General features: G+C 36.7%; 6 protein-coding genes and 1 long non-coding RNA gene across 13 annotated transcripts; 4 read left to right on the forward strand and 3 right to left on the reverse strand.

Moving 5' to 3' along the window:
* The first annotated feature begins 14,233 nt into the window (after positions 1–14,233).
* On the forward strand, positions 14,234–14,986 carry LOC127138138 (uncharacterized). The gene has a single exon (XM_051064537.1). The coding sequence runs from the start codon at positions 14,234–14,236 to the stop codon at positions 14,984–14,986; it is 753 nt and encodes a 250-aa protein (XP_050920494.1).
* A 3,961-nt stretch (positions 14,987–18,947) lies between these two features.
* On the forward strand, positions 18,948–25,572 carry LOC127076512 (acid phosphatase 1). Its single transcript, XM_051018179.1, has 3 exons — positions 18,948–19,344; positions 24,899–25,111; positions 25,239–25,572. The coding sequence occupies exons 1-3, from the start codon at positions 18,995–18,997 to the stop codon at positions 25,414–25,416; spliced, it is 741 nt and encodes a 246-aa protein (XP_050874136.1). The 5' UTR covers positions 18,948–18,994; the 3' UTR covers positions 25,417–25,572.
* Positions 25,573–31,597: 6,025 nt separating this feature from the next.
* LOC127076514 (uncharacterized) lies at positions 31,598–49,024 on the reverse strand. 6 transcript variants are annotated; one of them, XR_007786831.1, is made up of 5 exons: positions 48,168–49,024; positions 47,666–48,060; positions 47,046–47,460; positions 46,663–46,873; positions 31,598–32,028 (listed from the first exon to the last, which is right to left on the reverse strand). It is a non-coding gene; the product is annotated as an uncharacterized LOC127076514 (long non-coding RNA). The 6 variants fall into 6 exon arrangements; XR_007786828.1 differs by lacking the exons at positions 46,663–46,873; positions 47,046–47,460 and adding exons at positions 32,126–32,336; positions 32,509–32,923 and having other exon boundaries at positions 48,168–49,021; XR_007786827.1 differs by lacking the exon at positions 46,663–46,873 and adding an exon at positions 32,126–32,336 and having other exon boundaries at positions 48,168–49,021.
* A 3,210-nt stretch (positions 49,025–52,234) lies between these two features.
* LOC127138139 (uncharacterized) lies at positions 52,235–52,678 on the reverse strand. Its single transcript, XM_051064538.1, has one exon. The coding sequence runs from the start codon at positions 52,676–52,678 to the stop codon at positions 52,235–52,237; it is 444 nt and encodes a 147-aa protein (XP_050920495.1).
* Positions 52,679–64,950: 12,272 nt separating this feature from the next.
* LOC127076513 (xyloglucan endotransglucosylase/hydrolase protein 2) lies at positions 64,951–85,669 on the forward strand. Its single transcript, XM_051018180.1, has 7 exons — positions 64,951–65,177; positions 65,280–65,488; positions 65,879–65,988; positions 83,943–84,083; positions 84,511–84,611; positions 84,795–84,988; positions 85,144–85,669. Exons 3-7 carry the CDS (start codon positions 65,889–65,891, stop codon positions 85,526–85,528), a joined length of 921 nt encoding a protein of 306 aa, XP_050874137.1. The 5' UTR covers positions 64,951–65,177; positions 65,280–65,488; positions 65,879–65,888; the 3' UTR covers positions 85,529–85,669.
* Positions 85,670–99,546: 13,877 nt separating this feature from the next.
* Positions 99,547–103,488, forward strand: LOC127076516 (uncharacterized). 2 transcript variants are annotated; one of them, XM_051018181.1, is made up of 5 exons: positions 99,547–99,920; positions 100,502–101,749; positions 102,608–102,754; positions 102,843–103,017; positions 103,224–103,488. In XM_051018181.1, exons 1-5 carry the CDS (start codon positions 99,699–99,701, stop codon positions 103,400–103,402), a joined length of 1,971 nt encoding a protein of 656 aa, XP_050874138.1. In that variant the 5' UTR covers positions 99,547–99,698; the 3' UTR covers positions 103,403–103,488. The 2 variants fall into 2 exon arrangements, with proteins under 2 accessions (XP_050874138.1, XP_050874139.1); XM_051018182.1 differs by having other exon boundaries at positions 99,752–99,920; positions 100,488–101,749.
* A 47-nt stretch (positions 103,489–103,535) lies between these two features.
* Positions 103,536–105,178, reverse strand: LOC127076517 (uncharacterized). The gene is made up of 4 exons (XM_051018184.1): positions 104,664–105,178; positions 104,226–104,360; positions 103,937–104,029; positions 103,536–103,853 (listed from the first exon to the last, which is right to left on the reverse strand). The coding sequence occupies exons 1-4, from the start codon at positions 104,977–104,979 to the stop codon at positions 103,720–103,722; spliced, it is 678 nt and encodes a 225-aa protein (XP_050874141.1). The 5' UTR covers positions 104,980–105,178; the 3' UTR covers positions 103,536–103,719.
* Between the last annotated feature and the right edge of the window lie 39,001 nt (positions 105,179–144,179).

Consider the following 144,179-nt stretch of genomic DNA (forward strand, 5'->3'; position numbering starts at 1 on the left):
ACCCATACCAAAAAAATGCATCTTCTTTTTGGTAGCCTAACAAATAAGAACTCCATGTTGACTTGTGAGGTTAGTCGGTAATCCTGAAAGCAACCTGGGGCGTCAAGTCCCTCAATTGTGTTCTTCATCAAAATTTAAAGATGTGTGCTAGATGTGATTCATAATTGAGCATGTGTTGTTTTAGAATTTATGACATGAGTTTTGTGTTTAGAATTTGTTTCATGATCATGGTTTGGTTGTAGTAGAGTGGTAAGCATCACTTTGCTTGTGCTTTTGAAATTTTGAACCATGCATTTATCTTATTTTCTAAAAAATTGTTTGATTATGTGAAATCTTGATAGTTGCTCTTGTTTCTTTAGGTTTTTAAGACTCCTGTTTGAAGACAAACAAAGTTCTAAGTTGGGGAGAGTTAATAAGTTCCAAATTATGGTTAATTTGTACACGAAAACATGACATTATTAACTTGTTTCATTAGATTCTTGTAGAAAAACCTCAACTTTTGTGTAAATATCTAACTATGTTGGTTTATCATGTAATTAGTTTCAGTTTGCTTAATTTCAACCCATTTTGTAGGTATTTATGCTTATGAGGAGCTTTGGTCATCAAAACACAAATATATGGCTTCAACATGCGTTTTTTGGATCAAACAATCATGCTGATGGGGCTTAACACCATTGTAGCACAACAAGTCCGGGGCTTCCGCGCTTAGTGCCCAATATGGGGCTTATCGCCATTAATGTCAGTTTAAGTTATTTGTCTGCTAGCTACGCTTAGTGTAAAATCTAGGGCTTAACACTATTCACATTTTCAGATTTCCATAAATAGCTCCGCACTTCAAATTTTTAGATATATATATTACATTTTGGAGAGAGAGAGAGAGAGACTTCGAAAATAACAGGAGAAGGTGCTTCTTGAAGACCAGAAGCTGGTTTCACATCAATCATTGGGAAATCACGATTGATGCATGTTCATCTTCATTCTTCTCTTTATATCAAGCTACCATGTTCATGGTGTTATGTTAAATTTATTCATGCATTAGTAGCGATGTTATCCTTGTGTTACTTGTTTTAAATATTGATTGGAGCTATTATTGAGAAATACTCTTCGAATCTCGATCTATGATAATCACCAGTTAGATGCTAAACTCTATACATAGATATAGATTTAACATTCACTTGAGTATTGAGTCTTAATGCTACTGTGTTGTTTAATAGGCTGAGAGATTGTCGATTCAACAATACAGTTGAACTCTCGTCAGGAGTTTAGACATAAACAATGTCAACGAGCGATAATGATGATATTGATAAATGTTTAGATTGTGTATAATTGATTGGTAAATTACATATTCTATCGGTAGATGAAATTCAATCTTGGAAAGCTCTCATCTCTCTGATAATTTATTTATCATTCATCTGTTTTATATTTTGTAGCTTTAAACCATCAAACATCTTGCAAACTTATGCTTAAAATCATAGTAACTATTGAACGACATTGATATCGCACCAGTCCCCGTGGATATGACAAAACATATACTTACCTATGATAGCTACTGCACCATCACATACCAAGTGGATATGTCTCCTTTCACTACTCTAGCGATAAAACCCCGACTAAGATCCACAAATGCTTTAGAAATAGAACGCCATGTGTACAATTCTCCATGATATATGGACTACATGATTTTATCTAGCTGATAATAACTGAACCTACAACTTGTCAGTATTGTCAAGAAGCTCTCAAACATGTTTACCCAACATGGAAACATTAACTATTCTAGCTCATCTGATGTCAAGACCACCTTTAGTGGAAGGTTAAATTATGGTATCCTATTTAACCTAGTGACTAGATTTTGTGAAGAAGATATGTACATCATTATTAGCTTGATTTCGATGAATACAAAAGGATATCTTAAGAAGAAAGGTCAAAGAAGAAAAGGATTGAATCAAGTATCAAGTTTGTGTCAAGATTTAGATTTCAATAATATTGGATCATAAACAAATGTGCAATGTTCAATTTAATGGTTATAGACCTTAAATGCTCAAAGGAAAAGTTTAAAAATCATTTTATGCATGATTTTCAAAATGGAAAAAGTGGCATTTTTATCTGTGAAATTTTCTAAGTCCACATCGAGGTAATCGATTAACCCTCTTTGGTATAATCGATTAACCCGCCTTCTGTTTGAAGAAATATTGTTTTTCAAAGAATCTAATCAATTAACCCCTAATAAAAAGACCAAGTTAGTCAACCAACCTTTCCAAATTTCACTTATTTTTGAACGTTGAAGCAAGGCTAATCGATTTCCCCTCTAATCATCTTCACACCTTTCCAAATTAACCATGTTTCTTTTTGAAAAATTACTTACCCATTGCATTGTTGTTTCACCTCTAATCATCTTCACACCTTTTCATCATCATGTAAATTATTCATAAGCTTTTTCCAACAATTATTTTAGAAAATCAAGAAGTGCACGGTTCATTATAAATAGAAGGAATTTTCAAATTCAAAATCACCTTATTCATGAACATTTTTACTATTTTTCAAGTGTCAGTATCATTTTAACAAAAAACAATTTCTTGCATAATTTCCATTTTAATGTGAAAAAATTTAGAGAAACACTTGAGCACTTAAATGTCTATGTCATCTTGATTTGTTCATTGAAGGAGAAGATTGAATTTTCCTATATCAGAAAAGCAACAAAAACTCAAAGTTGACCAAAGTTGTTGCAAAGTCTGTCTACAACATTGTTTATACAAATTATTGTATATTTCACCAAGTATGTGGTGATTCTTTATTTGTAAGAAAGTGTTGTACTTATTATAGGTTGTTGCAAATAGGAAAGTTTTTTCTTTTGGAAAAGTCCTTTGAATTTGGGTGGTTCAAAGTCCATCATAGTTGTTGGTATTTGGAATTTAAGGAAGTGGTGTGCTTCTTTGTTGTTGTTAGAAGACTGTAGGAGAAGCTTTGGTGTGATACTTGTACAAAGATCTAACAATAGTGAAAATATCTCACAGGGTGTGAGGGGACTAGATGTACACTCGATTTATAAGGGGAACTAGTATAATTTTTTGTGTTCATTTACTTTACTGCACTTTACATTGTTGTTTCTTATTTATTTATACATCTGTTCAAAAGTACAAAAAACTACAAGAAACAAGAACAATGCTTAAAATTTCTAAAAACAGAATTAAACCTAATTCACCCCCTCTTAGGTTGTACTCAATACTTACATTTGGCATCAGAGCAGGTTATAAGTAACTTGCTCCGAAGACCCAGAAGATGGTTTCCATAAATTTGGTTTTTAAAGGTGGTGGTAGTAACAACAAACCTCCTTTGTTATGTGGTGAATATTATAATTTTTGGAAGATTCGTATGCAATCACATCTTTAAGCACAATGAGAATAAGTGTGGTATGTTGTTGAGAATGGTCCTTACGTTCCTAAATGGTAATCAATGATGTAGAACAAGAAAAAGTAAAAAGTTTTTGAAATAAAGATGATAATAAAAAAAATTCTCTACGACAAGAAACACTACTACAAATAATATATTTCATGACAAATCTTTCACCTCAACCCATCAATAACTGAAGTATATATCCTTGCAGCGCCATCATTTATTTTTAATTGTTTTAAATATATACAACCTATACCCTCAGTTATTACAAAAACCGAGGGAATATAACTACGAGAGAGCTCGTTTCGAATGCCAATTATGCATTTTATGTTTTGTTTTTATTTTTAACTGGTTTAGGGTCACATGTCGCCTTTCCCTTTTCCCTTTTTATTTATTATTTATCTGTATTACCATCGGTTATATTGGCCAACCAAGGGGTAATGTATTTTGCATCAACATTTTCAAATAAATTTTTATTTTTTTATATTAATTATTAATTATTAATTAATATATTACCTCCATTTGTCTAAAAATCGACGTGATAGTTATTTTAAATGAATTCCTAGAATATGATGCTATAAGAGACTTTTCTATTTTTTGCCTGAAAGTCGAAGTGGTTGTTCTTTTGCATGAATACTTCAGAGAACTAGACTCTAACTTTTCATTTACCTATCAACAAACACTCTAACTTCATCGTCATTCTCTTTGAAGAAACCCTAGAAGATTTTCATAAAAACTCTTCCAATTTTAACTCGAACATCACCACTTTTAAAAATTCGTTGGAGATTCGTCCTTACGTTTGAGGCACGTAACGTCACGTTTGAGGTGTTGTATTACCACTAAAATGTTTCAAAGTCAACTCTTCCATATATGTTTCATCATAACTTGTTGTGTATGTTACTAGTTATCATGATTCTGGTTGTGGTTTAGTTGTTGTGTTTCTTCTCTATGAGTATGACATTTAAACTTATTATTTTTGTTTAAGCAAACTTGTGAATGGAAATGTTGTCGTCATGTATATTGAAATAAAAGTATACATCATGGACAAGATGAGTAGTTTAACAGTCAGTAAAAACTAGAGGTTGTCCACCACCTTAATGTAAGATGTTTTATTTCAATGGTTGAATGCTTGGGAGAAGTGTTGTGTGATGCTACTTTGATGTTCATATTGGTGTCTCTGTTATATGTTTCTATCACTTTACTTGTTCCTTTTTTTGGTCTCTCTCTACTACATATTTCTATTTAATATGATTCTGTGGTATCTCTGTACTGCATATTTATTCTAGTTAGGATGAAGTGTTGTGTGATGTTGTTTTGATGTTCATGTTGGTGTCTCTGTTATATTTTGCTATTTTTCTTAATTTACACGGACATGGGTGATTCCACATGTACCTCTCATATAACATTTCTTGCAACCTCTGTTAATACAAAAAGTAAAAGAAAAACAGAGGTGCCACAATGTGTACTAAGTTTAAAAAAAGCCCATGAAAATGGTGTTTGCTCCCCGATTTATTTTGATTTGAGAAATAGAAAGTCTTATGGTGAAAGTGATGATGATTTTAAGGGTTACATGGAATTAAAATGTAGAAGAAAAGTGAGTATTTTGATAGATAATTGGCACGAGGTTGATAGTGATTTGAAAGATAGCACATGGACCGATATTACAGTATTTATTATGAATTTTTTTATTTGTTTTACGAGTATATATGACCATTTATTTATTTTGGTTTAAGACTAATATCAACAATGTTATGTAAATGCAGGAAGTGTTTATTGTTCCAGAGAATAGTGTATTGGGAAAAAATGGCTTGCATATGCTGGTGAGCGTTGGAGGGGCTTTAAAACACAACTCACAGATGAATATATATTAAACATCCAAAATATAACATAGTTCCTCCATATGTGAAGTATTCATTTATTGATAATAAAGTTTGGGTTAATTTTGTAAAGTCTCACGCCTCTTCTGAATTCTTGGCTAAGAGCCAAAACGGAAAGAAGAATAAAGCTATATATATATATATATATATATATATATATATATATATATATATATATATATATATATATATATATATATATATATATATATATATGCATGTAGATTTTCTCATGGAAGATATGATAAACTTGAACATAAAATGATTAATAAAAAAATAAAATAAAGGGAAATAGAGTTGGTAGATCCTTCTAGAAGCCTTGATTGCATTCCATCTCCACCATCACTCCATGAGAAATGGAAGAGGGTACGTCAAAGACTAGATGGCTCATTCACATCAGAGGCTACACGCGAAGTGACTGAAAAGATGGTAAGGGGATAATTTTTTCAACATTAATTATTTTACTTAATTAAATTTTAGTTAATTAAATGTGTTGTAGGATGTACTGGTTGAACAAGGCAAAACTGGTAGCTTCGTTCCACAAGATCGTCATGACATCTTGGTAGAACCAATTGGAACCAAGGAGCATGTTAGGCATCGACTTGAAGTTACATTTTAGACCATCGCAATCAATTAAAAAATAAAATCGTAGGATAGAAATTGAAGAAATAGTTTTTGAAAAGAAAAGGGAGGTATTATGACAAGAGTGAGAGAAGTGGAATCAAGAGGAGTAGGAGGAACGAGAGAGGATATTGTAGGAGGAGCGACATATGATGTTGTAGGAGGTGCGGGAAGAGGGAGAGAGGTTGGCTAAGGTTGATAGAGAGAAGTTTACCCATTATTTGATTGAGGTATAAATATAATTTAAAATATTTGTGTTGTATGTTATTGTTATTATTTATGTATTTTAATTTTAGTATTGTATTTTGGTTATTTTTATGATGCCGAAATTGAAATCAATGGGTGTACTCAACCACCTATTTCTAGATCAGTTGGACATGCCTGAGAAAGTAGTTGAGAAAGTTGTTATGATTGGTTCAAGCACGAAAGATAGTTGTTTTTCCTTGCATCACAATATTGAGACCACACCATCTCAACTAGATAACACCCAGAGACTATCAAAGATGATAGACGAGATTCCAAATATCTACGAGTTTAAGTTAAAGCATGAATCAAAACAAGAATATATGCTTCATAAGAGTTGTCTTGTGGAATTTTTGAAGGCAAATGATTGGCTGGACATAAGTGTAATACAATTGTGGTGCTCATAAGTATAATTTTTAAGGTGATTTCAATTTATATTCATTATTCTCATTCTTTAACATAAAGTTTTAACATTTGCATTAAATTTTAATTAGGATCCTGCATGAGATGTGTGTTGAAAGGAAATTGAAAAAGTATTGTTTCATAGATCCATTAAACATTCAATTTTAAGGTAATGCAACAAAAACTATCAAGATGCACATACAAAATAATTTGGTTAAGAAGAATAAAGAATGTTACATGACATTGTTTATCCATAAGTAAGTACATATATTAATTTGTGTTTTCATTTATAAATTATTTTTATACATATTATTAATAATTATAAGTATTTAAGTAGGGACCATTGGAAACTAATTATTTTATATCAGAAGCAAAATACTGTAGTTATGTTATGCTCGTTAAACTATCATCTTGATAAAGATATGCAAAAGGTTTTGAGCGGGTAAGTGATATTATTTATAATACTCAAACTTTACCTTTATTTTTGAATAATTTTTACGTTTAATTTTTACCGACATGTAGAGCTATGAAGGAATACAATTTTGTGAAACATAGTATACTTGGTAAAAAGTCAAAGTTCATAGAACCACATGCAAGTATTGCTTGTGCGTTTTAACTTTTTTTTTATAAAAAAAATCGGTAATGTATTACTTGTGTTTTCTTTGTATTAATTAGTAACTATGTGAAAATCATATGTAGTCGTGAAAATAACCCAAGAATCTTGAATGTTATGTTATGATATATATATATATATATATATATATATATATATATATATATATATATATATATATATATATATATATATATATATATATATATATATATATATATATGGAGTAAGGTATTAATTTTATCCATATACATGTAATTTATGTATATATATTAAATTAATATTATTGTTGTTAGTTTAGCATAATTTAAATTTTGTTCAAATTATAAGGGTTTATCGACGAAAAAACATTCTCACAACAAGATATAGATGACACCCGATCACGACAGGCCGATGCCTTCCTATCTTATCATGAATCTCATAAACACTAGTTTTTCTTGGTTGTTGTAAGCATTGCATATAGATTTTGTCATTGCAGGTGCAAATGTATAGGTTCAAATATGTATAAGTGTTCTTGGTAGAGATTTTGTGTTGCTCGAATGGCATTATAATTATTGTAAGCATTGTACATTTAATTTTGTAAGCAATGTAAATTTGGTATTTTGTGTTATGGTATGTATAAAATACAAATGATCTCATTCTGTCACATAATTTGTAGGTTTTGTGTAAAAAAAATGACACATGTCAGTCAAAATGAGATTTAAAGCAAACAATAATTGGAAAAAAATAGGTTATACCCCTCGGTTATTAAAAAAAATCAACGTATATACTAACCATTTCCCCTCGGTTATTAACAAAAATCGAGAGGTATATGATGCACACTACATAGTTTTAAAAATGAAAATATTGTTGTTACGAATCGAACCAATGACATTTTCAATTATCCCCTCGGTTATTCAAAAACCGAGGGGTAAGGTGACAAATTTTCATGCCGCCCTTCGTTACCTCGCTTCTCTAATCGAGATAAAACTCCCTTCGTGTCCGAGGTAAAATGGGTATATTTGTAGTAGTGAAAGCAGAAAACTTTCTTCAAGCAACCCTAAGCATGAATGAATTCTTTTGTGTCTCTCAATGAAAAACAACGGAGGAAATATGGGACACTTTATAAGTCATACATGAAGGCGCGATAGAGGTAAAAATATCTAAACTAAACACTTTATCACAAGAATATGAAATGTTTAGAATGCAGCCCCATGAATCTATTCATGATTTGCAAAATAGATTTAGTCATTTAACAAATCATTTGATGGATCTCGATAATACTTTTACAAATAATGAAATAAATCTAAAAGTGCTTAGATCTTTGACAAAATCTTGGCAACCAAAGGTAACAACTATTTCAGAAATGAAAAGTCATTCAAAATTGTTTGATGCAACATTGTTCGATAAGCTTCAAGAGCACGAGATTTGAAACTAGAAGCCATGAAGATGAAAGAAAGAATTTAAAAAGTCATGCCTTAAAAACTAGAGTAAAAAATCACGATAGAAGTCAGGAGGAGGAGTCCACTAGTGATGAATATGATTCTTTAGTCAAGAAGTTTGAAAAGTTTTTAAGAAAAGAAAGGAAAAATGAGATCATTCAAAAAGAAGCACCAATAAGAAATGTTACATGCTTTGAATATGGAGAAAGAGGACATGTAAAGTGAATACCATACACTTCAAAAGAAAAATAAATTCAAGAGCAAGAAGGAAAAAAGGCCAAAGAAAACATATGTAGCATGAGATGCCAATTAAATAAGTCCATCTCTAGATGAAGATCATACAAGCAAGACATTGATGACATCACATCATTCAAGGGGATGAAGAACATGAGGTTACTGATTCTGAAGTTGATGATAAACCTTCATATGATGAATTACAAAGTTCTTTTAATGAATTACATGGTGAATTTCCAAAACTTTCTAAAAAATTCAAAACAAAAGAAAACTATTTTAAATCTAGAAAATAAAGCTAATATCACAAAAGTGGAGTTAAACTTAATAAAAATCCAACATGCAATTGTTCATCTTTTGAGTAAAAAAACACGGAATTAAATCAAGTTATTACCAAATATGAAAAAGGGAAAATTTATTTGGATAATGTGTTAAATAGTCAAATATTTTCAAATAATAAATATGAACTTAACTTTTCTAATTTTGATAAACCTAGTACAAGTCAAACTATATTTGTAAAGGCTACTAACAAATTCAGTACTAAGGAATCAAAGAAAGAACACGATATAATTCATCATAAAAGGTCTTATGATAGAAATAAATTTTTTGTCAATAAAAGGAATCATGATTTTAGACCTAGTTGTTTCTATTGTAATGCAAAAAGTCATACTTCTAATGCTTGCTACATAAGAAATTACGGTATTCCTTATGATGAGTATATATGGGCGAGGAAGGGATCTAACCCAAGAGGACCCAAACAAAATTGGGTACCTAAAGACTATTAATTGTTTTGTAGGTACTTGAAGATCATATGCTAGTATTGTCAAATCAAGATTGATCTTTCAAGAAACAAGACCAAATAATATGGTAGTTCTAAAAGTTTCACTAAATGAAATATATTTTGAAGAAGCATCAACTTTGACTTCATATGAGAGTATTGTGAAGAAAATAAGCATTTTTATATCGTTATATCATTTCCCTTATATTATTATACTCCTTTAGATTTTAATTTTTTCTTTTTGATAATGTCAAAAAGGGGGAGAAGAGAGATGATTGTTTTTGTTGTTTTCCAGGATATCAAAGACATTATAACTTAAACTACAAAAGATAGGGGGAGATATGCAAGATAGGAGAAGATATATAAGATATGGGTGAATCCAAGAGTTAAACAAAAAAGGGGGAGATTATGAAAAAGATATGTTCATCCTTCTTTGCTTGATTTTGATGAAGACAAAAGACTATCTTAAGAAGAAAGATGAGAGAAGAAAAAGATTGAATCAAGTATCAAGTTTATGTCAAGATTTGGATTTCAATAATATCGTATCATAAACCAAGGTACAATGTTCAATTCAATGGTTATAGAACTTAAATGATCAATGGAAAAGTTTAAAACTCATTTAATGCAAGATTTTCAAAATAGGAAAAAGGGCATTTTTATATGTGAAAATTTTCTAAGTCCACACTAAGGTAATCGATTAACCCTCCTTGGTGTAATCCATTAACATGCCTTATGTTTGAAGAAATCTTGATTTCTCAAAGAGGCTAATCGATTAAACCCTAGTAAGGAGGCCAAGTTAATTGATTAACCTTTCCAAATTTCACTTATTTTTGAACATTAAAGCAAGGCTTGTTGATTACCCCTCTAGTGCTAATCTACTAATGTTTCTTTTTGAAAAATTACTGAACCATTGCATCGATGTTTCATTTCACCTCTAATCATCCCTAAACCTTTTTATAATCATGGAAATTGTTTATAAGCTTTTTTCAACAATTGTTTCTGAAAATCAAGAGGTGTATGGTTCATTATAAATAAAATCCAGAGGTTTATGGTTCATTATAAATAGAAGAACTTTTAAATTTCAAAAGCACTTTCTTCATGAACATTTTTACTGTTTTTCAAGTGTTTGTATCATTTTAACAGAAAACTTTTTCATGCATAATTTTCATTTTAATGTGAAAAATATTATAGAAACACTTGAGCACTTAAACGTCCAAGGCATCATGATTTATTCATTGAAAGAGATATTTAATTTTTATATATAAGAAAAATAACAAAAACTTAAAGTTGATCAAAGTTGTTTCAAAGTCTGTCTACAATATTTTTCATACAAATTGTTGTATATTTCACAAAGTGTGGTGATTATTTATCTGTAAGAAAGTTTTGTACTTATTACTGGTTGTAGCAAATAGGAAAGGTTATTTTTCTATTTGTTGGAAAAGTCCTTTGAATCGGGATAATTCAAAATCCATCATAGTTGTTGGTGTTTGGAATTCAAGGAAGTGATGTGCTTCTTTGTTGTTGTTTGAAGATTGTAGAAGTAGTCTTGGTGTGGGGCTTCTACATAGATCTAGCAATTGAAAAAATCTCTCACTAGTTGTGAGGGTATTAGATGTACCCTTGGTTGATAAGGGGAACTAATATAATTCCTTGTGTTCATTTACTTTACTGCACTTTACTTTTATGTTTCTTATCCATTTGTTCATAATTCCAGAAAATTACAAGAAACGAGAAAAGTTCTTAAAATCTCTAAAAATATCATTAAACCTAATTCCCTCCCTCTTAGATTGTACTCAATTGTTACAGGTTCGCCTTCCTAAACAGATTGTCTTATACAATTATACTACAAATGTATTCTATAAGCCCTAATTAACATAAATAGGCATATAACTAAGCATAGACTTAGCTAGAATCACCATCCTTAACCTAATAAGAAGCCTATCTTTTCATCCAAGTAGACGAGAATTAATTTTTATCGATGATAAAGGAGAAATTCGTATTTGTGACCCTACCAAAAAACAAAGGAAATCCAATATATTTACGAATATTAAAGGTATGTTGAAAGTTAACCAGACCTTTAAATTTTATTACCTTTGTCCGAGATAAAACCTCAAAGGGAAGAAATTTAGATTTATGGACATTAATCTTCGTACCAAAGGATTTACAAAAAGGTTGAAGCACCGCTTTAACGAGTCTAACCTGAGAAATTTTTGCTTTTGTAAAGAGTAGACAATTATATGCAAAGAAGAGATGAGAAATAGTCGGCCCATAGTTCAACATGCGTATGGAGAGTCAGTTATTATATTATATTTTTTCATGAATAGTTCGACATGCGTATGGGGAGTCGGTTATTATATTATATTTTTTCATGAATAAGAAGGGTCAATTTTTCTATACCATAAATGAATAAGTAAGGATACACATGGTCACGTTATTATATTATATTTTTTCATGAATAAGAAGAGTCAATTTTTCTATACCATAAATGAATAAGTAAGGATACACATGGTCACCTTATCGCAAACCTTGAATAGGAGCAACATTATCAAGCTTCTCATTATTCCACTTAAGAGAAAAGAATGAGATGGTGATGCAACTCATAATCAGATCAATTGTTAACGCTGTAAATTCAAATTCTACTAGATTTAGTATTGTTAGACTTAATGTATGGAAGTAAACTATAGGTGATCACTATTTTTATAAATTCTTTTCAGATTTTATCTTTAAATAATGTAAGATTTGAATTTTTTCAATACACCTTTTTATATTTAACATTATTGTATTTGTTTGATATATGAATATAGATGGTGGGTGATCGATCAACGGTTTAAATCATCTCTATAAAAATCAACGATAAGATAAAATATGTTACTTTTTATAAATTTATTTAAATTTTATCTTTAAGCAACCTATATTTTCTTCAATATAATAAAAATTTATTATTTATATGTACGTTAGAAACTTTTTTATATATAAAATATAATTATTGAATATGAGTTGCATTTAAGTAATAATAAAAAATGATTTTAAAAATATAATATTTTAGTCTTGAACAAGATTATGGTAGAATCGAATTCAGGTCATGACCATCAAAAAACATTAATACACTTCCATCAGGCCAATACATAAACATCTTACATATATTTAATAAACAATCTATATAATAAATATTTAATGTATTTTTAATATTTGAGACCCCCAAATTTTTGAGGCCCTGTACGGTGGCACACCTCGCACGCCCATAAGGCCTGTCCGCCCTGTTCATTATGAATAAGCATATAGTAATGGACATAAATGGTTAATTGAGGCATTTTTTTAGTGATTTCATATATATATATATATATATATATATATATATATATATATATATATATATATATATATATATATATATATATATATATATATATATTAATTAATTAATTAATTAATCAGATTAGATCGTAATTAAATAAAAAAATTATTTTGTTTTATTTTGTATTTGTTAAATTGTGACTAACTATAAATGTCTCTCATAATATAAATAAGAGTATCTTTGTATAAACTAGTTGAAATTTCTAATGAATTTTGATTTTTAAACTATTCTAACATTTTAATTTCAAATGAATTTTCGTTTTTTTTAATTTATTTGTTTAGATATATTAATAGTAAATTCTTTTAAGCTAATTGTTAATTTTTGATGAGATTAATTAATTATGATTTACAAAGTTTAGTAATTTAGAGTCTGAGTGTTTGAACTAGCGACCCTCAATTCAATTTAGCAAAACAAAATGAACCAGCAAGATAGCCAACCACACCACATTAAGTTTTGTGATGGATAGTGATTTAACTGCTCAATTAATTTTTTTAGTGTAAGAAACACATTATTTTTACTATCTTTTTTATTTATGAAATTTATTTTTCACTCTTTCTTTTATTTTTAATATTCGTTTAAAATATATGTTAAAGAGTTTTTGAGTAATTCAAATTTTCTCATCGGTCAATATGGAGAGTAACTGGTTACATGTGTTAAAATAAGTTAAATGTGTTAAAATAAATTAAATAAGCTGAAGAGAAAATACTTTTGGAGTTATTGCAACCGATTACGCATACGTAGTAACCGGTTACCGCTGTTTGTTATCTTTTGGTTTTAGCAATTGTAGTCGATTATAGATTTTGTGTAACCGGTTAGAGATTCGAGAATTTTGTTTTTCTCTTATTTGACTTATGTAACTAGAGTCTCAATCATATTGTAATGTTGTATAAATGTCTTGGAGGCATCCTCATCAATGTTAATGAAATATCCTCACCCTTAATCAATTTCTCTCTCGCAATTCCTCTTTTCCTTTCACACTCTAATTTCTCCATTATTCACTAATCTTATGGTTTTAAGTTCTAACATTTGGCATCTAAGAGTCTGATTCTAATCCCCAAACACCTAGTGTGCAACATGAATTCTGAATCCAATGAAAGAATCCCTGCAAACCTATCCATCATTGAAGCGAGGAATTACGACAAATGGTGCAAAACAAATAAAAGTGTTGTTTGACTATCAAGATGTTCTTGAAGTGATCAAGAATGAGGTGAGTCACCTTGTCGAAGATTCAACGGATGCACAATGAGCAACGCATGAGAAAGATAAGAAGAAAGATTTCAAGGCAATGTTTCTGATTCATCAATGTTGGATGGTGACAACTTTGAGAAAGTTGGTGAATGCGAATCGTCAAAGCAAACATGGGAAATCTTAGAGAAGGCATACACATGGGCTGACAAGGCGAAGGTGGTGAGATTACAAACTCACAAACTTCAACAACTTGAATTGATTCAAATGGAGGTAAATGATACAATCAAAGATTTCACAACAAGAATCACTCAATTAGTGATTCAAGTGAAGGCATGTGGAGAAACATTCATGGGGCAGTATGTTGTCGCAAAAATCTTACGTTCTTTAATGCCAAGATTTGACAATGTTGTTGTAGCGATTGAGGAATCAAAGGATTTTGTGACAATGAGCAAAGAGAAGTTGCAAAGATCTCTTGAGGCTCATGAGAAAATGATGGAGGGGAGAAATAATAATAAGGCAAAGACAGTGATCTCATGGCAAGCTCAGTTCAACGAGAAGGACAAGAGATTGAAAGGAAAATGGCACATGAAGAGTAAAGGGAATTTTCAAAAAATTTATGGAAGAAAGTCCCAAAGTTCCAAAAATTCGACTTTTCAAAGGGGTGAGAGAAGCTGCAAAAAAAATGATGGTCAAGACAACTTTAGAGGTGAAAAAAGAGGTTTGATAAAAGTAAGAAGCAGTGCTTTAAGTGTCAAAGATTCAGTCATTTTGCAAGAGAGTGCAATGCAAACAAGAAGGAACCTCAAGAAGATAAAGCCAAGATTGCAAGACAAGAGTTTGATGAGGAGAATATACTCTTGGTCATGATCAGAGAAGGAAAATGTAGTAGCAGTAGACTGCAGGACAACAGTAGCAACAATTATGGGAATGCTGCCAAAAATAGGTTGTAATAGGTTACATGAAAGTTGTAATTGATTACATGCAGAAGAAAATGTTATGGTAACTGTGAGAGAAGGAATCCAGTGCAGGGAATAATGGTATTTGGATTCCGGGTATTCTACTCATATGATATGGAGAAATGAATGGTTTGTTAAAATCAATCGTGCCATGAAGAACAACGTGTCATTCGAAGATGACACCACTCTAGCAGCCAATGGGATCGATGATGTTTTGATTACGAGAAGGGATGGTGGATATTCCTTGACCAAAAATATATTGTACATTCCAGGAATCAAATGTAACCTTCTAAGTATTGGCCAATTGCTTGAGAAGGATTACAAGATTCATATGGAAAACAAGTGGTTGTGCATTATGGATGCAAACGGGGTTTTGGTCCTTAAAGCTCTTATGACTACCAATAAAACTTTCAAGGTATAACTAAAGGATATGAAGCATATATGTCTTGCTACAACGACAAGCCGAGAAGAGTGGATATGCCATTATCATCTTTGACATCTCAGTTTTTGAGATCTCAAAGACTTGCAAATGAACAAAATGGTAACGGGGTTGTCATTGATCAATATAACGGCTAAAATTTGTGAAGAATGTGTGCAAGCAAAGCAACATAAGGGTAAATTCAACAAAGATGAAAGTTGTAGAACCAAGAATCACCTTGAGTTGGTGTATTCAAATGTGTGTGGACCGATGCAAGTAGATTCCATTGGTGGCAATAAATATTTTGTCACATTAATCAACGATCATAGTAGAAACTTATGGACATAACTAATCAAGAGAAATGATGATGTATTTGAAGTGTTTAAGAAGTTTAAGTCCATGGTTGAGAGGCAAAGTAGTCACAAGCTCAAAGTGCTCAAAATGAATGATGGAGGCGAATATGTCTCAAAAGACTTTGAGAGGTTTTGTGATCAACAAGGGATTACACATGAGGTTATACCACCTTATACACCACAAAAAATGGTATTGTCAAAAGGAAGAATCAATCGATCATGAATATGGTAAGAAGCATGTTAAAGAGGAAATAATTGCTGAAAAAGTTATGGAAAGAAACGGCATCCATAACTACCTATTTGTTGAATAGGTGTCGAAAAAAGAAGATTGAGAAGGTAACACCGGAGGAAGCATGGTCGGGTTTCAAACCTAATATGAACCATTTGAGAGTTTTTTGTTTCGTAGCGTATCGACATGTTCTTGGGTAGCTTAGAAAGAAGTTGGGTGATAAGGGAGAAATAATAATACTTGTAGGGTATCACTCTACCAGTGGTTACAAGTTATTTGATGCAGTAAACACGAGGGTTGTGATAAGTCAAGACGTCATTTTTCGACGAGATGAAGCCACTGCAGCAACCTATAATCAGTTACAGCATTGAAAATTCAAATTCTGCAGATACTAGAGGTGTAGAAACGCCCGTTGTCGAAGCCTGAATTGAAGAGAATGTGAGAAGATAAACAAGGCAAAGAAGTTTGCCTCAAGGAATCCAAGATTGCGAGCTATTCCGAGACAACAAAGTCAATGATGATGGTAATTTTGTCCATTTTGCACTCATGGGCGAATCCAAATCCGTTAAAATAGAAGAGACTTTAAGTGATCCAAAATGGATTTCTGCTATGAAAGAGGAGCTGAAATCTATTGAGTAGAACAATACTTGGGAGTTGGTTGATCTATCGAATGGGAAGAAACTAATTGGTGTGAGATGGGTGCTCAAAGTGAAAGCAAATCCCAAGGGTGAAATGATCAAGCATAAGACTCGATTAGTTGCAAAGGGATTCTTGCAAAGATAAGACATATACTTTAAAGAGGTATTCACACGGATAGCTAAAGTTGAAACCATTAGGCTAATTGTTGGTATTGTGAATAATAATAATTGGCCCATCTACCAAATGAGCGTCAAATCTGCGTTTTTGAACGGACCGTAGGAGGTGTATGTAGAACAACCCTCTGGTTTTGTTGTGAGAAACCAAGAGCTAAAGTTCTACAAGTTGAAGAAAATGTTATATGATTTGAAGCAAGATCCAAGAGCTTGGAACAAAAGAATAGATGGTTTCCAAAAGGAGGTTGGCTTCAAGAAATGTGTATCCGAGCGTGGCGTGTATATGAAGATGGATACAAGTGAATGAGTGATTATCCTTTGTATATATGTAGACGACTTATTGATAATGGGCAGTAGCGAAAAATGAATTTTTAAGTTCAAGAGTGAACTTATGAAAGAATTTGAGATGTCTGACTTTAGCCTCATGACATACTTCTTTGGCATTGAGTTCCACAAGTCCAAAAGAGGAATGCTCATGCACCAATGAAGGAATGCACTTGAGATATTGTAAAATTTTGAAAGGGGGCATTGTAATGCTGCCATTACTCCGGCTGAGCCGAGGCTACAATTTTCAAAGAGTGAGGATGAGCAAGATGTTGATCCAACTCAGTATAGTAAGCTGATTGGATCCTTGCGCTATTTGTGCAATACTCGACCGAACTTTGTGATTAGTGACAATATTGTAAGTAGATTCATGGAGAGACCAAAGGTGTCTCACTTTGAAGCAGTCAAGAGGATCCTAAGATATGTCAAAGGGTCTATTGGTTGCAAAATTCTCTTTTCCGCAACGGATATAGGCATAAAATGCAATTTTCTAAGTTTTACCAATTCCAATTGGTGCATAAATAAATATGATCGAAAGTCTACAACTACATACATCTTTATGTTATATGGAACACCAATCTCATGGTGTTCGAAGAAGGAACATGTAGTTTTACTCCTATCTTGTGAGTTAGAGTATATTGTCGTTTCATTATGTGTGTGTCAAGACATGTGGCTTATGAATCTATTGAAGGAGCTGGGCAACAATGAGGATGAGGTTGTTACACTCCTGGTTGATAATATTTTCGTGATTAATCTTGCTAAGAACCCAATTGCACATGAGAGGAGTAAGCATATTGAGATGAGTTTTCAGTACTCGAGGGAACTTGTTAGTGAAGGAAGGTTAAGATTGAGATATTGTAGAAATGAAGCCCAAGTGACTGATTTGTTGACTAAGGGATTCACAAATGATGTGTTCAAGACGTTGAAGATGAACATGAGCATGAAAGACTTGTAACACTTGAATTAAGGTGGTGTGTTAAGAGTTTTTGAGTAATTCAAGTGCCGTAACAATTTAACACAAGGGTGTAATCGATTACAGGTGTCAAAATAAGTCAAATAAGTTGAAGAAAAAATGCTTCTGGAGTTGTTGCAACCGGTTACGCACACCCAGCAACCGGTTACCACTATTTATTATTTTCTAGTTTTAGCAATTGTAACCGGTTACGGGTTTTGTGTAACTAGTTACATGTCCGAGAATTTTATTTTTCTGTTATTTGACTTATGTAACCCGAACCTCAATGATATTGTAATGTTGTATAAATACTTTAGAGACATCTTCGTCAATGTTAACGAAATATTCTCATCCTCGATAAACTTGTCACTTTCAATTTCTCTTTCCCTTTCGTATTCTATTTTCTCCATTATTCATTAATCTTGCGGTTCTAAATTCTAACTATCAAATTCAATTTATTTTTTATGAATCTTCCTCAGATACCTTATCCAAGCAATTAAATTTAAAGTTTTTTTTTAGTTATTTACTTGTCAAAATTTAATAGTTTCTACTGCACCATAATAACGCACCTTGTAGATCATGATACAAGTCCATAGCTATATAGGTAAAAAGAAATCTTAGACACTACTAGCCTTTAATTATTCCAAGCACTTTGGTTTCAAAATAAAAAATATTCATGTCAATGTCAAAATGTCAAAATCCCTTTTATTTTAGATGAAAAAATAACAGTTAATTAACAAATGCACTAATATATAATATTATATATATAGCCATTAATTTTTTCAAGCAAACACATTCTTTCTTCTATACCCTTCTGAATCCTAAAGAATTATGGCACGACGAGAGGTTTCGGTACTTTTCTTTTTGGCATTGTTGTGCAAGGCGATTGCTATAAGATCACAACCAAGCACAATTGATGCAAGTTTTTGCTTGAGTTGGAGATTGGCAGTGGAGACAAACAATGAACTTCCATGGAGAACAGTTCCTAATAAATGTTCACAATATGTTGAAGACTACTTGATCCATGGACAGTATGAAAGGGACTTGGAGTTGATAATGGAACAAGCTTTGGATTATGTCAATGGTATATCCATTGTTGGTGATGGCAAGGATGCTTGGATTTTAGATGTTGATGACACTTGCATCTCCAACATCTATTATTACAAAAGCAAGAATTATGGGTATGTGTTTTATCATAATCATTATTTAATTATGTGTGTTTGATTATTAATGTCATTAGTACCTATATTATTGAATTTTTATAAGAAGAAAAGGAATTTATGTTGGGTGATATGGATGGAAGTTTCTCGAATGAAATAATAATGAAAGTAGGAAATAATAATTAGTATATTTATCTCTTATACGAGTGGTCTTGCAATCCAATTTGTTGTTTGATACAAAAAATAGTTGTCTTTTCTCAGAGATGTAGGGGTGAGTACGTTTTTGTTTTTATGGTGGAGTTAGTTAGGTGATGTGATATTGTTTATGCTTTAAATGCGATGTTATTTATATTGTATAATATGTTTGAACGAAGTAATTGAATATTCTAAAAAAATTAGAATTTTACAGTAAAAAAAGTTTCAATTAAATTAACGGGATTGTACTTTTGTCATCATTTATAATTTTTGTTTGTTCGAATAAAGTATAAAATTTTATATTCATAAATTTTGTGGGGGTTATATTTTATAAAATTTTAAACTTTTGGAATAAAACCTAGATATAAAATGAAAGTAATCCAAAGTGATAATTTTGACATTTGAAAAACTAAAACGGATTGATTTCAAAACATGACAAACAAGGATCAATTAACCAAAAAAAATAGAGACTAATTTACAAATTTATAAGGGATTGATTTTTTTAAAACATATATGAACCAATTTACATAATTTTATAGAATTATAAGGAGTGATTTGAGATTGATATGGCTTAAATAAAAAATTAATTACAAGTTCTTAATTTTTATGTGATATGTCAAATTAGCTACATTTAACTTATAGAAAGTACTTTTTATAAAGTCTTGTCATTTTCAACACTCTTTACACTTATTATACAAACAATACAACATAAATATAAATAATTTAAACGTCTTCTAAGATTACATTACCTTAACAAGTTCTATTATCCAAACACTCCCTTAATATTTGGGGTTGTGATATGACGTCAATTTTTTTCTTCTGATTACCGATTTGTTGTTGTGAAAGGAGAATTAAAAACTCTATTGAAGAAGAAAGAACAATCTCAATATATTGATTGAATGAAAAAGTTATACAAAATCTACAAAGTGATGAGTGTAAGTCACTATTTATATCAGTTACAATTGGTTAGAAGTGAACAATCAACTTCTAACAGCCTAGTTGAAAGTAGTTAAGCTAAAAACAATTAGTTACTAATGATAGTTTCAACTATATTTGAGTTAACTTGACTAGAAAATTATCTCAATTCTCTTTTCTATCTCTTTACATTCAATATCCCCTCTCAAGCTTGAATATATGTCAATCATTCCAAGCTTGTTTTGTAGATTAATAAAGGAACCTATGTGTAAGAATTTTGTCATAATCTCAGCTACTTGTTCCTTTGTTGCGACTGGAAGCAAATGGAGTATCCCAGCTTGAACCTTATCTTTAACCACATGACAATCAATCTATATGTACTTGGTTCTCTCATGAAAAATAGGATTTGCTGCTATACGAAGAGCCGACTTGTTATCATAATAGATCAAGATTGGAGAATTATGCTATATGTGAAAATCTTTCAGCAAATATAGAATCCATTGTCCTTTACATGTTGCTTGGGCCAAAGCTTGGTGATTTTCCACATATTGCTTCTTGCTTTTCCATCTAATCAATGATTTTCCAAGAAAAAAGAATATGCCTGTAGCTGATCTCCTCGTGCCAGGGCATGCTCCCCAACCTGAGTCAGAAAACCCTTTGAGTTTGAGATTAGTTGATGAACTAAAAACAAGACCATTTCCTGGGCTACCTTTGAGGTATATGAGTAAATGGAGTCCTGCTAGCATGTGTGCATCTGCTGGTGAGCTGAGGAACTGACTTAGTTTACTTACAACATAAGATATTTTTGGCCTTGAATGAGTCAAGTACATAAGCTTGCCCATTAATCTCCTGTATGCAGTTGGATCAGATAGACTTGTCCCAGATTCTTTATGCAACTGCAAGTAAGGTCTCATAGAAGTGTTGCAAGGTTTGGCTCTACTCAAGCTCGTGTCTTGCAAAAGGTCAAGAACATACTTTCTTTGGCATAAGGCAATTCCTTCTTTTGATCTACTTACTTCAAAACCAAGAAAATACATGATTACACCTAAATCCTTGATGCTAAATTTGTTATTCAATAGGGTCTTAATATGAGTGATTTCATCCATATCAGGCCCCCCTAAGACTAAACCATCTACATAAACAAGGATGACTGTGAGATGATCACCATTAGACTTAATGTATAGGGAATACTCAGATTTTGACTGAACATAACCTAATTGCATTAAAAATCCAGCAAGCTTAGTGTTTCACTACCTACTAGCTTGTTTGAGGCCATATAAGGACCTCTGAAGTTTTCACACCATGTCAGGTTAAGGGACATCAAGACCAGTTGGCACCTGCATATATACTTCTTCATGGAGATCACCATGAAGAAAGCTATGTTGATATCCAACTGAAATAAGGGACAATTATGAACAACTGATATGGCATGAAGATTCTGATGGTTGTCATTTTGACAATTGGACTGAAGGTGTCAAGATAGTCAAGGTCTCTAGTTTGAGTAAAACCCTTAGCTACCAAACAAGCCTTATCTCTCTCTACAAATCCATTGGAATGAAGTTTGAGTTTGAAAACCCATCTACAACCAATGGCCTTTTTGTGCTTGGGCAAGGAAACAAGTTTCAATGTGCTTGTCTTCATAAGGGCATGCAATTCAGTTTGAATTACTCTACTCCAGTTCATATCCTTGATAGCCCCCATAAGATTTTGGTTCAATCATGGAAGTCATGTTGAGAATGTATTGAGCATAAGGAATGAATAAGTTATTATAGGATTATAAAGAGGATAAAAGATACTTACTTGCAGAAGAAGTTGGAAATGCACCTGAATTAGAAACATAGGAGGATGACTAATGCGAGAATATCTCATAGGTTGAAAGGATATACCAGGTGCAATTACAAGTTGAGGAGTAATAGGTGTATGAACTGATGGATGAGAATGTGTATTGATAGAAATATCATATATGATAAGTGTGTGACTGATATGTGTATTATGATTAGTAATAGGGTTAGGGGTGTAAGTTTGAGTAATAAGTGTATCATGATTAGGAAAGTCATGAATAAAGAGAAAATCCAACGAGTCATGTGAAGATGATGTAATATGAGAAGAAGAAGTAGTAGATTATGTATGTGCATAATGTATGTAAGGGAATATGGATTCAAAGAAAATGAAATCTCTATAGAGAGAAATTTCTTTGGATTGTAAGTCAAACAAGATATGACCCTTAACACCCATTTGTAAGCCAATATATATGCACTTCTTAGATCTAGAATCAAGCTTCTTCCTATTGACTTGTAATGTTGTAGCAAAACATAGAGAGCCATAAACTTTAAGAAGCTTGATGTCAGGTAGGTGGTTATAATTTGAATAGGTGACTTGTTATGAAAGAAAGGTATAGGTAGTCTATTTATGATGTATATGGCATGATTAATAGTATAAGACCAGAAAAGTTTTGGTAAGTTGGCTTGAAATAAAAGTGCTCTAGTGATGGCAAAGACATGTTGATGTTTTCTCTCTACTATGCCATTTTGTTGGGTGTGGCAACACATGATGTGTGATGTATAATGCCTGATATCCTATAGAATTACTTGAGGAGAAATTCATTGCCATTATCAGATTTGATGCACTTGATATTTTTGCTAAACAGGGTTTTAACTAGAGACATAAAGGTTTTTAACAAGAGTGGAAATTTCAGATTTGTTCTTCATGAGAAAAATCCATGTATGTCTACTCTTATCATCTACAACTTTAAGAAAATATGTGTGGCCCTGTACGGAGGGTATAGACAAGGGGCCCCATATGTCCATATGAGTCAAATCAAATATATCAACTGACTTATGATTGTTATGCGGAAAAGACAATATCTTTTGCTTAGCATAAAAACACACATCACAAGTGGAAATACTATGCATGGTTTAGAAAAAAGGAAAAGATTTTTGTATTTCAAGCAATTTTCATGTGAAGGGAAACCGAGCCTCAAATGCCAAATATTACAATTAGTGCCATGTAAAGTAGTATTCTTATTAACAGAGTTATTATAAATGGTATGATGACAAATGAATGAATTCACAAGAGTATTATTGGAAATAGGTGGTTTGAAAGGAACTTCAACTTGAGGTTGATTGAGAATGTAGAGCCCTCCTCTTAAATCAGTTGTAGCAATCATCTTCTTGGAGTGAAATTCCTGTATGACACGAGTAGAATGATAAAAAATAAGTTGGAATTCAAGGTTTTGAGTCAATTTTGGAACTTATATGAGATTAAATGAAAATTTTGGCATGTAGAGAACATTTGTCAACCGAAAATTTGAATTAAAAAGAATGGTTCCTGCAAATTCAGTGGTAACTAGAGAACCATTGGGAAGTTTGACCATAATGGGTGGTATCTTCTTCAAACATGTAAAGAAATGGCTAGTAAAGCATACATGTCGGTAGCACCAGTGTCAAGGATAAATTATGCACATGTGACTAAGGAGGTAAAGTGCATATAATACATGAGGTGAATTTAGGTTGAGTAGTAATGCGATTAACACTACGAGAACTTGTTGAAAATGCTTGTTGAAGTAAAGATAAGAGGGATTCATGTTGATCAGGAGTAAAACTGAATGAAGACGGGGATTGTTCCTGATTCTGGTCTTCATGTGATTCAGAGATTGAGCATCAGGGTCTTGAGGATTATCATAAGATGAATTGATGGCATTATTGTGTGACCATGTTGTGATTGTCAATGAGGGGGATACCCATGCTTCTTTAAACAAGTGTCAATGGTGTAATTTTTCATACCACAATGAGTACATATCCTGCTACCTCTACTTCTGCCATTGAAAGATCGACCTCCTAAAATATTCTTTCCACGAAACATATAATTTCCTCTTCCTTAGGACTAATTATTGGAAAAAGCTAGAAAATTTTATTCATCAAGGGAAAAATAATTTGTCTTTCTTACTGAAGAAGTAATGAATACACTTTGAATATGTTGGGGAGAGGATCCATTAACATTATTTGGGATCTAACAGCTGCATATTAATCATTTAATCATTTAATTCTTTTAAGAATCTGATAACTTGATAAAATTCTTATAACTTCTAATCTCATCAATTGTTATACAAGAAATGGTACAATTACATGTAGGAATAAGTCCGAATCTAAATTTAATTGATAAAATACAGTAATGTAGAATATTCAATTGATTAGAGTCTAATTAAATATAATGCAAGGGAGTTTGTCTAAAATTGTTTATAAATAAGTTAAATAGTGGTGTATTGAAGAAGTGGCCATATTTCAAATGCTTAAGATTTTTGGTGAGTATGCAACATTAAAGTTTATACACTCTCATGATTATTAGGTCATTGTTGTTCATTGCTTTAAGAGTTAAAAAAAATCTTTGTATGCACTTAAAAGTGTAACCAACAATTAAGAATATTGGAACAATATTCTAATTAATAGATCTGAAATATATTATATAGGTGTGACCCATATGACCCAGCAGCGTTTAGGGCATGGGCAATGAGAGGATGGTGCACAGCAGTTCCTCCAATATTAAAGTTGTTTAACAAGTTGATAGATAATGAATTTAAGGTAATACTCCTTACTGGAAGAGATAAAGAGATACTTGGTCAAGTTACCATTGACAACTTGCATAATCAAGGATTCATTGGATATGAACGACTCATTATGAGGTAAGCCCCTTGAATATGTGTTAGTATTATTTAAATATTAATTCTTATATCTAATCATATCATGACTTTATTTATATAAAACTATATCATCTTTATTCTTAATTTGTTTTTATGATATATTTGACAGGACAAATATATATAAAGGACAAAGTGCAGTAACATATAAATCAAATATAAGGAAGAACTTGGAGGATGAAGGTTATAGGATATGGGGTAATGTGGGGGATCAATGGAGTGATCTCCAAGGATACTCTTTTGGAAATCGTACATTCAAACTTCCCAATCCTATGTATTTTGTTCCCTAACTTCTTAATGTATGTTTGAACCTACTTTTATTTTTAAAATATTAGTTATTTTTTATGTTAACTAGTGTCCTTTATAGAGAAAAAATGTTAAAAGTATATGTTGTTCAACTTTTTTCTAGCTTATTACATAAACAAGACAATTTATAATGCTATAATTTTTTATTTATAAACAAGACAAACTTTGTTCAAATATTTTAAAAAGTTTCAAATTAATATAAATATAATTTCTATTCTACTTTTAGTAAAAAAAATCTAAAAAATCTAATTAAATTAAGAGGTTTATTCTTTTTTACCATTAATTGAGCCAACTTTCTAAAATAAAATAAAAATATGTCTTTAGTTTTAATTCTATAACATTTATTATTAATATTATTATTATTATTGTTATTATTATTATTATTATTATTATTATTATTATTATTAAAACCAATAAGGTTCACCTTCTGATCATAAAAATCAGGTGTAAGATCAAAGAGGAAAGGAAATTAGGACTAAAATTATCTTTCCACATAGATTTTCTCGTGGAGGATATAAAAAAATGTAGGAGAGAATGATTAAAGAAAAAAGAAGACTGATAAAACAAGAGTTTTGAGATCTTTTGCTAAGCCTCGATCATATCCTATCTGAACCATCAATCCATGAGAAATAGAATAGGGCATGACAAAGACCAAAAGGCGAGCTCATATCAGAGGCTACAGTTGTAGTTTTTGAGAAGATTGTAAGTAATTTTCTTTTTTAAAGATTATTAATTATAGGTAATTCATTTTGGTAATAAACTTTTATTTGTGTTGTAGGATTCACTAATTGAAAAAATCAATGTTAGTGCCTTTTATCTATAACAACGCCATGACATATTGGTACAAGCGATTAAAACAAATGATCAAGGTGGGCGTAACTTTGGTATTGGACGAGGCGTCAACTTGAGACATTATTTCGGATCATTCTCAAAGAGTGAAGAAATTCGCTAGAAACAAATTGAAGTATTAGTTGAATATATGTTGAGGGAGAAGCCGAAGAAGAAACTAAGAGAGAGGCTAGAAGGGAGGATGGAGGAAATATTACAAAAGGAATGGGTGATTATGTAGGACAGTTTAACCCAAGATGTGATTGGGGTAAGAACAAGTTTGGTTTTAGAACTTCCTTTTTTGTTTATCTTATTAAAAATATGTGTTGCATTTTGTTGTTGTTTGTGTTGTTAAAATTATGTATTGTGTTATTGTTGTTTTTATGATGTAACACTTGAAATCAATGTGTCTACTTGCCCTCAAATTTAAACCTATTATAACTTTATGAGAAAGTTATTTTAGGTGTTGAAAGCACGAAAGGTAGTTGTTCAGCTCTCTAGCATAATATTTAGACCACAATTCCTCAACCAGATCCATTGCAAAGATTGATAAGTGTGGTCTAAGATATGACATGCTCCATCAATATATAATTACAACATGATCCAGATCATTGTGAAAAAATTTACTTCAAAAGAATTATATTATGAATCTTGTGTTAAGTACTAATTAGTTTGACATATCCACACTACAATTATGGTGCACGTAAATACATCTTTTAGGTGATGTCAATATATATATATATATATATATATATATAATTATATATATATATATATATATATATATATATATATATATATATATATATGAAATTGTGTTTTTTATTATTTAGTATTCAATTTTCTATCCATTATGAACAAATGGGGCTATGCTAGGGGTTTGACGATTTGGGATTAGGGTTCCGGCGTGACCCCTGTTTGTTGGATTTCTCCGGCTTCAACGATGGTGTTCTCCAGTCAGATGGTTTAAATTACTCATCTTCGGATCAGGGATATTACCGGAGGGGGCATAGCAGTTTGAAGTCGCGTCTTGCATTTCCTCCTCGACCTATGAGTTTCTCCAGTCTAAGGGTTGCCTCTGCAAACCGCGACAACCACGAGCAAGAAGATGACCTGAAGCTCCGAACCATCATGAAGGTCAAAGATAAAGAGATGGTGGGCTCTTTATTTCCTAACCCCTCGATAGGATTGATCCATGCTCATTAAGATCAAGAAATGCATAACTCTTAAGCGAAATTCTTTTATTACAAAAGTATGGTCACAAGTGAACAAATGGAAGAGTGTGGAATCCGTTCATACCAAGAAAGGCTCGAAGAGAACTTTTGGGAACCTAAGGAAGTGAGAAAGTCCTTAGAATTGAAGAACGAAAATATGGCGACTATGAATGTCCTGAAATTATATTGTCGCCGGAGGAAGAACATTGTATATCGCAACCGTGGAAGAAAGGGGTTATTGTTAAGATGTTAGGGCGGCGTATCATTTTCAGAGTGCTGAAGAATAGGCTGCAACAACTGTGGGCACGAAAAGGCATAATCATCTTGGAAAGGAATTATATCTTATTACCTTCATAAGAGAAGAAGTTCAAGAATTCTCTCTCATGAAGGGAGCTTGGATGATTTATGATCACTAGATAACGATCAGAGCTTGGAGAACAAACTTCTTCCTTTCTGGAGATATTATTGAAGAACTTGCGGTATGAGTTAGAGTTTCAGGCTTAGCTATAGAATACTACGACAATCGTGTGCTTTCGTACATGGCAGTCCGTATTGGGAAAACGATTAAAGTCGATAAGAAAATCCTATCTAGGGTAAGAGGGAAATACGTGAGACTGTGTATTCAAGTGAATTTAATGAAACTTATGCTTGTTATGTTCTCAATTAAAGGTCGTCACTATAAAGTTTAATATGAATGCATTCATATTTTATGCCTATCTTGCGGAAGATTTGGCCACTCTACAGGTGGATGCTCCGATAAAAGGCTCCCCATACTGAAGTTAAAGAGAATAGGGGCATATAAGAAAAAACTCAGAGAGACAATGTTAGGAATCTGAGGATAAGACCACAAGACCTTGGATGGTTATCCAAAAAACCAGAAGAATGCAAAATAAATAAAAATGAGTTTGGAAAGGAGGTTAAAGAGAATTTTAAGGATGACATGACCTTGAAGGCCATAGGAGAAAAGATTTGCATATGATCTAGATTACATTCCCTTGGTGGAAGTTTGAATTAACCTTTGGAGGATAAGGAGTCAGAAGAACAAATTACCACTTAAGTAGAGGATCCCCCAAGAGAAGAAGAAGTCACTAAGGATGCTAAGAAACAACAAACTAGTTAAAAACATAGGGATACTAGCAAAGTTAAGAGGTCAACGATAAGGTAATAGAAGAAAGTCAAAAAACACTCAACAATGGAGCCTCGAGGAATTCAAAAAATTAACTTCAAGGGGAAATAGGATGCAAGAAATGGATAACTAATTACTTCTCGGAAAGTGTACTGATAATGCCACAGTAATAAAATATTGAATCCACATGGACTATTTTTTAACAAGTCAAAAAGTGTATAATGCATAGAGAATAGTAAATTATGTGTGTGTGTGTGTGGGGGGGGGGGGGGTCGAGTTTGAAATGAGAAAATAAAATAAGTGTTCTGACAAAATTATGAAAGCGGCCAGGTTATGTATAAAATCCCCTATTTCTCTATTGTTGATGGTCGATGCCTTACATGAATAATCTTACCACTATAATCTCACGCCAAATTAACAAAACCTCTATAACCAATCTCTTGCAATATATCTCATTAATCACTACTCGGATTTTCCTATCCCCAGTCCATTAGCGTAAGCAGCCATTACTCGGGGTTTTCTATCCCTGGTCAACCAGTGTAAGCATGACAATTTCCTTAGGTCCAACACATAGAATAATGGTCAGTATTCCATATGTGTCCAAAATCAGATAAAAAAGTATCTCATAAAGAGCAGTACGAACAAGAAGCAATTGAATAGAATTATAAATCAAAATATTGGTGCAAAGTCAAATCAACATGTCTCCCAACAACATTGAAACAGGTTCATCAAACACAGCCTAACCTAGAGGAGTTTAGCTACTCATAATTCAGAATCTAATACAAAAAATAATTAACATTATTTTCATATGAATTCCCTTGAAGGATTTCCCCCCAATGGCTTCCAATGCTCTTAAAAATCACTTATGGTGTTGTAAACTCATACTCCTTGTGTAGAAATCTGTAATGCTTGAAAAAGTGTAGGAACCCCCCTTAAAAAGCGTTCGGAATGGACCAGAACGTGTCAGAAAAGCCCATAAAAAAGGGCCATAACGCGCGTGATGACCTACATCAGGCGCACGATGCAGCTGGCACATCTCTACCACGCACGCGATGCTGCTCAAGATTATGCTAATGGTTGCATGCTTTTGCTCCCTTTTGCACCTGATTTTCACTATGTCCCTATTTCTTCATACTTAGCTATTTTTTCCTTATTCTTTGGAGTTACTTCTTTAACTTGCTCCTCTTTAACTTGTTTTGATCCGTTTCTTTGGCCGAAATCATGCAATGACGGGATGTCATCACAACCCCAAACTTGAATCGTTGTTTGTCCTCAAGTAACTTGCATGCAACTACACATTCCAAACAGAAAACAAGTCGTACAATAACAATTGAACACCACCATATAATTTTTTCTTTACCTGACCATCATTCTAGCTTCCAACTTTTATCAAGTAAATTCGGAAAACGTCCTCAAACTTTAACGAGTACTCAACCTATATCTCATTTCACCTTGACTCACTCAATGGATAAGCTAATCTCTCAATTAACATGCAAAATATTGTATGCTTATCTTGATCATGTTCTAATATATTTCATCAAATAAATTAAAACACACACATTTGAGGACTTTTTTTATTGTATCTTGGCTTATGTTCATGTAGGAAATTTTTGGGAAAGTAGGTTTAAACCTTTGGAGTTAGGTGCCTAGTTCTCCTTCTATTATTATACCCCCTTTGTTCCTTCTTGATGGTACTAGATCTTTTACTATTGAGGTCCTTATCATGCACTTTTAAATTATTTTCATTTTTTTTTGAAGAAGTGTCTTTCCCACTTCTTATTTTCTCACAATTTTTGAAATTTTGACCAATTTTCTCTAGTACCCCAACCTCAAACTTAAAATTTTGATCACTTCCAAGAGAAACCACAAACTTAATCCTTTTCATACCACTTATGAACTAAAATTCTACCTAACTTCAAAAGAGAGGGTGGAAAGATGAGATCTTTCAAGTCATACGGATAACAATTTAGGCTAAGTTATCGAAAGAAAGGCTAAGGTCAAAGTGGTTAGCAACATATATACCTATTACTACATGGTGGCTAAATGTAGCACCTCAAATTTGCACCTCCCATTTGTACATACATTTCATTTTTTAGATCACTAACATCACATTAACATCGCATAAACATTGCATTCACATTGCATAGTGCATTGTATTTCATCAGTCAAAACTGATCAGGGGAATCCATCCGTGCAAGAGAGGAAGGGTTCTTCTATGAAATAAAGGCTCTGCGGGTGTTCTAGAGAGCTTACCCGATCCAAGGTTCATTTTGATGCAATTTGGCCAAGTGTTGAAGGCTCAAAGTCCACAGTGCATGACCAAGTCATCTGAGGACCATAAGAGTCAACTGTAAGTCAACTGAGGGCTAGGAAGTGGAGAGATGGTTTGAGACGCTTCCTGCATGTCCCACAGAAGGTCATTTGTCATTACAAACACTTATCTGGTTAGAAATCATTGTTCTTTTCTCGAATTAATCTTGGAAATTCAAGTTGAGTTGGATGATCCTAGTTGATTACTGGAAAGTTGATTTGGTTGTGGAAATTTAATCATGATTGCATTGAGCCCATTCGTCTCCTTTTTGTTAAGTCCATAAGTTTGGTCCATTAACCATTTTCCGAATAATTCCATTTTCATCATCCATATCTAAATCCATAATTCATTTGTTCATATCCAATTATCCATTTCGGCTAAATTCAAGTCCATTTAATTTTAATACAATCCAATTTGACCATGATCCATGTTAATACCCATCAAGTCCTTTTTCATTTTTTATATCCATTTAAACCATTTCATTGTTTTAACCAATTATCCAACACTTTTCCTATTCATTTAGAAAATCCATTCATAAACCAATCCAAGTTCTTTCTTATTTCATAATCCAAATATCCCTTTATCCATTTTAAACCATATCCAATTAGGGAACAATTATCCATTTTTCATAATCTATTTCGCTAACTCCATTTCCATAATCAATTTCCATCGAACCATGCAAGAAGTCGCCAATAGCATTCATTCATAACATTCATTTCATCCATAATTGTACAACCAAATTCCAAACATTGCCATATTACATACATTCCAAAACCATTATCAAAATTCTACAAGCAAATTCAAATAACCATTCTTACTAATGACAATAGCATTACATATTCATTCTATTTTATCCTAATTCTTCAAATTACACTGAAACAGTACCATGGGAATTAAGTCAATGCCATCCCAACCGTTACATAATGCAATCCTTGATATGTTATCCAAACAGTGGTTTACATGAGCCAAGGAATTAAAAAAGGGAAAGCATAAGCTGCCAGTGCTGCCGAGAGAACCGCAAGCTGCCACAGGATAAGCTGAAAGCTCTTTGTCCGGAATGCCGACCACCTCAATAACAGAGCTTCAGAACTGAGCTAAACGCCGCAATTCCGACAACCTGCTAGCAAACCAACATGCATCAAGCCAAGAGCATAATTAATCCAACAGAAAAATAATGCATGTGACCGAAATGAAATGCAAACAAAGAACCTAACCAAGTCAGCATTGCAATACACACTGGCAAAACCATCCCACCAGCCAACGCATCCTATCTGTGCGGGCCATGAACCTAAGGTCGTAGTCGTGTCGCAGAATGACAGCGATTACCTACTGGTTGCAGACCTGCTATGCCGTTAGTCTCGATCACTAATCGGGCCTTCAAACACCATCATGATCCTTGAATCAATTGCATGAGCGCCAAGCTGCCTGCGAGCCAACAGTACAGGGTGTCAATAGTTGGCAATGTGCAACAAGGCAAGGGAGATATCAATAATCATTTTGAGTAATCCTCAATGCTAAGAAAATCCTGCAATACAGCATCCAATACAACAAGCCTTGTTACAGGCCAAAAGCAGGAGTCAAGAAGTAATTGGCTTACTATAAAATGTACTCTGGAGCTTGTGGTTGAAGATACCGATACAGCCAACCCCCCAATGATGTTGTTCATGTCTTCTCCGGATACGCACCACTTAGCCTTCGTCTTGTCCAGCATGCCATTCGACCTGGATGGCGTCCTGTTGAAGAAAGTTTGAAACTGCTACGTCTGCTTTTGCTGAAAAGCTTACAACTGAGTCACCTTACGAGAATCCTTTGCGAGTAATCAGCAATTGGAACCGAGACTGAATTGCTCCGAGCCCTGCCATCATATGGGAACACGATGCTTGCAGCAAGGCCATCTCAACCCGAATGCAACCGGCAATGAGGCTTCAAAGCCTAACCTTTGTAATCCTTGGCTTGACCGCTGTAGTGCAAAGCGGACGATGTGCAATACCAATTCCATGACAGCATGTGTCCTGCGAAATTCAAATCAACAATCATCCAAATGACAGTCCAATTCAAATCAGTGATTATTCAAGCAACAAACCAGTTCTTGAATATAAGCTAGTTTGGTTCAATACGGATATCCACAGTTATATCAAAGAATGAAGGAAAATGCAATTAGAAAATTGGGACTTGTGGTAAATCTCACGTGAACTTAATTCATGATTTAAGACTCACCTTCACTTAATGCCAGCTGGATGGTGCAGATTGAATCATTTCAGATTTAATTCTCCGATTTGCCCCTTAGATCCTGCTATATAAGCTGCAATCATTGCCAATCATTGGTTTCAGAAAATTTTCCCTCTCATTCCAAAATCGTTTTTGCCCTCAATCCTTCAACCTCTAACAAACTTTTCCAGCTTCTTCTTCCACCTGTAATAAACCTTCAACCACCGTGAACCCCTCCAAGAACTCCTCTTCAATCATCACTCTCAACCTGCTTCTTCCAGTTTCCATCTTCTATTCCGCATCCTCACCACCATTCCACCCTTACCAAAGCTCTGAGACAAAGCCATCAAAGCTCCACGTTGAAGCTTTGATCGGTTGAGCTAGAATCCACTCCGCCTCAGTCTCTGCAACCAAAACACGGAAAACGCAGGGAGAAGAAAGGATCAGAACAGAACCGCGAGTAGGAGAAGGAAGATAAGGCGAAGAAAGAGAGAGAGCACCAAGAAAATACCTGAGACGAGCTTCCGCTAACCTCGTCGTTGCATCGGTCATCTTTGCCGGCGAATTCATCGGCTGTTCTTGCTGGACCTTGATTCCGTCCTCAATCCATGGTGTCCCTTGCTTCAGTGAATCTTCTCGAATCCAACAATCGAACCGCGCCTTCCACGATTACAAGTCAAGATACGTAAGCGCCACGATTCAAAGTACCAGGGAACGGCGAGGAAGATTGGAGTAGACGAAGAATAGGAGAGTAGACAAGCGATTGTTTTGTACCGCATCAGTATCCAAACGCCGTCCGCCGCGTGCGTCACCGTCAACGACGAAGGTATGTGAAACTCCACCGATTTTACTCGCGTTGATTATCATTGTGCAAATATGGATCCAGTAGAGATAATCCAAACTTGCAAGCTCGATTACCTCCGTATGAGGACCGGATTTGGGAATATTCAATCTAGGGTTCGTGAGAACTTTTGCTTCGGTTTGCATTTTCGAATAGAGATTAGGTTGGATCAACAGGGGATTTGGATTAAGGGAATCGCAGTGAGTTTGGCCGTGTGGAGGTCGTGTTTGTAGGAGTTCCGTTGCCGTCGGTGAAGAACTCCGGCGCGGCAGAACGGGGATGGAACCTAGGTTCGTGGTGAAACGGAGTCGTGGTGGTTGAAAACGTGTTGCTATTTATCCATTAAGCACTTTTCTCTTTTTTTTTTTTCGGTTGTTTGTTTCCTTCAGCCTGTTGCTGGATTTGTGCGGTAGTGTATAAGTGATATCAATTAGATTACAGTGTAGTTGATAGGTGTGGTCTAGTTAATTAGGATATAGTTAATTAAGGTGTGGTTTAGGGATTAGAAGATAGTTTAGATATTTTAGGAGTAACTCTAGAATTTAGTTCATAATTGGTTCTGAATATCTTTATGATTAGTTTAGAATTATGATAATTAGAAATGTTAGAATAATTAGATAGTTTAGAATTAATTGGAAATGTTATTAGAATTAATTGATATTAGGAGTAGTTTAGATAATTAGAATAATTAGATAATTAGAAATAATTCTAGAATAGTCTAATAGATTTCTTAGAAATAATTAGATGTGATTAGGAGGTTAATTGTTTAGTTACTGTTAATGATTAGAATTAAACAATTTTAGATTAGAATTACTTAGATTTTAGAAATATTTAGTCTAGGTTAGATATAAATAGAATTTTTTGTTCAAAATTAACCCCTAACTGTGAAATGACTATTCTACCCCTAGGCTTAGAAATAATTCAATTTTGCATGCTCCCTTAATTTTAGGACATGTTAGTATTTGATTAAATGAGCTTCATGTGAAGTTTGAGCTTCTGTTTTGGATTTTTTATCCTCTTTTGACCCTAGGCTTCGACCTAGTGGTTTGGACTTATTATTTGAATTGTGATTTCAGGTTCAAGAATACATCTCCATGAGTGATGATGCTCCTTCATTTGAGCTTAACCATTTGTTGTTGTTGGCTAACCATTGTGTTGTTTTGTAGGCTTTGAGAACAAATTCACTTGTGCTTGTGCCTTGCTCATTGTCTGATGATGCTTTGTCTGCCTGTTTAATATTGACTGTTGGTTGTTTGTCTATACAGTAACTGATTGTTTTAGATTTTTTCACAGGTACCTAAGTGGCTTTGAGTTCATTTTGAACTTTGCTTTGCTAGCTTGTGGTTGCTTACCACTGAGGTATAATCTTCTGACTTCATGTAGTCTGGAGACCCGGCCTGTTATTTGGCCGGGCAAACTGTCTGAAGTCCTCCTTAAGAGGCAATGCTTGTGTATGTTTATATTTGTCCCAAGCAGGTGAAAAGTCCTTTACATAAGGCAATTGGTGGAAGGTAGGGGTATGCAGTCTACCCCCCACTATTCTGTGAGTCTTCTCCTTGCTCCCATTACATGGTTGTAGCATTGAGATCCCAACCCAAGATCTATCGAGTCCAATTGGGGAAAGAGTTCCATCTTTCTGAACTCCCCCACATTCTTATATTTACATGCTCTCTCGGACTTGAGATAGAAGCAATGAGGCACACCCCTCATCACCTTTCATCAGCTTCACCTTAGCCCCTCAATGGCAAGGTTAAGAGCTAACCTGACCCCGATACAGAGGCTTGTTTGTTGAGGTTGATATGACCCCTCGACTAAAGCCTAGCCCTGATGTTTGAGCCCCTTGTTGGTGTGTTTATTTCATGCTGTATATGTTTGTGTGGTGTGATTGTATCCCCTAGGTTTGCTAGACTCCGCGTAGTCTCGTTTGCATGACAATTAAGGTAGCACGGTTCCTTCGTATAGGACTTCCTTTCTTGCTTGAGCTTTCCTAAAACACAAACAAACATTATCCCCTCTTGAGGATACGTCAACTCCTTCTACTACAGGTGAGTAAGTCTCCAAAGGTCGAGCATCCGGTAGATTGCGCAGTGACGTTATCCACTTAAAAAACACAAACCGACAGGAATGGTTTAGCCGAACTACGGCAACTCTGATTCTCATGTCCAGATGAGATACGTAGGCACGAGATGCGATGTCTTGTCGAGTTTGACTAACAACTAACACTAATTCTTTTCTCTCGCCCTCGTTGCGATTGAGACCTTCCCTTTCTCTTGCCCTGGTTGCAATCGAGACCCTTCTTCTTCTTGTGTTGGTGTCAGGAGATGGATGTAAGCCCAGCGATTGGCATTCCACATCCTGTGTCTTGTTGTGTGCTTGGAAGCTGATGTAAGTCCATCGAGTGGCATTCGGGTTCCAGTGTGCGTGTGTTTGGTTCGGATGCCGACATAAGTCCAGTGATTGGCAGTCGGGCTCCATGTTTGCCTTCTTGAGTGCGTTTTGGTTCGGATGCTGACGTAAGTCCAGTGATTGGCAGTCGGGCTCCGTGTTTGCCCTTTTGAGTGCGTTTTTGGTTCGGATGCTGATGTAAGTCCAGTGATTGGCATTCAGGCTCCACGTTTGCCTTTGCCTGTTTCTGTTTGTGTGCGTGTCAGCCGAGCTACGAATGCTCTGATTCTCCTTCGTCCAAAGGAGATACGTATGCATAGGATGCGATATCCTAGCGAGCATGTGTCGTTTCCCCCTGTCCGAACTACTTAGACTCTGATGTCTATGCTTGATAGACTAAGTAGGCCCAGGATGCGATATCCTGCCGAGTCAGTCTTGTCTGTTTTCTTGCGTCTCTTTCAGCTAGTATGTGTGTGTGTGAGCAGCATTTTTAGCAACCATCTTCCTTCCTATTGTGCGTGGATCCCGTCGAGTACGACGGATGCGTAGGGGTACTAATACCTTCCCTTCGCATAACCGACTCCCGATCCCATTCTCTTTGGTCGCGAGACCACGTCTTTTCCAGGTTTACTCTGAGCGTTTCCTTTCCCTCTTTTGGGATAAATAACGCACGGTGGCGGCTCTGTTGTTCTTGTTTTCCCGCCGGTTTTTCGCGTAATGCGACAGCTGGCGACTCTGCTGGGGATATAGAGAAGTTGACCTGTGCTGGTCCATCTTCCCTGAGCGAGTCTCTCCTAGCGCTCTCTAGGATTAGGGTTTTGGTTGCTTTCTGCTTGTTGTATTTTATTGCATTCATTGTATATATGTACATTTATTGTTTGCATTGATTGTGTGCATTGATGTTTGCATTCATATTCATTATTCATTACTGGCTGGCTGTCTGTTTTTCTCTGTGTGGGGGGGAGTCAGTTGAGGTAAAAGGCCCAATACCCAGGCTATGAGTGCAATCTAGGAAACTTAGGAATAGAGTGATTCATGGGAAGCGGGTGGTATGGCGCCACTTAGCGGAACATTGATATCACGAGCAGTTCAGACCCTGGTGGGATATTATCGGTGCATACATCGGGTGTGCACAGGATGATATTCTGCGAAAGGTTATTTATGTTGCGTTTCTCTTGACCTTACCCTGACCTAGATGACACCCGTAAGTGGGGAGGGAATGATCATTACAGGTACAGTTGCTGACTGGTTGGTGACTTGTTGGTGAATCTTGGTACTGATGGTGACTGTGAATTGTGGACATTTATTTCTGGGACGCCGGAGTTCTGTCCGTGGTTTATCAGCGGGTTCCGTTTATTTCGGATCCCCGGGTTGAATTTGAGAGTACCTGTTCAGAGGATCTGATTGTCATCCGTTCAGTGGATGTTCCTGTGATAGTAATGATGTAATCTCCAGTTCCGTCTATTTCGGAACTCCCCAAGTCGGATTTATGGTGACTCAGTTGACTGTGACTGGTTCTGAGAATGGGTCTTCAGATGACTTGGTGGCACAGCGACCTGCATTCATGCATTTGCATCGGTCTCATTTCGCATTCATCTGCATTCAACTCATGTCTGTCCGTACTCAGGGTCCATTATTTTTAACAGAGACTCAGGTTGAGAGACATCCAGATGTCAGAATGTTGTTGATAAAATTTTATCTGTCTCGATGAAACCGGAATCAAAGGACAGAATATTCCTAGTACGGATAGACATTGCATGTGTGAGTCATACTAACCCATTTGTTGTTTTGTAGGTGTCAACCGGTGTGCATAGCTTGTTTGCTCAAATATCCTGCTAGGGGCCACAAATCCAAACTGATGGATCCACTTAACACCGGTAAAGGCAGACATGTTTGGGATCGGTTATCGGCCAGATCAAAAGTCGTCTAGACCAAACAGAGGACGTCGTCCACCGTACATCTTTGTCAGTGCGGGAATGTTGAATTCTGATCAGGCTTGTTCAGTGAGTGAAGAGATCGACCGCGACCGCGAGCTAGAGCTGTGGATAAAGTCGTGCGTACCAGGCAATTGGAAAGCCTCCAAAAGCATCATTGTCGCTCATCCGGAAGAGTAGTTTTCCTGTGTTAATTTTGTTTGCATGAAAGCCATACGTTTTGCCCGAAACGTAATGGTCCATTGTAAGGGCCATCTCATGTGTCTCATTTTGCAACATTTTGCATCAGTAATAAATGGATGTTTTTGTGATCAAAAGCGGTGCTCCCTGTTTTTCACTTTTTGCAGTTTAAAAAATAAAATAAAAATGGCAATGTTTTTATTTTCTTTCCTTTTGACTCATTTGATTCCGACCTCAAAAGTGATTACCCTCCTGATCTCATAGATAACAATTTGGTTACACCTCTATATGACTTCGACAATCCAAGCTATCATGCCGAAGAATAAGGCGAAGAAGATTGTGATCTGCTGGAATTAGCTAGGTTGTTGAAACAAGAGGAGAAGGTGATTCAACCGCACGAGAAGCGGGTCAAGATTGTTATTCCAAGCACCGCCGAGGTCAGGAAGTGAAAGTTGAGGCCGCTTCAGAGGCAAGTCAAAAACAGAATGGTAGCCCTGTCGAAAGAGCAGGTTGATATCTTCACCTGGTTGCATCAAGGTACACCAGGGTGGAATACCCATGTTGTGGGGCACGGGCTACCACGAGAGAAGACTATCCTCTAATGAAGAAGAAAACCGACGCCACGGATCAAAGGGCTACGGTGACTTTGTTTCATGATATGACTAACCGTGAAAGCGAATGCCATGTTGATGACATGATGACAAAGTCCCAAGCCGAAGAGGGGCATCCGGCGGATCTGGGGCAAATTGTTTGACCGGATCGAAACTACTCAGATTGAGGTTGAGTCCGAACCAGTGCACTTGTGGAGTGTTGTCCGGTAAGTTGCCGAGGCTTATTGTGAACGAAAGAGGAGTCGAGGTCGATCCTGCTAAAAAAAAAAAAGGAAAAAAAAGGAAAACAATACTAGAAACGCCTGAACCGAAAAAAAAAAATCAAATGGTCAGGTGGAATGATGACTGCCAAGGGGCATGGAAAAATGAAAAAAGAATAAGTTGCAGGAACCTCCGATTCTAATGCCTCCCGTGGAAGGAATAAATGTTGATCTGGTACTTGACAGCCCTCAAGGGGTCTATGAGGTGCGTATTGTGTCAGCATGACTAGTCTTGTCGAAAAGAGCATGCAATTTACCTAAGCAAAAGGTTTATCGACTGTGAAACAATGCACTCATTGTTCGAGAAAACTTGATGTACTTTGGCATAGGCTGCTCGCCGACTGAGACAGTATGCTGGTTCATACCACTTTGTGGATGTCCAAAATGGATCTGATCAAGTATGTGCTTGAGGAGATAGCGTTGAACGGACGGGTTGCGAGAGGGCAAATGGTGTCGACTGAATACGATATTCGGTATACCTCCCAGAAAGCAATCAAGAAGAGGGTATTGTATGGTTATCTCGCCCAACAACCCATCGATGATTCTCAACCAAGGAAGTTTGAAGTCCCTGATGAGGACATCTCGAGGTGCTCAAATCGAAAGATTGAGAGTGACCGATCCCGGAGGAGGGGCCTGACCCTGAATCCGAACGGATTCTGATGTCTGATGGGGAGAGTTTAAAGAGAATGAGCTAGGGCTTCCCCGATAACAGTTGAAAGCACCAACGATGGTGGATGAGTACGAAGTTGGTATCCTAAGTGTCATACTCCGGTAAGTGCATCTACTGGGGCAGCACCTTTCTCACTCAGATATGGGATGAAGGTGGTAGTACCATTTGAGACTCAGGTTTCGTCATGAAGTCCCGTTGGACGTAGACTCGAAAAGGGCGAGTGGATTAGGACTCGGTATGACGCGTTGAGACTGACTGAGGAAGAGGGTTGACAGTTGCTTGCCATGGGGCAGTTGTACCCAGTAAATGAAGCGCGTTGTTAACCGAGGAGTACGACCTCGTGGGTGGCATGGAAGAGATGTGGTGTTGAAAAGGATCCTTCCTCCTCAACGATCGTGGGGCAAGCGGACACACAGTTATGAATGTCCATTCGTGGTCAAGAAGGTTTTCTCTAACAGAGCCTTGTGATGGATAACCACGAATGATGAGGATTTTCACTCCCCTGCAGATGCGGACGCAGTTAGAAAATACTTCGTGAAGAAATAGACCCGCTGGACAAAAAGAATAAGAGTCCAGGCAAAAAAATGGGCATCCCGGCGAACCAAGAAAAAAGAGAAAGGTTCGGGCAAAAGTTAGGGATACGAAAAGAAAAGAACTGTACACCCGGCAAGTTGAAAACCCCACAAGGGCGACTTGGGCAAAAAAGGGTATCCCGGTGGACTGAAACCCGAAAGGGCGGTCCAGGCAAAAGAGGGATTGAAACGAACAACTGCGTCTAGCATGATCGTTTGTGCTTTGGTTAAGACATCTCAGCTAATCTCCGACAGAAATCGATTGGAAGCGTCTTGTTCAGAAGGCCGAAAGTGCGGAACGTCTTGAGGACATATGAGGTGTAACCGAGTTGGAACCCGATGAGATCACGGTTCCACATTGCCATTAGGATAGATTTTTCCTTTTTATGCGCAATCGCCTCTTTCCAGGGTTTGCTTCCTGTGTGTTGCTCGGTTGTGAGCCATCTTTTTGTTTCAGTCAATAAAGTGTGTGTTCAGTCAAATAGTTTTGTTTTTGTTCTCATTACCGCTTTGATTACGAAAACATCCGTTTACTTTGATAAGAATATTTGCATTTTGAAACATAGAGGTCCCTTCCGATGCATGCTTATAAGATTGAAATCTGGAAATCTTATTCGGAAGTTTGAGTGACCTAGATGTTGAAGTGTTGGCACGCCTGGGGCACGCTTTTATCTAACAATCTCTTGTGCAGGTGCTTTTAGATATCTTCATTCGCTGGCCTGTAGTGATATGAAACCTTTTGACAAAAGATCCCCACAGAGTCCAACCAGGGGCAAGGGATAGACGAACAATGAAAGGACGGCGAAGGATTACGACGACGATCCTGGAAAGTTAATCAAGAAGACACTTCAAAGTCTAAGGACTGGAAAGTTTGTATGAATCCCAGGAATTCGATCTTCGTGGGATGAATCAGAAAAGTCCAGATGAGCCTGGGAGTTTTCAAAAGTGGAAAATCAACACTGCGGTAGGATGGTGAACACCAGTGTTCGACGAATCGAAGGGCGGCCCGTGCCCGATAGGCTGTATTCCCCCAATGGGTTTGAGAGTGTTATCTCCCTAGCAGATTCGAGATTGGTGCCTCCTCAGCAAGCCTGAAGGTTACCATATCCCCAGCGGAGTTGTGGTTGTTTTCCAAATCTGAAGCTGTCTTCCCAGCAGAGTTTGTGTTGATGGTTTTTCCCTCAGAGAGGTCCTCAAGCGGATCGAGTTCGGTGAAATCATCCCCAGTAGAGACAAGCATGGGTTGCCTCCCCTAGCAGGGTAATAGCCAAGCAAGTCCGGGTTCGATGGAGATCATCCCCAGCAAGGTTTGTCTTTCCCCAGCAGGGTGGAAGTTGACGTGGTAATGAGATCCTCAGTGCAGTTCCTGGAGTTCCTCAGTGTTATCTCTGGAGGAGACGCGTGTTTATGCATTCATCATGTAGATAAGCATAACATATTGCATCATTAGTGCGTGGCATTTCCATAATCATGGGGCATTACGCTAAAAAAAAACTCATGCATCTGCATTGCAAGCATATCCATTAGCCCGAGGCCGTGGTGAATTGACCAAGAATGGGTTGTTGGAAAGAGTTTAGCATCGCTTGGATCGATTTCAGAATTGGGTTCCCCAGCAGGGTTGAGAGAGGTGTTTTCCCAACAAGTGACCCCGCAAGTGAGGGGGTATCCCCAGCATTGTTACTCCACAATTGGTAGCATCTTGCCAGCTTGGATCTTTTTCCCTAGCAGATGTGGGTGTGTCTGATCTCTCCATGTAGAGTTGACCCTTTAAGCAGAAAATGTCTGTCATTTCCTTCTGCGCTCCCCACGAGTTGTGTCCTCGTGGATGACGGTTGTTTCCGTTCCCTCCCCTTGGGATGAGTTTTCCCTAGTGAGTTCTTTCCTCATTAGGATGTCTTGGTTCAGTTTGCCTTTTTGGATCGATCCTGAATTGGCTTCTTTGTGGCTGTCTCCTGTTTTTCCCTGGGGCATAAATGAATAGTTGTTCACTAACCGGCACTCATTCATCTTATCCTCAGCGGAATTTTTGGGCTTCTACCTACAAACCGGTAGTTGTAAGTCCTATCTTTGTGGTTTTCTACCTACAAGCTGGTAGTTGTAAAATCCCACTTTCATCCCATGGCGGAGTTTGTTTGTTGGCCTCTACCTGCAAACCGGTAGCTGTAAATCCTATCGTCGTGGTTTTCTACCTGCAAGCTGGTAGTTGTAAAATCCCACTTTCATCCCCTAGCAGAGGTAACCTTTGTGGTTTATTCTGGTTGTTGGCCTCTACCTGCAAACCGGTAGCTGTAAGTCCTATCTTTGTGGTTTTCTACCCACTAGCTGGTAGTTGTAAAATCCCACTTTCATCCCCTTGGTGGAGTTAACCCTTTGTGCTCATCCTATTGATGACGGTTACTTTTTTCGTGGTTTTCTGCCTACTAACCGGTAGATGTAATCCCCTCTTTGCAGTTATCAGTATCCAGTTTGCGGTATTGATATTCTTTTCCCCTCTGGATACTTGCCTTGATCAAGCAGTATTGTCCCCAGTGGGCCTTCCCCTTTCTTTTGGGTATTTGCTCCGAGTTAGCAACTTTATCCTTTTTTGATTGGTCATCTTTGCATACCTATTCCTGGTACCCGATGCCTTTCTTTTCGGTCGTTTATCCATTTAACAGCCTACAACCCGGCTATGGATAATCTTCCAGGCGAGATTATTATCTACGTTTTGACGGCTATAGATAATATGTCTCATGCGCTCTCTGGTCAGTCTGTTGATTGTTTCCTCCAGCAGAGTAAGATTCGTATTCCTTGTGGAATCGAATGTCCATCCTTTAACAAGACTGCTTTTCTAGCCCTCTTCAGGATGTTGAGTGTTTTGGAACACAAACCAATTCACGTTTTGGTCGGTCACCTGTTTCATACCTACAACCCGGTATCCTTGGTGTTCCTTCCTGTCAGCACCCGCGTGTGTTGTTTCTTTGGTGTCGGTAAACACCATCTTTCGGTGATTTCCAGTCATGCGTAAGTGTCTGGTCTTCTTTGGTGTCGGTAAACACCATCTTTCGGTGATTTCCAGTCATGCGTAAGTGTCTGGTCTTCTTTTGATGTCGGTAAACATCCTCTTTCGATGTTCATAACGTCGCTATCCCTTCCCTAGTGAAGATTTCTCCTCTCCGTTGGTGTCGATAAACGTCGAGTTTTTCCCGATCATCCGTTGATGATTTGGTTGTGTTCATTATCTCCATTACTCCTCTCCGTTGGTGTCGATAAACGTCGAGTTTTTCCTAGTCGTCCAATGATGTCTAGTTGCTTATTCCCTACAGATCATTTGGTAATACCATATGATTCCCCTCAGAGTTTCCTCCTCTCCGTTGGTGTCGATAAACGTCGAGTTTTTCCTATTCGTCCTATGACGTCTAGTTGTACCCTTCCCCAAGTGGATCTACCTCCCCGTTGGTTTCGATAAACGTTGTGTTTTTCTCATTCGTCCATGAACGTCTGATTGTATACCCTATTCCCAGTCATTCATTAATGTCTGGTCGATTTCCCAGCCAGAATTCCCAGTAGACGTCCTATTTGGTGTCCGGTTGTGGTCTCCCTTTCGTCCTATGACGTCTGGTTGAGTTTTCTCCTTCTCCGTTGGTGTCGATAAACGTTGAGTCTCCCTTTCGTCCTATGACGTCTGGCTGAGTTTTCTCCTTCTCCGTTGGTGTCGATAAACGTTGAGTCTCCCTTTTGTCCTATGACGTCTGGCTGAGTTTCCTCCTTCTCCGTTGGTGTCGATAAACGTTGAGTCTCCCTTTCGTCCTATGACGTCTTGGCTGAGTTTCCTCCTTCTCCGTTGGTGTCGATAAACGTTGAGTCTCCCTTTCGTCCTATGACGTCTGGTTGAGTTTTCTCCTTCTCCGTTGGTGTCGATAAACGTCGAGCTTCTCCCTTTCTTCCTATGACGTCTGGTCGAGTCTTCCCATTCATTCATTAATGATTGGTTACCTCTCCGTTGGTCTCGGTAAACGTTGAGTTTTTCCCATTTCGTCCGCTGACGTATGGTTGTATATCTCTTTCCGTTCATCCGATGATGATTGGTTACCTCTCCGTTGGTTTCGGTAAACGTTGAGTTTTGCCCATTTCGTCTGCTGACGCATGGTTGTATCACTATCCCCGCCTTTCATCCGATGATGTCTGGTTACCTCTCCGTTGGTTTCGGTAAACGTTGAGTTTTTCCCATTACGTCCGCTGACGTATGGTTGTATCCTTTCCTGGTTATCTCCAGTAGAGTTGATTTACCTCTCCGTTGGTCTTGGTAAACGATGAGTTTTTCCCTATTCGTCCTATGACGTCTAGTTGTACCTGTCCCCATGTGGATTTACCTCTCCGTTGGTCTTGGTAAACGTTGAGTTTTTCCTAGTTGTCCGTTGGCATCTAGTTGAGATGAGTTCTGATCCCATTCATCGTGTGTCGATGTCTGGATGTGGTTATGCCTTTGAAGAAAAAGAACACAAAAAAAAAAATTCCCAGCAGTGTGCAAATTTCTACGGTTCTTGGTATTCAATCCCTGTTTACCCTGAAAGTCTGACAGCCGTTGCTCTCATCCATTCGGGTTCCCAGTTGATTGAATAGGGGCAGCTGTAGCACCTCAAATTTGCACCTCCCATTTGTACATACATTTCATTTTTTAGATCACTAACATCACATTAACATCGCATAAACATTGCATTCACATTGCATAGTGCATTGTATTTCATCAGTCAAAACTGATCAGGGGAATCCATCCGTGCAAGAGAGGAAGGGTTCTTCTATGAAATAAAGGCTCTGCGGGTGTTCTAGAGAGCTTACCCGATCCAAGGTTCATTTTGATGCAATTTGGCCAAGTGTTGAAGGCTCAAAGTCCACAGTGCATGACCAAGTCATCTGAGGACCATAAGAGTCAACTGTAAGTCAACTGAGGGCTAGGAAGTGGAGAGATGGTTTGAGACGCTTCCTGCATGTCCCACAGAAGGTCATTTGTCATTACAAACACTTATCTGGTTAGAAATCATTGTTCTTTTCTCGAATTAATCTTGGAAATTCAAGTTGAGTTGGATGATCCTAGTTGATTACTGGAAAGTTGATTTGGTTGTGGAAATTTAATCATGATTGCATTGAGCCCATTCGTCTCCTTTTTGTTAAGTCCATAAGTTTGGTCCATTAACCATTTTCCGAATAATTCCATTTTCATCATCCATATCTAAATCCATAATTCATTTGTTCATATCCAATTATCCATTTCGGCTAAATTCAAGTCCATTTAATTTTAATACAATCCAATTTGACCATGATCCATGTTAATACCCATCAAGTCCTTTTTCATTTTTTATATCCATTTAAACCATTTCATTGTTTTAACCAATTATCCAACACTTTTCCTATTCATTTAGAAAATCCATTCATAAACCAATCCAAGTTCTTTCTTATTTCATAATCCAAATATCCCTTTATCCATTTTAAACCATATCCAATTAGGGAACAATTATCCATTTTTCATAATCTATTTCGCTAACTCCATTTCCATAATCAATTTCCATCGAACCATGCAAGAAGTCGCCAATAGCATTCATTCATAACATTCATTTCATCCATAATTGTACAACCAAATTCCAAACATTGCCATATTACATACATTCCAAAACCATTATCAAAATTCTACAAGCAAATTCAAATAACCATTCTTACTAATGACAATAGCATTACATATTCATTCTATTTTATCCTAATTCTTCAAATTACACTGAAACAGTACCATGGGAATTAAGTCAATGCCATCCCAACCGTTACATAATGCAATCCTTGATATGTTATCCAAACAGTGGTTTACATGAGCCAAGGAATTAAAAAAGGGAAAGCATAAGCTGCCAGTGCTGCCGAGAGAACCGCAAGCTGCCACAGGATAAGCTGAAAGCTCTTTGTCCGGAATGCCGACCACCTCAATAACAGAGCTTCAGAACTGAGCTAAACGCCGCAATTCCGACAACCTGCTAGCAAACCAACATGCATCAAGCCAAGAGCATAATTAATCCAACAGAAAAATAATGCATGTGACCGAAATGAAATGCAAACAAAGAACCTAACCAAGTCAGCATTGCAATACACACTGGCAAAACCATCCCACCACCCAACGCATCCTATCTGTGCGGGCCATGAACCTAAGGTCGTAGTCGTGTCGCAGAATGACAGCGATTACCTACTGGTTGCAGACCTGCTATGCCGTTAGTCTCGATCACTAATCGGGCCTTCAAACACCATCATGATCCTTGAATCAATTGCATGAGCGCCAAGCTGCCTGCAAGCCAACAGTACAGGGTGTCAATAGTTGGCAATGTGCAACAAGGCAAGGGAGATATCAATAATCATTTTGAGTAATCCTCAATGCTAAGAAAATCCTGCAATACAGCATCCAATACAACAAGCCTTGTTACAGGCCAAAAGCAGGAGTCAAGAAGTAATTGGCTTACTATAAAATGTACTCTGGAGCTTGTGGTTGAAGATACCGATACAGCCAACCCCCCAATGATGTTGTTCATGTCTTCTCCGGATACGCACCACTTAGCCTTCGTCTTGTCCAGCATGCCATTCGACCTGGATGGCGTCCTGTTGAAGAAAGTTTGAAACTGCTACGTCTGCTTTTGCTGAAAAGCTTACAACTGAGTCACCTTACGAGAATCCTTTGCGAGTAATCAGCAATTGGAACCGAGACTGAATTGCTCCGAGCCCTGCCATCATATGGGAACACGATGCTTGCAGCAAGGCCATCTCAACCCGAATGCAACCGGCAATGAGGCTTCAAAGCCTAACCTTTGTAATCCTTGGCTTGACCGCTGTAGTGCAAAGCGGACGATGTGCAATACCAATTCCATGACAGCATGTGTCCTGCGAAATTCAAATCAACAATCATCCAAATGACAGTCCAATTCAAATCAGTGATTATTCAAGCAACAAACCAGTTCTTGAATATAAGCTAGTTTGGTTCAATACGGATATCCACAGTTATATCAAAGAATGAAGGAAAATGCAATTAGAAAATTGGGACTTGTGGTAAATCTCACGTGAACTTAATTCATGATTTAAGACTCACCTTCACTTAATGCCAGCTGGATGGTGCAGATTGAATCATTTCAGATTTAATTCTCCGATTTGCCCCTTAGATCCTGCTATATAAGCTGCAATCATTGCCAATCATTGGTTTCAGAAAATTTTCCCTCTCATTCCAAAATCGTTTTTGCCCTCAATCCTTCAACCTCTAACAAACTTTTCCAGCTTCTTCTTCCACCTGTAATAAACCTTCAACCACCGTGAACCCCTCCAAGAACTCCTCTTCAATCATCACTCTCAACCTGCTTCTTCCAGTTTCCATCTTCTATTCCGCATCCTCACCACCATTCCACCCTTACCAAAGCTCTGAGACAAAGCCATCAAAGCTCCACGTTGAAGCTTTGATCGGTTGAGCTAGAATCCACTCCGCCTCAGTCTCTGCAACCAAAACACGGAAAACGCAGGGAGAAGAAAGGATCAGAACAGAACCGCGAGTAGGAGAAGGAAGATAAGGCGAAGAAAGAGAGAGAGCACCAAGAAAATACCTGAGACGAGCTTCCGCTAACCTCGTCGTTGCATCGGTCATCTTTGCCGGCGAATTCATCGGTTGTTCTTGCTGGACCTTGATTCCGTCCTCAATCCATGGTGTCCCTTGCTTCAGTGAATCTTCTCGAATCCAACAATCGAACCGCGCCTTCCACGATTACAAGTCAAGATACGTAAGTGCCACGATTCAAAGTACCAGGGAACGGCGAGGAAGATTGGAGTAGACGAAGAATAGGAGAGTAGACAAGCGATTGTTTTGTACCGCATCAGTATCCAAACGCCGTCCGCCGCATGCGTCACCGTCAACGACGAAGGTATGTGAAACTCCACCGATTTTACTCGCGTTGATTATCATTGTGCAAATATGGATCCAGTAGAGATAATCCAAACTTGCAAGCTCGATTACCTCCGTATGAGGACCGGATTTGGGAATATTCAATCTAGGGTTCGTGAGAACTTTTGCTTCGGTTTGCATTTTCGAATAGAGATTAGGTTGGATCAACAGGGGATTTGGATTAAGGGAATCGCAGTGAGTTTGGCCGTGTGGAGGTCGTGTTTGTAGGAGTTCCGTTGCCGTCGGTGAAGAACTCCGGCGCGGCAGAACGGGGATGGAACCTAGGTTCGTGGTGAAACGGAGTCGTGGTGGTTGAAAACGTGTTGCTATTTATCCATTAAGCACTTTTCTCTTTTTTTTGTTTCGGTTGTTTGTTTCCTTCAGCCTGTTGCTGGATTTGTGCGGTAGTGTATAAGTGATATCAATTAGATTACAGTGTAGTTGATAGGTGTGGTCTAGTTAATTAGGATATAGTTAATTAAGGTGTGGTTTAGGGATTAGAAGATAGTTTAGATATTTTAGGAGTAACTCTAGAATTTAGTTCATAATTGGTTCTGAATATCTTTATGATTAGTTTAGAATTATGATAATTAGAAATGTTAGAATAATTAGATAGTTTAGAATTAATTGGAAATGTTATTAGAATTAATTGATATTAGGAGTAGTTTAGATAATTAGAATAATTAGATAATTAGAAATAATTCTAGAATAGTCTAATAGATTTCTTAGAAATAATTAGATGTGATTAGGAGGTTAATTGTTTAGTTACTGTTAATGATTAGAATTAAACAATTTTAGATTAGAATTACTTAGATTTTAGAAATATTTAGTCTAGGTTAGATATAAATAGAATTTTTTGTTCAAAATTAACCCCTAACTGTGAAATGACTATTCTACCCCTAGGCTTAGAAATAATTCAATTTTGCATGCTCCCTTAATTTTAGGACATGTTAGTATTTGATTAAATGAGCTTCATGTGGAGTTTGAGCTTCTGTTTTGGATTTTTTATCCTCTTTTGACCCTAGGCTTCGACCTAGTGGTTTGGACTTATTATTTGAATTGTGATTTCAGGTTCAAGAATACATCTCCATGAGTGATGATGCTCCTTCATTTGAGCTTAACCATTTGTTGTTGTTGGCTAACCATTGTGTTGTTTTGTAGGCTTTGAGAACAAATTCACTTGTGCTTGTGCCTTGCTCATTGTCTGATGATGCTTTGTCTGCCTGTTTAATATTGACTGTTGGTTGTTTGTCTATACAGTAACTGATTGTTTTAGATTTTTTCACAGGTACCTAAGTGGCTTTGAGTTCATTTTGAACTTTGCTTTGCTAGCTTGTGGTTGCTTACCACTGAGGTATAATCTTCTGACTTCATGTAGTCTGGAGACCCGGCCTGTTATTTGGCCGGGCAAACTGTCTGAAGTCCTCCTTAAGAGGCAATGCTTGTGTATGTTTATATTTGTCCCAAGCAGGTGAAAAGTCCTTTACATAAGGCAATTGGTGGAAGGTAGGGGTATGCAGTCTACCCCCCACTATTCTGTGAGTCTTCTCCTTGCTCCCATTACATGGTTGTAGCATTGAGATCCCAACCCAAGATCTATCGAGTCCAATTGGGGAAAGAGTTCCATCTTTCTGAACTCCCCCACATTCTTATATTTACATGCTCTCTCGGACTTGAGATAGAAGCAATGAGGCACACCCCTCATCACCTTTCATCAGCTTCACCTTAGCCCCTCAATGGCAAGGTTAAGAGCTAACCTGACCCCGATACAGAGGCTTGTTTGTTGAGGTTGATATGACCCCTCGACTAAAGCCTAGCCCTGATGTTTGAGCCCCTTGTTGGTGTGTTTATTTCATGCTGTATATGTTTGTGTGGTGTGATTGTATCCCCTAGGTTTGCTAGACTCCGCGTAGTCTCGTTTGCATGACAATTAAGGTAGCACGGTTCCTTCGTATAGGACTTCCTTTCTTGCTTGAGCTTTCCTAAAACACAAACAAACATTATCCCCTCTTGAGGATACGTCAACTCCTTCTACTACAGGTGAGTAAGTCTCCAAAGGTCGAGCATCCGGTAGATTGCGCAGTGACGTTATCCACTTAAAAAACACAAACCGACAGGAATGGTTTAGCCGAACTACGGCAACTCTGATTCTCATGTCCAGATGAGATACGTAGGCACGAGATGCGATGTCTTGTCGAGTTTGACTAACAACTAACACTAATTCTTTTCTCTCGCCCTCGTTGCGATTGAGACCTTCCCTTTCTCTTGCCCTGGTTGCAATCGAGACCCTTCTTCTTCTTGTGTTGGTGTCAGGAGATGGATGTAAGCCCAGCGATTGGCATTCCACATCCTGTGTCTTGTTGTGTGCTTGGAAGCTGATGTAAGTCCATCGAGTGGCATTCGGGTTCCAGTGTGCGTGTGTTTGGTTCGGATGCCGACATAAGTCCAGTGATTGGCAGTCGGGCTCCATGTTTGCCTTCTTGAGTGCGTTTTGGTTCGGATGCTGACGTAAGTCCAGTGATTGGCAGTCGGGCTCCGTGTTTGCCCTTTTGAGTGCGTTTTTGGTTCGGATGCTGATGTAAGTCCAGTGATTGGCATTCAGGCTCCACGTTTGCCTTTGCCTGTTTCTGTTTGTGTGCGTGTCAGCCGAGCTACGAATGCTCTGATTCTCCTTCGTCCAAAGGAGATACGTATGCATAGGATGCGATATCCTAGCGAGCATGTGTCGTTTCCCCCTGTCCGAACTACTTAGACTCTGATGTCTATGCTTGATAGACTAAGTAGGCCCAGGATGCGATATCCTGCCGAGTCAGTCTTGTCTGTTTTCTTGCGTCTCTTTCAGCTAGTATGTGTGTGTGTGAGCAGCATTTTTAGCAACCATCTTCCTTCCTATTGTGCGTGGATCCCGTCGAGTACGACGGATGCGTAGGGGTGCTAATACCTTCCCTTCGCATAACCGACTCCCGATCCCATTCTCTTTGGTCGCGAGACCACGTCTTTTCCAGGTTTACTCTGAGCGTTTCCTTTCCCTCTTTTGGGATAAATAACGCACGGTGGCGGCTCTGTTGTTCTTGTTTTCCCGCCGGTTTTTCGCGTAATGCGACACTAAAAAGGCTCAAAGTTAAAAGCAAACAATTGTCTCAGTGTGTGTTAATCAAACCAGACAAATTTAATTGGAAATAGTTCAAACAAAATAAAATAATAATGCATGGATACACTCAATAAGAAAGAATAGTAAGCAATGAAATATATTTGGCCTAAACCTTACTAGTTGAGGTATCTGAAGGTTGAGTACAAGTATTTTGATTCTTTTCTCATCCTTTTCCTTCAGCTTGTAAGTTTATTTCCTGATGATCAAGTTACTCTTGGTTCATTTGTTCAATGCTAAAGGTGCAAATTTGTAAATCTAAAAGAAACAACAGCTACAAACTTGTCATTAAAGACATACATAGATTATGATGGGAAGGCATGCTCGAGTGGCTACTTCTTCTTATTGAACTTCACTAATAACACAACTTAAATTCTGCAAAATAAAAAACTAGTTATAAAAGATGGTTTACCTCTCATTAAGCGTTTATTTTCCGTTATTAGCTTGATGGTCCATGCCTAACGAATGTCAGGCACAAGGGATACGCTCACGCCGATTAACTCACTTGTTTTCATTCCTTTGTCAACCTTACTACCTTTTTCCTACATATGGTAGCATGTATCCAAGTCCTCCACATACGGTGTCTAGTCATACATATTGAAAACCATTTTTTCTTTGTTGAAATTAAGGACAAGTTCACCATTTTCTACATCTATCAAAGCCTTCCCGGTTGCCAAGAATGGGAATCCGAGAATAGTCAACCCTCTTGAATCTCCTTTCGTATCAAGTACCACAAAATCTTCAGGAAACACTAAACCATCGATATGTACTAACATGTATCGTAAGATACCAAGCGGGTGAGTAACAGATGAATCATCTAAAGTGAGATTCATGTTACTCAATATGATCTCACCCACTTTCAATTCTTTCATCTTATTCAGTGGCAAGGCATTTATACTAGACCCTGAATCACATAAAGCATGTGGCATCTTTAGTTCACCAATATTATAAGAGATAGTAAACTTACCTGAGTCTTTTATCTTGGGTGGAAATGTTTGAGGCACTGCCATCTCATCCTTCTCAAGCATGTTTACCTGTTCCTTGACCACTTTCTATTGAAGGAGAAGAGCGATCAATAACGCAGCGGAATTTAAAATTTCTCCTTTAGTGATCCTTAAAAATGGGCATGATCAGTGATAGAATCGTTACCTCTTGTGGCGATTGTAACCTTTGATACAAATCTACGGAGCGATCACGAACGTTGAACGATGACAACACCTCTACTCAGTCCACACGAACGAATTCCTTCAATCTCATTGCTAACTGCTACGAATGAAGGCTTTGAGTGAGTGAGAGAGAGAGAGAGAGAGAAACGAAATTGCAACTGCACAAATTCTTTTACACAAGGGTTCTATTTATAGAACCACTTGTGTGGGCTACAAGCTAAAAAGCCCACTCAAGTGTATGTGGCCCATATCTTAAAATATGCTAAAATCACTTAAGCGCATGGTACCTTACCATAAGTGCACCGTACCTTACGATGTTCTATAATTCACTTAAGTGCACCGTACATGACTGTATTCTTTAGTTACTCTATCTCTCATCAATCCATCCTTTTGTGTGTGACCCTGTAGGTTTTCGCGGCATTGACAGTTATATTAAATCACGTATTTAAGATGATAAACAGTGAGCGGTATCTAGCAACACATCACTGCTACCCAAGACACGAAAATGTCATGTGATATGACAAATCCTTTTGTGATAATACTTATGTGTGCAATTACCCTTTTGCCCTTATGTCTATATTGAACACAAGGCATAAATCGTGTCATCCTTGTCCAGTTCAATATTGGGCCCATAGACATTTATCCTGTTACGCAGGATGGGCAAATTCCATCTAGGTCACTCATGTCCCTCAGCATGTTTTGTGGAGTACCCATCAACTGTCTTTATAGTCATCCAATTACAGACAACGTTTGATCAGCAATAAGGCACTCGACTCTACATCTAGGGTCCATAGTGGTTTCAGGTCGAAGGTTGGTATACACCATTATCACCATGAGAATAACTTATGACACTTTGCATAACATTCTATATAGTATTCTCATAGCGGGTCAATCCAGTATAAATATTACTCTTAATATTCATACCTATGTTTAAGACTTGATAACTCCTTATCCATGATCCGTGAGATGTGATCATCAGTCTATATACATAATAGTCTTAATGCTTTAATGTTATCCCACTTCACAATAAAGCTCGACTACGGATACTTTAAGAATAGTGTCCTTATGTTTAATATGATCTCATGATTAAGTCACACTTGATATATTAAATGGACTAGCTATTCTAGGGACTTTATTAAACAAACATAATAAAGAAAAATCCTTTTATTATTAATAAATAATTCGATAAAAGTACCAAAAGTATTGGCCTCTAGGGCTTACACCAATAATCTCCCACTAGCACTAGAGCCAATCAGGCATACCCCTAATGCCCATAGATCTAGTATGGCCATCACGCTTCTGCTGCGCAAGAAGCTTTGTCAGTGGGTCAGCAATATTGACAAGTGTAGGTACTCTGCATATTTTCACATCTCCTCTATCTATTATCTCTCGAATGAGGTGATAACTCCTAAGTATGTGTTTGGATCGTTGGTGAGGTCTAGGCTTCTTAGCTTGTGCGATAGCACCATTGTTATCACAATAGAGAACGATGAGATCCAAAATACTAGGAACTATGCCAAGTTCACTAATGAACTTTTTGATCCAAACAACTTCCTTTGCTGAACTTGAGGTAGCAATATTCTCGGCCTCGGTTGTAGAATCAACAACTGTATCTTGCTTTGAACTTTTCCAGCTCACAGCGCCACCGTTTAAGCAAAACACATAACCATATTGTGATCTAAAGTCATCCTTATTTGTCTGGAAGCTAGCATCGGTGTATCCAATTACAACATGCTCTTCCTGACCTCCATATATCAAGAATGAGTCCTTAGTCCTTCTCAAATACTTAAGGATATTCTTGACAGCTACCCAATGAGCATCACCAGGATCAGATTGGTACCTACTCATTGCACTTAAAGCATACGAGTACATAAAATGGCATACATGATAGATCCTATTGCAGATACATATGGAATCTTATTCATGCGATCCCTTTCTTCCTTAGTTGAAGGGGATTGTGTTTTTGATAGAAACATTCCATGTTGCATATGTATGAATCCTTTCTTGGAATCGTGCATATTAAAGTGTCTCAGCACTTTGTCTATGTATGTACTCTGACTTAGGCCAAGCAATTTTTGTGAACTATCTCTATAGATCCTGATTCCTAATATATAGGCTGCTTCACCCAGGTATTTCATAGAAAAGCATTTCCCCAACCAAGACTTTACTTGTTGTAGGGTAGAGACATCGTTTCCAGTGAGTAATATGTCATCTACATATAATACTAGGAAGACGATCATGCTCCCACTAACCTTCTTGTAGAAACAAGTATCATCTTCATTCTTGATGAATCCATATTATTTTACTGTTTCATCAAAACAAAGATTCCAGCTTCTGAAGCTTGCTTCAATCTATAGATTGATCTTTGTAACTTACATATTTTTTGGGCTTCTTCTGGTATGTCAAATCCTTTAGGCTGTGTCATGTACACATCCTCAAGAAGATTCCCATTAAGGAAAGCAGTTTTGACATCCATTTTCCATATTTCATAATCATGATATGCAGCGATAGCAAGTAAAATTCGAACAGATTTAAGCATTGCAACTGGTGAGTTATATCCTTTTGCAACCAGTCTGGCCTTATAGGTATGTACTTTACCATCCATATCAGTCTTCTTTTTTAAGACCCACTTGCATCCTATAGGGTTAACTCCTACATGAGGCTCTACCAAGGTCCAAACTTGGTTTGTGTACATGGAATCCATTTCAGATTTCATGGCTTCTAGCCACTTCTCAGACTCGGGACCAATTATGGCCTCTTGGTAGGTCACAGGCTCATATTGATCCATGAGTAATACATCACCTTAATCATTTATGAGATATCCATATCTCTCAGGTAGGTGACATATCCTGCTTGACCTACGTTGGTCTTGTTCTACTTGAGCAGGTTGCTCTTCCATAACTACTTGTGTTTCCTGTTCTAATTCCTCCATAGATGTATCAATTCTTTGTGATTCTTGGATTTCTTCAAGATCTACTTTCCTCCCACTGATTCCTTTGGAAATAAAATCCTTTTCTAGGAAAACTCCAGTTCAAGCGACAAACGCTTTGCCCTCAGAAGGATTGTAGAAATAATACCCTCTTGTTTCTTTAGGATACCCCAAAAATAAGCATTTGTCAGATTTGGGCTCAAGCTTAGTTGAAATTTGTCATTTCACATAAACTTCGCAACCCCAAATCTTCATGTAAGACATATGTGGTTTCTTACCACTCCATATCTCATATGGTGTCTTCTCAACCTTTTTGGATGGAACACGGTTAAGTTTGTAAGCTGCTGTCAATAGTGCATGTCCCCAAAACGAGTTTGGAAGATCGGCGTGACTCATCATGGATCGGACCATGTCTAACAAGGTTCGATTTCTTCTCTCAGATACATTGTTCCATTGAGGTGTTCCAGGAGGAGTAAGTTGGGATAGGATCCCACACTCTTTCAGATGGTCATCAAAATCTAGGCTTAAATACTCACCACCTCGATCTGATCGAAGAGTTTTAATATTCTTACCTATTTTGTTTTGTACTTCATTCTTGAATTCCTTGAACTTTTCAAAGGACTGTGATTTATGTTTCATTAAATACACATAACCATATCTACCGAAATCATCAGTAAATGTGATGAAGTACTGAAAACCTCCTATGGCTGGTATGTTCAATGGTCCACATACATCAGTATGTATGAGGGCCAAAAGACCATTAGCTCTTTCACCTTTTCCTGTGAATGGAGACTTTGTCATCTTTCCAATTAAACAAGATTGCATGTCTCATATGATTCATAATCAAAAGAGTCCAAGAGTCCATCTTTATGGAGTTTGGAAATGCATTTCTCATTTATGTGGCCTAATCGACAATGCCAAAGGTAAGTTGAATTTAACTCATTAGGTTTCATCCTTTTAGTATTAATGTTATAAATTGGCATTTCAAGATCAAGGACATATGGTCCATTGTTCATTTGTGCAGTAGCATAGAATATACCATTCAAATAAATGGAGAAACAATTGTTCTTTATTATAAATGAAAAACCAAACTTGTCTAAACAAGAAACGGAAATAATATTCCTGCTAATTACAGGTACATAATAACAGTTCTCTAACTGAATTATTAAACCACTAGGTAAAGTCAATACATAAGTTCCTACGGCTAAAGCAACAACCTTTTCTCCATTGCCAACTCGTAGGTCAACTTCACCTTTTGCCAAATCTCTACTCCTTTTTAGCCCATGCACATTGGTACAAATGTGAGAACCACATCCAGTATCTAATACCCATGATGCAGAAATAGATAAATTAATTTCAATAACAAAAATACCCGAAGTTGAAGTCTCTACTCCATTCTTCTTATCTTCCAGGTACTTTGGGAAGTTTCTCTTCCAGTGTCCGGTCTTACCGCAATGGAAGCAGGTGCCTTCCTTTGCTATGCCTCCACTAGGCTTCAAAGCAGCAACAGTGGGTTTGGGTTTGGCAACTTCCTTGCCTTTCCCTTTATCACCCTGTTTGGTGGGTCTTTTGTTCTGTCTCTTTCCATTTCCGATCATCAGAATGGACTTCCGTTTTGACTTCAGATTCTGCTCAGCAGTTTTTAACATGGCTAGCAGTTCAGGAAGAGATTTGTCCATATCATTCATATTGAAATTAAGGAAAAATTGACTAAATCTATCTGGAAAGGATTGCAAGTCTCTACTCCATTCTTCAAATCTTTCATGCCTTGCCTGCTCTTGATAGAGCATTTTCAGGTGTTCGATCATATTGAACGCTGCCATGTTCTCATGTTGCTTTTGCAACTCTGAGTTCATGATAGCTAGCATGAGGCAAGCAGTTTCATTGACATCATCGACATGCTTCTTATAAGCATCTCTTTCTGCCTTAGGTGCAGAACTAGGAGGTTCCTCTTCAGGAACAGGTTTCTCCAAGACATACAACTTTCTATCATGTTTGAGGACAATCCTCAGATTTCGGTCCCAATCCAGAAAATTTGTCCCAGACAATTTTTCCTTGTCAAGGATTGATCGCAAAATGTTGTTAGAGGTGTTTGTTGTCATGGTAATCTACATGAGAATAATGAAAATATAAGTATCAATAACATATTTAATTAGGCCTTTAATTAAATATGCTCCCACTATTTTACTCAAAACAAATGACCCTCACCATTTGATTCGGAAAATCCCGTTGGAAGATTTTCTAGTGGATCGAGATCCACATTTCACTTTGTTTTAAGTCCGCGTAGGCGGATTACACAAAACTAGGTTATTTAGGTAGGAACCCCTTCCAATTGTATCTAATACAACTCTCGAATATCTTAGTTGGGTGAATAACTCCTTATTCTAATCCATCACATGGATCATTTACAACTCTTGCTTCTAAACATATATAGTCTTATTATAATTTGTTTAGTTAAGTTTGACCCATTGTTTTAGCAATTGAATATTACAATTATCCCATCGCACCTTACTAATATAGAATATGCACCTCGCGTAGGCGAAACCTACATTATTCGATACTAGTCTTGATGAGTGCTAAAACTTGGAAAGCATAAACTTAATATTTAATTTGAGGGAATTTGCAATTATTCTGATCTCACCGGCTTATTTATCATATAAATTGTCTCTCACATGCATCAACATACATTCACATGCATCAACATACATAACGAAACAGTTATGGCCCCTAGCGCAATTATTCAACCAAGCCAATGAGAGAACCTAAGCTAACCTAATAACGATCTAAGCCTCTCCAAGCAAGATCTTCAAAGTTGTCCTCCTTTGATATTGTATTCTTCTCTTTCTTCATAACATTACATTACATAAAAGAAACTCGTTTTACATACGAGGGAGTGAGATGAGAAAAGAAGTTACATTAAGAGATTAAATGAGAGGCATGACACGCAAGTCGTATTTTAAAATCCCAAAACAAAATAAAGGAAAACTAAGGCCATAACCGATCACCATAAGAAAATAATAATAAACACATTATTATTATTAATTTAAATTCTATTAATTAATTAAAACCAAATTAAATTTCGGCGACCGATCACACTACGCAGAGTTAGCCAGGGGTCCACTGCCCGGTCAGCACCCCGATGCAAAATTTTAATGAACAATTCATTTGAAATCGACGTCGTTTTTCGCATCAACACTTGATACTTTAAAGCACAACTCTTGCGCAGTCACAACCCTAATTGCATAACTCTTTGACAGCACATCCCTTGTGCCGTCATGAATCCTAATGCACCAATTTCAGACCGTCAAACACACCTCGATTGTTAATTCAGTATGATTGATCAACACGTCATTGCTTCACCATACTAATGTCGAATCAAGAAGCAAATGGCCATTGATCGCTCAAAGGAAAACAACCATTAAGTGTTGGAATGAACGAAACAGAAATAGTATATCATATATACTGTATTTTGCATCAGGATTACTTATATCATATATATAACTTGATCGATCTCAATTGCGTAACCTATGGACGATCGATGTATCGCTGCTTCACCATACTAACATCGGATTCTGAAGCATAGCCAACATCAATCATCCAAATCATACACACATGATGTCAAATTTAATTAATCGTTTATTCTTTGATTCATTCTGTCTTTTAATCGTATTAATATAGAAAATACAATAAATAAACAACTATCAGATGCATGGTTTCATAAGTGGCTCTGATACCACTGAAGGAGAAGAGCGATCCAAAACGCAACGGGATTTAAAAATTTCTCCTTTAGTGGTCCTTACGAATGGGCATGATCAGTGATAGAATCGTTACCTCTTGTGGTGATTGAAACCTTTGATGCAGATCTACGGAGCGATCACGAACGTTGAATGGTGACAACGCCTCTACTCAATCCACACGAACGGATTCCTTCAATCTCAGTGCTAGCTGCTACGAATTAAGGCTTTGAGTGTGTGTGAGAGAGAAACGAAATTCCAAATGCTCAAATGCTTCTGCACAAGGGTTCTATTTATAGAACCACTTGTGTGGGCTGCAAGCTAAATGGCCCACTTAAGTGTATGTGGTCCATATCTTATATTATGTCAAAATCACTTAAGCGCGTGGTACCTTACCATATTTCGTATTCTACTTAAGTACACCGTACCTTACGATGTTCTACAATTCACTTAAGTGCATTGTACCTTACGGTGTTCCTTAGTTACTCTACCTCTCATCAATCCGTCCTTTTGTGTGTGACCCTGTAGGTTTTCGCGGAATTGACAATTATATTGAATCATGTATTTAACATAATAAACAATGAGCGGTATCTAGCAACACATCACTGCTACCCAAGACACGAAAATGTCATGTGATCTGACAAATCCTTTTGTGATAATACTTATGTGTACAATTACCCTTTTGTCCTTATGTTTATATTGAACACAAGGCATAGACTGTGTCATCCTTGTCCAGTTCAATATTGGACCCATAGACATTTATCCTGTTACGCAGGATGGGCAAATTCCATCTAGGTCACTCATGTCCCTCAGCATGCTTCGTGGAGTACTCATCGACTGTCTTTATGGTCATTCAATTATGGACAATGTTTGATCAGCAATAAGGCACTCGGCTCTACATCTAGGGTCTATAGTGGTTTCAGGTCGAAGGGTGGTATACACCATTATCACCATGAGAATAACTTATGACACTTTGCATAACACTCTATATAGTATTCTCATAGAGGGTCAATCCAGTATAAATATTACTCTTAATATTCATACCTATGTTTAAGACTTGATAACTCCTTATCCATGATCCATGAGATGTGATCATCAGTCTATATACATAATAGTCTTAAGGATTTAATGTTATCCCACTTCACAATAAAGCTCGACTACGGATACTTTAAGAATAATGTCCTTATATTTAATGTGATCTCATGATTAAGTCACACTTGATACATTAAACAGACTAGTTATTCTAGGGACGTTATTAAACAAACATAATAAAGAAAAAACCTTTTATTATTAATAAATAATTCGATACAAGTACCAAAAGTATTGACCTTTAGGGCTTACATCAACAATTACATCTTTCTCTTGGGTGGAGGAGTCATCTCCTGGAGGTCTTCCAAATAGACTTTAGTGGCTCCCTCCACCATGGCAGCATAATTTGTGGCTTTCTTTGAGACATCAAATCATGCAATTTGGCTGCGGAACTTTGTCCCAAGCCTACACATTGTTGGGAGCATTGAAAGGCCCTTGAAGTTTTATTGTGACAATAGTGCAATTGTGCTTTACTCCAACAACAATATGAGCTCTACAAAATCAAAATTTATTGATATCAAGTATCTTGTTGTGAAAGAAAGAGTTCAGGAGAAAAAAAAATTGATAGAACATATAGGGACAAACTTAATGCTAGCTGACCCACTAACCAAAGGTTTGACACCTAAGACTTTTCATGGGCTTGTTGGTCACATGGGTCTTGGTTTTGAGATTGCCTTTGATTAGTGGGAGTTTTTTATTCATTTTTCTATGTTCTATGTTTTGGTACAAACTTTATGTTATGTTTAATTTTCTGCAGAAAAAAAAAAGAGGTACTATTGTTATAACAATATCAAGTTTTTTGTTATGTACAAATATTTTAGTTTTGAATTGCACCTAAGGAACTTTAGTTTAATCTCACTAAAGACTTTAGTAGGACCAGTTGGAAATATGCATGATTTAGAGATCACATTGCATAAAATTTCCATGCCACTCATCCATATCGATCTATGTCATCAAGTACGTTGGTGTGGTGGTTTAGTGAGGTTCTGTCACGTTATACGTTGGTGACAAAAGTCGTGATGGTCACATTATTGATGTATGAGGTGAACCGGATAGTAAAGTTGAAATCTAAGGATAAATAACATTTAGATACGCGCCTAAAGAACTATGATATAATTATTAAGATGTATCGCCAAAGTGGGAGATTGTTGGAATATTTTTATATATATTATTTTAATATCTCAGTGATTATTATATGAGTATATATATATTTTAACTATATTAACTATTTTATCAATTAAGTGCCTTAAATAATTAAGTGATCAAATAGAGTTAAAAAGTTGGTTAGATTTCATTTAAAAATTATTTAATTAATTAAATAATTGAGTATTGATTCAAATATGAGTGGATGTCAGGATGACCCATTTAGGAATAATGAGAATCCTAATCGGTCATCACACTATATGTAGGCTATGGTCCCCAATATACCATACACAAACAAATTATCTTTTCTCCTCATCTGAAAAGAATTCGAGATATAAGGAATACCGATTGAGCAAGAACCATAAAAGACATCAACTTCTGGATTTTATGATTACCATCAAAGAAAAATTTCTCAATGGATCAAGATATTCTATAATCAATTTATTGATCCTATAATTTTATATATATTTGTGTGACTATTTCGATTCCGCATAAAATATATGTCGTAATAGGTTGAGCATGTATATATGAATTGATTTAAATTCTAATATAATTGTGAATCAAGATAAATTTAAGATGGATTCAAATTATCTTTCTCAAAATTAAGAAAGAAGGTTATCAAGCTAACTAATAAACAATTAATCAAAAATATATTATTTTAATGTTATCATATTTATTAAAATTAAAAGTATTATTAATAAATCAATAATTAATATTAATATGAAATTTAAAATATATATATATATATATATATATAATATATATATATATATATATATATATATATATATATATATATATATATAATATATATATATATATATATATATATTATATATATAATATATAAAGTAAAAATGAAAAGTAATAAAAAATAAAAAGAGTATTATTTACTTTAAATTTAATGACGGGATTGTAGTTTGTCTCAAAATTCATGTTTAGAGTACCATCACATCATTATATCACTTGACACATAACCAAATTAGTTTAAATCTCAAATAAAGAAAAATTGAGAAACATTCCTCAAACAAACAAATGAACTGAAAAGCCAATATCTTAGTTTTATAAATGGAAACACTAAAATTTCGAATAGAATGAGTTATGTTACAATTTTAAAGTAATAACTAATATTTCAATATAGATATATGATAATTTGAAATAACAAAAGAAAAAAAGGATAATTTCGTTGGAACTTTGAACTATATAATCAATATTGCATTCATCTTGGATGAGAATACATCCATTATATTTACACAAGTGTTACAAATTGATTGGAATCCAAAACAAACAAATACATAACAGAAAATTTACAAAACTCGGATCTGTAACCGATTACATCATTTGATTAACCAGTTACGACTAATATTACAATTAAAACAACTTCAGTGGTAATCATTTAACGTCTGAGGTTAACTGGTTACACCTTTGAGATTTTCACTTTTCTACTACTCATAAGTGCTTATGGCTTTGCTGTGACTATTTACACCCCCGTGTTAACCAATTACAACACTTGAATTACAAAAATCACTTTTAACACACCACCTTAATTCAAGTGCTCCAAGTCTTCCATGCTCATATTCACCATCAACCTCTTAAACACATCATTTTGACTCCCTTAGTCAACAAATCAGCCGCTTGGTTTTCACTTCTGCAATATCCCAATCGTAACATTCCTTCACTAACAAGCTCACTCAAGTAGTGAAACCTCATCTCAATATGCTTGATCCTCCCATGTGAAATTGGGTTCTTTTTAAGATTAATCGCAAAAACATTGTCAACTAGGAGTGTAACAACCTCACCCTCACTACTGTCAGCTCCTCTAATAGATTCATAAGCCACATGTCTTGGCACACATATAACGAAGCGACAATATACTCTGCCTCACAAGATGAGAGTGCAATTACTGGTTCCTTCTTCAAACACCATGAGATATGTGTTCCACCAAACATAAAGATGTATCCAGTTGTAGACTTTCAATCATCTTTATCTCCACACCAATTGGAATCAGTAAAACATAGCAAATTGTATTTTCTGCCGGTATCCACTACAGGAAAGAGAATTCCGCTGCCAACAGAACCTTTGACATATCTTAGGATCCTTTTGACTGCTGCCAAGTGAGACATTTTCGGTCTTCCCATGAATCTATTCACAATATCAACACTAAATGCCAAGTCGGATCGCATATTGCATAAATAACACAAGGATCCAATCAATTTCCTATATTGAGTTAGATCAACATCTTGCTCGTTCTCATTCTTAGACAACTGCGACCTTGGTTCAGTTGGAGTAATGGCAACATTACAATGCTCTACTTCAAACTTCTTTAATATCTCAAGCGCATACCTTCTTTGGTGTATGAGCATTCCCTTTTTGGACTTGTGGAACTCAATGTCAATGAAGTATGTCATGAAGCCAAGGTCGGTCATCTCAAATTCTTTCATAAGTTCACTCTTGCACTTTGAAATTCACTTTCTGTTGCTTCCCGTTATCAACAAGTCGTCTACACATAGACAAAGGATAATCACTCATTCACTTGTATCCGTCTTCACATACAATCCATGCTCGGATATATATTTCTTGAAACCAACCTCCTTTAGGAAACCATTAATTCTTTTGTTCCAAGCTATTGGAGTTTGCTTCAAACCATATAACACTTTCTTCAACTTGTAGAACTTCAACTCTTGGTTTCTCATAACAAAACCAATGAGTTGTCCTAAGATACGTCTTCTAGTAGCGGTCCATTCAAAAACGTAGATTTGACGTCCATTTGGTAAATGGGCCAATTATGGTTATTTGCAATACCAAACACAAGTCTAATGGTTTAAATCCTAGCGGTTGGTGCAAATACCTCTTCAAAGTTTATGCCTTCTCTTTACAAAAATCCCTTAGCGACCAATAGAGCCTTATGCTTGATTATTTCACCCTTGGGATTTGCCTTCACTTTGAACACTCATTTCACACTAATTGGCTTCTTTCCATCTGGTAAATCAACTAACTCCCAAGCACTACTACAAAATAGACCTTTTGTCACACTAAACTATAACGGTTTGTTTGTTAACCGTGGTAACACCTTAATTGTGTACGCGCTTTTTTTATTTATATTTACGAAATTACATTGCACTACGGTCAAACTAATAAACTATGATTATACATTAATGGAGTGATAGAGTTCGAATCCCAACTCCAACAATTTTCTACTTTTCGGTATAATTGATGTTGTCCTTATAATTATAATATACAAATTAAAATCAAAATACATATCACCAAGGTTGATAGTGACAACCGTTGTGAAAGTCATTACATTTTATCACGGTTTTTTAAAACAACTATGGTGAAATTGTTTACTTATTTACAATATAAGCGAATTAGATCTCTCTTCTTGACAGTATCGCTATATCTATCACAGCAAAACACTAGCACACATTTTCTCTCATCTTTGTCATTATCTCTCGCTTCATACATAAAGGTATTCTTCTTCTTTCTTGTTCGAGAGTTTATGTTTTTTTTTTGTATGTTGTTGTAGTTTTATGTTGTTGTATGTTATTGTTGTTGTATTTTCCTATTTCAGATCCTTCTCTCATCTTGAATAGTGGGAGCAACAAACTTATCCACAAGATTCAGGTTACAAAAGTGTTTATTGATATGGTGGAGTTATGGTTGAACAAAGCCAAGAAAGTTGAATTTGTTAGGGAACACATTATTGTTGTTGAACCTTTTGGTGGAACGAGCTATAAGAAGATTCATTTCAAGAATCTTAATCCTGAAAATATGAAGAAGGTAGAAGCTATTATGAATGACCTTATGAAGCTATTATGTTTTACATGACTTGTTGTTAGTTGTTTTTGTGGACAAGTTTTTGATTTGTTGTGGGTAGTTGTTGTTAGTTATTTTTAACATGTTATTTTTTGTCGTGGCATGATGTAGTTCCTTTTTGGGTTAACAATGTACTGCTAGTTGTTGTTGTTTGTTATGTTATAATGTTAGTGGTAGTTATGTTGTGGTTGTTGTTGTTTGTTATGTTACAGTGTACTGCTTATTTATGTTAACATGTCGCTTTTGTTGTTGCTTGTTATGTTATATTATTAATGCTAGTTTATGTTTTTAAAACAAGTTAACTCATATTATGGGTATGATTCATAAATGCTTTGTTTTTCTATGGAGAAACAGTACAAGAAGTATGAATCAATTTTGGAAGCTTCATCCGCCTTGTACTTTTTCTTCATGGCAACACAAAGTAGATCAACTTCAGATTATTCCACAAATCTTTTCAATAAAAGGTATGTTATTTTCGTTTTGTTGATGTACGTTGTTATTGAGTTTATCATAATGTATGTAGATTATTTGTTTCACTCACCCCTCATTGAACATGCATTCATTTAAAGTGATTTAGAAAATAAAATTCAAAAATTATGTTATATTTAAAATGCAACTTAGATCAAACATATTTTTCGAATTGCATTCATCTTGTAACTCATATATATCGCTCTTTAACACGTAGAACTTGGTTTATTAACCCATATTTTTAAAATCAATAATTCGTTATCTATTAATTCATATTGCAAAACATCAAATTTGTTGAGAAATTAGATCATCGTCATCGCTGCCATCATAATAATCTTCATTATTGATTAAAATAATGATTATGATAGCGATGATGATGATCCTGAATTAGTCAATATATTGATGCTTTGTAAAATAAACTAGGAATGAAATGTTGCTTTGAAGAATTTGGGGCATTGAATCAAATACTATGTGTTAGGAAGCAAGAGATGAATTATGATATGAATGTAATTTGAAAAACGGTGGTTCGTTTAAGTTATGTTTCAAGAATAATTTAGTTTTTCAAATTATTATCTTCTACATCAATTTTAATGGTTGTATATGTTTAGTGAGGTGTAAGGAAAAACAAGCAATCTACATATTTTATAATAAACTCAGAGTACTTTTCACAATGGTTATATTCTGTAACTGTGGTGAAATTTTAATTATTTCCAAATAAATTGTTGCTACCATTGGGTTACAAACCCATGACCTTAATACATATCAAAATAGTTGTTTAATATAACTGTTGTGATAGGTAGCGCGCTACCTTGCTTATAACAACTGTCACACGTCCGTTGTGGAAACCAACATACATACAATCACACGCTACCTAACAACGGACTTGAAACCGTCATTATATGTGTTTCACAACCGTCATTATATGTGTTTCACAACTGTCATTATATGTGTTTTCCGTAGTAGTGAAGTATTGTTCTTCTCAATGGATTTCATCTCTTCTTTCATAGCACAAATCCATTTTGGATCACTTAAATCCTCTTCCGCTTTAACGGGTTCAGATTCGGCCATAAGTGCAAAATGGACGAAATCACCATCATCATTGACTTTGTTATCTCAGAATAGCTCACAATATTGGATTCTTTGAGGAAAACCTCTTTTCCTTATTGATCTTATAACATTCTCTTCGATTAGATCTTCGGCAATAGGAGTTTCTACTATTTCCATTTCTGCAGAATCTGAATCAATGTTCTAACTGATTACAACTTTTACGTACCTGGTTACAGGTTGATTTAACTCCTTGATTTCGTCAACAATGATGTCTCGGTTGATAACAAACCTCCTATTTGCTGCATCAAACAACTTATAACCACCGATAGAGTGATACCCTACAAGTATCATCATTTATCTCTTATTATCCAACTTCTTCCTAAGTTATCTTGGAACTTGTCGATATGCTACGTAACCAAAAACTCTCAAATGGTTCTGACTCGGTTTGAATCTTGGTCATGCTTCCTCCAATGTTACTTTCTCAAGCATCTTTGTAGGACACCTATTCAACAAATAGGCAGTTGTGGATATTGCTTCTCCCCATAACTCTTTCAAAAATTTCTTCCCATTTAACATGTTTCTCACCATGTTCATGATCAATCAATTCTTCCTTTCAGCAACACCGTTTTGTTGTAGTGTATAAGGTGGTACTACCTAGTGTATAATCCCTTCTTGATCACAAAACCTCTCAAAGTATCTTGAGACATATTCGCCTTCACCACCCGTTTTGAGCACTTTGAGTTTGTGACCACTTTTCCTCTCAACCATGGACTTGAACTTCTTAAACACTTAAATACCTCATCATTTTTCTTGATTAGGTATGTTCATATCTTTCTACTATGAACGTCGATGAATGTGACAAAATATCTATTGTCGCCAATGAAATCTACTTGCACGGTTCCCACACATTTGAATACACCACCTCAAGGTGATTCGTGGTTCTACGTTCATCATCCTTGTTGAATTTACCCTTATGTTTCTTTGCTTGCATACTTTTTTCACAAATTTCAGCCGGTATGTTGATCAATGGCAGACTCGTTACCATTCCGTTCTTTTGCAAATCTTCGAGATCTCTAGAATTGAGATGCCTAAGACAATAGTGCCACATCCACCCTTTTCTACTTGTTGTTGTAGCAAGACATCTATGCTCCAAAACCATCAGCTCAACCTTGAAGGTTCTATTGGCAGCCATAGGCGCTTTAAGGACCGAAACTCCTTTCGCATCCATAACGCTCAGCCTTTATTTTCCATGTGAATCTTGTAACCATTAACAAGTAATTTGCCAATACTTAGAAGGTTAAATTTGATTCTTAGAATGAACAAAACATCTTTGATCAAGGAATATCCACAATCCCTTCTTATGATCAAAACATCATTGATCCCATCGATCACTAGAATGGTGTCATCCACAAACTTCACTTTGTTCTTCATGTCACGATTAATTTTAACAAACCAATCCCCCTCGGGTCATATGAGTAGAACAACACGATTCCAAATACCATTCCTAGATGCATTGAACTCCTTTCATACTCATGACGGTGTTTTCTTCTGCATGTGATCGGTTAACCATATTAAGTAACTGGTTACGACCTATTTTTGCAGCATTCCAAGAATTGTTGATGTTGTTGTCCCGCGGTCTGCTACTGCTGCATTCTCCTTCCATGATCATGACCAAGAGTATATTATCTTCATCAAACTCTAGTCTTGAAACCTTGGCTTCATCTCCTTGAGGTTCATTTTTGTTTGCATTGCACTCTTTTTCAAAATCACTGAACCTCTGACACCTACAACATTGTTCATTACTTTTGTCCAACCTCTTATTTTCACCTCTAAAGTTGCCTTGACCGTCATTTTTGTCACAGCTGCTCTCACCCCTTTGAGAAGTCGAATTCTTTGAATTTTGGGACTCTCTTCCACCAAAATTATGAAACTTCCTTTACTCTTCATGGGCTATTTTCCTTTCGATCTCTTATCCTTCTCGTTGAAGTAAGCTTGCAAAATGATCTCCACCTTTACCTTATCATTATTTCTCTCCTCCATCCTTTTCTCACGAGCCTCAAGAGAGCTTTGCAGCTCCTCTTTGCTCGTCGTCGTAAGATCCTTCGATTCCTCACACGCCACAACTACATTGTCAAATCTTGGTGTTAAAGAATGCAATATTTTCGCGACAACATACTACTATATGACAATTTCTCCGCATGCCTTCACTTGATTCACTAATCGAGTGATTTTTTGTTGTGAAATCGTTGATTGTCTCATTTTCTTCCATTTTAATCAACTCAAGTTGACGCTTGTGAGTTTGTAATCTCACCACCTTCGCCTTATCAGCCCCTGCGTAAGCTTTCTCTAAGATTTCCCACGCTTGCTTTGACGATTCGCAATCACCAACTTTCTCAAAGTTTTTCATCATCAACACATTGATGGATAAAAAATAACACATTAAAATCTTTCTTCTTTTCTTTCTTATGTGTTGCTTATTGTGCATATATTGTACCTGCGAAAAGGGGATTCACCCAGTTCTTAATCACTTTAAGAACATCTTGGTAGCTAAACAACACTTTCATTTGCTTGCATCATTTGTCGTAATTCTTCGCATCAATGATAAGTACGTTTGTAGGGATTCTTTCATTGAAGACATAATTCATGTTGCACACTACATGTTTGTGCATCAGAACCAGTCTCTTGATGCAAAATGTTGGAACTTTGAACAACAAGATTGATGAATAATGGTGAGAAAATTAGAATGTGGAAAGTGAAAGAGAAAAATTGAGAGAGAGAGAGGGAGAGAGAGAAAGAGAGAGAGAATATTGTATTAACCTTGGATGAGAATGCATCCAACACATATATACAAGTGTTACAAATTGTTGGGATCCAAAACAAATAAATACATAACAAAAAATTGAAAAACTCGAGTCTGTGACCGATTACACGATTTGATTAACCGATTACAGCTAACATTGCAATTAAAACAACTTCGGTGATAACCGATTAACATATGAGGTTAACCGGTTACACCTTCAAGATTTTCACTCTTCAACTACTAAAAAGTACTTCTAATTTATTGTAACCGATTACACCCTGAATTAATCGATTACAACAATTAAATTATAAAAATCACTTTTAACAAAAAAATTCAACTATTATAAACAAACAAAAGTATGAAACTTCTTGCTAACACAATAAAAACTCAATGTATCAGAATTTGTTCACATATGATAGAACACCAAACGTTGTCTGGAAAAAAATGAAGAGTTGGAAACGTGTACATATATGTTTACATAGTACTACTACATTGTTTTGCATGTAGAATTTTTCTTTTCTATTTATTTATCAATTTTAAATTTGAATACACCATTAATGTTTTTTTTAATGAACATATATGTATACATAGTAGTACTACATTGTTTTGCATGTAGAATTTTTCTTTTCTATTTATTTATCAATTTTAAATTTGAATACACCATAAATGTTTTTTTAATATAATACTTTTAAGCATTTCTTACATAAAAAAAGAATATGAAGTAAAACAATATATTATTTTAAAACGACATTATATCTTAATGTGTCATGAGCCATTTGGTTTTTAAGGCGAGGCTTCCAACTAAGTTAAATTATTAATTCTTTATTTATTTAGTTAGTTAAAAAATATTTTAATATTTTAAAATTATTAATTTTATAAATATTAATAAATTATTTATATTAATACATAAATATAAATCAAAATTATTAATAAAAATTAAACTTTAAATCATCAACTTACATCTATTTAACTCAATCAATATATTATTTTGGTTTTTAGTCATTGATGTTTTTTTGTGTGTGAAATATTTTCATATTAAGTGATCTCTACAATATTCGTTTTAGTATTTAATTTAAGAAATTAAAATAAAATATGCTATATATTTTAAAGACCAACTTTAATATGTATAAATTTTATAAGTTTCAAATTTGATATGCTACATATCTTGAAGGTTATAGATATTGCATCTTAAATTTGAGGATGGCACAATAGTGATGGAGAGTTAGAGATGGGAATGCATTTTGGCTAACAAGTTAACCTACATCTAGGTTGAATTGAAAAGCTGTAGAATGGAAGAAATGACGCAGTGTCTATCTTTTGAATGTCTGTCTTTTTCTAGTAGTTGGAACAGTCTAGCAGATTGGAAGGAAATAAAACTAATATTCTCTAATGAATGGAGAATTTGTTTTTGAAAATATTCTTTTTGGGGATTGATGAAAGGTGGAATGGTCCCTGAATTAAAAAAAAAAACAAATTATGATTTGTTAATATTAACTTGAGGATAATAAAATCATTGGATCAGATTCTTTATCGGTGGAACGGTGATATTTGAATTGAAATCTAGCTTCAACAAGGTTAGCGTCATGGTTCAAAAAATAATTGAAGATATGTGTCGTAGTTGAAATCTGTTCTTGCATGCAAAAATATGTTAGTTTGTTGTTTAAGTTAACATGTTGAATTGGGTATGTCTGTTTGACCAACTGTTTAATATGTTAATTGAAAGTTAGGGTTTAATTTTCTTATAAATAACATATTATTATAAATAACATACTAATTCTCACTTTTCCATCAATCCCTTATAATTCTAATCAAAGGGAGAAAGTGGTGTGCTTTAGGTTCAATTGTAAATATTGTTCTCTAGTGTGTAATTGAATTAAGAATCCAGTTTTTAGTCACTTTGATTATTCTTTTTCTTCTATTCTCTCTTCTCTTTTATTTTGTGATTTTTCTTGTTAATAAAAATTCGATCGTACTCTATTTTCTGAGCATCTATTTCATAAAAAATTGGTGTTGTGAGCGTGGAGAAGAAGATGTCGTCAACAAAGTATGAGATTGTGAAATTCATCAGTGTGAATGATTTCGGTTTGTGGCGCTTGAAGATGCAAGCCCTACTGGTTCAGTAGGATTTGTTACAAGCGTTGAAAGGATTGGAGAAGATGGATGTTGCCATAATGAAGAAGGAGATGATGACGTGATTGAGAAAGCCCACATCGACATTGTATTGAGCCTTGGTAATAATGTTCTACGACATGTTTCGAAGGAGAAAACTGCACCTGGTGTATGGACGAGACTTGAAGGTTTGTACATGATGAAATCGTTGTTCAATCGTCTCTACCTAAAGCAAGCCTTGTATTCATTCAAGATGAGTGAAGACAAAGTCTTAGCTGAGCAACTTGATATGTTCAATAGGCTGATTCTTGATCTCGAGAATATTGAGGTTCCCATAAGTGATGAAGATCAGTCATTGTTGTTATTGTGTGCTTTACTAAGATCCCATGCTCACTTCAAAGAAACCCTCTTGTATGGAAGAGAGTTCCTGACCTTTGAAGAAGTTCGATTAGCCTTGTACTCAAAGGATTTGAACAAAAGAAAGGAGCACAATCGATCATCTAATTGTGATGGATTGTCCGTAAAAGGAAAATTCACAAAGAAAGGTGGTAGGTTTGAAAAAAAGAAGGGTAAAGTTCTACATAATTCTTATGGTGGTAATACTCTTGCTATTAGGTATTATGACTGTAAGAAGAAGGGTCACACTAGAAGGGTCACCCTGATTGACTGAATAATCATGGTGGAAAGGATAATGATAATGCAGCCATTGTGCAAGATGATTCTGAATCATCTAATGTATTGGTGGTTTCAAGCACCGACTCTAGCAAGGAGTGGATTATGGACTCAGGTTGCACATGACACATGACTCCAAACAAAGATGTGTTTGAGGAACTATGTGATCAAGATGATGGATCAGTGTTTCTTGGAAACAACAAAGCCTTCAAAATCGCAGGTATTTAATCTGTAAGATTCAAGCTCCATGATGAGTCATTAAGGCTATTGACTGATGTCAAGTATGTACCTGAACTTAATAGGAATTTGATTTCTCTTGGTGAACTCGACAAGAAAGGATATGTGTTCAAAGGAGATCAAAGTATCCTAAGGGTAGTGAAGGGGTCGAAGGAAGTCTTGAGAGGCATCAAGAGGCAAGGCTTGTATACCTTTAAGGCTGAGGTTATAAGTAGTTCAGAAGATATGTCATCCATAAAAACTATGTCAATGACTGAGTTGTGACACAAGAGACTTGGCCATGTCAGTGAAAGAGGCTTGGTCAAATTGTCGAAACAAAATCTGCTATGTGGTGACAAGGTCGAAAAAATGGAGTTTTGTGAAACTTGCGTATTTGGTAAATCCCGTAGGGTGAAGTTTAACAAAGGTAAACAAAGAACACATGGATCCCATGATTATATCCATGCTGATCTTTGGGGGCTTGCAAGAAATCCTTCACACTCAGGTGCAAGATATTTTTTATCCATAGTTGATGATTACTCACACAAGTTATGGGTATTCATTTAGAAATCTAAGGATGAAACTTTTGAAAATTTCAAAAGTTGAAAGACTCTGGTCGAAAACCAAACTGGCAGGAAGGTCAAGATGTTGACGCCCGACAATGGTCTTGAATTTTGTAATGAGGCTTTTGACAACTATTATGTTGCGTCTGGTATTGCAAGGCATATAACTACTGCAGATACTTCCAAGAAAAAGGTTTGACTGAAAGGTCTAATCGAACCATTCTGGAAAGAGTGAGGTGCATGCTAATTAGTGTTGGATTGAAGAAGGTGTTATAGGTCGAGGTTGTTGCGACTACAGTATACTTGATAAATAGGTGCCCTTCGACTTTCTTGGGGATGAAGACACCTAAAGAAGTCTGGTCAAGACATCTACCTAATCTCGACAGACTTAGAGTATTTGGATGTATATTATATACCCACATTAGGCAAGACAAGGTCAAACCTAGAGCTCTGTGATGTATGTTCCTTGGATATCCTGAAGGAGTCAAAGCTTATAAGTTATGTTGCCTAGAGACAGGTCATAAGAGGTGTATCATAAGTCGAGATATAGTTTTCAATAAAGCTGGAATGGCTTTCAAGAAAGCTGACGCCGTTGGTCGAAGTACGGTGATCTTTGTAGATGAGCTGGTAGGAAGAGATTCATGTTGAGGTGGAGCATAGTGATGCTGAATTGCATAACCCATACGAAGTCAAAGAAGATATACAAGTTGCTAATGAAGATGAGGACTATGAAAATGACTACCTGCTGGCAAGAGACGGGTTCGAGAACAATAATCAAGCCACCTCAAAGACTTGATTATACATATCACATAGATTTTGCCTTAATTCCTACATGTGAGGACCTTGATGAATAACCTATGGATTACAAGGAAGTTGTAAAGAGTCTAAACAAGACTGAATGGATAAAAGCCATGGATGATGATATGAAATCTCTTAATGATAATCACACTTAGGAGCTGATCGAGAAACCTACAGGAGCCATATTAGTCAGTTGCAAGTGGATTTTCATGGTTAATGAAGGAATCAAAGGAGTAATGTCGAAGAGATTTAAGGCAAGATTGGTTGCTGGGGGTTCACTCAGAAAGAAAGTGTCAACTTCAATGATGTGTTATCACATGTTGTAAAGTATATATCCATTCGAATGTTGTTTGCTATGATGGTGAAGTTCGAACTAGAACTTGAACAAATGGATGTGAAGACAACCTTCTTGTATGTGATCTAGATGAAACAATCCTGATAAGGAAACATGAATGGTATGCATAAAAAAGCAAGGATGATTATGTTTGCAAGCTGAATAGGTCTTTGTATGGCCTGAAACAATCTCCTCGACAATGGAATAAGAGATTCGACAAGTTCATGGAACACATAGGTTTCACTAGAAGCCTGTTCGACCACTGTGCTTACTTCATATTCCGACTTGGAAATTCACTTGTTATTTCGTTGCTTCATGTGGATGATATCCTCAAAGAAAGCAACAGTGTCGAGGATGTTATGAAGATGAAGGATGAACTCGATAAAGATGTTCAACCTGAAGGATTTGGGAGTTGCCTCAAGGATTCTTGGGATTGACATCCAGAGAGATAGAAAATAGTCTAGATTATGCTCATCTCAAGAGACATATCTACTGAAGATTCTCGACAAGTTTGGAATGTTGAATTCAAAGCCTGTGGTAACATCGATTAATCCTCAGTTTAAGTTGAGTACACCTTAAAGTCCAAGTATTGAATTCGAAAGAGCCTATATGAATGGCATTCCATATTCTAGTATAATAGGTTCTTTGATGTATGTTATGGTCTGTATAAGGCCAGACATATCATATGTAGTGAGCTTTGTGAGCAGGTACATGTCCAATCCTGGAAAGGCACACTAGCAAGCATTGAAGTGGATTCTAAGGTACATAAATGGATCTCTAAGCAAAGTCTTGATTTATGGTGGATCCTGTGGTGGTGATAGCAAAGACGAAATTGAAGGATTTGTCGACTCGGATTATGCAAGTTGTATGGATTCCAAAAAATCTATTTATGGATATGTGTTAACTATGTTTGGCATAACAATTAATTGGAAAGCAACACTTTAGAAGGTTGTTGCCTTATCACCCCCTGAAGCAGAGTATATTACCCTCATTAAAGTTGTGATAGAAGTATTGTGGCTTGAAGGTTTTGTTAAGGAGTTGAGACTTCAAGGTCAAGTTACCACTGTTAAACATGATAATCAAAGTGTCACACATTTGTCGAAGAATTCAGCCTATCATGAGCAAACCAAGCACAATGATGTAAGTTTGCATTTCATCAGAGATATAATCGATCATGGAGAAGTCCAGGTGCTAAAGGTGTCGACTAATGACAGTATTACTGATATGATCACCAAGACATTGTCGAGTATTAAGTTCTTCCACTGCATGTAGTTGATAAAGTTGCATGATGAAAGCTAGTTTGTTCTCTTGTTATTATAGAGTTTGTTCCAAGGTGGAGATTTGTGGTATTTGGATCGAACTTTATCCTCGATAAGGCTAGCTTCATGGTTCGATAAGAAGTCGAAGATATGTATACCATAGTCGAAGTCTGTTATTACGTGCAGAAATATGTTAGGTTGTTGTTTAAGTTAGCATGTTGGATTGGGTCAGTCTGTTGGGTCAATTTTTTAGTATGTTAGTTGAAAACTAGGATTTAGTTTTCTTATAAATAACATACTAGTTCTCACTTCTCTATCAATCCCTTATAATTCTAATTAGAGAGAGAAAGTGGTGTGGTTGAGATTCAACTGTAAACATTGTTCCCTAATGTGTAATTGAGTCAAGAATCTAGTTTTTAAACCACTTTGATTGTTCTTTCTCTTCTCTTCTCTCTTCTCTTTTACTTTATATTTTTTATTGTTAATCAAGAAATCGACCATACTCTATTTTCTGGGCATCGATTTCACAACAGGAACAAATAAAACTAATGTCATGGAGTTATATTTAATCAAAATCATTAGGGTGAGTTGAGGTTTATGATGCCTCTCCTTGGTGGAGATATGTGTCTTTGCTAGGGATTAAGGTTGATTAGGAGTTACATTAGTTTACTGCTGGTATTTTTTAGGTAGTGGAAAACGGGCTTAAGACCCATTTTTAGGAGGATGTTAAGAAGGAGCGTACTTCTCCAAGTATATCTTTAGAAGGTTGTTTTTGGTTTCGAAGTAGAAGGCTCAGTTGATTGGGAAGATGGGATCTTGGTTAGATGAGGTGTGAGTTTGAGACTTTAAATGACGACATAGGCTACTAGTTTGGGAGGAAGATATACTTTCTCATCTAAATCTCTCTTTATGGGGCTAATCAGTCTAGGTCTCGAGGATGCTTGGGTTTGGTAGGAAAATAAGAAGGTGAGTTTTTCTGTGAGGTATGCTTATAAAACTCTCTCTTTGGTCCCAACCAGCCTGAGCTTAGGTCAAGTAGGTTGATTCATATTTTTGCCAATGGTTAGTGGAAGGTGGCCTCCCTTCAAAGTGATAGCCTTTTCCTAGTTACTGTGGAAGGACAATATTTCATCAAGGAAGAGCCTTCGCCTATGTAGGATCTTATTGAACACTTCAAGGGTGGATGGTATCCTTTGTTTGGTCTTAGTCGAGTCATCTGATCATTTGTCTATCTCGTGTAGGTATGTTTATGCTATTTAGTATAACTTTTTAGGTGGGTGGGCAAAGTGGGGTCTACCCTCACTCGGTTGGGAGTATGTTTAAGGGTATTGAAGAGATTGTTAGTTATAAGCTTTTAAGGATAAAACAACTTATGATTTACAATGCAATCATTTGGACCATCTAAAGTGCTCGTCATGATGTTATCTTTTTTAAGAAAAGCTCAATTATTGATCATGTAGTTAGTTTGATTATTTATCTTTCTTAGAAGTAAATTAAGACTCATATTCCAAAATTTCCCCCTCTATTAGCCTAGGAGCATAACCCTCTCTCGTGCTTAAGAGAATAAGGGTGCACATGATGGTATGCTAGCCTCTATTAGATGGTTGGTTGTATTCGTAACCTTCCTTCAGCTTGATGTTTTCAATAGGTTTCCATGTTTTATGATTCTTTCGGCATTTTTGGCAATTTGGTTCAAAGGCTTTTGATGGTGGTTTGGTGGGTGTGGTTATGGTTATGGGTGGTTCATTCCTCTGTTTGGCCATTTTTGGTTGGATTTGGTGGTGTTGTTCGGTGGTCTTTGTATTTTTTAAACTTTTTTTTTTCAATTTTTCTATTTATTATCTATATAATTTGTACCTCGTGTATGAACTTTTTCGCTTATTATAATATATCTCATTTTCCATTCTTAAAAAATCATTAGAATTCAATCAATCAATATCTCTATATATTTTAAAACTGCTAATGTTCATAAGTATTAGAGTGTATTAAAAGTGTGACTGTAAGAATTGGTTTTTGTAGGAGGTGTGTCATGATTGCTTAATCATATTGAACAAGGTTCAATAATTGACAGGAGGCATGTATGCAATCTCCTAATTCCTTTTTGTGTTGGGGAAAAAGTCTTTCATTTCTTCGATACCTTAAAGAAAAGAGAAAATTTTAAGTGAACCGAGGAGTATGAAAATGCCTTCTTAAAGCTGGAGACTTTCTTGGTGACTCCCCTGATCTTGACACGACCAATAGAGAGTGCATCTTTATTCTTGAACTTATCAGTAAATGACAGAGCAATGAGTTGTGTACTCGTCCAAGAAAGGAGTGCAGCGAGTAGCCGATTTACTTTGTCAACAAGGTTTTCAAAGGGGAAAAGTTAAGATATCATAAGATAGAAAGATTGGTGTTGGTAGTAATGATAACAACTAGGAAGTTGGGGCCTAACTTCTAGGAGCACATGGTGATGGTAATAATGAATTATCCCATTCTTCAGATCTTTAAGGAACTAGACTTGGCAAAAAGAATGGTATTATGGTCTATAGATTTAGCAGAATGTGATATTCACTTCCTCCCTAGAGGCATCATAAAGTCTCATATGGGGTTAGATTTTATAGTATATTTCTAATCCCAAGTCGGAGAGGAAACTTCTTATGTGTGTAACATGTCAACATAAAACACGTAAAACCTAAAAGGAATCAGATCGGGGGTGGTTCTAAAGGTCCCGAAAAATATTCTCATAGAGCATTCCCTGAGGTTGAAGATCAAATCTATTAATAATCAGGAAGAATACGGAGCCTTAATCGTCGGAATGACTCTGGCTAGAGAAATGGGATGTATAATCTTAGAGTTTAGAGTGACTCTAATTCGATAACTAGCCAGGTTGTCGAAGATTATCATACAAATGAGGCATAACTTGTCAAATACCTCCAAAGAGTTCAAAACTTGTCCAAACATTTCAAGTTCTTCAAAGTGGTATATGCTCTCATGGAAGAAAATGTGTGGGTTGATCTCCTATTTAAGTTCGTCATCTCCAAGAATCCCAACCATAATAGTACACTTATATAAGAGACCTTAGCCATCCCCAACACCGAGAACAAATGTATCAACACAATTGATACCATTAACTCTACATGATGGACGAAACCAATAGTGTGATACTTAAATGATATGAACTGCCCTCAAATAAGGGTGAGGCAAATAAAATTAAGAGGCAAGAGATAAATTCACTATGGTGGCATGTAAGTTGTACAAGATAGGAAATATATCCCCGATGTTGAGATGTCTGTGAGAAAACAATACCCCTTTGGTACACATGGAAGTTCATGAAGGAGTATGCATAAACCACATTGGAGGAAGGCCCTTGGCCCATAAATTGTTGATGTTCGACTTTTACTAGAAAACCATGATGAATGATCACATGAAATTCATCAAAAAATGTGACAAATTCCAGAGGAAAATCTACATCACACTTCGACAGAAATCCTTCACCCTATGACTTTTTTTTGGCCACTTTATCGATAGGTCATGGTCATCTTGGATCCTTTTTCCCTGGTGCTAGGGCAACTAAAGTTCTTTCTCATGGGCGCTGACTACTTTACCAGATGGATTTAGGTAGAGGTTGTGTCCAAAATCATGATAGAGAGAATATGGCGCTTCTACTTAAAGAGAATAATCACCAGGTTCAATTTTCACAAGCACGTCGTCTTAGATAATGGAACCTCATTCTCCAGCTCACTCGTGGTAGAGTTATACGACCATTCGGGAATCTGAACAATTTTTTTCTTAGTGGTGCATCCTCATACCAATAGACAAGTCGGATCAACTAGTAAGGTCGTTCTCAATAGAATAAAAAATAAGATGCATGAATTCAAGGTAGTGTGGGCCGAAAAGTTGCATGAGGTACACTCTTTTCTGCTTGTTATTGTTATTTAATTTAATCATACTTTACATCTTCCCATCCATGCCATGTGTTATTTCAATTAAACACATCTTCTAGAAAGTCACATATTTACATCATATTGTTAAAACCAATTGAATTTTTTCATGTAAATAAAATGAATTAGGATTTAGATGTGTGTCCAACCTACTTGGTCATGCTCGAGTGATCATCCACATCCATGAATTAGCATCCAAACAAATAGCTGCTAGGAGGTATAATTCCATAGTAGTCCCACGTGATATGAAAGAGTGAGACCTTGTGCTCAATAAGGTCATGGAACCTGTCTAGATTGGAAAGTTGCTCCTCAATTAGGAAGGGACGTACATAATAAACGAAATACTATCACATGTCACGTACAAACTAGAAGAGTTGGATGGAAGTCTCTCATTAAAACCTAGAACTCGATAAATATGAGTCACTATTATAGTTTATTAATTTGTCAAATAAAATAAGGCAATGATGTTCTTTTTTCATTAGATGTGATTCAAAACTATTTTAATTAGTAAATAGAAGTATGGTCAACTTTTCTTGATCCTTAATGAGGTATCATTTGCTCCCTATGATGAAGCTCTACTGAAACCTAAGGGGTATAATTCCTCCCCATGAGGAAAATTTTATTTAACCCCATAGGTATCATTATATCCATATGAATCAAATTTGCTTGGGTCCTAAGGGTTATCATTTGTACCATATGAGTAACCTTTGCATGGTCTCTAATGAGGTACCATTTCCGCATGAGAGAACTATGCTTTAACTCTAAGGGGTGTTATTGTCGCCCTATGAGGTAATCTCACTTAAACCTCAAGTGGTATTATTGTTACCCTATGAGGAAACTCTTCTTGAACCATAAGGGGTATCATTTCCTCTCTATGAGGAAACCCTGGTTGGAAGGCTCCTTCAAAGCTTGAACCGCGACCTTTTCTTGGTCGAGCTCTTTGCCCAACTTCTTGCATGTATCTTATTTCTCATTTTTCCCATCCACCATCTTGATAGAAGATTTATATACCTTATTGCGACTCTTATTATAAAAGTTTAGATTCTCTTTCAGAGGGGTTAACTCAGTTTTGAAGCACACTGCGAACCTATCTGATTGGTTGTAGGAGTCAAACAATACGTGCTAAAAAAAGATGCCCCTCATAAGATCAAACTTCACCAAGTTGTACAACTTCTTGGATCCTATATAGCTTTATTTTTTTGGCCATTAGGATAGTGGAATATAAAATTGATGTGCTCCTGCACAAAATCACTAACATCAAAATTCAAATTCTAGAGAGAGGGTTTCGCCTTACTCCTCAAAGGAGCTGATGAAGTAGTTCCACGGGACGAAATCCACTCAAGATCAATGTAGGTTTCAACACCTATATCTAATGTGTCTTTGTATTTTGAACTCTTGTGCTTCTTATCCCATACTAGAGAGGGCACCACTTCATTCACCACCGATTTGACAATGTTTAGAGGTGCAACAGATATTATAGTCACATTTTCTACCATCTTCCTTTTTCCCTAGGTTACCAAACCCGAAGGATTGGTTTTAGGATCAATAGACCATGCCACACCTTACTCATCTTTCCTCCAGGAATAAAGATCCCTCTTCTCGACAACGGTCATATGAGCAATCATCTTTGCAAAAAGATAACAAAAAATTAAATAAATTAATCATACGAGACTTAGAGTTCAACTAAACAAGCCATTTACTCTAATAGTCTACAGTATTCTTATCACCATAATCATCTCGATCATACTATACCACCTCCATTGAGCTCATAATTTAGAATGCCTCCAAAATCTCGATGGCTTTTCTTTTTGTCTCCCTTAGGAATTCACAACAGGATTGGTTTACATGCTTGTCGGGTACAAAGGGAACTAGTGCACACCGGTATCTTCAAATATAACCATGGAATGTTCACATATTCCCACACACACTCATAAATATGTATTTTCAATTTTTGTAATTAGATGAATATGGGGTAAGGAGAACCCTCTTAAGAAAGAGCACCTATAAATGCCCTACTACCTTTGCCTACGCCTTTAGTGGCATAGAACAAAAAAAAGACACATATTGTAGGTGTAATCTCTAAATGCCAACATATAATTTCAAAGCCCTTGATATAAGCCCAATGATTCGGTTGTATTTGGGAAGGGGTAGCATTGATGATCTGTAGGACCTTAGACTCAAACACAATGAATGGAATTATCAACCTCAAGTCGTAAATAACAAGGAGGTACATTTAAAAGAACTCGTCCTCTGACCCAGAAGGCACCACCATATTGACCCTTTCATTTATAATACATGGCTCTAAAATTACACATCCCTCATCATCGATAACATATATATTTAAGCCTTGTGAAGTGAAACCATTGTATCCACACTAGTATGGAGAGTTTCAAAGTCTCCAATGCCCCCATGACTTGTACTACTATTCACCATTGATGATCATGCTTGTCTTGGGTAAAAATAAGGTTAAAAAAATGTCATTATTGCTTCCACTATATTCGTTGGAATTAGAACTACTAGTATTGTGATCATAACTTCCACATGTTCCTAACTCTACAAGTTCCAAACAAAACTTCCATCTGACCGTTCCACATTCTCTACATAATGCTCCACATATCAGAAACCCTCTTCTGAGTATTAGGTTATATTACATAGTCACTTTCGTCTAACTCCCTATTAATCATGACAGTAAAAAAATAAAATGGTGAAGAAGAGAAATGTATCAATACCTAAAATGGGTTCGGATAAATTATGAATTTGAACAAGAAATTTTCTAAGGAAGTGCAAAAACAAACTCAGAAAAAGACAATGGAAGAGGGAAACCCATTACTCAACTATTTATAGAGTGTGACAACCCTTATGTCGAGTAAGTCTTTATTAACCAGACAATATGGTTTCACCTAATGCTATATGGACAAGACATCGACGACCCCTGTTATAATAATTCAAACAAATTAATGGTGTATGTCGCTTGGACCTTCCCGAGGAAATTCCATCACCATAAAATATTAAATGCATCAGGTTCCCCAAAGGATCGAACTCCCACTCACCCTTTCATGCCTTACCCGAGGGACTTACCGTTCCAGACCTCGCTTAAGGGAGTCGCCCTTCCAGACCTCGTCTAAGAAACTCACATTTCCATGGCCTCGTTGGTAAGATATTATGACGACCTCACTTAAATTACATCACCCTTCTAGATTATGTGCTTGAGAGGCTATGAACCGGAATGTCTTAGCTTAATCATACTCCCATTTTAGGCCTCGTGCTTGAGGGATTACGAACTGAAATAACCTTGTTTTGGCCTCAAACGGACTAGCCCATAGCACACTCAATCTAGGAATAATACGAAAAAAGATTAGGCACGAAGGGGCGACCTCACACGGTGAGCACGTGAGATTGCCTAATCCGACCCAATGCATATGGGCATGATAACTCCATCCATCCCAATGCACTTCAGTCTCAAGCACCTAAAGATATGTCAAGACACATGTAGGAAAGATAACTACAAGACTCGGTCGTCCAAGACAATAATTGCATTCCTTATTAAGGAGGATAACTGATTCCTTCTCACCCCACGATCTAGCCAGGTGATTAGGTCTGGGGCCAGTTCTTTAGAGACAATTTGGATTAAAGGTCTAATTTATAAATACCTCAACCTTAAAGTTGAAAGGTGATCGATCAGTTTTTACATAATTAAAACCTAAAAAACTTGTTTGTGCTCCATATCGTAAAGAGAGTCTAGATATAACTATAGTTACACAGTACAAACTTCAAATCGAACAATTGAATTGACCTTGATTTACTTTTTAGTTAAAATTATTCAAGATGTAAATATATTAATTTTTTTAAAAGATATAAGCATATTAAGTTTGAGATATGCCATATATAATATAATGATAGGATATACATTACTAGTATTTGAAGTGTAAACGTAGCTTCCAAAGTAAGCCATATATCATGATGTGGTGGGTTTGTTGTTATGGAATTAGAGGATATACATTACTTATATATTATTGTGCCCATTATTGACAAGTCAGTAGCGTATTGGCAATGATGTTATGGGACTCATAGCACGCCCTATGACGCTCATCTTTGAATCAATTGTCATTCATCTATAAATTGAAACCTCAATATATCAATTTATAAAAGTGTAAGAGACCAACCAAACTTTGCCTAACATTTTTTTCTTAATATGAATTCTCTAATTTTTATTTTTCTTGTGGTCCTAGCTCCTCATGTTGTTCTTTCTAGAGGAATTAAAAGAAGTGAAGAAATAACATTATTTGATCAAAATTACAAGGTTACATGGGGTGCCAATCATGTTATAAACCAAGGAAAAGAAATTCAACTCACAATGGATAACTCTTCAGGTTATAATTATCTATTTTCATTTTTCCTTATTATATATATAATATTATATATATATATATATATATATATATATATATATATATATATATATATATATATATATATATATATATATATAATATATATATAATTTGTAAAAGAAAAACTGAAGAGTACATGTAACCCCTTTGCCATACAATTTGTATGTCATGAAGAATTCTCCACAATTCCATCAACAAAATTATAGTTACCTTTTTTTATATATCATCTTGCTTTCCTATCTTCATTTTCTACTTAGAGATATATATTATAAGTAGATCGAATAAATAGTATACATATGCACAATACCAAAAATTTGAATATAATTGGTAATTTGGTAGATTAGTACCATAAACATAATACTAATATTTTTTTGTTTGTTTGATTTAATTTTACCTAAAAAAATAGGATCAGGCTTTGCATCTAAAATAAATTATGGTTCTGGATTTTTTCATATGAAGATCAAAGTACCAGGTAGAAACTCTGCAGGTGTTGTCACAGCTTATTATGTGAGTTAATTTTTCTCTCTTACTTTTTATATAATACAATATTTAATATTAAATTTTAATTTTACCATCTATATATATATATTATATATATATATATATATATATATAATATATATATATATATATATATATAATATATATATATATATATTATATAATATTTGTAATTTATTTTGTGTGTAGCTAATGTCAGAAGGAAATAATCACGACGAATTAGACTTTGAATTTTTGGGCAATAGTGAAGGGAAATCATATTCATTACAGACCAATGTATGGACAAATGGTGAAGGGGGTAGAGAACAAAGAATTCAACTTTGGTTTGATCCCACATCTAATTTCTATGAGTACAAAATTCTTTGGAATCAACATCAAATTGTGTAAGATATGTATACGTATGATTTTGTTTATATACTTTATAATATAATGGTCAAATATATTTTTAGTTAAATTAAAATATACTAGTAAATAAATTTTAATAAAATATGATCTTATTATATATAAATGTATATAATTTCAAATTTTGGATTTACAGATTTTATGTGGACAATATCCCTATAAGGATATACAAGAACAATAACAATATTGGAGTTGGGTACCCAACAAAAGCTATGCAAATACAAGCAAGTTTGTGGAATGGTGAAAATTGGGCAACAGATGGAGGTCAAACAAAAATAAATTGGACATATGCACCTTTCAAAGCAAATTTTCAAGGATTTGATGTTAGTGGATGTGAAAGTCAAACCCTAATTGATCCAAATTGTGTTTCTGATCATTTTTGGTGGAACAACAAAAGTTTTTGGCAATTGGATTCTACATCACAGAAACAATATGAAAATGTAAAGATAAAATATGTAACATATGATTATTGTAAAGATAGAGAAAGGTATCCTACATCTCCTATAGAGTGCTTACATTGAAAGAATATTCATACATCATTGTAAACATGAACTATATAAGGATATGGTCGTGAATCTCAATGCCACATGTTGGAAATGTTCTAGATATATAGAGGTAAATAGTTATTGTTGAACTTGTAAATAATCATCTGCTCTTTTGTACTTTGTTTGGGTTCTAGATATTATTTTGTTTTCAGAAACATGTTATTGTTGAATCCGAGTAACAATTTATTTTTCTTCAGAGTTTATAATGAATTTTTTCTCTTAAATGTGAATTCTTAACTATTTTAAAGAGTATTAAGTATTATATTTTTGGTTTAACTATTTTAAAGAGTATTAAGTATGATATTCCTGGCTTAACTATTTTAAAGAGTATTAAGTGTGATATTTTTTATGTTTGTTTAATTAAAAAATACATAAAAGAAAAGATAAAAACATGAAGATTAAAATGTCTAAAATAGTTTGATTATTGATTTGTGTTTAAAAAGTTAAAATGTTTGGTAATTATAAGCAAACACTAATTTGTTTGGCCTAATCAATGTGGCCAACAAAAAATAGCCCTGCTCAACTATTTGGAAATATTTTCCAGGTACTCTAAATATGTGGTACGTGTTTTCCAATCTTATGTTATGTTCTCCTATTTCTCGACATTTTCTACTCCCTTATCAATATGTGTGTAGTTTCTTTTGAGTGTGATTTCTTACTTTTTAAGTTTTTTTGTTAGTGATTCTATGAAACACAAAATAAATAAATATAATTAATGAGTTTTAACGAGTCTTGTTTGATTCTAACATTCTTACGATTCTTATGTTTACAATTATACAGACTTTTATCAACCGAGAAAACATCGTCTTGTTTATTTATTTTTAATTTTAAATTACTTATGTAAACATCTTAAATATGAGAGTGATAATTGTACTGGCTAAAAGCATAATATGTGATAATTCTTAATGATTAAATGTTGTTAGAAATTTTAAGAGTTATCTTATGTATGGGGTGAGAATTTTGTATATTTGGTTTTTGTGTGAGAATGAGATTGTCCTTCTCAACTTCAATGTTGATGTATTTATAGCGGTGTTAAACTTGGATCCTAGACCCCTTGAAAATAACAACCATCATTGAGAAAATACATGAGTGGATGGTTAGTCCAATATTATTTCGGAGAATGTGGTTAAATACTCCTTCGGTAACATTATGGGATAGGGTCACATCATTTTCCTGAATTTCCTCCTTGGTCGACTTCTCCCAAAAAAAGACGGCATATTCAACAAAGAGACCGTACATCCTATAAACGGGTGAACGATTACTGGATAGACGATCAAGAGGGCTTTATGGCAAGACGAGACATTATACGCCTTATCTATAACCTGTCATGGATTCCTTACAAATATATCAATAAAATATTTTTTATAAATTTAAAATTGTAGAGTGTGATTTGTGATTAAAATGTCATTTTAAAAAGATGATCAATAAACTATTTCTCATTTGTTATAAATAAAATCAACTACAAGACGAATTATTATTTATTTGATACATAAGATGAGGAATTATAATTAGTTTAACTTTTTTGTTTTAAATCATCAAAACAAAATTTCTCATAGCTAACTTCTGATTCAAGTTCATCACTAAAGTACTAAAGTAATTGTTAAGAGATTGACAAGATGACTCCTAAAATCATTAATGAGCATCAAAGGCATTTTGTTTATGGAAGAAGTATAAGGAGTGCATCAAAATCACTTCTGAAGCAATTAATATTCTAGACCAAAAAATCACATAAGGAAAGTTCTTCTCTTAAAATTTATATCAAAAAATTAGATTATCTTTCATAATTTGTGATTTCATTTACAATGGTTTTATTGGGTGAGTTTTTCATCAGAGAGTATTGAACATTGTTGGATTTCTTCTTCTAAAGCAAGACCTTTGTGAGAAACACACCTCATATTCATCCAAAATCTTAAGGTGATAGGTGGGTGGATTCTCTCACTTATAAATGTTCAAGTCTCCACATTTCCAACCAATGTGAGATTATTACCCACACTACTCACACTTGATATATTCTCAACAGGTTCATGGTCATTTCTTGATTGATTAATCATTGTCCAACCATCTTTCATCAATAGAATCAATGAATATAATTTCTCTAACATCTTATACAACCGATCTAGTTTGGAACTGCTCTATCTTTAGAGAGATCACTTTTAAAGATGTTTATGCAACAAGTCTTACTTCAACTCAAATTTTTTTATGGGAAAAATTATTTCTAATGTGATTCCTCTTGCATAAACTTTAATAGTTTTGAAAATTGTTCATAATGCCTTGTCTACCGATGACAATTTAGAAAAAAAATAGAATTTCATTATGGTGTCTTGTTGTAACTATTGTACTAATACTTTTAAAGATTCATGTTCCCCAAGTGAATTCAAATATAATAGGGGTGAGTTGTGATATAAAAACATTTCAAAACATTAAAAAAAATTGACCGATTTTAAAATTAATTTTAAGAAAGGAGTATAAGATGAGAATTAGAGCGAAAAAGTGAATCATAGTAAATTAAAAGATAAGGGAGAAGATAAAGAAAACCAAAGTTTATATTTGTTCGACCTAAACCCACGAGGTCTATTCCAGTCCCTAAGGATCACTCCTTAAGATTCTAACTACCCCATAACTTTTAACACATGCTCAGCCATCAACCTTGTTACACCAAGATTTCATCTCAGCTTTATCTTGCAATCTTTATCATTTATCCAAGTTTAAGAGAACAAACTCTATTGTTTTACTATTTCATATCAATATGATAAAGTAATAGTTACCCAAGAAAACTCTTCTAAGCGTTTGCTCTCTTAGCACTTGTTCTGTGTCGGCCAAATACTGAGGGACCCACTGCTCCGCACCGACCAAAGGCATAATAGCACACAACCCACTTATTCCACGTGCTCCATCAAACCTAGGGTATAAATACCTTCACAGAGGGTTTTCAGTTACACAATTTTTAATCTCTTCTCTCATTATGGTTATCTCAAACCCTAAACTGACTTAAGTGTTGGAGTGCTAACCATGCAAGTACCTTCCCCCCTCTGAACCATCGTATCGGAGATTAGCAACGTCAATTCAAGATTGACATTGATCAACGACATTGATTCAATATCAACATTTAAGGTCCAAGAAGCACCGTGATTGCAACCTTCGATCCACGGTACCGCATCGAGAAAATCACTGACAATGCTTTGCTCTACCTTGATTTCCGCAATCTCATCCATTTATGGTTCTGAAATGGAACAATGGAGCCATCTATGGGAATCGACTTTTGATTTGTGTGATCTCCATGATTTCATATTCAATTTTTAATTCACTGACTATTGACGTCTTCGTGATGTCACATCGGAATCGCGCTCAACCTTTCGATCTGAACAACTTACGCTGATTTGCATGCGTCGTTCAATTTCTTTTTTCGTGCCTCTCTAGATCTTGAAAGTAACGAGGCACAAAGATAAGCACAGAGGTTTTCCAGGGCCTATTCGGGTTCAATCCCATCATCTAGATCTACAATCTCCTCTAAACCCCTATAGTCTATAGATAAATGAGGATTATAATCTTAGTTCCAGATCTAGGATCGCGCCATCCTCCGAAGGAAATATCTAAGAAGACCAGGCGTAAAACCTGTCGAACTCCAACCAAGCGAAAACACCAACGTTTTTCACCACAGTCGGGATGGCCACTAAGGGTAACATCAAATAGGTGTCATAAGTTCATAGTTAATGGTGCCTAGGTTCGTAAGATCATAGTTAACATCGGACGTCGAACGAACACCGGGGTGCATGCCACAGATCTCGTAAGATTTTTTCTAGATGCAACAGGGTTTCACCAACCGGACAGCGAAGCAGGGGTCCACTGGAGGTGCCCAAAGAAAGATATCATGAGCCTTGGTTTCCAGAATACCTATCGGTGTCCACATCCGACAGGAGCCCTCGAGTTTTATCTGTGATGGGACGGACATGTTTGAATACATCATCCTTAGTCTCCCAAGCCAATCAAGCACCCCATATGCATCAAAGAAGATCTGAGTCCAAATATATCAGACCAATCCAACCCTGGGGAACAGAGTCACACACATTCATCAAAGACCAAGCGTCTCCCAAATCGAGGACCCAATCCTCCAAGTCAGCTGACCATAAAGCCACATGGACAACACATTTGAGGGCGAGTGATCGATATATACTTGCGGTCGACGACATGATTTATTTAATGTATTTGTAAATTATTAATATAATAATTCAAGTTACAACAAATCAGGGTGTTTTCGGAGATTTTTTTTCTGTCCGACCAAAGTAATCAAATCTCCTCAGTGTCCTGGACACCTAAAGATTCCATGGGTGTTTTTAGAGACGTTTTTCCCATCCGACCAAAGCAATCAAACCCCCTCGGCGCCGAGTGCACCTTCAAAGTCTAAGGGTGATGTCGGCGACGCTTTTCCTGTTCGCCCAAAGCAATCAAATCCCCTCGGTGCCGAGCGCGCCTTGTCGTTATGCGAAACATACAGAGTCACCACCGAATTTTATTTATTCCAAAGGAAAGGGAAAATAACAAGAAAATCCCTAAAATAATGGTCGTCGCAACCATGAGTGGATTCGAAAGTCGATTATGCAAGGGGAAGGTATTAGCACATCTCACATCCATTGTACTCAATGGGAACCATCTTGATTGTTTTTCGCTTGATTTAATGTTACTATCTTAATGCTTATTTGCTAAAGGTTTAAGGATTGGAAGTGAGTTTTTTTTATTAGTGTGCTCGCCAAGGATTTGGACCCTCGTGCCTACGCATTCTCACTCGTTGGAGTGAGAAATCAGAGCCTCGTAGTTCATGGTAGAAAATGATTATGTGTTGGTTGATTTTACCTTGAAAAAAGGTTTTTGGAGTGATACCCTAAGGCCCAAAAATATAGTTTGATGAGTTGATGTTGTTTTTAGGTCTTTGTGAGAAGATGGTTGATTTGAATTGCACTACTACAGGGAGTGTGCAATCCTATTCGTATTTTATTAATTTTTGAGTTTTGATTGAAAAAAAGTCGTTTGACGTTAGATCAAGGGTTTGTTTATTATTTTGAAATGGTGATGATCCTAACTTCTAAGGTTGGCTAACAAGAAACAATAAAACAAAGGAAAGCGAGGAAAAAAGTACACCAAAATGGGGAGAGGGGTACATGAAAAATACAAGGGAGTAATGCGAAAAATAAAGGGTATCATTGTAATGCGAAAAATAAACCAAGAGAAAGTCGTGTGTGTGCATTGTATCCTAAGCTAACAAGTAGAAAATGAAATTATAAAACATGTCTCCCTTTTTCTTTGAGGGTAGTTCCATGCATGTTATTCTTGCAATTAAAGATTACAAGTCCATAAAATGCTTCATGTCAAGCTTAGGTCATACACAATGTCCAATGATCCTCACAAGTCCTCTCCATGATTAAGTCATACACAAAGTCCAATGGTCCATTATGTCTCACAAATAAATTAAATCTTTTTTGGTCTTTCCATTTTATCATGTTTTGTTTATTTTAGTTTAGATAACAAGATAAGAATAAAAGATTAAAGGGAATTAAATGACATAGAGATAAAATGCATGAGATAGATGATAATGATGACGAGAATAAAAGTAAATTGCGAGAAGTAAATAGCAAGAAATAAAAGTGCAAGAAAGTAAAAGTTAGAAGTTAGATGGATTAGAAGTCAATAGTTAGAGGTTAATGATCACATAATCAATTAATGGAATCGGCGTGATCTAACACTATGCTAAGCAATCGTAGACGAGCTTATGTAGAAGTCATACCTATCTGAGACCGATCAATAACAATTTATGTATCAAACATGTTAGAGAATTAACACAAAAGTTAATCTCCTAAAACATGTAACACGATGATTCAAAATTAAAAGAAGAAGAAAAATGAAGTTGAGAAGGGTGAAGAGGAGAGCTAAGACAATCACATAGAAATCATTTATCCATAAATCAGAGGACTCAAAATATGGTACACAAAGGGATAACCTATCATCAATCCAAAGTGTCAAAAATGATCAAATGATCATTTATCAACATGTTTGAATTGAAGAAGATTGAATCAACCAAAGGACCATCTATCAATGATTTGAAATATGGAAGACAAGATCAACCAAACAGGCACTCAAGTCAAACAAAAAGAGGAACAAAATTGAATTAAAATGAATTAGAAGTTAGATGTTAGATGCTAGATGTTAGTAGTTAGGATATTAATATTGCAAGCAATAAATAGAATTAAAGTCAAATCATAATGCAATTAATCAAATTATTATACTAAAAAATAAAATGAAAGTTAAGTTGCAAAAGTAAAATGAATATTAAAAATAAGAAAATTAAAACAATTGATGAAAATAAAAGAAATAAAAATCAAGATTTTAGAATAATATTAAAAATAAAAATAAATTCAGAAATAAAAAAAGACAATAAAAATAAAGAAAATAAAAATAAAGAAAATAAAACAAGGGGGTGCAATGTGGAATCAGGGGGTCCAGGAAGCAAGAAGGCAAGCCCAATACGCTGGGGGGCAAAGGCAATAGCCTGTTTGAAAAAAAAACAAGGGGAAAGCCCTCACATGATTAGATTTGTAGGATTTGATCCAACAGTCCCGCATTGCTTGACCAAGGACTCATGGCGTCCACTAGATCTAATGACTAGCAAAAGTAAGCAAGAAGAATGGTCCAAATCTGAGGGGGCAATGCGCGCTTGAGCCAACTAAGCCATGTCATGCTCAGACTTGCCACCTAAGATCAAACAACCATATGAATCATGACACGTGGATATTTTTTTTTAATTTGAATCAAAACCAGCAAAATGAGGGAGCTCAGTCATGGCAAACATGGGGAATAACTCGTCTTCATCCTCCAATCTCAAAAAAAAAAAATGAATTCTAGTATCTCATGGGTTTATGATGCAATTGACACATCAACGTATTCAGCCTGGCTCACTAATATGCACTACATGCTTAGAGTTCACTGATTCAACCTAAGAATGGAGAAATTCGTCTCGAACAATTATAGAAGCAAAACCTAATTTCAAAATTAAATGATGATTACGCCATAAAAACCAATTAAAGCACGGGGTTAATGATGAGTGCACCAAACTGAGTTTAGTGGTAACGAGTTTTTCGCGAATGAAGATAGTTTCTACCTTGTCGGAGTTAGGTCCAAATGGAGATTCTGGCGTGAATGAAGAGCTCAAGTGAGGTTGTTTCAACTCTCTCTCTCTCTCTCTCTCTCTCTCTCTCTCTCTCTTGATTCTCTTAGCTTTGGGGATGCTCAGTGATTCTTTTGAATGATCCATGTGATTCTCTTAACTTTACCGATTGCGAGAGTACGTATTCGATGCTTGAGAAAACCTGATGTGCACTTGCTTGGGCTGCCAAACGCCTAAGGCAATATATGCTCACCCATATATAACTCCTGGTCTCCAAGATGGATCCAGTCAAGTACATCTTTGAGAATCATGCTCTAACCGATAGAGTAGCTTATTCGCAAATGGCTTTAACTGAGTACGACATCCAACATGTCACTCAAAAAGCTATCAAAGGGAGTGTACTATCAAATTATCTTGCACATCAACCTTTGGAGAACTACCAGTCTATGCGCTTTGAATTCCCTGATGATGACATCACATTAATAAGGGATTGCAACATCCCCCCGTCCCTAGGAAGGACAAGAACCTAGGTCGCGATGGACACTTTTGTTTAATGGGGCTTCTAATGCTCATGGCAATGGCATTGGGGCAATCATCACCTCCCCGACTGGTTTTCACTTACCTTTCACGGTAAGGTTGTGCTTTGAGTGTACCAATAATATGGCGGAGTACGAGGCTTGTATCTTCGGTATTGAAGTTTCGATTGATCTTAGGATTAAAATTTTTGAAGTCTATGGAGATTCAGCCTTGGTCATCATCCAAGTCAAAGGAGATTATGAAGCCCGAGATCACAAGTTAATCCCTTAGAAGGAGCATGTCCTAAATTTGATCTCGTACTTTGACGAGATTATATTCCATCACATCCCTAGATAGGAAAATCAGTTGGCCAACACCTTAGCAACTCTCTCATCCATGTTTAAGTTCAAATAGAAGAATTAAGCACCATCTTTTCACCTTGACTACTTGGACGAGCCTGCTTATTGCTTGGCAACCGAAGACGAAGTTGATGGCCATCCTTGGTTCTATGACATCATGAAGTTCCTAGAAAGCCAAGGATATCCTTAGAACGCATTCATCACCGACAAGAAGTACCTTCAAAAACTATCATTCAAGTTCTTCTTGAGTGGAAGGGTATTGTACAAAAGGAATTACGATTCGGTTTTGCTTAGGTGTGTGAACAAGCAAGAAGCAAACAAAATTATAATGTAAATACATGAAGGCTCCTTTGAGATGCATGCTAGTGGACACACGAAGGGTAAGAAAATATTAAGGGCCGACTACTATTGGATGACCATGGAGGTTGACTGCTACCGCCACGTCCAAACATGCGATAAATGTCAAATCTATACCGACAAGATCCTTGTGCGTGTTTTTGAATTTGAAAACTTGTGTTGTCGTGTCATGATTGGTTCCTGAGCGTGCATTTCTCATATTAATTGTTTTTTTGTTATTTTATTTTATTGAAGCGATTATGTATCACTAAGAGCGCTTGACTCAGTTGGTAAGGGGGGTAACCTCATGACCCTAAGGTCAGGGGTTCAACCCCTAGTGCGCTTATTTGTATTATTTTTGTTTCTATTTCCTTTCTTTTTCTTATTTTTCACTTATTTATTTCCATTTTCATTTTTCACCTTTTTTTTATTCTGATCAAACTTTTTCCAACACAAACTAAGTTTATTTTTCCCTCTTATATTTTATTACACTTTATTTCATTTTATTTTAACATTTTTTGATTGACTTGTCATGCCTTGAACATTTATGGCTAATGAGATCTATTTGGTCATGATTATGGATTGATTAGGGTTGATAAAACCTTTTATGTTTCAAATCTATCAATGAATGATCAATGGATCATTCATGATACTTTGAGGCATAGATAGGTTGCCTCTATATCAACCAAACTTGAATCATTTGACACATAGATGAAGTCTTTGATTGTATATACTAACTTGTGATTCCATTTGATTCATTTTGCTTCCATTGTTTACATTAACCCTCTAACCATTATGTTTCCTTGTATATTAATCACTGTATCATTGTCTAACTTAACCATTAATAAACTTGTTAATCTTTAATCGTTGAGTGATACAATCTTCCGTCTGTCAAACTATTGATAGATGGACTTGGGGTTGTATAAATTTCATTGTTACAAGTCTATTGTTAGTTGATCATTGATCATCTTCAATACTTTGCATCAGTGATAAATTATCCCCTGATGCACGATATTTTGAATCTTTTGACCTATGGATAGATAATCTTCAAGTGGTTACCTTGTACGCATTACTAACCACTAATTATACTTTATTAACTTTGTTTATCACTAACCATTATTGTGATCTTATTACCATTATCTTATGGTTTATTTCATGTCATCCATACTCACTAATCATTGTTATTGTGACCTTATCATTATTGCCTTGTGATTTACTTTTATGTCATTACATTGTAATTTACACTTAAGTGTTCATTATCATCATCATCATTGTATAAACTCATCATGCATATTTATTATTGTTATTTACTTTATTGTCATCATACAATTAAAAACAATAAAAAAACATGATAAATTGATAAGACCAAAAAAATGCATCCACTTATAATCAACTTGGACTTAGAGGATTTCATATTAGGACCTTTTCTTGGAGGACCTTATCTTTATCTTGTGATACTTGATTTCAACTTATGATTTCATTTGTAGCTTATATACTTGTTATAAGAATGGCATCATGACACTACCTTAGGGAGACATGATTGTAAGACCGTTATCCTTTGTTAGCTTAGGTCATTTTTGCACATACAAGACTTTCTCTTGGGCTACCTTACAATGAGACCCTTTATTTTATTGCTTGGTTACTTTGTACATATTTTATCAACTAAATTTCATAATCAAACCAACAAACCCTTGATTCAACATCATGTGGCATTTTCATAATCGAATTAAAAACACAATAAAATTACAATTAGTATTGTGCGCCACGAGCCTTAAGTGGTGGAGAATGAGTAAGAATGAAGCTTTCCTACCCCTACTCTAATTATTTTGGACACAAGATGCCTGACTTGTTTGTCTAGAATTTTCACGTCCACCCATAGAATTTAGTGCAATCTAATCACAAACATTCTTTTCATAAAATCCTTTTTCAAGGTAAAATCAACATTAACCCATCAAATTCATTTTTGTGCCTTAGGGCTTCACACCGAAAACCTTTTTCTCAAAGGTAAAATCAACCAACACACAAACATTTTTTACTCCGAACTACAGAGCTTTGATTCTTCATCGCCCGATGAGTGATACGCATGCACAAGGGCCACAATCCTTGGAGAACAAAATAATAAAAAACCAAAATCGCATTCTTTCACACTATCTTTTTGAAAATAAAATAATAAGCGAGATAAATACCCACGTACGCAGACAACTTAGATGGTTCCCATGGAATACCATGGACGTGAGGGGTGATAATATCTTCCCCTTACATAATCGACTTTCGAACCCGATCTCGGTTGCGAAACTGATTCTTTATCCATATTTTCACTTCCTGTGTGCATCTCTTTTCCCCGAGGGTTTTATCGACTATTCCCCTTCTCCTCTCCCATAAAGGAACTCTAAATAAAATTCGATCGCGAATCTTCTGTTTTTCCCTTTCTCTCTCTCTCTCTCTCTTTGAGGGTGAGGGAATTCTTTAGTTCAGTCCGTCCAGTTTCGTATATCGATCTCTTTTAAAACCCCGGTTGCGATAGAGACACATCTCCGTAACATCTCAGAACTTGGTTTTTTATGTTATATTTTGATTATCTGTATTCAGATGAAGATTTAAACCATACCATACAATCGAAAATAAATAATAGACGTACATAATTCTAGATGACCAAAAAAATGTCATACATAAATGAAATATCAATAAATATAAAAAATGTCATAAAATTGAGATCAATCCAGTAGCAAGACTGTCAAAATATAATACAGACCATAATACTACTACTATATACTAAGAGACTATTGTATGTGTCTTACAACCTCTCATCTACCTCTTATGCCTCGTCTACCTCCATGACATCAATCATCCTTGTCCTCCAACGATGTCTCTGGTACACTAATACCCCATTATGCCTCCGTCATGATGGCATATAGGACCTGCCTCACACCAGACCCATCAGGGAAGATACCTGTGTCAATGCTTTCCTGTGCAATCTCCATTATGCAATGACATCTTGGCAAGACATCATCAGTATGGTCTAGCTATGTCTGTTCCTCCTTTAGTATCTCCTGATGAGCTGGTCTCGATGGATCTCCTAGAGCAATATGCACTATCTACGAATGTGACACCCTTAAGAATCATTTGATGTACCCTTCGAGTAGCTCCAGACGCTCTCATCTATGGTAGCTCATGCCTCATCTGGTACCAGATGACTCTCATAATCATCAAACATGTCTTATATCTACCTACGTGTAAAGGAATGAGGGGCAGAGACTACAAGGTGTTTGGGAATGGTCTGACTGTAGCCGAACTTCCGCATGATGCGCTTAAGTAGATGAGGAGCAGTGAGACACGATCCGCAGTCCAACCATCCAGAGTATAACATTATCTCTTCAAATGGCCTCTCATCTCACGGTGATTAACATAGATCTTGAAGTGCATGTCCTCAGCAACCAAACGATCCAGATAGACTCTGAAAGGCTTGGTCGCCTAGTTCCCTCTGAGCGAGATAAAAGCAGTAACATGTGGCATATCCTCGGTGTACTCAGACACACTCGCCCAACCAGAGATGCGCGAGAAGTGTTGGAGGATCCAAGTCTGAAATAAATTTTTTGGAACACATGAATCATCAGTAATGGTTTTACAAAGATGTAATGAAAATGACAAAAAAACATTCAAAGATCAATAATTATTACCGTCAGTAGTGTCACGCTGCCTGTGACCTACTTCATCTTCCACATACATTCCTCTCTCAACTTTGAAAACAGGTAAACCAAGTAAGCCGCCCCCCAGTTGTACTCATGGATCCGCTCGAAATCCACGAAGTACCGTAGGTAGACTACGTCTATATAAATGACACTCTTGTCCATAAAAATCGTAGTGCCAACCAAATAAAGCAGGTATGCTCTCAATGCATGTGATTTATGGAGCGCGACCTGCTTATCATCACCAAAAGCATGATGTGCTATTAGGATCTCAACTTCATAGATCTTCTTCAGGTATTCAAATCTAGCATGAGCACCTCTAGTCTTATCCAACTCCTCATTCGCATAGATCAACCCCGACATACTCTACCATTATCTCGAGTGCCTCGTCTTTGGGCATTCTCTCATAATTTAGGAATCTCCCCCTGATCGGAAGATATAACAAACACGCGACATCATCGAGTGTGATAGACATCTCACCATGTGGGAGATGAAATGACAAAGTCTTCGAGTGCCATATCTCCACGAATGTATTAAGCATCTCGTGGTTGACCGTAGTATAACCGGTCATGCACAAGTCCTTCAGGCCAAATAATGACAAAACTGATTGATACCAATCCTCATTCGGCTGAGGCAAGACAACAACCTTTCTTTTGTGGTTAAGAAACTTCTACGGATCACACTCCTGGGAAAAAAAATCAATGTCAGAATTTTGTCAATTAATATTAACGTAAAAAATAAATAATGAATCCAGCGAATGCTACCTCTCCGTCCCAGATGTGTCTGGCAGTGTGGTATAGATACAGAGGCAGTAATGACAAATCAACCAGGCCTCCTCCAAATACCTCTGGCTCAGCATCTGCAACAGCATCACCCTCTAGAGGTGGCACTAAATCAGCAGTATGAGGTGGTATTGAATCCGCAACATCAGTAGCAGGAGTTGGGACTGGATCAACAACACCTACAATAGAAGGTGGTACATGTGAAACCTAATGCCTGCGGAAGGATGGAGGGAGTGATGTGTCAGATGGTGAATCATGTCTCATATGGGAAAGAGAAGATGGAATGGCATGAGGAGAAACACGAGCCCCATAAGTAGACAGCTCTGCCTGACCAAAGGGACCAGGAGCCTCTGGAACCTACTTACTCTTCTCCCTCCGAACAGATGCGTGCTGAACAACCCTCTTGTGTCTCAGTTTATCCAATCTATCAGCCATTTTGCCTCTAAGTTAAAGTAAGGCAAACCATTAGTGCATGCAAACAACACACAAGCAAGAATTTTTGTTTTTAAAATACTGCAAAATATTTCGAAGATATCTCTCCAGAATATGGGGAACTAAAAGGTTAAAATTTTTCGAAGATGCATCTTTGAAATTAACTGCAGAAAATTAAATGCTGAAAAATTTCGGAGATGCATTTCCAAAATTTCCTACAACTAGAAGTTGTGTCCATGGCATAATGTACCCCGTGCAATTTCAAAAAAAAATGTCTTGATCATCATTTTCAGCCAACAAACAACTAATACACTATGTCTAAACTATCTTAAATGTTATTTCTACTCATTTCTAACTCTAATAGTTGATTTTTACTCATTTACACAAAAACTCAAACATTTATCGAAAACTCAAAAAATTTACAAGAAATTATTGTTTTGATTTTGTTTCTGATGTTAAAGATAAAGATTGATGTTCCCTTGAGCTTTATTGAATGAAATTTGACTTGGTGTAGAGAAGGAATTTGAGAGAATTTAAAGTTGATTTTAAATAAAATGTGAAATGAGAAAGGAGAAGAGTCTACCCTGATTTAACTCCCAAAATATTCTAATATATCTTTCAAATATTTTAACTTAATTAATCTTTTGATGCGTCCGAAGATTTTTAGAATTTCGCATGGAGGATTAGAATATGGGTACATTAAGAAATCTTCCTAAAATATATTTAACTGGGCCTAGATAAAGCCCGAAACATTCTAATAATCATACCAGAGAAACTCTTGAATCTCTACCAAAATCGAAGCTCGCACAGCGCGTCAATGGCGGAACCTCTGTTGTAGTGTTAACTCGTCATTACAGCAACTTCCAAAGTTAGCAAGCAACGATGGCTCTTGCTTCAACAACCACCCTCGCACTCTCTATTCTTTTCTTGCTTCCGTTTCTATCTTCGGCAACAGTAGAAGAAGAATTTCATGAGGAGTTGCTACTTAAACCCTTGCCCGATCGCAAAGTGCTTGCGCATTTTCACTTCCAAACCGAAGCTCCTGTTGCGGAAGATTCCTTCGCTCGTCACCATCACCTCTTCCCCAAATCCATTTCTCAACTGGTGTGTGTGTTTACTTTACTCTTTCCTCTTTTCTATTTCATTTGGCTTATTTTAGGGTTAGTTATGCTTTTAGTACCTATAATTATCACTAATTTCGTTTTCAATTATGTACTATTTTGGGACTAGTTTTGTAATTTGTAGTATTACTTCTTGAAATGTTTCAGTTGAATTTGGTTGCAAGCTATTGAAGTTGTTTCGAAATTGTCTAGATGATTTGGATATTCATGTAGTTAAGATTGTTAATGATTCTTGTAAGTTTTAGGTTTAGTAATTTAATTGGTTACTTGATATGAAGATTGCAAACCTTATTCATTGTTTTGTGTAGTGTAAATTAAATTGTTAATTTGGTAAACTGTGAATTTGCCTATGGAATACAAATTAGAATTAAGATATATCATGATATTGCAGTTCTCTGAAACACCGACACCTCTGGAAAAATGTGTGTCTATGTCCGTGTCACGACACTTGTGATAGTGTCGGTGTGTTAGCGTCGGTGTCGTGTTCAGGGTGTTTGTGCTTCATAGTTGCAGATGCACTTTTGAATATACTAATTAACATATGGGTTAGTGTTGGATGGACAGGTTAAGAAATTTCACATTAAAGCAATGGAGTTATCTTTCACACAAGGTCGATGGAACTATGAAAGATGGGGTGGACTTGATCCAATATCTAGCCAAAATGCAAAGCCTCCTGGAGTTGAATTATGGGCTGTCTTTGATGTCCCTCAACATCAGGTTGATGCTTTTTGGAAAAATTTAACTCATTCTCTATCGGGTCTCTTCTGCGCTTCGATAAACTTCCTAGAGTCTTCTAGCTCTTATTCTGCTCCTAAATGGGCATCTCAGTCAGCCTTAGGGAGTTTAAGATATGGCACACTGCCACGTGAAGCTGTCTGCACAGAGAATCTTACTCCCTGGTTGAAACTCCTTCCTTGTCGAGATAAAGCTGGACTTTCAGCCTTAATGGATAGACCATCTATTTACAGGAGTTTTTATCATTCACAGCGGTTGCACTTGAAAGCATCCATGGCTCCGGCTGATGGGTTAGATTCAGGAATTATTCTAGAACAAACACTTACGGTTGTACAACAGCCTAACATTCAGAAAACTGATTTGAGCTTTTCCAATGAATTTAAGATTCAACCAAGCTGGTCGCTGAGCTCAATATTTGGACGAAAAGTGAATGGGAGGTGTGTTCTTGCTAAGTCGAGTAATGTCTACCTTCAAGTCGAGAGAGATCTAGTCGCTCAACTTGAGAAGCTTCAGAAAAAAACTGCTACATATGCTGATAATGACACGGGTATAGATGTTTTGAGAGGGGATCTTGGCTTTGAAGTATCTATTACACCGGATAGGGTTCATAGAGAACTGGAAAAGAGCTCCTCAATTCTGTATGAATATTCAATCAAAGAGTACAACGACACTGAACAATTTGATTTAGGCCTAACATGGAAATATCCAGTTGTTTGGTCCTGCCCACTTGCACCTTTATATGCAAGTAGATTTTTAATTGGAAGCGGAAATGAAAGGGGCTCGATTGCAATATCCTTGAAGTCTACAGAATTGACTAAGGGTTTCATTGTAGCCAATAATGTTGAAGAGAAGTGCAAGTTACAAGTTAATGTTCTCCAAATTGTGCCTTGGTATATTAAGGTATATTATCATACCTTACAATTATTAGTAGATGGAAAGCCTCAAGCAGCCACAGATTTTATTGAGAGAATGAGTGTTTCACCTTCTGAAGACAAAGTATCAACAGGGGTGATGGAGTTGGTCCTCAGATTTCCTTGTGAGATTAAATCTGCTATATTAAATATAGAGTTTGATAAGGTGTGTTCAAATTCTTATTTTCATTTATTATATTTCTATTTCTTTTTCTTTTGGGTATTTAGCTCACTTTTTTTATTGACAAACTCTGCAAGCTATTAAACAAACCTTAGAAATCTTAGTAAGATAATCATTATGAACTAAATATAAATTAGACTGCTAATGTTCTTATAGAATGTAGGTGAACTCATGAAATATTTATTTGGCATTCATATATTACCTTTTGAAGTATTCAAAGTATGTGAAGTAAGTCAAGCTAAGTTGAGCCTGGCTTAACTTAGAGTCACTTTGACCAGAATTTGCGCAGCTGAAACTTGCCTTGTTAAGAAAGTAAACGCATTTTTACATTCATGCTTTGCTCATTCCTAGCTTAGGTGTTCTTTGAGGTTGATGAGTTAGGATTGATACGGGTTTTTATCCATGAAGTGCTTCTTGCCTTGTTACTTCCCCGGTCACTGTTTTGAGTATGAATTTGAGTGAGGTTGACTCGGTTTAGAGACGTTAAGGGCCATGTTCTGACTCAGCTGTATCGGAGCTGGTAAACTAATTGTTGGTTTAACCCTTTGCTTTTTATTTTTTATTTTTTTTATCTTGCCGTTCATAAGTTGAAGGAACTGGAGTTTATTGAGCTGGCTACCTATTTAATTGCCCGAACTAGACATGAATGTAGGTATGTCATCGCAGCCTGAATGTGATACTATCAACATGGCATCAGAAGCGATATGTTAACTACCGACCATTCTATATGTTAACTACCGACCATTTTATGATGGATGGATGAAAAAGGGATTTATGATAGAATTTTATGAGGTTTGATCTATGTAACTGATCCCTGACATGTCTTTTTTGGTCTGCACATAGGGCTTCTTGCACATTGATGAATACCCTCCAGATGCTAATCAGGGATTTGATATTCCATCAGCAATAATAAGCTTTCCTGACTTCCATGCCGGTTTGCAATTTTCAGATGACTCTATAAGCAAATCGCCAATGATGTCTAAATTACAGGTTATTTAATTCTCCATTCTTCTTTTGCTCATAACTGCAGTAAATATAAGATTACCATGATACCTAACAGTCAGGATCTTTAATGCAGGAAAAGAGCCCTGTTCTCTCATACACAGAAGTTTTACTCGTACCCTTGACAACTCCTGATTTCAGTATGCCTTACAACGTCATTACAATTACTTGCACGGTTTTTGCATTATATTTTGGATCCTTACTAAATGTACTCCGAAGACGAGTTGGAGAGGAGGAAAGACTTTTGAAAGGTAACTCTCGACTCTTGTAGTCTATGTATCTTAGGATACAAGTAATTCTATCGTGAACAACAACGAGTAAACCTATGAGTGTTTGTAGACATCTCGACTCTTCTCAGCTTTATAATGCATGTGACGACTTGAGCTTTATAAATTTGGTTTCCACATCTATTTATTTCTTGCTCGGTTTCTAATAACTGGTATTTTTATGCTTGCAGCAAACAAAGCTCCATTCCTTCAACAAGTAATAAATAAATTGTCTTCAAGGTTTCGGGGAGGATTATCAGAATCCACTCAACCAAAACAACCATCATCATCCTTCATTACTCCTAAATTGATTATTAAGATAATATTGGTTGCAGGACTTGCTGTTGTATGGCAATTCTACTTGAAATGATACCATTCAACTTTGTAGTGTCAGGTGTATTATATTCAATGAGTACTATTTCTGTACAACAATATAGCTTTACTTCCACTGGCCAATGTGTTTGCCTTCCCTTCTGTTTTTTAATTGACCACACATGATTGCATTTATATTATCAACAAAATAGAATTTGTAACTTTTGACTTAGTTTCTCACATATCATACATGTTACTATTTAAACAACCCAGAAAATTGATTAGTGTTGGTTATTCAAAATCTATGGTTTCTGAAACAATTTTACAGGACATCATACATGTAAAAAACTCAAACATTTTTCTTGAGTTAGAAATTTATCTAATCCTTTTGTAATTAGCTGCTACAATCTCATAGTCTCTTAGCCGCTTGAGATTTTTATTTGTATAACTGCATGTAAACTGGCTTCGAGAAAAGCTTCCAGGAAGTTCATCGACTTTATCTTGAATATCTGTCAAGAGCCCATCAAAATTAGTCAATATTGAGATTTTGACAGACTAAAATCTGTAGAGAAGCATTAGACTAAGAACATGCCAAACTTGTCCTCGTTTATTTTTAGCTTCTTGAACTGGTTGACATCTTCAAATAGTTGCTTTCTCTTGCAGTTTAGGACATTCAAAATCTCACCTTTAGAAAAGAACAAAGAAATATGTAAACAATCATAAAATATAATGTGTATCCAAAAATAACTAAAAACTTGCCAAATGTGTATATAACAATCACTCATATAATGTTGATCACTAATTTTAAAAGCAACATTAACTCAAATCTAAGTTATATAAATTCTTCCACAAATAATTGAAGAGAATCAATCATATATTACCTGGTTTACTATCTCTGAACTTTTTATTCTTCTGCAAGTTGATATCTTCAAGTTGATTTCCTCTGTTGCTAGCATCATGCTCAGTTTTTATCACCTTGATAATTTCATTTTGAAAATCTTGCAATTCATGTCCTCCTGCTTAAGAACATCTCAATCTAGATAAGAAATTTTCTCACCTTATTGATCATCATCTATAACAGATTTGAAATGATTTAGGCATCTATAACAGATTTGAAATGATTTAGGCATCTATAACAGATTTAAAAGCTCTAAATTTGATAACATCAAACATCATAAAATCAATTCTAAATCTCAATAACCAATTTCGCCTCATGAACCAAACTTTCTCAACTAATAGACACTCCCTACACACACCTTCAAATGTTTCCATCAATTGCTACATAATATTCAACAAAACCAAAAACCAACAAAACATACCATTGTTCACCACTTTTCCAGTGACAAGAAGAGCATCATGATTATGTTTCCCAGTAGACAAGCCTTTAACAGAGAAGAAAGAGAGAAGAGAGTTCCAAGTGAGAGAGGAAGATAAAAGATCAATCCCTCTACTTATAAAGTAACCATTCAACTTCACCGTTGATGGGTCTAATCCAAAAGCTTTAGCTATGGAACCAAAGTCGATTTTTTTATCATCACAAGTAACAAGTTGAACAATTTTTGAGGCTGGGAGTGAAGGGCTTGACATAAACAGTGTTATCTCTCTGTTTCTCTTCTTCCCCGACAACAATGACATATCTTTCTTCTAAAACCTAGGACGACAACCTCTGTTTCTTGTTTCTCTATGCTTCAGAAAACACAGTTAGCTCCGAAATTCTATTTAGTTTTTTGTGTTTTCTTTAGGATCATTAGTTGTTATTTTTCTTTCCACTTTTCGTATTTTTGCTGATAATGCCATTGTTTTCTCGAAGTGTCTACATAAACCAAGTAGGCACGCATAGGGAGATTGGGCCGGGTCATGTTTTATAGGGCCTCATATACTTGTCGTATATCCACTTTAGAGAATTCAACATGGCACCCCTCAAATTAATCATGTCATCCCTAAAGTCAATAATCACTCTCTCACAATTTACATTTTCAAAATTTTACTTTTTTATTTGAAAAAAAAAATACATCTAAAATTCACTTAAAAACCAAAAATTCAAAAGTTATAAGAAAAGAAAATGTTGCGTTTTGTATTGGATTTTTATTGGGATATATACTTGAGATTTATATAAATTAGGTGCAAAATTCTCCCTCAGAGGAATTTTGTAAAGTGGGGTGTATAATATATTTTGTCCTTCTTCATAAATACAATGTAAAAGATATTTTGTCTTTACCATATATTTGGTGGCCTAAAATTCAATTATTTTTTTTTGCACAATTCTTCACTACTAACTTGTATGTTTTATTTACATGTTTTATCTGATCTTTTTAAATTTTAATCGGATTATAGAATATATGAGTAATTTATTTTATGTTATAATTGATAGATATTTCATTCTCGAGCAGAAATGTTATCATAGGCACAATATATTAAGAGACAATACGGTAGTATTGTAGTTATCTGTCGTTCTGGTACATCAAATGGGCAAAGAGGTAGGAACGATAAACTGATTCTTCGTTGTGAGAGTGGATGAAATGACAAGAATAAAGGAAAGTCGGAAGTTACTTGTAATAGAAGAGTTCCATGCTCCACTCAGTTGAGATATGCCCAAAGTGGATGTGGTTGGAATATAAAGGTTAGATCTGGTATTCACAATCAATGTCTAGCTGAGGATTTAGACGCTCATAACATACTATGTCATCTAAGACCCGGAGAAATAAAGCTCGTGAACGACATGACAAAGGACAACATGACGCTAGGGTACATAATGGGTGCATCGAAAGATATGAATGTTGAGAATCTAACAAATAATGGAAAACTGTATTGAGCAAGGCAAACATACTAGTCTACTATTATATGTTTGTTCATAGAAATGTAACATTTGTTAATTTTAATTCATAATGACAAATATTTGTTTTGGACCCAAAACACAAAAGGCTCGGATGTTATGGGTGATATGTTCTTAACATATAATGATCTAATGAAGCTTTTGAATATGTTTAATCTGATTTTGATTTTTGATTGCACGTATAAAATCGGCATGTATAGGCTACCAGTACTTTAGATATCAGTGTTATGTCAGTCAAGTTGACATTCTCTGTTGGGTTTGCTTACATGGAATATGAAAGAGAGGTAAGTTTATCATAGGCACTAGAGTAACCGAAGGAGTTATTCACATTCAAAAATTTCTTTCTCAAGGTCATGGTGGCTGGTTAAGAACTTTCCCTTATGAATGACAATAAAGTTGGTTTTCCATCCTCAGTCCACCTCTTATGTGTTTTCCATGTTGTTAAAAATGTTGGTGCAAAGTGCAAGAAGTTTATTGAGTTTAATAGACAAAACCATGTGATATAACTATGGAATAAGATCGTATATTCAATAGGATGCTTTAGTATGAGAAACACTTGCAACATAGAATACTCCACCAATGACGCATAAGTCTCCTAGAGCCAAGAGAGACAAAAATGAGCACCCTTGTTAAACCTAAAATCCTTCGATATCATCCATACTATAACCTCCAAGTATGTTGCTACACTCATAGTTGCAAGCTTGGAGCTCATCAGTTGGGGGGAGGGTGTGTGAAAAAGTTACATGCAAGTGAGAAATGGAATAGGTTATGTCATCGCTCCACAAAAGTAGTTAAAAATGCAGTGTCAAGCATCATGAACGAATAAACCACCAACGACAATAGGCTACCATCATCTACCAGAGTTCTAACCTCATCTAGCATTCGCACAGCCAAGAATTTCTTCATTCTCATACCATGAGTATGAACCTACAATGGGATTTGGTCTTGTAACAATTAAAGTATAAACCATTAATTACTTTCAACTAACCACTTAATATAAAATTAATCAACTTAAATTAAAATACTTATATCCCCCTCTGCCATAATCTAAAGAAAAAATGATTGACTTACCCTGTCAGTAATATGAGGTTGAAGGGCCCTCTTTAGAACCCCTCATCTGCATGATTATCATGATCGTCACCTCCACGGGCACCTTTGGCTCAACATGATTGGGTACATCACTATGTGTCTCCTCATCACCTCCTATACAACGTCTATCTCTACTTCCTTTATGGTGGACAATATGTGGTTCGCGAGTTTCTTTGATCCTCCTGTGGTGAGAACCAATGGGAGCTACTCTACCATCCCTAGTGCACAAATGACCATTATACAACCTATGGAAATTCCGCTAGATCTTTCTTTAGCATCCCTAACAAGTGTGTCTCTCATTATATATGGTGTTACCATTTCCTCCTATTCGTCTCATTAAAACAAAATAAATCAAATAGTTAAAAATAACATCATATGGAGTTTTTGAAAAAAATATGATGTCACCCCTACAACTATCAGATATATTAAAATATTGATATAAACCCGACATTTCAATCATATATTTTAATATATCCAATATAAACTAGTGCATTTAATGCATTCACACCAAATGTGTTAGGTCTGATATATAGTGATTGATTGCATTTTGGAAAAACAAGTATTATTATTAGATGTTGAACAAGATGTCTTGACATGTTGATTCAACATTGAGTGTGACTGATTTTAGTATCTTGTGAGATTTGTTTTCTTTTATGGTTTATTTGAAGATACTCTGAAGATTTAGTTCACGAATTATGTAGAGTGTTTTCTAAAAAGCAAAATACTATTTTGCCATTGACTTGATTACAAAGTAACGATGTCAAAACATTTTAGGAAACATTTAATCTGATTGAAATCAAATTTGTTAAAGATTGTGCAGAGATCTTGGATCTGCTGTAAATCATGTCTGAAGCCCATGTCTTTCCATTGCTATTCATAGATCACTTCTAACCCTAAGAAGGTAAAAAGCAGTGCATAATATTGTCTAAATTAGGGTTTCATGTTTTTTCTTTGTGTGAGCCATTCGAGTATCTTCTCGATACTTGAATTGGACTTGGTTTATTGAGTTGTAACTAACAATCCCTCAGAAGCTTTTAAGCAAGAGTGGATTGTGTTTTTCTGTCATAAATTGTTGTATGATTAGAGGGAAGTGAGAGGGGTCTCATATCTAGGAGAGTCTTAGATATAAACATCCACGGGTAGAGATTAGATGAGAAGTCTATAAAGCCTGAGGTTGTTCAGGTCTCCAAACTAATTATGTGATAATGGATTTCCTTCCTGGCTTGGTAGCCCCCAGATGTAGGTGACGTTGCAGCGATCTGGGTTAACAACTAATTATATTATTTTCTACCATACTGTTATTTAAATCCTAATATTGTTTAAAGTGTGATAATGTGTTGACTCTGGTGTCGTGGCATCATGTAAGACATCCAGGATATGCATACCAGAATTTCAATTGGTATCAAAGCATATATCCTGCTCTGTTTTTGGGTGAGATCTGGGGAAGATATTTTATGGTATCATGGACAAGGAAGGATGATTTACCCCCCCCCCCCCCCCCCCCCCCCCCCCCCCCCGCATCTTAGATGGATCTAACTATGACTATTGGAAGGCAAGGATTATGGCATTCTTAAAATCCATGGATAACAAGACATGGAAAGCTGTCATCAAGGGATGGGAACATCCTATAGTGAATGACAAAGATTAGAAGGCTATTACTAATCTGAAGCCTGAAGAGGACTAGTCTAAGGAAGAAGATGAACTGGCTCTTGGAAACTTCAAATCTTTGAATGCCATATTCAATGGTGTTGACAGAAACATTTTTAGGTTGATAAATACATGTATTGTAGCTAAAAAAGCATGTGAGATCCTCATAACTACTCATGAAGGCACATCTAAAGTGAAGATGTCTAGACTTTAGCTCCTTGCCACCAGATTTGAGAATCTAAAGATGAGAATATTCATGATTTTCACATGAGTATTCTTGAAATAGCTAATTCATCTAGTGCCTTGGGAGAAAAGATGTTAGAAGAAAAACTTGTTAGAAAAATTCTCAGGTCTCTACCTAAGTGATTTGACATGAAGGTCACATCCATTGAAGAAGCTCAAGACATCAGCATCATGAGAGTAGATGAACTTATTAGGTCTCTCCAAACTTTTGAATTAGGTATTAGTGACAAATATAAAAAGAAAACCAAGAGAATAACTTTTTTATCCAACACTGAAGATGAAGAAAACCAATGTGACTTGGATACTTATGAAGGAATGACTAATGTTATTGTTCCTCTAGGAAGACAATTCAACAAGGTGCTAAAAATAATAGGCATGAAGTCAAGACCAAATGTCAAGAACATCCCTTTTGACATCAAGAATAATAATGAATTTCAGAAAAGAACAAGAACTGAAGAGAGATCCAATCAAGGTAAAGGGATTCCGTGTCATGGGTGTGAAGTGTTTGGACACATTAGAGGAGAATGTCCTACTTATCTCAATAAACAAAAAAGAGGTTGTTTGTCTCTTGGTCTGATGATGATAACTCTGAAAGTGGATCTGAGAATGAAGTTGCTAAACATGTAACTGCTTTAACTGGAAGATATGAATTTGATAAATATTTATGTGATGAAGAATTATCCTATGATGCGTTGGCTGCATCCTACAGAGAATTATGCATCAGAAGTGAAGAAGTGTGTCAGTTGGGAGAAAAATAGAAGAAAATTATATCTCAATTGCAGGCTGAAAAAGAAAGATTTCAATCTACCACCTCTGATCTTCAAAATGAGGTGATACTATTGACTTCTAAACTTGATAACATGACAAAAATGTAAGAATGCTGAACAAGGGATCTAATGTGTGAAGCTAGCGGAAATATACTCGAACACATCGCACGCTCGAACATACAACATAGTCGCCATCAAATTTTATTTATTCTCGAAGGAAAGGGAAAACATAGATAAAACCCGGGGAAAGAGAAACTAGGTAAGGAAGTCGGTTATGCAAGGGGAAAGTATTAGCACACATAACATCCGTTGTACTCAATGGGAACCGTTTTTATTGTTCTTGCTCAAATTGGTGTTATATCTAAAGATTACCTGTGATAGAATGAGGGAAAAGGAAAGAAATATATAAAGTGCTCGGTGAGGATTAGGGCACTCATGCCTACATATCCTTATAGTGCAATAAGGAATTCAGAGCTTCGTAGTTCATAGAACCTTTTTCAAGCAATAACCGATGCCAAATCACAAAATAAGGATCAAGTGATGTTAGTACTTCTAAATCATGAAAAGGTGGATGGAGCCCCAAGCACATAATTATCATTAGAGATAACGATCAGTGTCGCAAGTCGCACAAGTAATAGGATTCCTCGTAGACAACGGAAGCTTCTGCAACATCATGTACACCAACACACTCGAACATTTGGGGCTTCGCCAGCAATGTCTGAGTCTATACAGCGGTAAGAGCCTCATGGCTTTCAATGATTTCATAACTCATCCATGCAGAATGACAAAGATACCATTATCTCTTGGAGAAGGAGAAGGAGAAAGTGAATTCACATTAAAATATTGTGTCGCTACAACACAGAGGAACCATTGTGATTCATACCGCCTTAAAGACAACAAGGCATATCCATAAGATCATACTCAAAAACATCTTCGTTTTTACCGTGATGGAGGAAGGCCAATGGAAGGTCACCATATTCAATATTGATATATACGAAGAAAAGGTAAGACCAACTTTGGTTGGTAATTTCAAAATTGTTCAAGTTGAGGATAATCTAACCAGATATGTAAATATAGGGTTTGACCCCTCTTTCGGAGCATACGATCAGTTGAATGTTAGAGAACTTCTAGAGGCTAACATCCGTAAAAAAGTGAAAGACACAGAGTGGTACTCATGTGTCATGTATTCATGTATATATTATGTTGGCCTTAGTATAACACACTTAAGAAAATCCAATTCACTGCCTAATGCAAGTAAGTAGACAAACAACTCAGTCGATCGCACATCAATGACAATCGTGATCACTTATCTGATGCGGCCTAGTATGTATATTTAGGCATGATAGAGAGCATACATTTTTCACGAGTGAGCAATTCAACCACAAAGAAACTTTTCACATAGTAGTATCCCTCGAGACAGGGTACACGGAAGTAACAAACTAAAAAAATGGTAGCTGATATAGGTCAGAAAGAAATGGGGATAATGTTTACACCCTACCAAGACACGTATTATTTCAAAGGTAAATCAATCCTAGATGGTTGTACGCGGACTTCTTGGAACTAAGCACCTGATGGATCCATATTAATGCTCATAAATTACGTAATCAATCGAGGAGGGATCATGAACACTTTATCTGTAGTTATCTCGGCAAGATAAGTATTCTTCAATGCTCTTTGAAATTTAAATATATAATTTTCTAACCATGATATATATTATGAATGCAAATTTTATTCCAACCCTCATTGGGATAGTATAGATCGTGCTTCTGACAGAGACTCTTAGCTTGGTGAATGCGCTTAAAGTGGAGTTGGTGCACCTTCCCCTTAGTAACTAGCCACTCCAAGAGCGTAGGTGGTGGAGCCCTAGAAACATCTACCCCGAACAAGGAAAAACTTGGGGACAAGGACATGAAACCTACCTTTGCCCAGGGACAGTTCTTATTGACGATGGAGAATAATATCAACTCTCCTAAATCGGATCTAGTAACAAACGAAATTAGTTGATGTTCCAATTTTTACTGGTTGGGACCACAGATTTATGCGAACACGCTAAATGCCATAAGAATAACACCATGGGGATAAACCCCCATTTGTATAAGTAACCAGGTTTGAGTATTTTTATTTTGGCACCTATTTTTTCATATTTTGAACCCTTTTATTTATAAAGGTTTCAAACTCACGTAGTCATAAGTAAAATAACTTTTTATTAATTGAGAAATTAATAAACCTCTTACTTATAGGATTAATTATGGTTTTCTGATTTTTCAACTTCTAAAAAGTGTACCACCTTAATTAGCTTTTACACCAGGCTGATCTCACAAACCATGATGAGATTTTGCACATGTTAATCTCAAATTGATAGAGCTTTGACACCTGGTTGAGCTCAATAATCGTTGTGGAGATTTTACTGCTTGTTCTTCACAAAACCAAAAGAGAGCTTTTCTTCCTGGAAAAACTCATAAACCAAACAAAGACTTCTTAAGACATTCCACCTAAAATATACAAAAGCATTTACTAGTTAGGCTCACAAACAAACAACTTCTTTTAGAAGAAATATTTAGTCAAGAGATAATACACTCTTGGTAAATTACAATTAAGCCCTCACCCAAAACAATTATCCTCACTTATACACAAAAGTACTCCTGAAGAACTAAGGCAAGATATATGTGACAAAAATGAGAGATTTATAAAAAATTATGAGAGTGAGAGAGTAGGATCAAAACCCATTTTCGAGATTATTTGAAATAGTAGAAAATATCCTTATTTATAGTCCAAATTTGGGTTTTAATTTGAAAATAATCCATGGACGAGATGAATTCCATAATCGATTGTTAACCTTCAATAATTGATTTCAGGCCACAAATGCAAGGTTTTGATATTTATTCATTACCAATCATTAAGAAAATGCCCCAATCGACTTTAGACTAGACAAAGTGAAAATAATCGACAAGATGAGTAGGGATAATCAACTATCTAGTTGTAAAAAAATCCACCAATTGATCAAACAAAACCCTAATCAATTATTTAGACCTTAAAAATAGTCGCAAGTGGTTTTACTAAATAAAAAGAGGTTTTCCAAGATTTTTAGTGTGTGAGTGTGTGTGTATGTGTGTGTGTGTGTATGGACGCGTGTGTGTGCACGTGTGTGTGAGTATGTTCGTATATGTGTGTGTATGTGTGTGCATGCGTGCGTATGTATGTGTGTGTGTGCATGTCTGTGTGTGCATGCGTGTGTGTGTGTGTGTGCGTGCACGTGTATGTGCATGTATGTAAGTATATCTGTGTGTATGTGCGCGCGTGTGTCTATGCTCGTCTTCGTGTGTATGTGTGTGATTTTTCCATAGTGTTTCAATAAGTGCCATTGTGCCTTTACAAGACACTGGTCACTCAGATGGACACGAGCAAAAAAGCATTCACACTTCCTCTCTTTCACAACTCTGAAGATTCAAGTGTTGGCATCATAATCTTTGAATTTAGCATCACATAATAACCTTGAGTATTCTACCTTGATGAGGCTTGAGATATCTTCACCTTTATTACCATCATAAGAGGACTGAGAGGACAAACCACTGGTGCACTTTGAAACAAAATTCTTCACTTGAAGTTCGTTTGACCATAATGTTGACTTCAATGATATGATTTGATCTTTAAGAGCGCCTTTAAAAATGTAGCTTGATTCAAGAGGATAGCTTGGTAAACTAGCTTGAACATCTTCGACTGTTTGAGCTATCTTACATAGATAAAGACTTCACTAGATATCGTTTGATATTATGTGTTGTCATCATCAAAATAAAACAATGATCAATTGATTGTAGATTTGTTATAAACAAACATGTTAGATCACCTTGACAATACTTGCAAGCACATAGATCCACAAGATCAACATACGATATTTTGGAAAAGTTAAAACATCCCAACACAGTTGTTGGTGATGATATGTTATTTCCGGTTTATGTTATGTCTAGATGGTGTTAAGTTTATCTTATGTCTATATTTTGTTATGTGATACTTAGATGTTTTAAGTTTATATTATATTATGCCCGGAGATGTTAAGTTTATGTCATGTTATTTTTTGTGAAGATGTTGTTATGTTTATGTTGAGTTTATGCAACAATAAGTCATGACATTTACATGAATGGGAATTAGAACTTTAATTCATTATATACTAATATTCATTCGGGTGTTTGTGACCATCCGAAAGCACTCCCCATTTGTTTGAATTCTACAGGGCCTGATTAGTTAACCTAGAAAGAAAATTTATATGGTATCTATACTACTCGGAATGGTTATAACTGGTTCAAAAGACTTGAGTTTGTTAAGAATACAACAGACAATAACTTTTGGAAGTGGGTGTGTCATATCCTTGCTCTATAGAATGTGAAATTCTTCCTTTTGATGGATTTACATAAGTCCCTTCATACGATATTAATGTTGTGTTATCATGGTATACTCTAGACATATTGCTATCCTATATGCAATCAGGATGCTAAGACGACTCTACACTATCTGATAGACTGTGAATTTGCTACTCGCTTTTGGAAATCTATTGGCTTCATGGACCCACTATTTTTTCAAGGGGATACTTTATATGATTGGATTAGACATGGCATCAACAACAGCTCTATGTTTTTGGCTGCTTGTTGGTGGTTGTGGCGCTCTAGGAACAAATTGTGTCTTGCTTCTTCCTATACTTTGAAACTCATCATAGTGAATTATGCTAATTTGTTAGCTAAATGTTTTTTTCAAGCATAATTTGTCTCATCCAACGAGAACGATCACATGGAATGCATACAAAGGTAGTATTAGAATTTTAATGTTTATGGCAATAACCTCAATAATCTTGACATCTCAAGTTTTAGTGGATCGATTCAAAATGCCGATGGTGCTCGGGTTCATGGTTTTTCGAGTAATATTGGTTATTCTAACATCCTTCACATTGAGTTCATGACATTGTATTATGGTTTGCGTATGGTCTTGGAACATGGCATCAAAGACTTAATGTGTTATTCTAACTTCAACTTTGGTATCAAGATTATCTCAGAGTCAGTTAATATTTGGCATCACTTTGCCACAATTCTACATAACATTAAAGAGCCTCTCACTAGGGAATGGAGAATTCAAATATTGCATACTCTTAAGGAAGAGAATGCTTGTGTTGAATATCTAGAAAGACATGAGGCCAGTAATGATGTAGAGTACCAGTATTTTATATATAACTTCTTTCTTTTTTCTTTTCCTTTTTCCACTTGTACAAAAAAATAAAGTCATGAAGAAGTAAGTAGACGATAGTGCCCTAGTAATGATACACTAATATTTCATGATCAATTATATATACAACACCAAAAAATCATGAAACAACAATTCATGAAACACAAAAAATTCATACAACAACTAAAAGTAATACATCTACAAATGCCATCATGCGTAATGTATGAAATCCATGCTGATAAAGGATCAGCCTCACAATCTGGGTTTATCGAATGCATGAGGTTATTAATAAGAAGAGTTATCGTTTGAAACTTGTGTCACTTGGTCATACCATATGCTCGAGGCGGTGGTGGAATGGCATCATAAGGTTCATCATCATTGGAAGCTCCAATAACATCAGAAGGTCCGACAACATCAGAAGGGTAATTCAAAACATGAGGGATAATAAGAGGATGTGATACTCTATAGTACAACTCTAAGTACCCATTCATACATTACCCAACAAAAGACACAACCATTATATTTTGTCTAATTGCAACAACACTAGTCATATTGTTAGCACGAAACCATCCATCAACGCTAGATGGCATATCTGGTTGTGGTTGTGGTATCTCTTACACATAGCCAAACTAGAGGAGACACATCTCAGGAAGGTAAATTATCATTGAAACCTCCTAACGCAAATAACCTGAAAATAACATTGTCATCAAACTCCCGATGTACCATATGGTCAGTGTATGGTATCTGTAGTGGTGTATTCGTCGCCTCATGGTCTATTGATTAAACCATAGGTTAAGAGATACAAAAATATAGAGTCGCCACCGCACTTTTATTTATCCAAAGGATTGGCTAAAAAGCGAACAAAAGCCTAAGAAGTTTTACACATAGAAAACTAATGAAAAAGTTCAGAGATTCGGGGTAAGGGGTTAATTACGCAATGGGAAGGTGTTAGGCACCCATCACGTCCTAGGTACTCCTAGGGAGCCCTTTTCACACTTTGTTGTATAAAAAGTTTATTTTTGTTTATGACATATATTGTGCAAACATTGGATTGGGAAGATGAGAAAAGAATATACAATTTTTATTATTTTTGTGTTTGAACGGATGAACCCGTTGCCTACGTACCTTTCCATGAAAGGCAAGGATCAAAACGCCGTAGTTCGGCTTAAAGATTTCCAAAAAGATTAGTGGAATGATTTTAAACAAGAGCCCTAAAGGTCTTTCATTATCCATGGGAGAAAACTCAACTTGAAAGCAACAAGTCCACCATGTGAGAAAAGCTTCAACTTGCTAGTGAGGGGTTAACCCTATAATAAGCAAGGAAGTCTTATAATTCAATCACTAAGGACATAGTCGAGATTAACATCAACCAACTAGGATAATTGAAACCTAAGACTAATGTGAAAACTTAAGTGAAGAGTGGGCTTGGGCCACACAAAACAATTGAATGAGTTGATTAACTGTTTATGAGTATTCATGAAAGTATGTCAAAGTATGATTAACATTGATTCAAAAAAAAGTGTTATGAAATGAGGTTTTGAAAATCATAGGCCTAGGGCCTAAGTTTCTAATTTGAAAAGAGGTGTCAAAATGTTTGCACAATATATGTCAAAGTTTTTGAATTAATCATGTGAAAAGGGAGTTTTGAAAATACACACACAAAGGTGGAAGAGTGAAGTAAAACTTCTCAGGAGGTTCACCTCTTGAAATCATATATAGATGATTCAAGGGCTTCCTTTGGAATGAGCAACAAAATGCAACAAGCAAACAATGAAGAATGATGATACCAGATGCCACTTATTGGACTTAGTCTAGTCTCAAACAAAGCAAACACAATCAAGATATCAGAAGCCAATGATGGACTTACACCAATCTCAGACAGAGCAAAAGATGCAAACACACAATGATATCAGAAGCCAAATGATGCACTTACACCAATCTCAAAGAAGGAAATGAAATGAAATAGGTAAAATGGATATCAGAGGCCAAATGATGGTCTTACACTAATCTCCCTTCATATCATAGGATTCAACTGCCAATAAATGGTCTTAGGTTTAAATCCTCAATGGAAACAAAAGAAATTGAAATCAAACATGGACATCAGAAGCCATTTGATGGACTTACACCAACCTCCTACCATGTCATAGGATTCAACTGCCAATAAATGGTCTTAGGCTTAAATCCTCAATGGAAACAAAAAAAAAATGAAATCAAACATGGATATCAGATGCCAATAAATGGTCTTACACTAATCTCCTAAAACAGACAAACATGGATATCAGATGCCAATCTATCTGGGCTTACTCTAATCTCCAACAGATGATCATGGGAAAACAAATGCCAACAACATGGACTTACAACTGAATCCTCACATACAACAAACAAACAAAAGCTTTAAGCAAAGAGGACATAAGTGGCCAATGAAATGGTCTTACACTCAATCCCTTCCAAATCATAGGAACAATGGCCAATGAATGGACTTACAGTTGATTCCTCAATGGACAAACAAAGATATGGAATGATGCTCATGCAATAATGAACAATTAATGATGATAAATGCACAAAAGCAAACAAGCAAACATATACAGATGGACCAAACCAGTAAGCAAACAATTCAGTTAGCACTCACTATATATACAAGCATTTGGGCTCAAGCAATGGTTGGGCTTTAGTCAAGGGGTCATATCAACCTTGACAAACAAGCCATCTAGAAATGTGTATTTGAGCTCTTAACCTTGACATTGAGAGCCAAGGTGAAGCAGATGAAAGGATATGAGGGGTGTGCCTCATTGCTCTTATCTCTGGTCAGAGAGAGCATTGAATAGAAGATGTGGGAGTTCAGAAAGTTCGAACTCTTCTCCACAAAGATTAGACTCTATAGATCTTGGGTTTTTACTCACTATGCATCAACACAAGTAGTGTGAGCAAGGTGAGTGACACACTGATTAGCAGGAGATAGATTACATATCTCTTGTGTTCTGCCAATTGCCTTTAAGAAGGTCTTTTCCTGCTTAGCACAAAGATAAACATACACAAGCATTGCCTCTTAAGGAGGACTTCAGACAGGTGCCCACCAAATAACAGTGGGTCTTCCAGACTACATGAAGAAGAAAGGTTATACCTAATTGGTTAAGCAACCAAGCAAAAGCAAGTTCAAAGTGAACTTATAGCAACTGATGTACCTGTAGGAAAAGCTAAACAGTCAGTTCACTTATACAGACAAACAACCAAGCAATTAAAGCAACAGACAACCAAGGTTCAATGTGCACAAGGTGCAAGCCAAAGGCCAAACTCAAACTCAAATGAGTCCACGACCTACAAGACACTCATTAGTGAACAAAATCAAATAACAAATGCTCTCAAGATGAGGCAACATCAACAACATAGCTTGCATGTGTAACCTGAAATAAAACTTCAAAAATGAGAAGCAAAACCCCTAGGTCAAAGCCTAGGGTCCAAGATAGAGAATTTTTTTGAAACAGAAGCTCATATTTGACATGTTTAAACTTAAGACAGTCATGGACACATAGCAAAAAGTCCCACATCAATATCACGTACCAATTGCATTTTATGATCAAAGAAACGCAATGTATGCAAGTTGAAAGCTCATTGAAGCAACAGAATGAAAACAGGCATATTAAATCCAGAATGTCTCAACAAATCTCAATAAAAATCATGGCTAAACAGAACACATCAAATGAACAACTCACCAAAAATCATGGCATTTGGACAAGCATAAGTAGGGCAATCAAATTCATCAAGTCAAGGTAGGCACAAACAAGCTCAAAGGAGGCACAAATTGATGCATCAACTTAAGGCAATCCTAAAACAGAGATGACAACTGATAAATGATTCAAACCAAATCCACAACAAACTTCAATATGTCTAGAAGCAATGTACAAAATTTCATGTCCATATGATAAACATCAAGCATTTCACAAATCATGGAAGTTCAACACTCATCAAAAGTTCACAAATGACCAACCAGCAAGAAAAAAAAACCAAACAAATCAAATATGAATCTAAAAATTCTACAAAAATTCATGAGTAATCCTAATATCCAGAAGAGGCATCATGCAAAAAATCACATCATTTGGCATTTATTTGGCATGGTAAAGAAAATCAGGAAGTCAAGCAAGCAAAGGTGTGACACACATTGTCACACCTACATTAACCAGAACATATCTCAACAACCAAGAATGATAAAAATGCAAACTCAATGCCAAAAAATCCCTAAAGGTGTCTAGTATAAGCATGTCAATTTTCAGATTCATTGGATCAACCATCATTATTTAACAAAGAAAATGGCAAGCAAGATACATGATAGCATATGCATACACAAACCCTAGGCAAATTTAAATTCCAACCGAGCACAAATTCTGGAAAAATATTCATAAAATATTAGACATCATGAAGAACAAAGTGCAAAAATTCTCACATCAATTGGATCAATATTCCTGGAGTTATGGATTTTTTAGTGAAGAGAAAAATTAAAAAAATGCATGATGAAGTAGCATGAACATGGATGCATACAAGAGGAAAATAATGCAAGGCAAATATGTGAGTTTGTCTACAACCAGAATCGAACCGTGTGGACATTTGAAATGAGAAGTGCGCACTAGGGCGCTAAATGCACCGTTCTGACTGGAGCTTTCGCTAAGCGAACAGGAAGCTTCGCTAAGCGAGCGCTCATCTCCTTCACCTTCGCTAGGCGAAACAGATCATTCGCTAGGCGAATGCGCGATTTCTTCGTGAAGAAGACGATGATCAGTGAGAAAACAACATCACTTAAGAACGAATTTCTCAGATCTTAAAACTAAGCACATCATCGTGTTGCACATTCAACATAGATCAAAGATCAACGCATGGTTAAGCATATAACATCACACATCATAAGAATCAAGCAAAACAAAATCTATCATGAAACTTTAAACAGTCGAATCTCAATGAATATGGCATGGATTTCAGTGATTCAAAGCTCAGATTGCTCACACAAACACGATCTACAAGATTCATATAACAAAAATGAGAATAGAGAGAGTCAAATTCCACACCTCTTGAAGAGCAGCTTTCAAAATCGTGTGTTCCTGGCCTTGTGGTGCTTGGATCTTTCTCTTGCAAGCTTATGGAGTGTATTGGAGAAGTTCTTGATGCTCAATTGGCCACGAATCAACAGATTGAAGAATCCACCATTGTTGATGTTCTTGCTTGGAGCAGCTTGAAATGGCACGAATTCCACTCTTTCTATGAAGGATCCTGCTCAAAATCAACTCAATAACCAGAAGCAAACACGAAAATGCAATGGCAAATGAAGAAATTGGAAGAAAATTTGAGAGAGGAAATTTGTATTCTAGATCTAGATTTTGAGAAATGAAGTGTTGTTACTGATTTTCTGTTAGGGTTAGCTATATATACTTCCTCTTAATCCAATCCATAATCATGTTTAAGCAAATGCAATTGGAATTAGCTAAAATGAAGTGTAAATGCAAAATGGCCATTTTACCCTATGCAATGCAAGGCAATGGAACAGTACCGAGTTTGGCTTGAAATGAGTTCAAAATGTCATTTGGAGGCAAGTGTAATTGGTTGGAATTGGAAATAATGCTCAATTTTCAAATTGATACTTTCCCTCCAAAATTCAAATAAAGTTCAAGTGAAATGTTCAAAAATTTTGCAATGAGAATTGATGAAATGTGATGCATGATTATGATAGTAGAGATCAAGAGAGAAATGCTCCAAAAAGAACCACATGATTTGGCCATTTGGTGCAAAAGTTATGCCTTCTTGAAGTTCAAATTCCATTGGCCATGTTTTGATCATAACTTGTCAACCACAAATGAGAAATGGATGTTCTTGGACATTTTGGAAATGGGAGAGAAAGATCTACAACTTTCATGTTCAACAAAATTTCATTTGAAGCATTTTTGGTCATGTAATTTGAAGTTGAAGTTGGATGAAAACCTTTCCACTTTTGGAAATTTCAAATTATAGGTCACTTTCTATTTTTGGCAAATTTTGATTTGACCTCAAATCCTTCAAATAGAGTGTTTGAAATGTCAAATGAGACTTGTTTGAACATGAATGAGGTATTTCCCATCACCTCCCACATCCAAAATCAACAGTTGACTTGCAGTTGACTGGCTAGGGCTTCAGTTGGCTGATGAATGCATTGATGAATTCCAAGCCTCTACCACTTGAGATTTTGATCCAAAATGATATCACAAGTCATATGAACTCTTGATAAATGATCATGGGGTCCAAATTCTTTAGAATGGCCACCATCCATTGCTTATTGATTGCATTGACTACTTTAACCTGTGGTTGCTTCATCTGCAAGTAACAAGGTTAGATGACATATTTTTGTACTTTTGGTTAGTAATTGAAATAAAAGAAATGATATATGAATTCTAAGAATGCTTGGTGATCAAGGACCACTCTCAAAAGATGACCCACCCACAAGAAAGGCAAGCAAAGTGCACAATGATCCTTGAGGCAAATGTAATGATATGATAGAATATGATGAGGTATCTTAGGGACAAAATTGGGGTCTTACAGTATCCATATAACATCATCAAGAGTGAAAACATCAATCATACGATGGAAGATGGAATGACGATGTATCCATATGACATTGCTCCAAAAATGCATATAATAAAAAGGCATCATGCATAGTCAAGGAATATTTCACTATATGGAGCAAGTCATCATTATCAACTAAACTCGTGACCTCATCAGACATATGCATATCTGAAAATTTCTTTAACTTCACCCCATAAGTAAGGACATTAAATGGAATGTCGTCTTGCAACAACTAATGGATATAATATTAGTCATTTTAAACAAACCAATAATAGATAAAATCAAATTAAACTACGATATATATACCTCTCCGTATCATAATTAGAAGACAACATGATCTCAATACCCCTATCATTACTGACTCGTTTAAGGGCCATCTGGAAACCCCTTTGCTACAGGGATCAGATGATCGTCACTATTGTTAGTACCTTAGGATTGACATTAATTTTGTAAAACAAATAAAGTAATCACCTCTGTTGTTTTAATATGTTAGGTTGAAGAAGTTCAACATTTGGATCAACATGTCATGTAAGATGTCACGACATCGTTGGTGTGACATCGCGCATGTGTATAGAACTGAATTAGTTAATTCTGGTATGTGTTAACTAATTTGATATTCTGGGATTAGTCAGGATCCTATGTGGAGTTATTTGTGGAGATCTTAAAGGCTCAATCAGAAGATTTGGTGAATATACAGTTTCTAAATATGGAGATATTTTAGGATATTTTAGGAACTAAAAGATTGAAGACCTTGATTGAAGCAGATGTTTTCTGCTAGCTGTATAACAGAAAAGGAGAAGTTTGCTGCGATTTCTGAAGGCCCAAATCCAGCTGGGTGTTTAGGTTATAAATAGCAGATTGTAACCTAGGTTTTCAAGCCTCAAATAATGTAAAAATTAGGGGTGTGTGCGTGGTAAACCTCCCAACCTGTGGGAAGGTTACCAGGTGTTTCTCAGTGCCAAGAAGCATGAGATTATTTGTAACTCAAAGCCTGTAGGTAAGAGTTGTTATGGTCTTGAACAAAGCTGTGAAGCAAGTTCAAGACATTTAGCATTACATTGTAATTATAGTGATAGGATGGAAACTGGAGGTTTCTATCTAGGAGTTCCTAGGTATAGATTGCATTGGGTAGGGATTAAGTGAAGAGTTGTAAATGGGGGAGTTTAACTCTGAGTTAATACTGCTGATAGTGGATCTTCTTCCTGGCTTGGTATGCCCCCAGAGTAGGTAAGGTTGTACCGAACTAGGTTAACAATTACTTGTGTTTTTACCTTCTGCACGTTACCATCCTGTCAATTATAACTCAGTATGTATTTTAGTCTGTTTATCAAGGGAATAACTGACCTGGCACATAGCCTACTGTCTGAATGCCAAAACATAATGTTATGATATTCATCATTGACAGCTGATACTGAAGTGTTGAATGGTTGGTCTTTTACAGTACATCAAACTGTAATACTGGAACATGTGATGTTCAAATAAATGTTGAGACATCATGCTGATAGCTGGGCAGGATCAATAGAAGTAAGTGGTATGTTTGATCTCTGCTGTGACTTTGTACCAGATGGACAGAACTGGGTGTTCTTCCATTCTATGGTGATATAGTAGCAGATGTCGTGACATCTGTGAATGTGTGCAAATTAGTGCTGGGCTTTAAATTGTATAACTGTCTTGCTGTATTAGTAACAATGTTGGATCAAATGTCATGACTTGGATTAGAACATCTGAAATCTGACTACACCAGAATTTCAATTGGTATCAGAGCAGGCATCCCGTTCTGGTTCTGGATGAGATCCATGGGTGATACTTTCTGGTATCTTGCAAGGAGTTATGTTAGTACTGATGTTGGAATCTGTGGAAGGTTCTATGATTTCCCTGAATGATCCCTTGAAGTAGGTGGATGGACTATTCATGACAGGAACTGTGTGTACCTATCTCTGGAGGTTGGCGATTGGCCTTTGTGTGGGACAACTGTGCTAGTATAGAATCATATTCAAACTTGGTATGTTCTTGGAGGCTGATTTGGTGAAGTGTGTATTCATAGGTTGAGTTGTATTATGATTTCCTCTGCATAATACCTGGCAAAACTCAAACTCTGATGTAGTTTCCCCTCATGTGGATGAAAGGCTGCTGTATTCAAGATTTCATCATAATCTACTGAAGATGTCAAAGATACTTGGGTCTCCTCAAGTCCACTCATCATGACGTTCTCACTTCAGGATGGTAAGAATCACCTGATCACTGATTCTTTTACTCTCTTGGGTAGTGTATATGAAGACCTTGAAGACTCTCAAGGAGGGTTTGTTCCAAGGAAATGGAACTAATGTTCTATGTGATGTTAGAACATGTTGTTCAACAAGTATGCAGCTACTGGTTGAAGAGCATATGTTTTTAGGTGTCAAACAAAGAGAAACTTTTGTTTGGAACCTACTCCTGACCTGGAAGAGTAGACATCTGTTTGTGCTAAGTTGACAAGGGTAGGGTCAACTGTGTGTGTGCTCAATAAGGTCACTTTGAGAAGTCTGATCTCTAGAAGTGGAGCTAGTTGAGATGTGACATTGTGCAATTCCCTGCTGGCTGTCTTATTCCTGTAGATTGATCAGGGTGGAATAGTTGTTCCCTGAAGTACTATGTTGTGTTGGAAGATAAGTCCCCTGGATGTTAGAAGTCAATAACGGGGTAACCTGATTGCTACTGGTAGGGATGGTGGATGTCATAGGTATAACTCATAGAGTTAGTTGCCACTGGTAGGGATGGTGGATGTCATGTTGAGACATTTGTGTACAATGAATGGATATTGGTGTGGAGTTTCCATGATTGTTAATTTGAGGGTAGTTTTGGTTAACCTCCTCACGTTTGGTCAGCCTAGGGACTAGTTGGCTGTTGACCTGTGTCACATGGGTTCTGGTTATTGTGTGACATGTTTGCAAGGAAGGATTCATCTCTCTCATTCCTAAGGATGAATCTAATATGGAAAGATTCTCAAGACTGTTGAGGTGCTTGCAAGCAGAAGATGTTGACACAAGAAGAGTATTTTCAAAGTATTCTTTGGTGGAAGTATCTGAAAGGATAATTGGGAAAGGATTTAAGATCAATGTCTACTTGTGCCAAGTACAAGTATTTAATTGATTATCCTTGGAGCTTAAGATAACTGATGTTCTTAAAGATGTTAGAACATCTATTCTTCTTCAAGACCCTGTGCAGAATCACAGGAAGGATAGTACATCGGTTTATGATCTATCTCTTTGGTGGCAGCAAAAGCATATGATCTCTGAAAAGGTTTCCTGGTGTAACACCTCAAAATTTGCCCTCCTCTTCTTGGACTAGTTTAGTGAATTGCATTTCATTTTTTAGGGCATTAGGCATTTGTATATTGCATATCATAATGGAATCAGAAGTCATCCTCCAAGGCCTTGTCAGAGGTGGAGAGGTACATGGTTCAAGCCTGAGGGTTTCTATGGACTGATTGTCAGACATATGATGGTGTGCACTTCAATTAGGGTTTTCCTAATCCTTCAAAGGTTGAGTATTATCTTGTTGTCAAGGATATGTTACCATCATCATGGTTATGTCATCATCCAGGGTTTCATTGTGCTTGCTCAGGTTCCTTTAGATTAGGGTTTTGACCTCTGGTCAACCCTAATCACTGACTTTCTTTCAGCCAGGTTTCTCAAGGAAATGAGGTATTTGTTGATGATGGAGATCACATGGTTATGTGGAGAAGCTTATTTGAGCTAAGGTTTCATTTTTGAGCCAATTCCTCAAGTGGTTGAGGCTCAAGCTGATCAGAGCATGTCAAGGTCATCTAGGGACCTATACAGTCAACTGTGTAATAGCTGAGGGCTAGGAGGAGGAGAAATGGTCTGATACATTTCAATCATGTTCAAAAGAGGTTCATTTGTCATTATAAACATCTACCTTGAAGATTTTGAAGTCAGATCAAAAGTTTCCCAAAATGGAAAGTGACCTGTAATTGAAAGTTTCCAAAAATGGCAAGTTTTTGGACCACATTCAACTTGACTTTCCAACATCAAATAAGCTTCAAATAAAAATTTTGTCCAACATGAAAGTTGAATATCTTTCTCTCCCATTTCCAAAAAGTCCAAGATCATGAGCATCTGATGAATGGTTGAGGAGTTATGAGCAAATGACCATCAAGTGTGCATGAAACTTCAAAGTGCCATAACTTTTGTTTCAAAACTCCAAATGAAGTCACTCTTTTTGCAAAATTCTTGTCATGACCTATACTTTCCAAATTAAGCATTGCATTGCATGAAATAACATTACATGATCATGTGTCCATTCATATGCATTTTGGAGGGAAATTGGGGAATTCAAATTTTATTGATCATACATGAAAAATACCACTTCCATTGTGTTTATTAGATGGTTTTAAGGGGATTTGGATGTTAGCATGTTACTGTTCACGTGTAAAATTCTCCATGCACCACACATTTGCTAATTTGGTCATGCACCTTATATCTTTCTAATTTTTCATTAATCAAACCTAATGTGGATTAGCAAAGTCATTAGCACATAGTATAAAGCCTTAATTGTAACAAAATTTGGCATAAACACATTCTAGATCTAGATTTTGGATTTCCCTCCATTTTTGCTCTCATCTCAAATTTCAATTTCTTTCACATACCACTTTGATTTTATTGCATAATCATGATCATTAAGCTCCAGTGAGTATGAATCAAGCATTGGATTGAAGGTTTTGGTGGAGAATCAAGCTGTGCAAGTGCATGAAGATGAACATGGAAGCTTTGAATTGATCAAGATCCAAACCATTTCAAGAGAGATTTCGTGCATAAAGCTTCATCACATCAATATAGGAGTGGATCTGCATCATTTGAGCACTTGAATCCACTGTTTTCACCAACTGCTCGTCAAGAAGGTTAGAAATCGAACCTCTTAATTCTTCATCTTATGCACATAATATTGTAGATCTTTGATTGTTGATTACACTGATATGAATACTTTTGAAAATGGATGAGAATTGCATGAGTTATGATGAGTTAAAGTTTGTAGATCCAATTTTCTTTCCTTCGATTCGTGAAATATATGATGATCTAGGCTTAGTTAATCATGGATCCATGTTCTATGTGTTGCAAGCTTTCGATTGATGTATATATTGCTTATTTCTGGAAAAAATTTTAAGCTTCTCCGCCGGTCTCGCCGGAGAAGAAGGCTGAGCTCCTCCACCAGCCACCGTCTGCAATTAGTTGTTAGGGTTTGTTCCTAGCTGGCGCCATGCATGCGCCTGTTGGCCAAACCATTGGCTCTCATTCCATTGACTCGCTCGCGTGGCCTTGGACTTGCTGATTAGGACGCCACTTCAATTAATGAAGTGCTGCGTTTTGATTCCATGCGCCTTCCCTCCCTTCGATACCTGGCTCCAGCATTTGAAATTTTATTTTGTTTTCAGCGCTTGTTTTTATGAGAACATGGTTCGATTCCCTCCTGCTGCATTGTTCCAATTTTCTCTTCATATCATTTTCCATATGACTTGCAATATTATTTCATTATTTCATTTTATTTTCATCACATTCAAAAAATCATAAAAAATAGAATATGCATCCAATTTAATCCAAATTTTTTGCCACATGTTCATCTTGATGTCTATTATTTTGTGGTATTCATTTCCTGATTTTATCATTTCTGGATTTTTAATTGTGGACTGTTATTTGAACATGATGCAAAATGTGACATGCTATACCAATTGATTTGTGAAATGCTCATACATTGTCCAATTGCCATGAAAATTAATATGCTGATTCTTAACATGTTGCTTGATTTTTGAGACTTGGTTGTGCATTTTTATCATTTTTCATTTCTGTTTTGGACACATGAATGTATGGTGTGACAATGTGTGTCACACATTTTGATATTGATCTTGTTCATTTTCATTTCTATGCCATTTGACATCTTCTGATTCTAATTTTTGGCATGAGGCTTGTGTTTAACATGTTAAGCTTTTATATAAATTTTCATGATCATTGGATGTGTTTCTGATTTAATGTGCAATTTCTATTCTTGATGTCCAATTGTGAACACCATTGTGTGCCTTTGCCTTAGCATGCTCCTTAGATGGATTTGCCCTATGATTTGAGTTTGATCCTTTTTAGGACATGTTCTTACTTGAATAAATGTGCTTCATGTTGAATATTGGCTGCTGTTTTGACCTTTTGCTTTTCCTTTGACCCTAGTCTTGGTACTAGTGGTTTGTACTCACCTTTTGAGCTTTGTGTTTCAGGTTCAAGCTTCTAGTCCTAATGGTTGATGTTGATCTCATGACTTGAGATGCAAATTACTTTGTAAACTAACTTTGATTGTGTTGTAGGTCCTTTGGTGGTGAACTCACTTGAGTTGTTTACACATAGGACTTGCCTTGTGTACATATTGGTTGTAACACTGTTGTGTCTGTTTGATTTGTCTGAATGTGAATATTGACTGGTTTGACTTTCTTACAGGTACTTTAGTCGCTTTAGCTCATTGCTTGAGCTTTGCTTTGCTTGTGGTTGGCATACCACCTAGGTAACCATTTTAACTCCATGTAGTCTGGAAGCCCTGTCGTTTCTTTTGGCAGGCACCTGTCTGAAGCCCTCCTTAAGAGGCCATGTTTTTGATTGTTTAAGTTTGTGATAAAGACCTCAATAAGGCATGGTTACATGTTAAGACCTCCTAAGTGAAGAGGCATTGGCAGATAAAAGGGATTAGCAATCAATCCCCTGCTAATCGTTTGAGTCGTTCATTATGCTCGCACTACGTGTTGAGGCTCTTGAACCTAACCCAAGATCCTTGTATAAAGTCGATCAAGTGGAATAGTGTCCCTCATTCTGGACCCTCACATTTTCATTGATTCAAGCTCACCCAGGCCAGGGTTAAGAGCTATGAGGTCCAACCCTCATTACCTTTCATCTGCTCACCCTGACGGTCAATGTCAGTGGTTAAGAGCTTCATCATACCCTTCCAGTGTTGGCTTGTTTGTCGAGGTTGATATGACCCCTTGACTAAAGCCCAACCTTGTATGAGCCGCTTGGTTGCATATAGAGTGTGATGATTGCTTTTGATATGTTAATCTGCTTTCTGTTTCTTATCTCCTGTGTTGTAGGATTCGTATGGTTAGCTTCCAAGGAAGTTGAACGTATGTAGAGATAGACTTGAGTTGACTCACTTCCTGTGTGAGTAAAACTCTTGTTAGAGACCTCAACCTAGGGTTATAATTTGCATGACGACTATTAGGCTCGAGTCAGTCTCCCTTTTAGTTCGTTATTCCCTTGGTCTCTGGTTAGGAGAGAATTTCTCCCCTGTTAAGGGGAACTACGTCGCCCTGATCCTCATACCAGATGAGGTACGTAGGCAGGAGATCGAGCGAGATCTCTCCGGGCACCCTTTTTCTTTTTTTGCGTGTGTTTTGTTTGCAACTATTAGGTCCGAGTTCCCGACTCCCTTTTAATCTGTGTGTTTAACCTCTTTATTTTCTTCTGACGTCTCAGCGTCTGCTTGGTGTTTGCTTGACAGCTATTAGGTCCGAGTGCCAGACTCCCTATTAGCTTGTCTGTTTAACCTTTTTGCGTGTGTTTGGAGTCGGATGTAAGACCAACCATTGGCATTCCGTTTCCTTGTTTGTGTTTGTTGTTAGGAGTCGGACGTAAGACCAGCCATTGGCAGTCTATTTCCACTTGCTGAGTTTCTTTTGACGTCTCAGCGTCTTTGTGTTGTGTTTTGTTTCGGCGTGCGTTAGCCGAACTACGGCAACTCTGATTCTCATGTTCAGATGAGATACGTAGGCACGAGATGCGATGTCTTGTTGAGTTTGACTGACGACTAACATTTAATCCTTGCTGGTTTTCGCCCTTGTTGTGATTCTTTTTTCTCGCCCTCGTTGCGATCGAGACCTTCCTTTTCTCTTGCCCTAGTTGCAATCGAGACCCTTCTTCTTTTCGTGTGTGTTTGTTTGGAGTCGAATGTAAGACCAGCTATTGGCATTCCGTTTCCTGTTGTCGTTTGTTTGTTCGGAGTCGGATGTAAGACCAGCTATTGGCATTCTGTTTCCTGTTGTCGTTTGTTTGTTCGGAGTTTGTTAGGAGTCGGACCTAAGTCAAATTATTGGCAGTCTATTTCCTATTTGCGTTTGTTTGTTCGGAGTCGGATGTAAGTCCATTTATTGGCAGTCTGTTTCCTGTTTGCGTTTGTTTGTTCGGAGTTGGATGTAAGACCATTGATTGGTATTCCGTTTCCTGTTGTGTGTTCGTTTGACGTCTCAGCGTCCCTCTTCGGTATTTGTTTCGGCGTGCGTTAGCCGAACTACAGTAGCTCTGATTCTCATTCCAGATGAGATACGTAGGCATAAGATGCGATATCCTAGCGAGCCCGCTTCTCATTTCCCCCGAACTACGTTGACTCTGATGTTTGTTTCTGACAAACTACGTCGGCCCAGGATGCGACATCCTGCCGAGTCCGCTTCTTCCATTTTCTTTCACCTATTTATTCTAGTGTGTGAGCATTCTTTGAGCAGTTTTTATCAACAACGTTTTCCTATTCTTTTCGAGCGTGGATCCCGTCGAGTACGACGGACGTGAGGGGTGCTAATACCTTCCCCTTGCGTAACCGACTCCCGTACCTTGCGATCTTTGGTCGTAAGACCATTCCTTTCCCTTTTTCAGGTTTACTTCGAGCGTTTCCTTTCCCTCCTTTGGGATAAATAACGCACGGTGGCGTCTCTGTGTCTTTTCCCGCCGGTTGTTTTTCGCGTATGCGACAGCTGGCGACTCTGCTGGGGACTAAAGAAGTTGACCTCTTGCTGGTACATCTTCCCTAAGTGAGTCAATCCTAGCGCTCTCTAGGATAGTTTTGGTTGCTTTTACTGCTCTATTTATTGCATTTATGATTATTATGCTGTGTATATCTGCATATATGTTTGCATGCATCATATTATCATTATGTTGGATTCTGTACAGGTTGGTTCCTCTGATTTGGGGTGGGTGTTCTGAGTGGGGCTAAAACCCAGGCCCGAGTATACACCTAGGATTAGCGTGGTCTCACGTTCCTCACATGTTGGTTGGGCATGTTGTTGTGACGTGACATACCACAAGCCGGACAAGGTTCTTTGGAGAAAGCCCCTCCGGGTGGAGTATTCCACTTTGGTTGGGTTGTCTCTTCTGAGCTGTTGACTTCGGTGACCGTTCTTTCCCGGATCTTTGGTTTAGACGATCTTATGAGAGCTACAGCGGCACACCCGAAAGGGCAAACCCGTTGAGTATCTTGCTCGATTGTCGAGACCATTATCCGCCTTAGGATGACCTGATTAGAATTCACTTGTGAGGGGAGGGTTTGATTCCTACAGATGCATGTTCTGATGGTGACTATTGGTTCAGTTATTGATCTGGGTCCTATTTATAAGTCGGATTTATGGATTTATTTCTGACACGCTGGAGTTTTACCCGTGGTATTTATCGGTGGGGATCCGTTTATTTCAGGATTCCCTGGGTTGATTCAGATGTTTTTTGGTGATTATCCGTTCAGTGATTTTTCTCTGTGATGATGGTGATGTATCCTCTGGTTCCGTTTATTTCAGAAGCCCAAGTTGGATTTGTGGTTACTCAGTCCCTCAGATGGTTATGATCAGTTCCGAGACCAGGGCTTCAGTACAGTGGATTGTTCAGATGACTTGGAGGATGGCACAGTGCATTGCATACATGCATCCGCATCATTCCCGTTTTGCATTCATCTACATCTAACTCATGTCTATCCATACTCAGGGTATAGTCTTGATTGAGATTCTGGTTGAGAGGCGTCTTTGCAAAACCAGATGATTGATGTCAAAATGTTGCTGTCAAGTTTTTATCTGTCTCGAGGAAACCAGGATCGAAAGATAAAATGTTCCTCATATGGATAGACATTGCATTCATGCATAATAACCTGTCTTCTGTTTTGCAGGTGTCAGTTTCTAACTTGGTTGAGTGTTTCAGGAATCATTGCTCGCACACGCCGAATCATTCCTCCGCACATAGCTCGTCCGCTCAGAGACCCTGCCAGACGCAACAAACCCAGACTGATGGATCCACCCAACTCTGATATTCTCAAGCTGAAAGAGAAGATGAGTGAGGTGATCAGCGTCATGCAAGGGTTCGCCTTGGGGCAGCAAGCGATCGCCGAAAAGGTGGATAAGGCCGAGGCTTTAGCTAGGGCAAAAGGAAAACAGGCGGTGAAAGGAGATAGGTCTGGGTTTGGTTATCAGTCGGGCCGAGGTTCGTCTGGACAGAGTAGAGGACATCGTCAATCGTTCACGTTCACCAGTGTTAGAATGCTAGATTCAGAGCGCGTCAGTGCGGTGGGTGAAGAAACTGACAGTGACTGCGAGCTCGAATCGTGGATAAAACCGTGCGTACCAGGGATGGACATCCAGAACTGGAAAGCCGAAAAGATAATCATTGTCACTCTACGTGAAGAGTAATATTTCTGTTTTTCAATTCTGCATGCATGAAAGCCATACGTTTTGCCCGAAACGTAATGGTTCATTGTAAGGGCCACCTCATGTGTTTCATTTTGCAACATTTGCATCATTAATAAACGGATTATTTTGCACATTAAAAGCGGTGTTCCCTGTTTTTCATTTATTTTTGCAGTTTAAAAAACAATAAAAATGGCAATGGTTATTTTCATTTTTTTCCCTTTGGTTTGTCTCATTCCGTTTCTAAAAGCAGTACATGAATCAACATTCATGCAGATGCGATCATTCTCCGGATCTCATTGATAACAATCCTGTTACACCCCTGTATGACTTCGACAATCTGATCTATCATGCCGAAGAAGAAGGCGAAGAAGATTGTGAACTGCCGGAGGAATTAGCCAGGTTGTTGAATCCAGAGGAGAAGGTGATTCAACCGCATGAGGAGCGAGTTGGGATTGTTAATCTAGGCACCGAGGAGGTCAGAAAAGAAGTGAAAGTTGGGGCCGCTTTAGAGGTAAGTGTGAAGAGCGGAGGTGATGCCATTTGGTCTCAAGAATGCCGGTGCCACGTGTCAGAGAGCCATGGTGACTTTGTTTCATGATATGATTCATCATGAAATTGAATGCTATGTGGATGACATGATAGCAAAGTCCCAGATAGAAGAGGGGCATCTGGTAGACCTGGCCAAGTTGTTTGACCGGTTGAGACGATTCAGACTGAGGTTGAATCCGAATAAGTGCACTTTCGGAGTGCGGTCCGGTAAGTTGCTGGGGTTTATTGTGAGCGAAAGAGGAATCGAGGTTGATCCTGCTAAAGTAAAAGCGATACAAGAAATGCCTGAACCAAGAACAGAAAAAGAGGTTCGTGGTTTCTTAGGTAGATTGAACTACATTTCGCGGTTCATATCTCATCTAACAGCCACGTGTGAACCCATATTCAAGTTGTTGAGAAAAGATCAAACAGTCAGGTGGAATAATGATTGCCAATCGGCATTGAAAAGATAAAAGAATATTTGCAGGAGCCTCCAATTCTATTGCCTCCCGTGGAGGGACGACCGTTAATTCTGTACTTGACAGTCCTCGAGGGGTCTATGGGGTGCGTACTGGGGCAGCATGACGAGTCTGGTCGAAAAGAGCATGCAATTTACCTTAGCAAAAAGTTTACCGACTGTGAAACAAAATATTCACTGCTCGAGAAAACTTGCTGTGCTTTGGCATAGGCTGCTCGCCGACTAAGACAGTATATGCTGGTCCATACCACTTTATTGATTTCCAAGATGGATCCGATCAAGTATGTATTTGAGAAGCCAACATTGACCGGACGGGTTGCGAGATGGCAAATGATTTTGACTGAATATGATATTCAGTATACCTCCCAGAAGGCGATAAAGGGGAGTGTATTGTCTGATTACCTCGCCCAGCAACCCATTGAAGATTATCAACCGATGAAGTTTGAGTTCCCTGATGAGGACATCATGTTTCTCAAATCGAAAGATTGTGAGGAACCTATCCCGGAGGAGGGGCCTGACCCTGAATCCGAATGGATTCTGATGTTTGATGGGGCCGTTAGTGTGAATGGTTGGGACCTATAAAGATTGGCACGAGATGTTTCCGTTTGCATTGCATGGGTATTGAACCTCGGTGCATACATCTACTGGGGCAACGCCTTTCTCGCTCGTGTCAGGGATGGAAGTTGTGCTACCAGTGGAGGTCCAGACTCCGTCATTGAGAGTCTTGATGGATGTGAAATAGGAAGAGGCAGAATGGATAAAGACTCGGTACGAGGAGTTGAGCCTGATTGAGGAAAAGAGGCTGGCGGCCATTTGTCATGGGCAGTTGTACCAGCAGCGAATGAAGCGTGCTTTTGACCGAAAGGTACGACCTCGTGTGTACCACGTGGGCGATATGGTGTTGAAAAGGATCCTTCCTCCTCAGAACGATCGTCGGGGCAAGTGGACACCCAATTATGAAGGTCCATTCGTGGTCAAGAAGGTTTTCTCTGGCGGAGCCTTGTTGTTGACGACCATGGATGGCGAGGATTTTCCATCCTCTGTGAATGCGGACGCAGTTAAAAAATACTTCGTATAAAAGACCCGCTGGACGAAAAGAATAAAATAGTCCAGGCAAAAATGGGCATCCTGGCGAACCGAAAAAAAAATGAAAGAAGGTTCGGGAAAAAATTAGGGATAAAAAGAGAAAAAAATTGTACACCCGACAAGTCGAAAACCTAAAAAGGCGGCTTGGGCAAAAAAGGGTATCCCGGTGGACTGAAAACCCGAAAGGGCGATCCAGGAAAAAGAGGGATTGAAACGAACAACTGCGTCTAGCATGATCGTTTGTGTTTTGGATATGACAAATGGATAATCCCCGGCAGGGATCGGTCAGAAGCGTCTTGTTCAGAAGGCAGAAAGTGCGGAGAGTCTTGAGGACATATGGGGTGTAACCGAGTTGGAACTCGATGAGATCACGGGTTCACATTGCCATTAGGATAGATTTTCCTTTTGTGCGCAATTACCTCTTTTCAGGAATTGCTTCCTGTGTATTGCTCAGTTACGAGCCACCTTTTTCAATCAATAAAATGCATATTCAATCAAATAATTTTGTTTTTGTTTTCATTACTGCTTTGATTGCAAAAACATCCAGTTATTTTTGATAAAGAATATTTGCATTTTGAGAAATACAGGTCCCTTCCAATGCATGTTTATAGGATTGAAAACTTGAAATCTTATTCGGAAGGTGGATTGACCCAAGTGTTGAAATTTTGGCACGCCTGGGGCACGTTTTTATCTAACGATCTCTTTTGCAGGCGCTGTTAGATATTTTCACTCACTTGCAGGTTGTGATGTGAAGCCTTTTTGACAAAGGATCCCCGTGGAGTCCGATCAGGGACAAGGGATTGAAGAATGGTGAAAAGACAGCGAGAAACGTGCGACGATCCTGGAGTATTAATCAAGAAGACTCTTCGAAGTCTGAAGAATTAGGAAGTTTGTGCGAATCTAAGGAGTTCGATCTCCGGAGAGTATGGAGAAGTCGAGAATACAAGGTGATGAATCAGAAAAGTCCAGATGAGTCTGGGAGCTCTCAAAAGTGGAAAGTTGACATTATGGTGAATGCCAGCGTTCGACGAGTCGACAGGTGTTCCATGTTAGATATTCAGTATCTCCCTAGCGGATTCGAGATCGGTGTTTCCTCGGCAGCCAGGTCTGAAGGTTGCTGTTTCCCCTAGCATGGTGGAGCTTGTTAGTTCCCCAGCAAGTCTGGAGACTGTTGATTCCCCAGCAGAGGGGTGTGTTAGTAGCTGTTTCCCCAGCGAAGTCCCCAAGCGGATCGGGTTCAGTGGAGGTCATCCCTGGTGAGGGTTATCCTTTCTCCAGCAGCAGTGCTATTCCCCAGCAGGGTGGAGATTGAAGTGGTATCAAGCTCCTTAGTAGAGTGCCTCGAGCTTCCCAGTAGAGTCCTTGAGGGGGATACTTTTTATGCATTCATCATTTAGAGAAGCATAGCATATTGCATAACTAATTGCGTAGCATTTCCATGGTTATGGAGCATTACGCTAAAAAAAACTCATGCATAAGCATTGCAAGCGTAAGCTAGTCTCAAGCCGTGGTTACCGTTTGAGAGTTGGTTTTCCCGGATGATGAAGATGTTACTCCGAGGAGTTTAGTATCATGACGTTGGAGAAGCTAGTCTCAAGCCGTGGTTACCGTTTGAGAGTTGGTTTCGCCGAATGATGAAGATGTTACTCCGAGGAGTTTAGTATCATGACGTTGGATAAGCTAGTCTCAAGCCGTGGTTACCGTTTGAGAGTTGGTTTCGCCGGATGATGAAGATGTTACTCCGAGGAGTTCAGCATCGTGACGTTGGGTCAATGGTATTCCCCAGTAGTGCGATATTGGAGGAAGAATTTCTGTCGTGCGAGATGGAAGTTGGAAGGTGTTACTCTGAGGAGTTTAGCATCATGATTTTGGTTGGATCAACAACATTCCCCGGTTAGTCCCCGGCAAGCGTCTGCCTTGTTTTGACATATGTAGATGTCATCCCTGCGATACCGGTATGTGTCGTGTCGATCCCCGTAATGTCTGTTTTCTTTGGTGTTAGTAAACATCATTGTTCGATGTCAGTAAACGTCGATTTCCTTCCCAGTCATTGGTAAATGTCTGGCCGAGTATCTTTTCTTTGGTGTTAGTAAACATCATTGTTCGATGTCAGTAAACGTCGATTTCCTTCCCAGTCATTGGTAAATGTCTGGTCGAGTATCTTTTCTTTGGTGTCAGTAAACATCATTGTTCGATGTCAGTAAACATCGAGTTCCTTCCCAGTCATTGGTAAATGTCTGGTCGAGTATCTTTTCTTTGGTGTTAGTAAACATCATTGTTCGATGTCAGTAAAACGTCGAGTTCCTTCCTAGTCATTGGTAAATGTCTGGTCGAGTATCTTTTCTTTGGTGTCAGTAAACATCATTGTTCGATGTCAGTAAACATCGATTTCCTTCCCAGTCATTGGTAAATGTCTGGCCGAGTATCTTTTCTTTGGTGTTAGTAAACATCATTGTTCGATGTCAGTAAACGTCGATTTCCTTCCCAGTCATTGGTAAATGTCTGGTCGAGTATCTTTTCTTTGGTGTCAGTAAACATCATTGTTCGATGTCAGTAAACATCGAGTTCCTTCCCAGTCATTGGTAAATGTCTGGTCGAGTATCTTTTCTTTGGTGTTAGTAAACATCATTGTTCGATGTCAGTAAAACGTCGAGTTCCTTCCTAGTCATTGGTAAATGTCTGGTCGAGTATCTTTTCTTTGGTGTCAGTAAACATCATTGTTCGATGTCAGTAAACGTCGATTTCCTTCCCAGTCATTGGTAAATGTCTGGTCGAGTATCTTTTCTATGGTGTCAGTAAACATCATTGTTCGATGTCAGTAAACGTCGAGTTCCTTCCTAGTCATTGGTAAATGTCTGGTTGAGTATATTTTCTTTGGTGTCAGTAAACATCATTGTTCGATGTCAGTAAACGTCGAGTTCCTTCCCAGTCATTGGTAAATGTCTGGTCGAGTATCTTTTCTGTGGTGTCAGTAAACATCATTGTTCGATGTCAGTAAACGTCGAGTTCCTTCCCAGTCATTGGTAAATGTCTGGTCGAGTATCTTTTCTGTGGTGTCAGTAAACATCATTGTTCGATGTCAGTAAACGTCGAGTTCCTTCCCAGTCATTGGTAAATGTCTGGTCGAATATCCTCTGATATGTCGTCATCAGAGTGGTGGTTGGTGTTATTTCCAGCATTGCCAACGGAATTAACATGGAAAATGGAGAACGAGGTTCATGGTTTGGCAGCAAGATTGACATGAAGTTATCGGGGTCCAAATGCGGCGATCAGGGATCATCCGCGGGGAAAAAAAGAAAAGAAAAAAATCAGAAAATTTTGGGGTTCAAGAAAAGCAAAAATATAATAATCCCCAGCTGAGCGCAAATTGTTCGTTCACAATGGATTAAGTAGGGATGACATGTCTGTGACTTATTATCCCCCGCCTAGGTCGTTGGCCCGCGGGCCGCCTCATTTACCACCTTTCCTTATTTCTGCCGATGCTGACAGACATGAAGTTTTCCCGGTATTCAGACCGAAGTGGCATTCAGGCCAATTTTTTTGGTATTCAGATCGAAGTGGCATTCAGGCCAATTTTTTTGGTATTCAGACCGATGTGGCACTCAGGCCAGTTTTCCGATGTTCAGATCGAAGATGTTTCCGACGTTCAAGTCGAAGTACTTGTGGCACTCAGGCCAGTTTCCGATAATCAGATCGAAGAAGTTTCCGACGTTCAGGTCGAAGCACTTGTGGCACTCAAGCCAGTTTCCGATAGTCAGATCGAAGAAGTTTCCGACGTTCAGGTCGAAGCACTTGTGGCACTCAGGCCAGTTTCCGATAGTTAGATCGAAGAAGTTTCCGACGTTCAGGTTGAAGCACTTGTGGCACTCAGGCCAGTTTCCGATAGTCAGATCGAAGAAGTTTATGACGTTCAGGTCGAAGCACTTTTTGCACTCAGGCCAGTTTCCGATAGTCGGATCGAAGAAGTTTCTGACGTTCAGGTCGAAGCACTTGTGGCACTCAGGCCAGTTTCCGATAGTCAGATCGAAGAAGTTTCTGACGTTCAGGTCGAAGCACTTGTGGCACTCAGGCCAGTTTTCCGATAGTCAGATCGAAGAAGTTTCCGACGTTCAGGTCGAAGCACTTGTGGCACTCAGGCCAGTTTTTCGATGTTCAGATCGAAGAAGTTTCCGACGTTCAGGTTGAAGCACTTATGGCATTCAGGTCAGCTTTCCAGTATTCAGACTGAAGTGGTGTTCAGGCCAATCTCTCGGTGTTCAGACCAATGTTGATACTCTCATATTCCGATGCTCAGTATTTAGACTGATGAGCGGCGTTCAGGCCATGGTTATTCTTGTGTTACCATTTATTTTGGTATCCGGGTTAACGTTCTTTTCGGTATTCAGGCCGACTCTCACCGTACCAGACGGGTTTTTCTTTCAAGATCACCTCGTTGCCCATTCTGACAGGCACTGTTAATTATTTCCCAGCGGAGCGCAAATTGTTCGTCTGTTCTTGGTATTCAATCACTCTTCACCATGATCATCTGAAAGCCGAGGCTGTTCATATCGACAAGTTCACAGTGGATTGAATAGGGGCAGATGTAACACCTCAAAATTTGCCCTCCTCTTCTTGGGACTAGTTTAGTGTATTACATTTCATTTTTTAAGGAATTAGGCATTTGCATATTGCATATCATATGGAAATCAGAAGTCATCCTCCAAGGCCTTGTCAGAGGTGGAGAGGTACATGGTTCAAGCCTGAGGGTTTCTATGGACTAATTGTCAGACATCTGAGAGTGTGCACTTCAATTAGGGTTTTCCAAATCCTTCAAAGGTTGAGTATTATCTTGTTGGCAAGGATATGTTACCATCATCATGGTTATGTCATCATCCAGGGTTTCATTGTGCTTGCTCAGGTTCCTTTAGATTAGGGTTTTGACCTCTGGTCAACCCTAATCACTGACTTTCTTTCAGCCAGGTTTCTCAAGGAAATGAGGTATTTTTTGATGATGGAGATCACATGGTTATGTGGAGAAGCTTATTTGAGCTAAGGTTTCATTTTTGAGCCAATTCCTCAAGTGGTTGAGGCTCAAGCTGATCAGAGCATGTCAAGGTCATCTAGGGACCTATATAGTCAACTGTGTAAGAGCTGAGGGCTAGGAGGAGGAAAAATGGTCTGAGACATTTCAATCATGTTCAAAAGAGGTTCATTTGTCATTATAAACATCTACCTTGAAGATTTGAAGTCAGATCAAAAGTTTCCCAAAATGGAAAGTGACTTGTAATTGAAAGTTTCCAAAAATGGCAAGTTTCTGGACCACATTCAACTTGACTTTCCAACATCAAAGAAGCTTCAAATAAAATTTTGTCCAACATGAAAGTTGAATATCTTTCTCTCCCATTTCCAAAAAGTCCAAGATCATGAGCATCTGATGAATGGTTGAGGAGTTATGAGCAAATGATCATCAAGTGTGCATGAAACTTCAAAGTGCCATAACTTTTGTTTCAAAACTCCAAATGAAGTCACTCTTTTTGCAAAATTCTTGTCATGACCTATACTTTCCAAATTAAGCATTGCATTGCATGAAATAACATTACATGATCATGTGTCCATTCATATGCATTTTGGAGGGAAATTGGGGAATTTAAATTTTATTGATCATACATGAAAAATACCACTTCCATTGTGTTTATTAGATGGTTTTAAGGGGATTTGGATGTTAGCATGTTACTGTTCACGTGTAAAATTCTCCATGCACCACACATTTGCTAATTTGGTCATGCACCTTATATCTTTCTAATTTTTCATTAATCAAACCTAATGTGGATTAGCAAAGTCATTAGCACATAGTATAAAGCCTTAATTGTAACAGAATTTGGCATAAACACACATTCTAGATCTAGATTTTGGATTTCCCTCCATTTTTGCTCTCATCTCAAATTTCAATTTCTTTCACATAACACTTTGATTTTATTGCATAATCATGATCATTAAGCTCCAGTGAGTATGAATCAAGCATTGGATTGAAGGTTTTGGTGGAGAATAAAGCTGTGCAAGTGCATGAAGATGAACATGGAAGCTTTGAATTGATCAAGATCCAAACCTTTTCAAGAGAGATTTCGTGCATAAAGCTTCATCACATCAATATAGGAGTGGATCTGCATCGTTTGAGCACTTGAATCCACTGTTTTCACCAACTGCTCGTCAAGAAGGTTAGAAATCGAACCTCTTAATTCTTCATCTTATGCACATAATATTGTAGATCTTTGATTGCTGATTACACTGATATGAATACTTTTGAAAATGGATGAGAATTGCATGAGTTATGATGAGTTAAAGTTTGTAGATCCAATTTTCTTTCCTTCAATTCGTGAAATATATGATGATCTAGGCTTAGTTAATCATGGATCCATGTTCTATGTGTTACAAGCTTTCGATTGATGTATATATTGCTTATTTCTGGAAAAAAATTTAAGCTTCTCCGCCGGTCTCGCCGGAGAAGAAGGTTGAGCTCCTCCACCAGCCGCCGTCTGCAATTAGTTGCTAGGGTTTGTTCCTAGCTGGCGCCACGCATGCGCCTGTTGGCCAAACCATTGGCTCTGGTTCCATTGACTCGCTCGCGTGGCCTTGGACTTGCTGACTGGGACGCCACTTCAATTAATGAAGTGCCGCGTTTTGATTCCATGCGCCTTCCCTCCCTTCGATACCTGGCTCTAGATGAGATTTTATTTTGTTTTCAGTGCTTGTTTTTATGAGAACATGGTTCGATTCCCTCCTGCTGCATTGTTCCAATTTTCTCTTCATATCATTTTCCATATGACTTGCAATATTATTTCATTATTTCATTTTATTTTCATCACATTCAAAAAATCATAAAAAATAGAATATGCATCCAATTTAATCCAAATGTTTTGCCACATGTTCATCTTGATGTCTATTATTTTGTGGTATTCATTTCTGGATTTTTAATTGTGGACTGTTATTTGAACATGATGCAAAATGTGACATGCTATACCAATTGATTTGTGAAATGCTCATACATTGTCCAATTGCCATGAAATTTAATATGCTGATTCTTAACATGTTGCTTGATTTTTGAGGCTTGGTTGTGCATTTTTATAATTTTTCATTTCTGTTTTGGACACATGAATGTATGGTGTGACAATGTGTGTCACACATTTTGATATTGATCTTGTTCATTTTCATTTCTATGCCATTTGACATCTTCTGATTCTAATTTTTGGCATGAGGCTTGTGTTTAACATGTTGAGCTTTTATATAATTTTTCATGATCATTGGATGTGTTTCTGATTTAATGTGCAATTTCTATTCTTGATGTCCAATTGTGAACACCATTGTGTGCCTTTGCCTTAGCATACTCCTTAGATGGATTTGCCATATGATTTGAGTTTGATCCTTTTTAGATCATGTTCTTACTTGAATAAATGTGCTTCATGTTGAATATTGGCTGCTGTTTTGACCTTTTGCTTTGCCTTTGACCCTAGTCTTGGTACTAGTGGTTTGTACTCACCTTTTGAGCTTTGTGTTTCAGGTTCAAGCTTCTAGTCCTAATGGTTGATGTTGATCTCATGACTTGAGATGCAAATTACTTTGTACACTAACTTTGATTGTGTTGTAGGTCCTTTGGTGGTGAACTCACTTGAGTTGTTTACACATAGGACTTGCCTTGTGTATATATTGGTTGTAACATTGTTGTATCTGTTTGATTTGTCTGAATGTGAATATTGACTGGTTTGACTTTCTTACAGGTACTTTAGTTGCTTTAGCTCATTGCTTGAGCTTTGCTTTGCTTGTGGTTGGCATACCACCTAGGTAACCATTCTAACTCCATGTAGTCTGGAAGCCCTGTCGTTTCTTTTGGCAGACACCTGTCTGAAGCCCTCCTTAAGAGGCCATGTTTTTGATTGTTTAAGTTTGTGCTAAAGACCTCAATGAGGCATGGTTACATGTTAAGACCTCCTAAGTGAAGAGGCATTGGCAGATAAAAGGGATTAGCAATCAATCCCCTGCTAATCGTTTGAGTCGTTCTTTATGCTCGCACTACGTGCTGAGGCCCTTGAACCTAACCCAAGATCCTTGTATAGAGTCGGTCAAGTGGAATAGGGTCCCTCATTCTGGACCCCCATATTTTCATTGATTCAAGCTCACCTAGGCCAGGGTTAAGAGCTACGAGGTCCAACCCTCATTACCTTTCAACTGCTCACCCTGACGGTCAATGTCAGTGGTTAAGAGCTTCATCATACCCTTCCAGTGTTGGCTTGTTTGTCGAGGTTGATATGACCCCTTGACTAAAGCCCAACCTTGTATGAGCCGCTTGGTTGCATATAGAGTGTGATGATTGCTTTTGATATGTTTATCTGCTTTCTGTTTCTTATCTCCTGTGTTGTAGGAGTCGTATGGTCAACTTCCAAGGAAGTTGAACGTATGTAGAGATAGACTTGAGTTGACTCACTTCCTGTGTGAGTAAAACTCTTGTTAGAGACCTCAACCTAGGGTTATAATTTGCATGACGACTATTAGGCTCGAGTCAGTCTCCCTTTTAGTTCGTTATTCCCTTGGTCTCTGGTTAGGAGAGAATTTCTCCCCTGTTAAGGGGAACTACATCGCCCTGATCCTCATACCAGATGAGGTACGTAGGCAGGAGATCGAGCGAGATCTCTCCGGGCACCCTTTTTCTTTTTTTGCGTGTGTTTTGTTTGCAACTATTAGGTCCGAGTTCCCGACTCCCTTTTAGTCTGTGTGTTCAACCTCTTTTGTTTCTTCTGACGTCTCAGCGTCTGCTTGGTGTTTGCTTGACATCTATTAGGTCCGAGTGCCAGACTCCCTATTAGCTTGTCTGTTTAACCTTTTTGCGTGTGTTTGGAGTCGGATGTAAGACCAGCCATTGGCATTCCGTTTCCGTGTTTGTGTTTGTTGTTCGGAGTCGGACGTAAGACCAGCCATTGGCAGTCTGTTTCCGCTTGCTGAGTTTCTTTTGACGTCTCAGCGTCTTTGTGTTGTGTTTTATTTCGGCGTGCGTTAGCCGAACTACGGCAACTCTGATTCTCATGTTCAGATGAGATACGTAGTGTCGCATCGCGCGAAAACCCGGCGGGAAAAGAAAGAAACAACAGAGCCGCCACCGTGCGTTATTTATCCCAAAAGAGGGAAAGGAAACGCTCGAAGTAAACCTAAGAAAGAACATGGTCTCGCGACCAAAGAGGATGGGTTCGGGAGTCGGTTATGCGAAGGGAAGGTGTTAGGCACCCTACGCATCCGTAGTACTCTACGGGATCCACGCACAAAAGGAAGGAATATTGGTTGCTAAACGCTGCTCAAAACTCACACACACAACTGGCTGAAAGAAGCGAAAGAGACTGACTGAAACTGAACTCGGCAGGATGTCGCATCCTGGGCCTACTTAGTCTATCAGGCATAGACATCAGAGTCGAAGTAGTTCGGACTGGGAAACGACACATGCTCGCTAGGATATCGCATCCTATGCATACGTATCTTCTCGGACGAGAGAAGAATCAGAGCATTCGTAGCTCGGCTGACACGCACGCAAACAAAACAAAACACAGGCAAACGGGGAGCCCGACTGCCAATCACTGGACTTATGTCAGCATCCGAACCTAAAACACACGCAAAGAGGCAAACATGGAGCCCAAATGCCAATCACTGGACTTACATTGGCATCCGAACCTAAAACACACAACAGATAGATAGGGAGTCGGGGACTCAGCCTATAACTGTCAAACAAAACACAAAAGAAAAGAAAGGCGCCCAGAGAGATCAGCTCAATCTCCTGCCTACATACTTCATCTGGTGTGAAGATCAGGGCGATGTAGTTCCCCTACGCAGGGACAAGGATCTAGCCTAACCAGATAACAGAGGGAGACACAACTCTAGGGAGACTACGACTCGAGCCTA

Source organism: Lathyrus oleraceus, chromosome 4 (genome assembly GCF_024323335.1).
Source record: "Lathyrus oleraceus cultivar Zhongwan6 chromosome 4, CAAS_Psat_ZW6_1.0, whole genome shotgun sequence".
Classification (NCBI taxonomy): Eukaryota; Viridiplantae; Streptophyta; class Magnoliopsida; order Fabales; family Fabaceae; genus Lathyrus; species Lathyrus oleraceus.

Excerpts from the sequence above, each read along its gene's own strand:
- LOC127138139 (XM_051064538.1), bottom strand. The coding sequence starts at position 52,678 with ATGCTTGAGAAGGATGAGATGGCAGTGCCTCAAACATTTCCACCCAAG.
- LOC127076513 (XM_051018180.1), top strand. The coding sequence starts at position 65,889 with ATGAATCAATTTTGGAAGCTTCATCCGCCTTGTACTTTTTCTTCATGG. Across the intron at positions 84,084-84,510 it reads CACAATGGATAACTCTTCAG|GATCAGGCTTTGCATCTAAA; the intron begins GTTATAATTATC and ends CTAAAAAAATAG. Across the intron at positions 84,989-85,143 it reads TGGAATCAACATCAAATTGT|ATTTTATGTGGACAATATCC; the intron begins GTAAGATATGTA and ends TTGGATTTACAG.
- LOC127076512 (XM_051018179.1), top strand. The coding sequence starts at position 18,995 with ATGGCACGACGAGAGGTTTCGGTACTTTTCTTTTTGGCATTGTTGTGC. Across the intron at positions 19,345-24,898 it reads TACAAAAGCAAGAATTATGG|GTGTGACCCATATGACCCAG; the intron begins GTATGTGTTTTA and ends TATATTATATAG. Across the intron at positions 25,112-25,238 it reads TATGAACGACTCATTATGAG|GACAAATATATATAAAGGAC; the intron begins GTAAGCCCCTTG and ends TATATTTGACAG.
- LOC127076516 (XM_051018181.1), top strand. The coding sequence starts at position 99,699 with ATGGCTCTTGCTTCAACAACCACCCTCGCACTCTCTATTCTTTTCTTG. Across the intron at positions 99,921-100,501 it reads CCAAATCCATTTCTCAACTG|GTTAAGAAATTTCACATTAA; the intron begins GTGTGTGTGTTT and ends TTGGATGGACAG. Across the intron at positions 102,755-102,842 it reads CAATGATGTCTAAATTACAG|GAAAAGAGCCCTGTTCTCTC; the intron begins GTTATTTAATTC and ends TCTTTAATGCAG.
- LOC127076517 (XM_051018184.1), bottom strand. The coding sequence starts at position 104,979 with ATGTCATTGTTGTCGGGGAAGAAGAGAAACAGAGAGATAACACTGTTT. Across the intron at positions 104,030-104,225 it reads GTTCAGAGATAGTAAACCAG|GTGAGATTTTGAATGTCCTA; the intron begins GTAATATATGAT and ends TCTTTTCTAAAG. Across the intron at positions 103,854-103,936 it reads AATAAACGAGGACAAGTTTG|ATATTCAAGATAAAGTCGAT; the intron begins GCATGTTCTTAG and ends GGCTCTTGACAG.
- LOC127138138 (XM_051064537.1), top strand. The coding sequence starts at position 14,234 with ATGTTGGATGGTGACAACTTTGAGAAAGTTGGTGAATGCGAATCGTCA.